The following is a 133,311-nucleotide window of genomic DNA, read 5'->3' as shown; positions in this document are numbered from 1 at the left end:
CATCTCTCTCTCTCTCTCTCTCACCCCCCTCTCTCTCTCTCTCTCTCTCTCTCTCTCTCTCTCATCCCCCCTCTCTCTCTCACCCCCCTCTCTCTCTCTCTCCCCATATCTCATCTCTCTCTCTCTCTCTCATCTCTCCTCTAACCCCCCTCTCTCTCTCACCCCCCCTCTCTCTCTCCCCTCCCCTCTCTCTCTCTCTCTCACCCCCCTCTCTCTCTCTCTCTCTCTCTCTCTCTCTCTCTCGCTCTCTCTCTCACCCCCCTCTCTCTCTCTCATCCCTCTCTCTCTCACCCCCTTTCTCTCTCTCTCTCTCTCATCCCCTCTCTCACTCTCTCTCATCTCCCTATCCCCCTCCCCCCCCTCTCTCTCTCTCTCTCTCTCTCTCTCACCCCCTCTCTCTCTCACCCTCTCTCTCTCTCTCATCCCTCTCTCCCCCCCCTCTCTCTCATCCCCCTCTCTCTCTCACCCCCCTCTCTCTCTCTCTCTCTCCCTCTCCCCCCTCTCTCTCTCTCACCCCCCCTCTCTCTCTCGCTCTCTCTCTCACCCCCCCTCTCTCTCTCTCATCCCTCTCTCTCTCTCTCATCCCCCTCTCTCTCTCATCCCCTCTCTCTCTCTCTCACCCTCTCTCTCTCTCTCTCTCGTCCCCCTCTCTCTCTCTCTCACCCCCCTCTCTCTCTCACCCCCTCTCTCTCTCATCCCCCTCTCTCTCTCATCCCCCTCCCCCCCCCTCTCTCTCTCTCTCTTATCCCCCTCTCTCTCTCTCTCATCCCCCTATCTCTCTCCTTCAATTTTGGAGGGAGTCACATCCGTTAAAAAAGGAGTAAGGCAAATTTACATGGGGGGGGGGGGGGGCGCCCAATTTTAGTCTTGCCTAGGGCAGCACAAAATCATAATACACCACTGCATACAGGTAGCCACAACACCTGCATCCAGTCACCAAGAACAGGCAGATGGCATTTTCCAGGAACAGGACGGGAGGTTCGAAAGTTGTGGAACGCCCCTGTTCTTGTTACATAGTCCCACCCTTGGTGTTAGGAACACTTTATAAATGGTGATCCCATTGAGCTTCACAGCTGAAGGTGTGAATTGTTGTCAGAATGCTGGAATAAAGATGTTGAAACAACATTGTATGTGAAAGACAGATGGTTTGAAGGCCTCACCCCGTTTCAATTATGTTTTTTTCGAGTTTGATGACCCCTTTCATGCCACTTGTGAAGGATTACCATTTCTGAAGCCTTCCTGACACTAAGGATGGGATCATAGTATAGTAACTAGTACACACAGGGGTTGATTTACTAAACCTGGTGAGTGCAAATTCTGGTGCAGCTCTGCAAAGAAACCAATCAGCTTCCACGTTTTTTTTTTGTCAAAGTTTAATTGAACAATCTAACTTTAGAAGCTGATTGGCTACCATGCACAGCTGCACCACCTTTTGCACTCTCCAGTTTTAGTAAATCAAGTACGTGAGGGGCATCAACATTTGGATAACCCCTGTCCTATCCTTTAATAACATCTGCCCGTTTCATGGTGACTGGATCAAGGTGGTGGCGCTACCTGTGCGGATATAGTTACATAGTTACATAGTTAGTCAGGTTGAAAAAAGACCATCGGGTTCAACCAAAAAAAACAAAAAACACTATTGAAAACCCAACCATACAATCCCATATACACAATCATATACCTGTTGTTGATAAAGAGGAAGGCGAAAATAAACCCCAGCAAAGCATGATCCAATTTGCTAAAGCAGGGGAAAAAAAATCCTTCCTGATCCCCCGAGAGGCAATCGGATATTCCCTGGATCAACTTTACCTAAAAAAAAATGTAATACCCATTTATATTATATACACTTAGGAAAGAATCCAGACCTTTTTTAAAGCAATCTAGCTGGCCAGAACCACCTCTGGAGGGAGTCTATTCCACATTTTCACAGCTCTTACGGTGAAGAAACCTTTCCTTATTTGGAGACGAAATCTGTTTTCCTCTAGACGTGAAGAGTGCCCCATTGTCCTCTGTGTTGACCTTAAAGTGAACAACTCAACACCAAGTTCACTATATGGACCCCTTATGTATTTATACATGGTGATCATATCCCCCTTAATCTCCTCTTCTCAAGAGAGAGTAAATTCAGTTCCTCTAATCTCTTCTCATAGCTGAGGTCCTCCATGCCCCTTATCAGTTTGGTTGCCCTTCTCTGCACTTTCTCCAGTTCCCTGATATCCTTTTTAAGAACTGGTGCCCAAAACTGAACTACATATTCCAGATGAGGTCTTACTAATGACTTGTACAGGGGCAAAATGATATCTCTCTCTCTGGAGTCCATACCTCTGTTAATACAAGAAAGGACGTTGCTTGCTTTGGAAACAGCAGCTTGGCATTGCATGCTATTATTAAGCTTAGGATCTACCAGAACACCCAGATCCTTCTCTGCTATGGATTCCCCCAGATCCTTCTCCGCTATGGATTCCCCCAGTTCTACTCCCCCTAGTATGTATGATGCATGCATATTCTTAGCCCCTAAGTGCATAACTAAACATTTATCAACATTAAACCTCATTTGCCACATAGTTGCCCAATGAAACAGTGCATTGAGGTCAGCTTGTAAGTTGGAGACATCCTGTAAATAAGTTATTCCACTGCAAAGCTTGGTGTCATCTGCAAAGACTGAAATTCTACTTTTAATCCCAGACCCGATATCATTTATAAAGATATTAAAAAGTAAGGGTCCCAACACTGAACCTGAATAGATGCAGGAGTATGTTTCTGAGACTCAGAACTGAAAAAGTGACTTCTAGAAGCTATAAAACGCCTTTGATGTTACAAAACATGTCTATTTGAATTTGACTAACTAATACTTGATATACCATGACCTGGATCAATGAGAACCTTCTCAGACTATGTTTTTAACCACTTAAGCCCCGGAAGATTTTACCCCCTTCCTGACCAGGGCCTTTTTTGTGATTCGGCACTGCGTGACTTTAACGGACAATTGCGCGGTCGTGCAACGCTGTACCTAAACTAATTTGACATCCTTTTTTTCCCACAAACAGAGCTTTCTTTTGGTGGTATTTGATCACCTGTGCAATTTTTTGATCATGCGCTATAAACAAAAAAAGAGCGAAATTTTGCAAAAATAACAATATTTTTCACATTTTTTTATATGAAATTCCCTCCCAAAAAATGTAAAAATCAAAATTTTTTAACATTTTCGGCCAATTTGTTTTATGCTACATATGTTTGGTAAAAAAAATCGCAAAAAGAGTATTTTGATTGGTTTGCGCAAAAGTTATTGCGTTTACTAACAAAGGGAAAGATTTTTGTAATTTTTGTTGGTTTTTTTTTAACGAGTAATGGCGGCGATCTGCGATTTTTTTTTTGCAGGACTGCGACATTGCGGCGGACAGATCGGATCCTTGACTGACATTTTTTACACTTTTGGGGTTACCAGTGACATTACTGCAGTAATCAGTGCTATACATATGCACTGTTACTGTAAAAATGACACTGGCAGTGAAGGAGTTAACTGTATTGGAGAGGGAGGGGTTAAGTGTGTCCTAGGGGCGTGTTTCTAACTGTGATTGGACATGGCTACTGGTGTAAAAACAGAGATCAACGGTCCTACATAGTAGAACCCTGTGATCTCCATTTTTACACAGAGGAGAATGACAGGCGGCTTGTTTACATTAGCCGCCTGCCTTTCTCCCTTCACAGCGAACGATCGCGAGTGACCGACGGACATCGGGTCCGCCAGTCACACGCACTGACTTGTTAGGGAACGAGCGGGGGGCGGGCGCGCGCCTCAGCGGGTGGGCGCTCGCCCGCTATTGGCTCACAAGCGAGTGACAGGCTAGTGACGTACCGGTACGTCACTTTGCCTGGCCGGGGCTGACCGCCGCAGTATATGGACTTGCGGCGGTCGGCAAGTGGTTAACATCACAGAACAAGCCCAGTTAAATCCGACTGAAAACTACTAGATACACAATGACCTGGATAAATGGGAACCTTTCAAATATAGAGTACCTAGTACATAGAACCTTCACAGACTCACTGTGCCATTCTACTATGAAATGTCAGCATGGAAACCTGCAGGTGACATCTAATATAAAGTGTGAATATAAAATAGATAGGAAAACAAAGCAAGGGCTGACGTCCCCTGTAGGCTTGTACAGTAATATATACACCATTGAGCAAAACAATAATCATACAGCAATGTGTAAGATCTTCTAGACAACGAAATTTACTGTAAAGTGGACCTGTCCTTTTAACCCCCCTTAGCACACACCCAATGTTTTTTTTAAGCACCTACAACCCAGGGCCATTAACGAAATGGGTGGCCCCACCTGCCCAGCGACCCTGCCCCAGCCAAGCATTAGTCCTGATTCCCGTGTGCATCCCGCCGCCGAACTTAGCAGGTGGCAAGCGCCTGTTGGCCCTGCGTTGCTGTCAGGCCACTTGGGCCATGGACTGCAGAAATGCCTGTCCCCCTCTACTGGAACAGGCGCACACAGGACAGTCGAGTCTGACTCCCGTCTGTGTATGCGTTCACCGGACCCAGTCGCCAAGCTTGGAAGCTGTCATTAGCCCTGCACTGCTGTACCAATAAATTTAGCCTTATTGATAATACTTATTCTCGTAGGTGATTGTGTAGGCAGGGCCCCAGTGCACTGCATTGCCCGGGGGCCCTTTAATGCTCTTAAGATGGCACTGCTACAACCCAAAAAAACCTCACCTGTGATGGCACCTCCGGTAGCAGGAACCAGTAATCATAAACTCCTCTCTTTGATCTCTGCTGCTCAGCCAATCAGTCTGGTGTCCACTCCTCATTGGGAAGTCATGCTTTAAAGTTTCAGGACCATGTAAGAACCCTGTGATCTGTGCAGATAATGGTTAGTGCCCACATGACCACTGTATACAGTCATGAGCACTACAGTCCAGGGCCTCCAAAACTACAGAGCAGAGGAAGGAAGCCCTGGCATGCCATGTGGCTAGAGCTTTAGGTAGGTTTTGTGGATTTTAGGTTAGTTAGATTAGGTAAAGGGGGTGGAGAAGGAAAGTTGACTTCTTTGTCTGGACAAATGAAGTGTCAAACCCTTTATCTCATTATAGTCCTCTATCCCAGATTGTTAAAGTGGACCTTCACTCACATAAAAGACATTTTTTAATCCTACTCTTCCTATTATGCATTTGGAATTGTTACTTTTTTAGGAAGCAAGTACGATTTCCAGCAGGTACTTGTTTTCATTTCCTTATCCCATGTCTAGGCGAGGATGACATTGTCTTGGTCCACCTGCAGCCTCCTGAGATATATCAGACATCACAGGAAAGACTGTAGGACCAGTCTCCCAGGTGCCTCTCGATCAGGTGCATGCACAGCAAGGAGCCAGCTACAGCTACCAATTAGGAAGCCACAGTCAGCACCAGAATCCAAGATGGCGGCACAAGACTAACGACAGAGCTGAAGACTTTGAGTTCTCGGAAGACAAAGCTTAAGACTTTGAACTCTAGGAAGACAGAGCTGAAGACTTTGGGTTCTTGGAAGACAGAGCTAAAGACTTCGGGTTCTCGGAAGACAGAGCTGAAGACTTCGGGTTCTCAGAAGACAGAGCGGAAGACTTCGGGTTCTCGGAAGACAGAGCCGAAGACTTCAGGTTTTTGGAAGACAGAGCTGAAGACTTTGGGTTCACATAAGACAGAGCTGAAGACTTCGGGTTCACATAAGACAAAGCTGAAGACTTCGGGTTCTCGGAAGACAGAGCTGAAGACTTCGAGTTCTCAGAAGACAGAGCTGAAGACTTCGAGTTCTCGAAGACAGAGCTGAGAACTTCAGGTTCTTATAAGACAGAGCTGAAGACTTTGGGTTCTCGAAGACAGATCTGAGAACTTCAGGTTCTTATAAGACAGAGCTGAAGACTTTGGGTTCACATAAGACAGAGCTGGTCTTTGGGTTCACATAAGACAGAGCTGAAGACTTTGGGTTCTTGGAAGACAGAGCTGAAGACTTCTGGTTCTCGGAAGACAGAGCTAAAGACTTCGGGTTCTCAGAAGACAGAGTGGAAGACTTTGGGTTCTCGGAAGACAGAGCTAAAGACTTCGGGCTCACATAAGACAGAGCTGAAGACTTCTGGTTCTCGGAAGACAAAGCTGAAGACTTCAGGTTTTTGGAAGACAGAGCTGAAGACTTTGGGTTCACATAAGACAGAGCTGAAGACTTCGGGTTCACATAAGACAGAGCTGAAGACTTCGGGTTCACATAAGACAGAGCTGAAGACTTTGGGTTCACATAAGACAGAGCTGAAGACTTTGAGTTCTCAGAAGACAGAGCTGAAGACTTCGGGTTCTCGAAGACAGAGCTGAGAACTTCGGGTTCTTATAAGACAGAGCTGAAGACTTTGGGTTTACATAAGACAGAGCTGAAGTCTTTGGGTTCACATAAGACAGAGCTGAAGACTTCGGGTTTATCAGAAGACAGAGTTGAAGACTTCGGGTTCTCGGAAGACAAAGCTGAAGACTTTGGGTTCTCGGAAGACAGAGATGGATTCTTTGAAGTGGTAATTGTGTGTTTTTTTCAAAGTCAGTAGATACTTTACTTATAAAGTAGTTGCAGACTTTCACTTTTTCCAATACCAACTAAAGTTCCTCTACGATCTGTGACTGGTGTGTGCTTGTAATGCCTTAAAGCAGAAATACTGTATCTGAGCACCACAAACTGAAAGCACTATTTCCTTTATTTTTAATATTTAAGGCAAACTCCCTCATCCATGTCTCCATACTTTATCTTGTAGAGCAGTAGTCCTCAACTCCGGTCCTCGGGGCCCACTAACAGGCCAGGTTTGCAAGATGACTAAATTACATCACAGGTGATCTCATTTGCTGCTCAGTGATTGCAGTATTCTAGTCTGCATCTCCCCAAGGTAATACTTAAAATCTGGCCAGTTAGTGGGCCCCGAGGACCAGGGTTGAGGACCACTGTTGTAGAGAAATCACTTTAAAAAAAACTCCCCTCTAGCATTTCTAGCCGTGGCCATCTTGAGTAAAGGCAGATGACTCATGTAGCATTTACTTTTTGGAATCCATCTGCACTTAGCTCAGGCATGCAGACAGGAGAGTGTTTTTGGCTAAGAAAACCCCTCCTCCTCTCCTTTAGATGAAGACTCCTGGGAGGTACAGTATCTTACAAAACTGAGTACACCCCTCACATTTTTGTAAATTTTTTATTCTATCTTTTCAAGTGACAACACTGAAGAAATGACACTTTGCTACAATGTAAAGTAGTGAGTGTACAGCTTGTACAACAGTGTAAATTTGCTGTCCCCTCAAAATAACTCCACGCACAGCCATCAATGTCTAAACCGCTGGCAACAAAAGTGAGTACACCCCTAAGTGAAAATGTCCAAATTGGGCCCAAAGTGTCAATATTTTGTGTGGCCACCAGGCCCGGACTGGGACAAAAAATAGGCCCGGGAATTTTAGACTGAGCAACCAAGTAGTGAGTGTACAGCTTGTATAACAGTGTAAATTTTCAGTCCCCTTTAAAATAACTCAACACACAGCCATTAATGTCTAAACCGATGGCAACAATGATCTAAGGTGATACATTTCACGTTAGAAGCAAATATTCTTTCAGGCAACACTCCAAACAAAGAAGACTAAAATCACTACTCTTCATAAAGAACAAAAAATGAATGTGATGAAAGAGTTCCACACAAAAATCCCAATTACTAAATGACCCCTCTACATTTTCAGTCAGTCATGTCTATCTGTGACTATGGTTGGGTTTTAAAATGTAAACAATGCTTAACGATGTATTGGAAAAATCCATTCCTTTGGATACACCCTAGAGTAAAGCCCTAGGCATCACATAAAGAGAATATTATGGCTAGGATTTTTGAGTAAAATTAGCTATAAAAGTGTCCCTTCCATCTAAAATATCATCATCGTAAAAAAAGAGCTGCAGGTAAATGTAAACGTTTCAGGGATTTTAACTCATGCGCTGCTTGCCAAAAAAAGTCCAAAATGAAATGTTTTTTTAGGAAGGGAACAGTATCTGTCAGTGAATGGAATGGTGTATATACAAAGAAGGTCCATAAAGACATGGATGAGCGAGTTTGGGGTGGAGGAACCTGACTGGCCTTCCCAGAGTCCTGACCTCAACCCGATAGAACACCTTTGGGATGAATTAGAGCGGAAAGTGCGAGCCAGGCCTTCTCTCTAACATCAGTGCCACCAACATCAGTGCCTGACCTCACAAATGAAATTCTAGAAGAATAGTCAAACATTCCCATAGACACACTCCTAAACCTTGTGGACAGCCTGTTGAAGCTGTTATAGCTGCAAAGGGTGGGCTAACTCAATATTGAACCCTACGGACTAAGACTGGGATGCCATTAAAGTTCATGTGCGTGTAAAGACAGTCGTCCCAATATTTTTGACAATATAGTATGTGTGTGTATATATATATATATATATATATATATATATATATATGTATATATATATATATATATATATATATATATATATATATATATATACATATATATATACAGTGCCTTGCGAAAGTATTCCCCCACAAATAGAGCTTTCTTTTGGTGGTATTTGATCACCTGTGCGATTTTTAATTTTTGAAAAAAAGAGCGACAATTTTGAAAAAAAAACAATATTTTTTACATTCTTATACAGTGCCTTGCAAAACTATTTGGCCCCCTTGAGCTTTTCGACCTTTTGCCTCATTTCAGGCTTCAAACATAAAGATATAAAACTGTTTTTTTGTGAAGAATCAACAACAAGTGGGACACAATCATGAAGTGGAACGACATTTATTGGATATTTCAAACTTTGTTAAAAAAAAAAACTGAAAAGTTGAGCGTGTAAAATTATTCAGCCCCCCCTTAAGTTAATACTTTGTAGCGCCACCTTTTGCTCCTATTACAGCTGTAAGTCGCTTGGGGTATGTCTCTATCAGTTTTGCACATCGAGAGAATGAAATTGTTGCCCATTCCTCCTTGCAAAACAGCTCGAGCTCAGTGAGGTTGGATGGAGAGCGTTTGTGAACAGCAGTTTTCAGTTCTTTCCACAGATTCTCGATTGGATTCAGGTCTGGACTTTGACTTGGCCATTCTAACACCTGGATATGTTTATTTGTGAACCATTCCATTGTAGATTTTGCTTTATGTTTTGGATCATTGTCTTGTTGGAAGACAAATCTCCGTCCCAGTCTCAGGTCTTTTGCAGACTCTATCAGGTTTTCTTCCAGAATGGTCCTGTATTTGGTTCCATCCATCTTCCCATCAATTTTAACCATCTTCCCTGTCCCTGCTGAAGAAAAGCAGGCCCAAACCATGATGCTGCCACCACCATGTTTGACAGTGGGGATGGTGTGTTCAGGGTGATGAGCTGTGTTGCTTTTACGCCAAACATAACATTTTGCATTGTTGCCAAAACCTTTGATTTTGGTTTCATCTGACCAGAGCACCTTCTTCCACATGTTTGGTGTCTCCCAGGTGGCTTGTGGCAAACTTTAAACAACACTTTTTATGGATATCTTTAAGAAATGGCTTTCTTCTTGCCACTCTTCCATAAAGGCCAGATTTGTGCAGTATACGACTGATTGTTGTCCTATGGACAGAGTCTCCCACCTCAGCTGTAGATCTCTGCAGTTCATCCAGAGTGATCATGGGCCTCTTGGCTGCATCTCTGATCAGTCTTCTCCTTGTATGAGCTGAAAGTTTAGAGGGACGGCCAGGTCTTCGTAGATTTGCAGTGGTCTGATACTCCTTCCATTTCAATATTATAGCTTGCACAGTGCTCCTTGGGATGTTTAAAGCTTGGGAAATCTTTTTGTATCCAAATCCGGCTTTAAACTTCTCCACAACAGTATCTCGGACCTGCCTGGTGTGTTCCTTGTTCTTCATGATGCTCTCTGCGCTTTAAACGGACCTCTGAGACTATCACAGTGCAGGTGCATTTATACAGAGACTTGATTACACACAGGTGGATTCTATTTATCATCATTAGTCATTTAGGTCAACATTGGATCATTCAGAGATCCTCACTGAACTTCTGGAGAGAGTTTGCTGCACTGAAAGTAAAGGGGCTGAATAATTGTGCACACCCAATTTTTCAGTTTTTATTAACAAAGTTTGAAATATCCAATAAATTTCATTCCACTTCATGATTATGTCCCACTTGTTGTTGATTCTTCACAAAAAATTACAGTTTTATATCTTTATGTTTGAAGCCTGAAATGTGGCAAAAGGTCGAAAAGTTCAAGGCATTGTATGTATATATATACAGTATATATATATATATACTGTATATATATATATATATATATATATATATATATATATATATATATATATATACACTGTACATATTTTAGTTTATGTGTATGTTGTCAGAACATATACCTGATTAATGTAGACCTAGCTGTAGATGACAGACATGTAATAAATATGGAGCACATGGTTCAATCCCATAGGCATGGAACAAATTTACCTCTAGGGAAATGAAAATACAAAATAAATAAAAAAAGAGAAGTTTTTCTTTTTGCTAGCTTACATCAGGTATTTCCAGTATGTAGTAGTATAATACAACTGATCTGTCTGTCTGATCTATCTATCTACAGCACATGTGTCAAACACAAGTCCCGAGGGCCGAATCTGGCCCTCCAGTCCATCTCATGCGGCCCTCACACCTCTCCTGGAGATGCAGTAGAGCTCCAGACCTCCTTTGGGCCTCCTGCAGATCCAGCACTTTCTGCCACCAGCTTTTTCCCAGCAGCAACACAAGGGGGTGCACTTTGATGTAAGGGAGGGTGGGGGTGGACTCTTAACAACTGATGTAAGGGGGTTGGGATACACTGGACATCTAGTATTAAAGATGCAACCGGCGGTTTGAGGGCAATCATAATGCTGATGCAGCCCTCGATGAAGTTGAGTTTGACACCCCTGATCTACAGTATCTCACAAAAGTGAGTACACCCTTCACATTTTTGTAAATATTTTATTCTATCTTTTCATGTGACAACACTGAAGAAATTACACTTTGATACAATGTAATGTAGTGAGTGTACAGCTTGTATAACAGTGTAAATTTGCTGTCCCCTCAAAATAACTCAACACACAGCCATTAATGTCTAAACCACTGGCAACAAAAGTGAGTACACCCCTAAGTGAAAATGTCCAAATTGGGCCCAAAGTATCAATATTTTGTGTAGCCACCAGGCCTGGATGGGGACAAAAAATAGGCATTTTAGACTGAACAGCCAATTTTTTCAGGCACCGGGGGGGGGGGGGGGGGCGCGGTAATTATTAAAGTGCCCCTAGCAATCATGTCCCCCTTTTATTCTCTCCTTACTGTGCAAATCTCCAGCTCCTCCCACCAATGCTCCCTTACATCAGAATCCACATAGACCCCCCTTACATCAGAGTCCATACAGAGCCCCCCCATTACATCAGAGTCCGCACAGAGCCCCCTCTTACATCAGAGTCCGCACAGAGCCCCCCATTACATCAAAATCTGCACAGAGCCCCCCTTACATCAGAGTCTGTACAGAGCCCCCCTAACATCAGAGTCCACACAGAGCCCCCCCCTTACATCAGAGTCCTCACAGAGCCCCCTTACACCAGAGCCCCCCCTTAAATAAGACAACCCCCACAGAGCCCCCCTTACATTAGAGACCCCACAGAGCCCTTACTTAAATCAGAGAGCCCCCCTTACAACAGAGACCCCCACAGAGCCCCCCCACAGAGCCCCTTACATCAGAGACCCTTCATGGAGCCTCCCTTACATAAGAGACCCCCTACAGAGCCCCCCTAACATCAGAGTCCCGCAAAAGAGCCCCCCTTACATCAGAGACCCCCACAGAGCCCCCCCTTACATCAGAGCCCCCTTACATCAGAGAGCCCCCACAGAGCCCCTATTACATCAGAGACCCTCCACGGAGTCTCCCTTACATCAGAGACCCCCACAGAGCCCCTATTACATCAGAGACCCCCACAGAGCCCCCCTTACATCAGAGACCCCCACAGAGCCCCTATTACATCAGAGACCGCCACAGAGCCTCCCTTACATAACTGACCAATGAATACTCTGACTGACATCTGAAGTGATCTATATTCCTATAGGTCTGTGATGCTTATAGAATGTTCCACAAATGAGCAATGAATGCTCTGACTGATATCTGAAGTGATCTATAATCCTATAGGTCTGTGATGCTTATAGAATGTTCCACAACTGACCGATGAACAATACTCTCACTGATATCTGATGTAAAGAAATACATCTCTCCCTGCCTGACACACGTTCCTGGCCCTCCCTACACTGCTAGCAATGTCTCTGCACTGTCTTACAAACTCCAAAAAAAGATGCTCTCTCCCTGCCTCACACGCTTGCCTCTCCCTGTCTCATCGCCTGCACAATGACACTACAAACTGCGGCTGCGCGAGCAGCCTTTATGTAGTGTGGGGCGTGTACTTGGCCCCTGAGCCATGATTGGCTAAAGGCAGCCAGGCCAATCACATAACGTGCTGCACGCGCGGCGCACGTACAGTCCATTATGGGAATCTCTACTTTCCTGCGAAGAAGCACATTTGTCCGTCATTTGACGAACGATCGAACAAGCGATGTTCGAGTCGAACTTAGCCTCGTCTCGAACTCGAAGCTCACCACTAGTACACATGGATCACATTTCGGCCAGTTTCTACTTTCCCGGCCAACATTCGGCCCATGTGTACAGCAGTCAGTCCAACAGAACCCGGCCGTTCTGTCAAAGTGTCATGACTGGAAAAAATCTGCTGAACAGCTTCTAATCAGAGCTCTCAGCCAATGGCAGTGCTTATCTGAGTGTTCTGGCAGATGGGGGGGGGGGGGGGGTGGGGTTGGGAACACAATAGCACAGTAGGGGAAATCTCTGTAATAACATCAGATTGTTAGTATAGTGGCTCTGACCTGATCTGTCTAGAAGTGTGTACGAGGACCTAATTTCCCTATTTCTCTCCCCCCCCCCCCCTCTCTCTCTCTCTATCTATCTCTCTCCCTCTTTCTCTCTCTCTCTTTTTTTTTCTCTTTTTCTCTCTCTCTTTCTCTCCCTCTCCCTCTCTCTCCCTCTCCCTCTCCCTCTCTCCCTCTCCCTCTCCCTCTCCCTCTCTCTCTCTCTCTCTCTCTCTCTCTCTCTCCCTCTCCCTCTCTCCCTCTCTCCCTCTCTCTTTTATCTCTCTCTCTCTTTTTTTCCCCTCTCTCTTTTTTCTCTCTCTCTCTTTCTCTTCTCTCTCTCTCTCTCTCTCTCTCTCCTTGATGCATTATACGTTTAATAAAGGAAAATGAGCACAAAATGTAAACTGTTGCCGGCAGCTATCAGCCAGGGGCCACCTATTTTTTTTTTAATCAATTAAATGTGAATTCTGAGTGGTTTTTGTTCTCATTTACCTTTGATCACTCTCTCTCTTATGGGTCTTTTTTTTCTCTCTCTCTCTCTGCATCTCTCTCTTTTTCTCCTATCTCTGTCTGTCTTTCTCTCTCTCTCTCTTTCGCTCTCTCCTCGCTATCTTTTTTTTTGTCCCTTTTTCTTTCTCTCTCTCTCTCCCCCTGTATTGTAATTCTTTATTTTGCTTTCCCTCTTTCTTTCTTTCTTTCTTTCTTTCTTTCTTTCTTTCTTTCTTTCTTTCTTTCTTTCTTTCTTTCTTTCTTTCTTTCTTTCTTTCTTTCTTTCTTTCTTTCTTTCTTTCTCTCTCCCTTCTCCCTCTCACTCTTTCGCTTCTTTCTTGTCCTCTCTTTTTCTTTCTCTCTCCCTCTCTCTTCTTTGTCTCACCCCCTCTCTCTCCCCTTTTATTTTCTTTCTTTCTTTCTTTCTTTCTTTCTTTCTTTCTTTCTTTCTTTCTTTCTTTCTTTCTTTCTTTCTTTCTTTCTTTCTTTCTCTCCCTTTTTTCCCTTTCTTTCTTTGTTTATTTCTCTCTCTCCCTTTTTCTTTCTTTCTTTCTTTCTTTCTTTCTTTCTTTCTTTCTTTCTTTCTTTCTTTCTTTCTTTCTTTCTTTCTTTCTCTGTCCCCCCCTTTTTTTCATTTCTTTCTCTCTCTTCTCTTTCTCTTCTCTCACTTTTTCTCTCACCCCCTCTCTCTCTCTCTCTCTCTCTCTTCTTTCTTCCTCCCCTTTATTTTGTTTCTTTTTTTTTTCTTTCTTTAGTTCATTCTCTCTCTATTTCTTTATTTATTTATTTATTTCTTTTCTTTCTCGTACTTTCTCTCTATTTCTCTCTCTCTCTCTCTCTCTCTCTCTCTCCTTGATGTATTATAAGTTTTTATAAAGGAAAATGAGCATAAAATAAACTATTGCCGGCAGCTATCAGCCAGTGCCCATCTTGTATTTTTTTTAATCAATTAAATGTGACCTCTGAGTGGTCTTGGTTCTCATTTTCCATACAATTTCAACACCCCCCGTGTATCGCTCTCCTCCAGTCTCTCTCATTTTATCCTTCTCTCTCTTACTCAATACAGCCTTAAACCTTTCAGCAGCACAAACCCTCATCTGTTTATTTCATAGCATTGTGTACGCTTGGTACAATTGAAGTTCTAATTTGTCTTTGTGGTTACTTTGTGTCAGTCACTGAGCCCCGGCCCGGCCCTCCTCTGTGGTTAGTCATTGTAAAAGGTTAAAGTAATGCAACATAATCCAGTAGCTTGCCCAGACGTGCATGTTCTTGGCTCAGGCGGAGGGGTGTGAGTTTCCTTACGCTGAGAATAGAGCTCCTCGCTTATTATCTCCTACACAGAGAGAAAACCCTCAACTAAGGCTTCCTCCTTCCTCGCTCCTTAATGGTCATAGACCAGACAAGTGCCATCTTCAATTTCGGGACACCAAATTACGGCTTGAACTTAACTTAGGAGGGTTTGAGGCTGAATTTGTCTTCGTGAATCATATTTATTTTTTTAAAACCATCTGACCTGGGAGGGCGAGGCGGCTTGACACACCTGTCTTTAGAATGAGCCACCTGCACCGTCTGATATTTATTTAGTCTTCTAAGACCAACAGCCTGGAGGCACCACTGCAAGTGTTGGATCATCTAGAGTCACTGGAAGCATCTACAACCTCAAGGACCAAGGACCAGCCTCATCCAGAAGGTTTTCTTGAAAGGGAAAGGGACGGTGACTGGAAAGCTCACACAAGGTCAGGGAGACGGGAAACTGGCTGACATATGGAAATTTTAGTCTGAGGATCTTTAGAAGTCAAATCAGGACCCTTCATCTGCTGACAAGAACGTATCGCCTAACCAAGACGTATCTTCTAACCAAAGGCTCAGCAATGTTTCTCGTGGTTATCTGTTCCGCTCTTCTTTCAGCAGGTAATGATTGACAATCCATGTGCTTGTCTTATTCTTCAACTACTAAGACTTGGTGGGAGTAAGGCTCCATGTACACGGGACGTTGTTAAAAGTCCCTTTGAATGCTGGAATTTTTAGGACATTTGAAACGTCCGTTAGGTCGCGTTTGCACCCGCGTTTAGCGGGCGTTTGCGTTTAGAACCGTTCCTAGAGGTCAAAAAAATTATTCCCCTCAAAAATGGAAAAACGCGAACGCTAAACGTGGGTCATCGCGTTCGGACGCGTTTGTCCACTTGAAACGCCGGGAAACACACGTTCGAACGCAAATAATTGCGTTCTAAAAAAAGTCCCTGAACGCAACTGCCTGCAAATGACTGTAAATGACCATGTGTACATGGACAGATAAGGTAACATGGAGCTGCGTTCAGGGGCTTCTAAAAAAAAACGCCCAACTGCTCCTAAACGGCCATTTACAGCGTCCCGTGTACATGGAGCCTAGCATTGCAGAAATACTTTTTTTTAGAAAAACTTATGGAAGTCATAGCAAATTAAAAATTGGGGCCGTCAGTGGTGCCTTAAAGTTGACTCCGTAGCATTGTTGGAGGATCTTATTCATATTTCTAGGGGGCAGGTAGATAGAGGCCACAGAATCTGGGCTAAATGGAGAGAATTTAAGGCTAATCTAAACTTAGAGTAAAAGCTTATTCTCTTGTTTAGGGAAGCCTGGCCTGGACAACATTGAGTACCGTTAAGGCTGCATTCACATGTCAGCGTATGGATCGTGGCGCGATTCCGCCCGCGATCCGGAGATTATTGCAAATCGCGGGACGCCTGTGCGTTGCCCGTGATTTGCAATAGCACCCCAAACGCTGAGTGATGTTGCCACGATTTCCGCCTGCCGAATTGCGGTAACATCGAGCAAAAAAAAATCGCGGGACGCATTACGCCCAAAAAAGCACAAGAGCTTCTTTGGAGCGTATTGCGTCCCGCGATTTTTTTTGTGCGATGTTACCGCGATTCGGCAGGCGGAAATCGCGGCAACATCGCTCAGCGTTTGGGGTGCTATTGCAAATCACGGGCAACGCACAGGCATCCCGCGATTTGCAATAATCTCCGGATCGCGGGCGGAATCGCGGCGATTCTGCCCACGATCCATACGCTGACATGTGAATGCAGCCTTAGTGAAAGAATGTTTGTTATTATCTCCCCTTCGCCAACAATTAATATATTTAATGGTTTAGATATGTTACAAATGTTTAAAACATATAGATAGAAGTACAAGGATATACACTGGAAAAAAATTAATTTTTTTTTTCTTTATTATTTATTCTTATATTTGTAAACTGTAGAAATGCTGGAAAATCAATAAAAATTTATAAAAAAAAAATAAAAATTGGGGCTGTTGGCCCGCACTAGCAAACAGAGACCAAACCAAAAATGGTCAATTGTAATATAAATAGAGCATCACTTTACATAGTAGTGCTGTTTTAAAAAATTTTGCATAGCTGTTCATCCATCAAAACTGCATGTTAATTTATTCTGACAGAATGGAGAAAATCAAATGCTCTCAGTCTAATATATCCTTTGCAGATTGAATGATATGCATTGTTAACCACTTAAGCCCCGGAAGATTTTACCCCCTTCCTGACCAGGGCCTATTTTGCGATTCGGCACTGTGTGATTTTAACTGACAATTGCGCGGTCGTGCGATGCCATACCCAAACGGAATTTACGTCTTTTTTTTCCCCACAAATAGAGCTTTATTTTGGTGGTATTTGATCACCTGTGTGATTTTTACTTTTTGCGCTATAAACAAAAAAAGAGCGACAATTTTGAAAAAATAACAATATTTTTCACATTTTTTATATGAAATTCCCCCCCCAAAAAAATGTAAAAATCTAAATTTTTTATCATTTTTGGCCAATTTGTTTTCTGCTACGTATTTTTGGTAAAAAAAAATAGCAATAACCGTATTTTGATTGGTTTGCGCAAAAGTTATTGCGTTTACTAACTAAGGGAAAGATTTCTGTCATTTTTGGTGTTTTTTTTTTTTAACGAGTAATGGCGGCGATCTGCGTTTTTTTTTGCGGTACTGCGACATTGCGGCGGACAGATCGGACCCTTGACTGACATTTTTGACACTTTTGGGGGTACCAGTGACATTACTACGACGAACGGGGAAGAGCGGTGGTGATCACCGCCGCTCCTCCCCTGGCCCGACTCCCGCTGTGATGAAAACAGCGGGAGCGAGCCTCCGGCGGCGCGCGCGCGCCGCCCACAAGGGGAGGAGTCCAGCGAGGTAGGTCTACGTCGCTGGACGATAACGAGCCACATTGCTGCAGTAGCAGCAATGTGAGCTGACGTAAAGTGGTTAAAGTTGACTCTGTGGCATTGTTGGAGGATCTTATTCATATTTCTAGGGGGCAGGTAGATAGGGGCCACAGAATCTGGGCTAAATGGAGAGAATTTAAGGCTAATCTAAACTTAGAGTAAATGCTTATTCTCTTGTTTAGGGAAGCCTGGCCTGGACAACATTGAGTACCGTTTAGTGAAAGAATGTTTGTTATTACCGTGCTTCCCCGAAAATAAGACTGGGTCTTATATTAATTGTGGCTACAAAAAGCACACTGGGGCTTATTTTCAGGGGATGTCTTATAAAAATATATATATATATATATATATATATATATATATAATATATATATATATATATATATATATATATATAATATATATATATATATATATATATATATATATATATATATATATATATATATATATATATATACCCCTCTCTAGGTTTTAAAAAAACCTGGAACAAAATAATAAAATATTTTTAAAAAGTTTTTGTCTCCCCTGTCTTCTTTTCTCCTCTTCCCCTGTCAGCTCAGGAGTCAGCATTATAACATTCTGTAATCCCAAAAAAAAAAAAAAAAACCTTGGTTAAAATCATTAAAAAATTATACAATCTGTTTTGTAAAAAGATTATATAATGTCCAGTGAGTCTCCATTTGTACCTTTATTGTGAAAAATACCTTATATACAGCGCCGCTGGGCGCTCACTTGACCCGCCAGGGCTCTTCTTCCCTGCCCTGAATACTGCAAAGAGAGGGGTCGAGATCTCAGCTTACGTCAGCCCTGCTCTAAGCACTGCAGAGGGAGGGGCCGCTGACGTTACGCGGGAGGAGAGGAGAAGATCCCCCCGCTGGTCATGTGAGCGCCCAGCGGCGCTGTAATCAAGGTATTTTTCCCAATAAAGTTACAAACAGAGACACTGCACATTATATAATCTTTTTACAAAACGGATTGCATGTTTTTACAGGGATTTTAACTAGGGCTTATTTTCGGGGTAGGGCTTATATTGCAGCCGTCCTCAAAAATCACGCTAGGTCTTATTTTCAGTGTAGGGTTTACTTTCAGGGAAACAGGGTATCTCCCCTTCGCCAACAATTAATATATTTAATGGTTTAGATATGTTACAAATGTTTAAAACATATAGATAGAAGTACGAGGATATACACTGGAAAAAAGAAAAAATGAATTTACTTGCAGTTTTGATGGATGGACAGCTATGTGAATTTTTTATGAATATTTCCCCTAACCCTTTGGCTGCCAGAGCTGTTTTTGTATTTATTTTACACATGTTTAAAACATAATTTTAGGCCCGAAGTTTACATAAAACAGCAAAAATATTTTATATTTTCTGAAAACAGACACCATAGAGAACAAAATAGTGGTAGTTCCAGTTTTTCATGTCACACGACATTAGGGCACCTTTTTTCTGAAACTGAAATTTCAATAAAAAATACACTAAAGTTCATTTTAGGATACATATATGCAGTAGATTACTCAATTTTTTGGTAAAATAGAAAAGATGAGGATGCATCAAGTACATAGATACCCAACATGTCAAACTTTTAAAACTGGCAACTGAAATGGCAACAAACTTCAGTAATCTATATTCTAGTTCGGCGATGCTTTAAAAGCCCCTACATGTTATCAGTTTAGATTTACCCGTGCATGATGGGCCTAGAATTACTGATCTCACTCCGGGGTGCACACAAATACACTAAATTACCGAAGTATTGGGACGCCTGCTTTTACGCGCACATGAACTTTAATGGCATCCCAGTCTTAGTCTGTAGGGTCCAATATTGAGTTGGCCCACCCTTTGCAGCTATAACAGTTTCAACTCTTCTGAGAAGGCTGTCCACAAGGTTTAGGAGTGTGTCTATGGGAATGTTTGACCATTCTTACAGAACTGCATTTGTGAGGTCAACCACTGATGTTGGACGAGAAGGCCTGGCTACCAGTCTCTACGCTAATTCATTGCAAAGGTGTTCTATTGGGTTGAGGTCAGGACTCTGTGCAGGCCAGTCAAGTTCCCCCACCCCAAACTTGCTCATCCATGTCTTTATGGACCTTGCTTTTGTGCACTGGTGCGCAGTCATTTTGGTACAGGAAGGGGCCATCCCCAAACTCTTCCCGCATAGTTGGGAGCCTGAAATTGTCCAAAATATATTGGTATGCTGACACCCTAAGAGTTCCCTTGCCTGGAACTAAGGGGCCAAGCCCAACCCCCAAAAGACAACTCCACACTATAACTCCACACTTTGGACCAGTGCACAAAGCAAGGTCCATAAAGAAGAGGAGAGGGGCACAGAGAGGAGACTTTCTAGAGGGGTACCGTCATTGGACCAATATAATTAGAGAATTTGTATAAAATTAATATTGGACAAGTTTGAGGTGGAGGAACTTGACTGGCCTGACTTCAACCTGATAGAACACCTTTGGGATGAATTAGAGCGTGGACTGCGAGCCAGGCCTTCTCTCCAACATCAGTGCCTGACCTCACAAATGCGCTTCTGAAAGAATGGTCAAACATTCCCATAGACACTCCTAAACCTTGTGGACAGCCTTCCCAGAAGAATTGAAGCTGATAAAGCTGTAACCCAATATTGAACACTATGTACTAAGACTGGGATGCCATTAAAGTTCATATGCGTGTAAAGGCAGACGTCCCAATACTTTTGACATTATAGTGTATATTTTTATGTGTTTTTGCCAATAATTTTAAGTGCTTATGTGTTAATGCTTAGGGGTGCTAAATAATTTTCTAGCAATAAAATGTATATTTTTACATGTAGGAGAGAAGTGTCAGAATGTATCTGGTTGGCAAGTGGTTGGAAGCCTTTCCGTATCTCTATAAATGCTATTATTGCTCTTTAATTTCCCTTTTTACAACTTCCTACAAACACTTGTTGAAAACTGAAGTGGTTTTGAATTGTATTTCTGAGATATTTCCATCCTTGGTATCTCCCAGCCAGTCAGCCGTCAGAAGAACCTTTTTGGGCAGCAATCTGGGAGGAAGCCAGGAGGAAGTCTATAATTACAGAGCCACATACATAGTAGCAGTATGCGTCTTTATATAAACTGTTTTGGCAGTTCCATACAAGAGATAGACAATATTGCATAAATAAATGTGTAGCTATGTAAACCTTCTATAGAATGATGACAGAATTGCTTATTTGAAAGTCAAATGTCACAGCTGTATTTATAATACTAATCCTATAATGTGACAGGCAGCAATACATTTTGACAGATGTTGTTCTATCCCAAAAAAAAAAAAAATGTTGGCCCTAAAAACCCTTTAAAGTGATTGTAAAGTCTCATAAAAAAAAAAAACATGTGTGTAACGGACCCTGTACTCAAGAAGAGTATGTCCGCCGTAAAAGGCTCCCTTGCCTGGTACCAGCACGATCCAAGATCCCTTAGCCCACCCAGTCACTTGTCCAGACATCAGTGTAGGGTTGTAAGATCTCTTTATTCAAACACAGGCACAAAGAGATATACCCTCAGGGGACAACCCCCCCTCTTTGCATAATGCCACAGGGCAGGGTAAACTACATTCCGTAACATGACACAAAGGTATATTCAACTTTCCAACAGTAGACAGTCTTTAGGAAGGGCTGCTGGAGAAATCACCCCCCTCCCCTCTAGCAGCTAATCCACATACTCATATACATCTCATAATAGGTTGATCCCAGAGCAGACAGAAACAATAGAACAATGGGATACAGGCACTTAAAAATAACAAACCCCACATATAGTTTCTGTCTTTCATTCCCAGTGATGGTGACTACCGTCACAATCAATGGCAGCCCGTCCATTGGGGGTTCCCGGGGCTCAGCCCCCCCCCCCCCCCCCCATCCATGCGTCCGGCCCCATAATCTAATTGCAGGGTGCCGGACGCATGGATTCCAATGGGTTTTTTTTTTTTTTTTGAAGTACGTGATTAGAGCCAGAAGCTCTAATAGGTTTCAAAAAAGGGGGGGGGGGGGCTTGGGGCGCAGAGCACTGCTCCCTGAGCCCACCCAGTTGTATGACAATAGTGAATGAATATTCGCTATTGTCACACGGATCCTCCTCCTGGCCAATCAGGAAGCAGCTCCTGAGTCCTGTTTCCCGATTGGCCGAAAGGGTAAGCCATGCCATTGGCCAAGGAGGAGAAGGGAGGAGATGCAAGAGACTAAGGGGGAAGCCGCCGCCGCTGCTGCCTGCCTGCCCTTCACATGTCCAGGGTGAGTGAGCCAGCGACCGGGCGGGGGGGGGGGGGGTTGGTTTGTGGGCTGGGGCTGGGGGGGTTGGTGTGTGGGCTGGTGTGGTCCGAGGGGTAATGGTGTGGTCCATCTGCCCCCCCCCTTCCCAGCCGCCACTGGTCAAAATGTCATATTTACCTGCTCTGTGCAGTTGGTTTTGCACAGAGCAGCACAGATTCTCCTCTTCTTGGGTCCCTCTTCTGTACTCTTGGCCCCACCCTCCTGTTCAGTGCCCCCATGGTGAGCAGCTTGCTATGGGGGCACCCGAGCCAAGTCACAGCTTTGTGTGTTCATTCAGACATGAAGCCGTGACCCACCCCCTCTCTCTCCTTATTGGCTGACTGACTGATTGACAGCAGCGGGAGCCAATCGCGTCACGCTGCTGTCTTAGTAATGAGGAGGAGAGTCCAGGGCAGCTAAAAATCTCCTGCAACATTGCTGGATAAAGATGGGCTCAGGTAAGTATTAGGGGGGCTGCTGCACACAGAAGGTTTTTTTTTTTTTTATCCTAATGCGTAGAATGCACATTCTGCCTTTACAATCTCTTTAAGTTTGGATGAGGTCGAGTCTTCTATATTATCTCCATATCCCCCATTCACAATCAAATTGCCATAAAACTCCTTACCATTTGAAGACTGGGCACATTTTGCTTACGTGTAACAATCAGATTTTGTTTCCTAGAAATTATTATATAAAGTCCATCTAATATTCCAAAAACGAACAACCGGTTGATGTTACCAACCCAATGCATTTCATTGCCAAGAAACATTCTCAGGGGGCCGGAAGTGTATGTATACTTGTCAAGCTAACTGTCTAATGGAAGTGATTCAGGTAGCTGTACTGGCCATGATGGATCTCAGCAGATTAGAAGGTGATCAGCCAACTTGCAAGGTGTTTTGGGTGCATCTACGTATGAAGTTGCACTGCACATATTAGATATCACCATACATGCCAGAGTGAGAGCAATCATTTTAGGACCATCATTCGCAGTTAACCCCAAACTGATGATCTGGCTAGGCTTTCAGAGTGTTGTCTATAAACAATTTTGGGTACCAAGGTTTGTCACCATTTTACAGGTGTGAGTAACTTTAAGTGCCCGTTCACATACGAGCGACGCTTCTTCCAGGGGCGACCTCCGAGGTCGCGGTGCGAGCAGTGTGCCGCGACCTCGGAGCGGCCGCCACGGACTTCATAACATTGAAGTCTATGGCGGTCGCCTCCAGGTCGCCCCAAAGAAGCTCCGGACCCTTTTTCTAAGTCGGAGTGACTTGTGTCGCTCCTATTAGAACGGGTCCACAGCTTCCCTATGGAAGGCGACCTACGGCGACCTGTGAGGCGACCAGGTCACCTCACAGGTCGCCCCAATGTAAACGGGGCTTAAGGAGTTGTAAAGTCAGAAGGTTTTCTATCTTAATAAATTATATTCATTAAGATAAAAAAAAAAACCTTCTGTGTGCAGCAGCCAGCCTCCAGCACCCCCTAGAACTTACTTGGGCCCCATCTTCCTCCAGCGATGTCCACTAATTCCTCGGCCATCCAGGAGTCTCCTCCTGATTGGCTGAAACACAGCAGTGATGCCATTGGCTACCGTTGCTGTCAATCAAAGTCAGTTAGCCAATCAGGAGAGAGAGGGATGGGGCAAAAATAGGGCTCCGTGTCTGAATGGGTTAGGGTGCCCCTATAACGAGCTGCTTTCTGTGGGGGCACTTGACAGGAGGGAGGGGCCAGAAGAGCCAAAGAGGTACCCGAGAAGAGGAGGATTGGGGCAGCTCTGCGCAAAACCAACCTACACAGAGGAGGAAAGTATAATATGTTTGTTATTTCATGAGAAAAAAAAAAGAGAATTTACAATCACTTTAAGAGCCGTTCACACTACTCAGACTCAAAGTCGCCCCATGAAGGAGTGACTTTTTAGCGCTGACTTTAGCGCGACTTTGAAGAGACTTTGAAGAGACCTAAATGATAGGCGACTTTGTCTGTGGGGAATGCCTGGGTAATCTTTTTCTTCTTCCTGGAAAGTCTGATCACAGTCGCTTGAAAATAGATAAGGATCTGACTTAGAGGCGACTCCCATTGAAGTCTATGGGCACAAGTCGGATAGAGGTCGCCTTGAAGTAGTACAGGAACCTTTTCTGAAGTCGGAGCGACTTCAGTAGTGCATATTAAGACGGCTCTCATTCGTTTACATTGAATTTGTAATGACAAGAGACTTGGGGCGACTTGAGGGCACACAAGTCGCATCCCAAGTCGGAGTAGTGTGAACCGGGTCTAAGACTTGATATGTTGGGTCACTCGATGTAACCACTTTGTTTATCTTTTAGCAAAACATTGTGTAATATACTTTTTTTGTTTGCCCTAGATTTACCTTAAGGCTCCGTTCACATGTAGGCGTTTTGGGGCGTTTTTGGGGCGTTTTTCTGCTCTAGGATCAGCTCTCAAAACGCCCAACAAGACAAATCCTATTCATTTCAATGGCCCCTGTTCACATCTGAGCGTTTTGAAGCTGTATACAAAACGCCCAAAGCTCAAAAAAGTACATGAGCTTCTTTTTGGGCAGATTACAGGCGTTTTCCATTGATCTCTATTCAATCTAAAAACGCCTGCACAAAAATCGCGGTAAAAATCGCGGTAAAATCGCGGTAAAAAACGCCGCGAAAATCGCGGTAAAATCGCGGTAAAAAACGCGCGAAAAACGCTACGCTCAGGTGTGAATGTAGCCTAAAGTGGTTGTAAACCCTTACATATACCCAGTGAAGTGACTGGCCTCAGGTGATACACAGAGATTAAACAAATTCTTCTACATAAGTTGTACCTGTTTATCTGCTTCTTTTCTCTTCTCTACATCCGTTGAAAGTCTAAAATTGATAAAGCGTGTCTGAGCTGTCTGGCTCTCCGAGAGCAGATGAGAATGACAAGGGACACATCCCCCTTCACAAAGCACACAGGAACGGTTTACAACCACTTTAAGGACTGAATAACACCGGGATCGCACAAGAATGCGTGCCGCGTTCCCTTGAGGTGTGATTTTGCAGCCGATTAATTTGAATGGGATGGTACTTGCACTGGAACGCACACAAAGTAGTGCAGTTTTGTGCTCTGCAATTTTGTGTGCATTTGTGATCCACAATTGGGGTGCTGGTAACAATCCATTGGCATGCGCAAGGGCAGCACGATCACCTGCGGTGCGGGAAACATGCCCATAATACATTTTTCCTGCACCACATTCTGGTGTTTACCGGCCCTTAATGTATTTTATTTTTTTATTTTTTTTACAGGGTCTTTGCTTTTAGAAAATATTCAATGCTTGTGGGTTATAACTAATCTTCAGGCCTAAATGGTGCATGCGTTTTCAGGGATTGCCTTAGGGCGGATGGAGAAAGAGATAGATGGACAGATTAAGGTTCCAGAAGATGGGAGAGGCTCTGGAGAAGTCCTGGAGATAAGTATGGGAGGAGGTGATGAGGAAACTAGAGAGCAGGAGGTCTTGTTAGGAGTAGATAGGATGGTATGGGTGATATTTTGGGATGAGGCTGGTGATGTAGTTTTGGGTAGAGTTTTGGATGGCTTTGTATGTTGTTTTTTTTTTTTTTTTTGGGCCAGCAGAAGCCTGCGGAGGGATTGGCAGAGAGGGGTGGACACTTAATGATTGCAAAGGTAGATGAGTCTGGCAGCAGCATCCATAATAGTCTGAAGGGGGAATAGTCCATGTAGAGGTAAGCCAACAAGAAGGGAGTTGCATTAGTCAAGAGATAAGAAGATATTTTAGTAGCTCGGCGGTGTCGTTGGTTGGAGAGGAGAGTAGGGTACACAGATTTCTCCATTTTGCTCATTTGAAAAATATAAAAATAAAATTAATAATTAAAATTAATTAATAATTAATAATAAATAAATAAATAAAATATAAAATATAAATAAATAAATAAATAATTAATAATAAAAATAAATTAATAAAATATAATATCAAGATAAATTTCGATATACACACACCAGCTACTTTTCTAGGTACACCTGTTCAATTGCTTGGTAACACAAATTGCTAATCAGCCAATCAAATTGCAGCAACTCAATGCATTTAGGCATCTAGACGTGGTGAAGATGGCTTTCTGAAGTTCAAACCGAGCATCAGAATGGGGAAGAAAGGGGATTTAAGTCACTTCGGACGTGGCATGGTAGTTGGTGCCAGACGGGCTTGTCTGGTTATTTCAAAAACTGCTGATCTACTGGGATTTTCACACACAAGCATCTCTCAGGTTTACAAAGAATGCTCTGAAAAAGAGAAAATATCCAGTGAGCAGAAGTTGTGTGGAGAAAAATGCATGGTTGAGGTCAGAAGTCAGAGGAGAATGAGCAGATGATAGAAAGGCAACAGCAACTCAAATAACCACTCGTTACAACCAAGGTATGCAGAATACATCTCTGAACAAATCGAACCTTGAAGCAGATGGACTTGAGAGCCAGAAGACCACATGGGGTGCCCCTCCTGTCAGCTAAGAACAGGAAACTGAGGCAACAATTCGTACAGGCTCACCAAAATTGGACAATAGAAGATTGGAAGAACGTTGCCTGGTCTGATGAGTCTCCATTTCAGCTGCGACATTCAGAAACTAGGGTCAGAATTTGGCGTAAACACCATGAAATCATGGATCCATCCTGCCTTGTATTAACGGTTCAGGCTGGTGCTGGTGCTATAATGGTGAGGGGGATATTTTCTTGGCACACTTTGGGACCCTTGGTACCAATTGAGCTTTGTTTAAATGTCATGGCCTACCTGAGTATCATTGCTGACCGTGTCCATCCCTTTATGACTGCAGTGTACCCATCTTCTGATGGCTCCTTCCAGCAGGATAATGCACCATGTCACAAATCTCCAATCATCTCACCACTGGTTTCTTGAACATGACAATGAGGTCACTGTACTCCAATGGCCTCCACATTCACCAGATCCGGTCACTGTACTCCAATAGCCTCCACACTCACCAGATCTGGTCACTGTACTCCAATGGCATCCACACTCACCAGATCCGGTCACTGTACTCCAATGGTCTCCACACTCACCAGATCCGGTCACTGTACTCCAATGGCCTCAACACTCACCAGATCCGGTCACTGTACTCCAATGGCCTCCACACTTACCAGATCTCATCCTTTAGAATGTGGTGGAATGAGATTTTCACATCATGGAGGTGCAGCCAACAAATCTGCAGCAACTGCGTGATGCTATCATGTCAATATGGGCCAAAATCTCAGAGGAATGGGTTAAAGACCTTGTTGAATCTATGCCATGAAGAGTGAAGGCAAAAGGGGGTCCAACTCGGTACTAGTAAGGTGTACCTAATAAAGTGGTTGGTGAATGTATATTTTAGTACTACGTGACCAAACTCCTGTAGCTACACAGAGCTTGTTCTTTCCATGATGACGAAGCTCTGGCATCCCAGAGACTTCCCTGTACATTTTAAAGACATCCCAACTGAATGAATTTCCCAACTGCCACACTCAGATCTGTAACAACATCCGGAGGCGAAGCCCTACAAGTCCCTGAGGGGTGTTCCGCACGTGGCTCTGACACAGCACAGACAAAATGCTTAGCACAATCTCTCTGCTTTCAATATTCAGGATTGCAAGTCATGCAAAACTGAAAGCTTAAATCTCAAATCCAAGTACGATTTTCATTGCATAGTTACATTGATCCAGTTTGTTACATTGTAAGTATGCATATCTCCTACGAGATGGGAAGCTGGGGAAGGGGACAATCACTGTTGCAGTTGCCATTACTACAGTAAAATCAAATCCAGGGACACCCTACTGATATGGGTGTCCGCAGGTTGGGGCAAGGGGGGGCAAATCCCCCCCCCCCCCCCGGAATCTCAACTTCCCCTTTAAAGTGGCTTTATACCATCCTGTATGGTCTGTTTAATAATCCTGTGTACCCCTGTGTATGTGTTTTTAAAAAATAAGTCGTTCTTTACCAATTTTTATAGCGTCGAGCGCCGCTCATGTGACCTGTCGGCTCTCTCCTTTCCACGCCTGACAGCTACCTGTCGTGGGAGGGGCCGAGTATTCTTTGCTGACATCAGTCGGGAGGGGAGGAGGAGAGGAGGGGGAGAGGAGGAGAGAGGTGGCGGGTCACATGAGCGGCGTTTGGCGCTGTGAAAACTTTTTATAAAACACATACACAGGGGCACACAGGATTATTAAACAGAGTGTAGACAGGATATGAAACTTTAAATGAAACTACAGCAGCAGGAGGGGAGGGGCACTGACCACTGACACAGGAGCAGGCAGGCAGGGAGGGAGGAGGGACAGGAGAGCTGCGGATGATGGAGGCAACGTAAACTGACCACAGTCTCAGGGCTCAGCAGCCATGGTATACCGTGGTCAGTTTACAGAGGGGAGGATATAGCCAGGCAGGATCAGCCAGATATTTTAGGTGATAGAAGGGGCCAAATTACACAGCACAAGCACTGTGCTGTATAACATGCTTAAAGGGGACAGGATCAGTTTTTTTTTTCTAGATTAATAAATGCTTTAAAAATAAATGCTGCTGTTTGTCCTTTAAAAATAAATACTCAAAATAAGTATAATGACTAAGCCCCTCCCCTTCATGACATTGTTGAAAATGGGCGGAGCATGGATGACCTTAAAATTATGCCCCCCCGCTGAAAAAAGTTCTGTGGACGCCCATGCCTACTGACTACCCTCACTTTTAAACCACACCCACAATGTCATGCACCTCCTGTTGCCACCCACCAAAAAAATGGCGGTCCTCTTTATATGCATACTTAATCCCTTCATGCCTAAGCCTTTTTCTGACACTTGTTGCTTATAAGTTAAAATCAGTAATGTTTGCTTGAAATTTACTTAGAACCCCCAAGCATTATATATATATTTTTCGTTAGCAGAGACTCTAGAGAATAAAATGGCGGCTATTGCAATATTTTATATCACACTGTATTTATGCAGCGGTCTTTCAAATGCAATGTTTTTGGAAGAAATACACTTTCATGAATTAAAAAAGAACAAAACATTAAAGTTAGCCTAATTTTCTTGTATAAGATGATGTTACACTGAGTAAATAGATACCTAACATGTCATGCTTTAAAATTGCGCACGCTTGTGAGAGGAGTTCTTGCACTAGAATTATTGCGCTTGCTCTAATGATCACAGCGATACCTCACATGTTGTGCATAAACATGTAGCGCTAACAATAAAAAACTGAGATCAATATAAAGTGTATGACAATAACTCAATAAAGTCCATATAAGAGTCCTTAAATGAGAAAGGAATTCTTAAAAAAAGTGTGCAAAAATTGTAGAGGAACCACAAGTCCCAGCATGTGGATATTGTCCAAAATCTTCAAACTGGATGGAAAGGAGATCACCCGTGAGATGAGAACACACAAAGTGGCAGCTTACCAGAAAAATATGGCCATCCAACCTAATGGAAAGGCCACAAAACACTTGACAGATGGGATATGCAGGAGTACCAGGTGTCAATCCTGAGGGAATCAGGTAGAATGTACTCATGTAAGGACGTATAAAGGCCATGTAGGTAGAAAAGGATAAAGGAGGCACATAGCGTAATACTGTATATTACTAAAAACAAATTTATTAAAAACAGGTGCACTCACATAATGGAAGGTAATTCTGTCATGTCCAAAATTCAAGAATCGCTGGTGTAAATAGAAAACCGCAGCGTCCCACATTCACAAAATCAGTAGGAAGCCGGCAAAGGGGGTGTGGTGACGTCACGACCGGCACCGCCCGATGCGTTTCGTCATAGGTTGACGTCGTCTGGGGCGCGGCTCCTCACATGTGTGGTTTGAAGACATTTGTGGGCACGATATACGTATGCATTTGCTTCTGTGCACCAGCGCGGAGGAATGGGGCGTTTTCATTTCAATTTTTTTTCTTTTATATTTTATTTTTTTTAATTTTACACTGTCCCTTTACATATTTAGTATTTTGATCACTTTTATTGCTGTTACAAGGAATGTAAACATCCCCTGTGACAGTAATAGGCAGTGACAAGTACTCTTTATAGAGGGATTGGGGGTCTATAAGACCCCAAACTCCTCCTTTGCACTTAAAACCATTCAAAACACATTTTTGGCTGTTTTGGATGCTGTAATTTTTTTTAAAATCTGGCGCCCTGAAGTCTTTAGTAAACTGGAAGTGATGTCATGACATTGCTTCCAGGTTACTAGATGCGAGACCCGATCAAAGTCGATTCTAGTGTTATTCATGTCTCCGGCCAACCGGTGGACGTGTCAGCTGATCTCTTTGGCCTTCGGGTGGGGCGGGCGAGCCGTGGAAGGCTTAGGCGGGGGAGGGGGGTGTCCCCTCCCACTGCCTGTAATAACAGCCAAGCGGCTGATTAGCTGCATCGGTTGTTAATACAAGAAATCTGACTGTCGGCTCTAAAGAATGGTACCTAAAAATGGTACCTGCAGCGACAGGCATTACTCCAGTACAACGCCTTGAAGCCGAAGGCTGCATATTTGCGTAACGTCGGTGTCAAGGGGTTACACAGTTGGTTACAGAATTTTGGATCGAAAAGCAAACATTCAAGTTATAAAGAAAAAAAAACTAACAAATAAAGGAGCAACATGATATGCATGTAAGCATAATTTATTTGTTCTGGTTCAATGCCAGTCCATGAGCCCTGGGTTTGAATGCCAACGAAAACCATTGCCTAGGGATGAACATGTGTGGACCTAATTTTAACCACTTGCTGTCCGGAGGTATTTTGAAATTTATCACATTCATGTTATAATCAGCATTTTTTGTCCAAAAAAAAAAAAAAAAGTACTTAGAATCCCCAAAAACATTATATAATTTCTAAAAGCAGATGCCCTGAAGAATAAAATATTGGCTGTTGCATTTTTGTTATGTCACATGGTATTGGTACAGACATTTATCAAAGGCAAATGTTCAGGAAAACAAAAATAAATAAATAAAAAATTGAGTGCTATCAAACACAATATAATGCCCAATGTCCTGGATAAAAAAAATGCGCTGTGTTAAGTTAATAGATATTAGATGTATCAATATCAGGGGCGGCCCATCCATTACGGGCGCAGGGGCACCGCCCCTCCATCCAGGAGTCCAGCCCCCTAATCTACATGCAGGGGCGCCGGACGCATGGAGTTCAATGGGATATACTGGGACTGAGAGACCCCCTATTATGGGATATACTGAGAGACCCCCTATTATGGGATATACTGGGAGTGAGAGACCCCTTAATATGGAATATACTGGGACTGAGAGACCCCCTATCATGGGATATACTGAGAGACCCCCTATTATGGGTTATAGTGAGAGAACCCCTATTAATTTATAGGGGGTCTCTCAGTATATCCCATAATAGGAGGTCTGTCAATATATCCCATATCAAGGGATCTTATGAAAAGTAGGAGTGGTCAAAAGGAAGGGCGGGGTCTGGTGCCCCACCATCCTAAAACTTCACCAGCCGTCACAGGTCAATATTTAAAATTGCGCATGCCCTTGAAATGGTGACAAACTGTGGTACCTAAAATTTGCTCATAGGTGACCCTTTAAAAGCCTTTACAGGTTATCATCAGTTTAGAGTGAGTTGTGAATTATGCCCTAAGAATTATTGCTCTAACGTCAGCATTGTTGTGACACTTCACATGGGTGGTGCAATCACTGTTTACATATACGCGTTGCACCTACGTGCGCATTTGCATGTATACACAAGGAGGGGGAAGGGAGGCGATTGGAACTTTTAAATTTTTTAAATATTATATTTAACCACTTGACGACCGCCCTCCGCAGATTTACTGCAGCAGGCGGCCGCTCCTGGGCAAACCGACTTAGTACTACGTCGCTCAGGAGACCCTAGAAGGCGAGTGCGCGCCGCCGCCGGCACACTCCTGCCCCCGCTCGTCAGCCAGGGAGCCAGTGCGTTTGACCAGCGGCTCCGATGGCCGCCGGCCACTCGTGATCTCCCCCCCCCCGCTGACAGAGAAGGACGGACGGCTGATGTAAACACAGCCGTCCGTCATTCTCCCTGCACTGATCACAGAGGCTTTGTGATCCTGCTACTGTATATAGGAACACAGGTCTCTGTGATGATCTCACAAGCCACGCCCACTTACAGTTAGAATCACACCCCTAGGCTTACATTTAACCCCTTGATCACTAATAGCATTAACCCCTTCCCTGCCAGTGTCATTATTACAGTAACAGTGAATATTTTTAGCACTGATTACTGTAGTAATGTCACTGGTACCCCTAAAAGTGTAAAAAATGTCAGTTAGGGGTCCGATCTGTCCGCCGCAATGTCGCTGTCCCACAAAAAATCGCAGATCGCCGCCATTATTAGTAAAAATAATAAAAAACAAAACAATAAAAATGACATTATTCTTTCCCGTAGTTAGTAGGCGAAATAACTTTTGCGCAAACCAATCAAAATACACTTTTTGCGATCTTTTTTTACGAAAAATATGTAGCAGAAAACAAATTGGCCTAAAATGTTAAAAGGTTTTGATTTTTAAAATTCTTTTTTTTTTGGGAATGTTATATGGCAGAATGTGAAAAAATATCGTTTTTTTTTTTCAAAATTGTCGTTCTTTTTTTGTTTATAGCGCAAAAAATAAAAATCGCACAGGTGATCGAATACCACCAAAAGAAAGCTCTATTTGTGGGGAAAAAAAGGAATTAAATTTCATTTGGGTACAGCGTCGCACGACTGTGCAATTATCCATTAAAATAACGCAGTGCCGAATCGCAAAATAGGGCCTGGTCATTAAGCAGCAATATCCTCCGGGGCTTAAGTGGTTACATTTATTTTTTAAACATTTTTTTTGTTCTTTTAACATATTTTTTTAACTTCTTTACACTTTTTATTTTTTTCATTTAATTATATTGTTATCACCAGGAAGTGAAAAAGCCCCCCTGTGATAGCTTTGGGCAGGTGACAGGTACTCTCTACGGAGATATCAGGGTTCTATTAGATCTTTATCTGAAGATGGATTTTATTTTGAGAATATCTTTTCTGGAAGCAAGTTTAGCTGCAAACTTCTGACGTGACATTTTACAAGTGCTGTTAGCAGATTTATTGGAACAAACATTTAATCTGGAAAGTTGTAAAGTCCACATCATATTCATACTAGATAACACTTGTTCTACAAGGGGAATTTCTTCCAGGCATACAGAGAATTAGCTGGACTAGATTCAGAAGGTGATTACACGGTACCATTCCTTATTGGAAGTTAGAAAAGACTTCTCTCTATACGTCACACACATCAAACCTTTTAACATTCCATTCCTGGATAAAATTCTTTAGACTAATAATCTTATCAAAGAGAACATCCATGACATTGAATCCATTACAAACAAAAGACACCGTCTGTTCAAAAAGCTCCCTTATAGGCAGTGCTGTATCTTGGCCTAGGCCAACAAGGCCCAGGCCTAGGGCGGCACTTTGCAGGGGGGCAGCAAAAAAAAAAAAACAGCCTCTTCCCGGTTCCCGCATGAAAAGGGTCTCCGCCGCCTTGCGCTACACTTTTAATATAGCGCCGGTCTTATGGGGTGAATTGGGCTAGAGGGCAGAGTCCAGGAGGCAAATTGGTCTGGCACCCCCATAAAGCGGTCAGTGAAGAGGCTGCACTGATAGGCAGTAATGAGGCGGCACTGATAAGGCTGCACAGATGGGCACTGATGAGGCTGAACGTATGGTGGGAACTGATGAGGCTACACTGATGGGCACTGATAGACCTGTGGTCTGTGGTTCACAGATGACAGGGCGGGTCATAACAGTAAAGGGCATTGCCTTTACAGGAAGGGGTGGGTCATATGTATATTAGGGGGTGCACAAGTTTAGTCAGGCCTAGGGCAGCACAAAACCTAAATACACCACTGCTTATAGGGTCCCCATTTTGTACATTCACACCAGTCCCTCAAGGAGCTTACAATCTAAGCTCCCTAACTCACATTCATACATACTAGGGCCAATTAACCTGCCAGCATGTATTTTAGAGTGTGGAAGGAAACCAGGGTACCCAGAAAAAAAACACCCAGGCACATGGGGAACATGCAAACTCTAGGCAGGTGGTGTCGTGGTTGGGATTCAAATCAATGGCTCTGGAGCTGCCAGGCTGAAGTGCTAACCACTGTGCTGCCTGTATTTTTAGTTTGAAACCTGATAAAGTTGGGAGTGCAAAATCTGGTGCAGTTGTGCATGGTAGCCAATCAACTTCAAACTCCAACTTGTTTAAATAAGCTTTGTCTATAAAACCTGGAAGCTGATTGGTTTCTTTGCAGCGCTGCACCAGATTTTGCACTCTCCAGTTTTAGTAAATCAACCCCATTGGCTTCTCTTGATACCCCTAGTCAGATAAATTATATGGACTAAAACTTATAAAGTGTCATGAACTTTTATACTGGGCACTCATCAACACTCACCCCTCGAAAGTTTTCCATTCAACAGAATACCCTCCATTGGTCTAATCCTCAAACTACGGCCCTCCAGCTGTTGCGGGACTACAGATTCCATGAGGCATTGTAAAACTCTGACATTCACAGACATGACTAGGCATGATGGGAATTGTAGTTCCTGTATAACTGGAGGGTCATAGTTTGGAGACCCCTGGTCTAAAGCTTTTATGGTGAACACACCAAGCAGTCAGCTTAGAAGAATTGCCTCTCTCCTAGTCCAGTCTATGTTGTTAACATGTGTGAGATGGCCTCAGCCTTACACCACTCTACAAGTCATGCCCGCTGACATGTTTTGCACCACCCATCGGGGCTTAATCTTAGAGGCCCTCTACGACTAAGCTCCAGTGGGTGGGGCGAAACATGTCGGAGGGTACGGCTTGTGGAGTGGTGTAAGGCTGAGGCCATCTCACACACGTTAACTACATAGACTGTTACTGTATGAGAAGAAAATGGTCGCACACCACCACGGGATCCAATGAAGAAAAATTCCTTTATTCACTTGAATGGTACAAGGTACAGCAGGATAGGACAGTAGATGCATTTCACACGAATGCTACGTGCTTGTTCACTACTTGTGGTAGTGAACAAGCACGTAGCATTCGTGTGAAACGCATCTACTGTCCTACTCTGCTGTACCTCCTACCATTCAAGTGAATAAAGGACGTTTTCTTCATTGGATTCCGTGGTGGTGTGCGACCATTTTCTTCTCATACGTTTCTCCCGGTGGCAAGCCGAGGTATAGCACCTACTCTTGGATCGTGGACTTTGACTGGCCTGAGTGGTGTCATCCCCTCTTACCAACAACATAGACTGGACTGGGAGAGAGGCAATTCTTCTAAGCATACTACACACTACTAGACAAAGTTATTTTATGCTGGCACCCCATTCCTGAGCACCAGCGGGATATTATATATCTTCCTTTTCTGCTTAGATTGGCACTATATTTATAAACAGCTCACACCAAGCAGTCAGTTACTAAAAAGCAGTAGAGTAAAACTCCAGTGAAATGCTCATCAAGAAAGTTCTCATGCATAATCCTTCTTCTTCTAGAAATAGAAGAACTTTTTTTTAACAGCTGGAGGGATGAAATAGTTATCTTTCCTAGCTGTCAATTTTCCTAACGGCAATTGAGGACTCATGAAACAAAGGAAGAGTGGAACGTGCAAATTGCAAACACAACAAAGTGCATGGGCCAAAAAAAATATTTTTAAAGAAAAGAACAGTGGTCTGAAAGAAAAAAGGACTTTATTGCTGGATACAGCTCGATAATGCGTTCCTATGCATTGCTAGGCTTTCAAAAGACTCTTAGATGTGCATCTCAAGGATCAGAACATTCAGGGGTATGAGAGATGATTACGGCCACACACACCTACACAGGTTGAACTGGATGGACTATTGTCTTTATTCAACCTCACCTACTATGTAACTATGTAACTATATGCTGGCAACAGAAAAAGCCACCTTACATTGTTGGAGCTCATTGGCTCCATTGGTGTCTTACAAAGTCACAAAACTTTTTGAGTCATTCAACTCCGACTGTGTAAATACGGAAATACCTAAACACCTTTGTTACAATTCTATGAATGTAGACTTTCATAAATTTTACAACACAGAGGAACCCTTGAAATAACTGTCTGGTCTCAGGGAACCCCTGCTAAAAATGACTGTATCTGCAACTCAAGATACATTAGTGTGATGGTCAGTGGGAAAAATGCTCCTTACACTTGTGGTCATTGAGAAGAATTCCCCCCTTACAGATAGCTAAAAAGATCGATGGTGTTAGTGGGAACTTTTCTGAGAGCTAGAAATGGCTCATTGCTCAAGGAACCCCAACAACCTCTGGAGGAACCCATGGAACTCTGGTTGAGATTCCCTGATTTACAGGAAACTGCTGTTTGTGGACAATTGTTCAAAATGTACTCTGCACATCCCTTCTTCGACTTTAGAGATAACATTGTTGGTAACCTTTCTTTTCAAACCACCAAAAATTGAATTTGTGTAATCAGCTGAAAGCTCAACAATTTTTTTGTTTAAATTAAAATCTCTTCCCCTCGTTCCCTCCATACCCCCCTTACCTCCTCTTTTTCTTTCTCCTCCCTTCACCTCCTGCAGCTCTGTACCCATTCTGGAGGCTCATTCCTTCCCCCCATTAGAACATTTCCATCCTTCCAAGCTTTCCTCTACCACTCAAAACCAAGGCCAAGGAATGACCTTGACCACATCAACCTACACCACATCAACCCATGGGACGGAATGATTTCCTCATAACAACGTGCACCACTCCTATTAGATGATCCCTCGCCTCTGTTCCGCTATTGGACACGTTACTCCTGCTAGAAAAAAACATTCCCCATATGCCTTCTGTGAATGAGCCCCTAACCCATACATATCTGAGTCCATTATCATACCCCACAATCTTATTTATTCCTCCATTCTCAAAACTTGGGGTTTTCCTATATCAATGATGTTCCTGCTTATGACAATCAGTTACCAGTTCTATTGTTATGATTCTATTGTTACAAAATTATTTGTTGTTATTTTTATAAACTGTTCACAGCCTATGCATATCCTTTGACAATATTCTGTTGTAATGCCCTTCTTTTTTCTCAAAATAAAAATATTTGAACAAGAAATTAACCTCTTTCGATATACTGTGGCAGGCAGCCGCTCCCAGGCGAATCGCTGTACATGTGCGGCGCTTGCTCTCAGGAGGCTAGGGGGGCGAGCGCGTGCCGCCGGCGGCACGCTCCCGCCCTCGCTCATCAGCGGGGACTCCGATTGCTGTCTGACACCCGCGATCGCTCCCCGCTGAGAGAGAAGGGCGGACGGCTGTTGTAAACACAGCCGACCGTTCTTCTCCCTGGAATGATCACAGAGCGCCTGTGATCCTTCTATATAGGTTCACGTCTCTATGATCATTTCAGAAGCTACGCCCCCCCCCACAGTTAGAATCACTCCCCTAGGCTGACATTTAACCCCTTGATCACCCATAATGTTAACCCCTTCCCTGCCAGTGGCATTATTACAGTAACAGTGCATATTTTTAGCACTGATTACTGTAGTAATGTCACTGGTCCCCCCAAAAGTGTCAAAAATGTCAGTCAGGGGTCCGATCTGTCCACTGCAATGTCAAAGTCCCGCTAAAAATCGCAGATCGCCGTCATTACTAGTAAAAAAAAAAAAAAAAAATGACATAAATCTTTCCCATAGTTAGTAAACGCGATAACTTTTGCACTAACCAATCAAAATACGCTTATTGCAATTTTTTTTACCAAAAATATGTAGCAGAAAACAAATTGGGCTAAAATGTTAAAAAAAATATTTTTAAATCTTTTTTTTGAGAAGTTTATATAGCAGAATGTGAAAAATATTGTTTTTTTTCACAATTGTCGCACTTTTTTTATGTATAGCGAAAAAATAAAAATCGCACAGGTGATCAAATATCACCAAAATAAAGCTCTATTTGTGGTAAAATAAGGACATCAATTTTATTTGGGTACAACGTCGCACAACTGCGCAATTGTCAGTTAAAGTAACGCAGTGCCAAAATGCAAAATAGGGCCTGGTCATTAAGGGGGCAAATCCTTCCGGTCTTAAAGTGGTTAAAATCTCTTATAACTTTGAGAGTTTGAGATGCAAAATTATCTGAGGTTTCACTCTCAATTTCCCAAAAAAAAAAAAAAAATTAGCTAGCTTGGTTTCCACTGAAACCTTACATCTGCTACCTTGGCTGCTTACAACTACGTATCTGGCAGGAACAGGAAAGTATTTCTGATGTCTAAGGTTGGATTGCGTGTATTGGAAGAGTTACAAAGGAAGGTTTAGCAATGACTGCCTGCTGCTCCTCTATTGCCCATCGTGCTAGAACATTCAAAATCATGGCTTCACATTTTGTATAAAAACAACATTTCTTTAAAAAAAAAATGTTCTAACTAACTTAGAAGTACAGTCCATGGAACTGAAACTATGACCATGCTTTACAGTATGAAATGCAACATACCCTCCTGCAAAACTTTAAATTTGATGTATTGGAGCTGGAGAGAGTCCAGAGAAGGGCAACTAAACTAATTAGGGGATTGGAGGACCTTAATTATGAGGAGCGTCTGCAATCGCTTGATTTATTCTCCCTGGAGAAGAGACGCCTGAGGGGGGACATGATAGCAATTTATAAATACCTCAATGGTGATCCCAACATAGAAAAAAAGCTATTCAGTCAAAAGGATTGCATGAGGACTCGAGGGCATACAATGCGATTAGAGGAGAAGCTTTTTAACCTCAGGCAACGTGGGGGGTTCTTTACTGTTAGGGCTACAAGATTGTGGAATTCTCTACCACAAGAAATGGTTTCTGCGGGAAGTATGGTGGCTTTCAAAAGACTCTTAGACTTACACCTCAAGGATCAGAACATTCAGGGGTATGTGAGATGATTACGGACACACACCTACACAGGTTGAACTGGATGGACTATTGTCTTTATTCAACCTCACCTACTATGTAACTATGTAACTATGCCTGTGCTTTCTTATATTAAAATGTTAATAAACCAACAACAGTAAAAATCAGTGTGTATATGCAGTAAAGCATGCTTGTTATACTCACTGTGAAACCTAAGGGGTTTACCCTCTGCATGGTGTAGAAAAGGCTGTTTGATCCTGTATGCACAGATCCTCCTCTTCTTGCATTGTCCCCATAACATGTCCGGATAAGACAGAGTTACTGGAGTCAGGCTGCACATGCTCAGTTTGGTGTGTGTTGCTAGAGAGTTTTTTTTTTTTTTCTTGAATGTGAGAGTGCATGAGATCAGCACAGGGCCAATCAGCACTGTCCAGACAGAGGGTCAGGGGTCCTGCATCCTGATAGGACAGCTAGTGCAATATGAAAACTCCTCCTACAAGCTTTAAGCAGACACTGATAGAAGTCACAAGACTGCCATAGGCGTGCGCAGCCTATGGCATTAGGGTGTGCACCTCAAACCAAAGCTCAAACACATGTGCGTGTGTATATATGTGTGCGTGTGTATATATGGGTGTGTGTGTATGTATGTATGTATATATATATATATATATATGAATATATACACACACTTTTATAAATAAATGTAAACAAACATTTTAAGCGGTATTAAAGTGTGCCCCCATCAATGCAGAGTGACCAGCATGCCCCCATCAATGCACAGTGACCAGTGTGCCCCCATCAATGCACAGTGACCAGTGTGCCCCCATCAATGCACAGTGACCAGTGTGCCCCCTTCAAGGCAGAGTGACCAGCGTGCCCCCTTCAATGCGGAGTGACCAGCGTGCCCCCTTCAATGCGGAGTGACCAGCGTGCCCCCTTCAATGCAGAGTGACCAGCGTGCCCCCTTCAATGCAGAGTGACCAGCGTGCCCCCTTCAATGCAGAGTGACCAGCGTGCCCCCTTCAAGGCAGAGTGACCAGCGTGCCCCCTTCAAGGCGGAGTGACCAGCGTGCCCCCTTCAAGGCGGAGTGACCAGCGTGCCCCCTTCAAGGCGGAGTGACCAGCGTGCCCCCTTCAAGGCAGAGTGACCAGCGTGCCCCCTTCAAGGCGGAGTGACCAGCGTGCCCCCTTCAAGGCGGAGTGACCAGCGTGCCCCCTTCAATGCGGAGTGACCAGCGCCCCCCTTTAATGCGGAGTGACCAGCGTGCCCCCTTCAATGCGGAGTGACCAGCGTGCCCCCTTCAATGCGGAGTGACCAGCGTGCCCCCTTCAATGCGGAGTGACCAGCGTGTCCCCATCAATGCAGAGTGACTAGTGTGCCCCCTTTAATGCAGAGTGACTAGTGTGCCCCCTTTAATGCAGAGTGACTAGTGTGCCCCCTTTAACGCAGAGTGACCAAGGTGCCCCCTTTAATGCAGAGTGACCAGCTGCCCCCATCAATGCTGAGTGACCAGTGCCAGTGATCTGTAAAAAAAAAAATAATAATAATTCCACACAACTCACTTCAGGCTCTCTCTCTGGCCTCTCTCCCCCTCCTTATTGCAGAATGCTGATGGGTGATGGATGATTGCTTGCTGAGTCTGACTCGCCGTGCGGCCGGCTTGCTCGTTCTCTGCTGTGCCTCCTCCTGAGTCCTGCCTGGTTCTCTCCCGCGCTGACTGCGCTGGGCGGCCGCTGCACAGGCAGTCCCTCCCCCAGCCCCAGACCCGACAGTCCCTCTCCGGCACGCCTGTCTCCCCCTCCACAGTGGGCGGCGCTGGCTCAGATTCAGTCTGGAGCTGAGCGGCGCCAAATGAGTCAGCCCAGGGGCAGAGGAGAGCCGCAGCCCGCAGAGCAGACTCAGCGGCGGGCGGCGGACATGGCGGGCACGAGGGTGATTAGGGTGTGCCTGGGCACACCCGGCACAACCCGTGCGCACGCCTATGAAGACTGCTCTATTTGCTGATGAAGAAAGGTATTTCGCAGTTTTTTATTTACTACAATAATTGCATTTCCATGTTCTGTGTACTGTGGGAGACCAGATATAGTGAATGCAGGCTCCTGGGTTTGGTAACACTTTAAGTAAACTAAAAATCAAATACTAAAATCAAAACACCCAGAAAACCTCCGGGTGCTGTAAATGTTACCACCCTCGTCATATTTTGTACAAATAAAAATTATTATATGACACACTGCACAGTGATATACAATATTGTGGAGCACAGAGCACGATTTAGACATTATGTTTGGACTATTTATTGGTTTTAATAATATTAGTTTACTAAGTGGGAATTAGATTGATACGCCACACTATTTTTGCACAGGTCATTTTATATGAAATGCACAAGCAAAAATAGGAGCTGTTGTATTTGGTTTGTACTTGCACTTTTTTTTTAATAGCTTTATTCCTGCAAGGCTGAAGTACAATTTTTTGTTTTTTGTTGAAAGTGTTTTAACCACTTAAGCCCCGGAGGATTTGGCTGCTAAAAGACCAGGGGGTATTTAGCGATTTGGCACTGCGTGACTTTAACGGACAATTGCGCGGTCGTGCGATGCTGTATCTAAACGAATTTGACGTCCTTTTTTTCCCACAAACAGAGCTTTCTTTTGGTGGGTTTGATCACCTGTGCGATTTTTTGATCATGCGCTATAAGCAAAAAAAGAACGTCAATTTTGCAAAAATAACAATATTTTTCAAATTTTTTTATATGAAATTCCCCCCCCCAAAAAAAGTAAAAATCAAAATTTTTTAACATTTTCGGCCAATTTGTTTTATGCTACATATGTTTGGTAAAAAAAATCGCAAAAAGCGTATTTTAATTGGTTTGCGCAAAAGTTATCGCGTTTACTAACAAAGGGAAAGATTTTTGTCATTTTTGTTGCTTTTTTTTTAACGAGAAATGGCGGTGATCTGCGATTTTTTTTGCGGTACTGCGACATTGGGGCAGACAGATCGGACCCTTGACTGACATTTTTGACACTTTTGGGGGTACCAGTGACATTTCTACAGTAATCAGTGCTATACATATGCACTGTTACTCTAAAATTACACTGGCAGTGAAGGGGTTAACTTTATTTGAGAGGGAGGGGCTGTGTATGTCCCTAGGGTAGTGATTCTAACTGTGATTGGCTATGGCTTGAGCTGTAGGAACAATGATCAATGGTCCTACATAGTATAACCGTATGATCAGTGTTTCTACACAGGGGAGAATGACAGGCAGCTTGTTTACATTAACCGCCTGCCTTTCTCCCTCTCCACCGACGATCGCAGAGTGACCGGCGGACATCGGGTCCGCCGGTCACACGCGCGGGGGGGTCCGTGACCGCGCGGGAGTGCGCCGCCGGCGGTGCGCGCTCGCTCCCCAGAGCCTCACAGGCTAGTGACGTATATATACGTCACTTTGCCTGTGAGGGGCTGACCGCCGCAAGTAGATCGGCGAGTAGGTCGGCAAGCGGTTAAAAAACGAACCCACTTTTTGACGGGTATTTTGCACTTTTGTGTCTCCTGGATTCTCTGGGGTTATTTACTTAGGCTAAATAGACTGGGTACTGTGCAAGCGCAATTGCTCCAGAGCCAAACTGGCTTTACTAAAATAATGGGAAGCTTTGCTGACTTCTGTCATCCAATCACGTGCAAGCAAAAATGCTGTTTGTTTTTTTTTTAATTTTCCTTGCATGTGGTTGGGTATTCTTTGCAAAGTGAAGCTTCCTCTCATTTACTAAGCTCTGAAGCAACTGCACTTGCTGAGTGAAGCTGTTCTTGTAAAGTGCACAGTCTGTTTGCCTTAAGTAAATCAAAACCCTATGTGTTTTGTGGCAGATGTCCTACCACCACTAGCAACTGTAAATGATACCTGGCTCATAGCACGAAAAGCTTTTGTTTCCTTTTTCCCTGGCTTAGAAAGTGAAAGTCGGTAAGAATAGATTCATTTAACACACATTTCCGTTTCTTAGTTGTTTTAGACATTATATTTGTGAGAAAATCAAAGATGTGGTAATGGCGGTTGCAAGTAAACTTAGCTTGACTTGAAAGTCCTGATTTCGGGGCTTTGGTGGCGGCAGGTTAAGATTTTTTTCGTTTCAAACTTTTTGTTAACCTCCCTGGCGGTATGATTATGTCAGGAATTCTGTACCAAAAGCGGTACAATTTTTTTCATGGAAATTTGGCGTTATGTATTATAGGCCTACAATTCTTAGTAATTACTGACTTAAACCTGACCAAAACAAGAGTCTAGTAGACATCCCAGATGTGATAAATTTGAAACACAAACGCATGAATTATAATCTAATCAATAATATAATTTTATTATATAATATATAATATAATATATATATTTATATTATATAATAAAATTATATTATTGATTAGATTATAATTCATGCGTTATATATTTTATATATATATATATATATATATATATATATATATATATATATATGTGTATATATATATATATATATATATGTATATATATATATATATATATATATATATATATATATATATATATATATATATATATATATATATATATATATATATTTGTATGTGTGTTTTATATATATATATATATACTGTATTTTCTGGCGTATAAGACTACTTTTGAACCTCAAAAAAATCCCCCAAAAATGGGGGGTCGTCTTATACGCCGAGTATAATATCTCCAAGGTAACCTAAGTATAAGTGTTACCGGTAGATGTAATCTCTCAAGACGCTGGCTGTGTGGAAATCCTGTACCGGTATACCGTATGTACCGTAGCTTCGGCTACATACAGTGTACCGCGCTGAGCCAATCAGGGAGAGCGATGTATTCTATTATTGAATGCAAAGCCTGCTCGGATTGGCGGAGTAACATGAGCCCGCCTCTCTGACTCTGTCAATCCGAGCAGACTTTGCATTCAATAATAGAATACATCGCTCACTGTGATTGGCTCAGCGCGGTATACTGTATGTAGCCGAAGCTACGGTACATACGGTATACCGGTACAGGATTCCCACACAGCCAGCGTCTTGAGAGATTACATCTACTGGTAATACTTAGGGTACCTTGGAGATCTATGAGAAATCTGATGTTTTTCAATGGTGTTGCCTTGCTTCGGAAGGGGGGTAGTCTTATACGGCGAGTATAGCCCAAAACCTATGTTTTAACTTGAAAATTAGGGGGGTCGTCTTATACGCCCAGTCGTCTTATACGCCAGAAAATACGGTATATATATATGTGTGTTTTTTATATATATATATATATAAATGTTATGTGTTTGTGTTTTGTGCAACGTTCAATGTTTGAATTTCCCTCCCTAGTTCCGCTCCCGTGCAGCATTGCTGCTGCAGGGAACGGAACTAGGAAGTCATCAGACCGACGGAGGACGGACGAGCGGCGGGGATCTCGGCTGGCGATCACAGGATCGCCAGGAGAAGGTAAGAGACACCGCTGCGCGCTCTGCACATCCACTCGGGGATACCGATAACAGCATGGAAAATCCACCCCGAGTCACGCTCGGGGATACCGCTAGGCAGGTTAAAGAAGATTTACATTACAAAATACAGGATACAACAAGGTAAGAAACTAACAATCGGTAATAGAAATAATTTTGGTTGTTTAGTTGATGAATAATGACAACAGCTCACTCCCTCAGTCTCTTCATGTATCACTAATTTACTATCAGATATATCAGTCTGGATGTCTCACCACTTCCTCAAACTCAATCTATCCAAAACCGAACGTATCATTTTTCCTCCATCACGTGCCCCTTCCCCCGATCTCTTTGTTAATATTGATGGCACAACTATCAGCCCATCCCCGCATGCCAAGGTCCTAGGTGTTGTCCTGGACTCTGAACCCTTCTTTAAGCCCCACATCCAATCACTGTCCAAATCTTGCTGCCTCAACCTCTGCAACATCTCCAAAATACGCCCCTTTCTAACCAATGAAACAACAAAGCTCCTAGTTCACTCCCTGGTAATCTCACGCCTCGACTACTGCAATTCCCTTCTCATTGGCTTACCTCTACATAGGCTATCCCCCCTTCAATCCATCATGAATGCTGCTGCCAGACTCATCCAGCTTACCAATTGCTCAGTGTCCGCCGCTCCTCTCTGTCAATCCCTCCACTGGCTTCCGCTCACCCAACGAATTAAATTCAAAATACTAACAACATCTTACAAAGCCATCCACAGCTTAGCCCCCAACTACATCACTAGCCTCGTCTCAAAATACCAACCTAATCGCTCTCTTAGTTCCTCTCAAAACCTCCTGCTCTCTAGCTTCCTCGTCATCTCCTCCCATACTCGCATCAGGGGCTTTTCCAGAGCCTCTCCAATCCTATGGAACTCCTTACCCCAATCTGTCCGATTATCTCCTACTCTATTAGATTTTAGACGATATCTGAAAACCCTCCTCTTCAGAGAAGCCTATCCTACCCATCCCTGAAAACCCTCCTCTTCAGAGAAGCCTATCCTACCCACACCAAACAACTATACTTCCATTTTCTCCATCATCCCATCCCCCATGGTTATTGCCTTTTGTTATACTGGAAGAAAAAGATCCCAATTGCCGCACTCCAAACAAACCCGATAGTCATGCAGGTAAAAACAGCCTCACCCTAGCTCGATCCAGGCTTCCCCCACCCCAACATGTTTTGCCTTACCCCTTGGGCTTAGTCTTAAAGGTCACTACTAGTGCTGTGTCCTTACACAGATCGTTATTACCCCAACATAGGTGAAACATCATGATACAACAATGTCCCATTAAAGCTCCATTCACACTTGTACAATTCCAAAGTTGCTCTGGCTTTGGAGTGCAACTTTGATGCAACTTTGGATGGGTGAAACTTGGATACAGCTTTGGCTTTGACCAGAGATAATGGACAAATTTTGCATTGTATAACATTCAGGATGATTTTAATGCAACTTTTGAGGGTCAACATTGAAGTCTATCACCCTCAAGTTTCATGAAAGTCATCCCAGAGTAGTGCATGAACTACTTTGAAGTCGCAGGAACTTTGGATGGGTGCAACTTGAATACAACTTTGGCTTTGACCAGTGATAATGGACAACTTTTGCATTGTATAACATTCAGGTATGACTTTAATGCAACTTTTGAGGGTTAACATTGAAGTCTTATGACCCTCAAGTTTCATGAAAGTCATCCCAGAGTAGTGCATGAACTACTTTGATGTCGCAGGAACTTTAAGTTGCTTCATCATTGGTTAATTATCATTGGAAAGCATTTGGGAAAGATTTGTCATGCAACTTTGATGTCCCAAGTTGCATGACTAGTCACACAAGTGTGAATGGAGCCTAAAATCTTGGTTTGAATCCTACATAGGTCAGTATAGAATCTCTAACCATCTTTTATTATGAAAAAAACACATAAAATGGACCCTTTGGAGAAATAGTGTAAAAAAAAAAAAAAACACTGTCCAAAACACAGAGAGCAACCTGATGAGTTTAAGTGAAAGGGTTTATGATTAATCCTTGGCTGCGAGCGCAGGTACTTTACTCTAATTGCATATTATTTCGGATTGTGTCAACAAATATAGGACGAATAAAAATCAATGGCAGTTCTCCAATGTTGTATAGCTGGGTGAAGTCACCCTGTTTTGCTATACAGCATTTGTTAACTGCCACTGATTATAGTGACACAGTCAAGTTGTTTTGCTATATAGCCCCAGGGAAGTGCCAGTAATCCAATTTAGTTTATATGCACAATCTAATATATTGCAGATTTTGATATTTATCAAAAGGCATATTGCAAGCTAATAAAAATAATTTATGGAACAATAAAACACTGCAAGTAAATATGTAAAATACTTGATTTGTCTGTGATTTTACCTGCAAATGTATACCTTGGTGATGACTTCTTTTTAAAGCTTTGTGAATTAAGCCTTGTGGTATATTCAATAAGGGATGTATGTTGCTGATACCAAGCATGAAAAGAGAAAACTGCAGGGGACACACACCAATGTTACTCTTTTGACCTTGAGGATTTCTGCCATGTACCCAAAGAAATAAAACAGAATAGTTAGAGGACCTAACATCTGTTGAAACCTGTTGGCTTATGGTTACCATGCATTCCTTTTTGCTGGGAACAGTTCCCACTTTGAAGGGTGTGTGCCTAGCAAACAAGTTATCTTGTTAACATGCCCAGTGAGGAAGTCAACGGTCCAACCTGCACTCTGCAGGTGACATTTAAAGCAAATACCAGCAAACAATATGCACTCCTGACCACTGCATTATACACTTTACTTTCTCCTGACCCCTGCACTCTTTGCATTGCTTACTCCTGACCCCTGCACTCTTTGCATTGCTTACTCCTGACCCCTGCACTCTGTGCATTTCTTACTCCTGACCCCTGCACTCTTTGCATTGCTTACTCATGACCCCTGCGCTCTTTGCATTACTTACTCCTGACCCCTGCACTCTTTGCATTGCTTACTCCTGACCCCTGCGCTCTTTGCATTACTTACTCCTGACACCTGCACTCTTTGCATTGCTTACTCCTGACCCCTGCACTCCTTGCATTGCTTTCTCCTAACCCCTGCACTCTTTGCATTGATTTCTCCTGACCCCTGCGCTCTTTGCATTACCTACTCCTGACACCTGCACTCTGTGCATTACTTACCCCTGAACCCTGCACTCTTTGCGTTGCTTACTCCATGCCCCCTGCACTCTTTGCATTGCTTACTCCTGACCCCTGCACTCTTTGCATTGCTTACTCCTGCCTCCTGTGCTCTTTGCATTGCTTACTCCTGACACCTGCACTATGTGCATTACTTATCCCTGACCCTTGCACTCTTTGCATTGCTTACTCCTGACCCTTGCACTCTTTGCATTACTTACTCCTGACACCTGCACTCTTTGCATTGCTTACTCCTGACCCCTGCACTCCTTGCATTGCTTTCTCCTAACCCCTGCACTCTTTGCATTGATTTCTCCTGACCCCTGCGCTCTTTGCATTACCTACTCCTGACACCTGCACTCTGTGCATTACTTACCCCTGAACCCTGCACTCTTTGCGTTGCTTACTCCATGCCCCCTGCACTCTTTGCATTGCTTACTCCTGACCCCTGCACTCTTTGCATTGCTTACTCCTGCCTCCTGTGCTCTTTGCATTGCTTACTCCTGACACCTGCACTATGTGCATTACTTATCCCTGACCCTTGCACTCTTTGCATTGCTTACTCCTGACCCTTGCACTCTTTGTATTACTTTCTCCTGACCCCTGCACTCTTTGCATTGCTTACTCCTGACCCCTGAACTCTGTGCATTACTTACCCCTGACCCCTGCACTCTTTGCATTGCTTACTCCTGCCCCCTGCACTCTTTGCATTGCTTACTCCTGACCCCTGCACTCTTTGCATTGCTTACTCCTGACCCCTGCACTCTTTGCATTGCTTACTCCTGACCCCTGCACTCTTTGCATTGCTTACTCCTGCCTCCTGTGCTCTTTGCATTGCTTACTCCTGACACCTGCACTATGTGCATTACTTATCCCTGACCCTTGCACTCTTTGCATTGCTTACTCCTGACCCTTGCACTCTTTGTATTACTTTCTCCTGACCCCTGCACTCTTTGCATTGCTTACTCCTGACCCCTGAACTCTGTGCATTACTTACCCCTGACCCCTGCACTCTTTGCATTGCTTACTCCTGCCCCCTGCACTCTTTGCATTGCTTACTCCTGACCCCTGCACTCTTTGCATTGCTTACCTCTGACCCCTGCACGCTTTGCATTGCTTACTCCTGACCCCTGCACTCTTTGCATTGCTTACTCCTGGCCCCTGCACTATTTTCATTACTTACTCTTGACCCCTGCACTATGTATGTTACTTCTGACTCCTGTATCCTTTATGTGTCACTCCTGGCACCTGCACTCTGTGTGCTACATATTTCTAACTTTTGCCCTCTTTTCATTACTTTCTCCTAACACTGGCACTCTGTGTGTTACTTATTGCTCACTCCTGCACTCTGTGTTTCGCACTCCTGACCCCTCTTGATTTACTAAAAGCAAATAGACTGTGCGTTTTGAAAAGTGTAAAAAAGCGCCTCTGAGTGTAGACTGTACAATTACATTTTATTACAATAAGTGAAAACTCAAATTGAAGTTCGTGAGAGGAAGCAGTAGGGTGATGAGATGCCCAAAAAGGGTGTCTGGGGGAGTAGGGGCAGTGATACCATGCTGGTGCTGTCTCAGGGTCTTCTTCTCGGTTCCTGCTGAATCCGGCCGGTGATGGAGTGCGGTGAAACCCCAAGCTGGGAGCGAGGGCTGAGACGCACGATGGAAGGCAGCGTCGCTCCTCTGACGTCACAGGTCCTCGACGCGTTTCGGAGCATGACCAGTAGATGAAGGAAATAATGCATGCTCCTTTTTCAAGCCCCAGAGCTTAGTAAATGAGGTAAAGCTTCACTTTGGAAAGAATACCCAATCATGTGCAAGGAAAATAATAAAAACAGCATTCTTGTTTGTACATGACTGGATGATGGAAGTCAGCAGAGCTCCTCCTTATTTACTAAGATCTGGAGCAACTGCACATTGCACGGTCTATTGCCTTTAGTAAATCAACCTCAAAGAGTGCAAGGGTCAGGAGTGCAAAACACACAGAGTGCAGGAGTGAGGAACAAGTAGCACACAGAGTGCCAGGGTCAGGGGAATGTAAAGAAAAGAGGGCAAAGGTTAGAAATACACAGAGTGCAGGTGCCAGGGGTGACACACAGAATACAGGAGTCAGGAGTGCAACATGCACAGAGTGCAGGAGTCAGGAGAATGTAATGAAAAGAGGGCAGAGGTTAGAAATATGTAAGTGCATGGTCTATTTGCCTTTAGTATATCAACCACTATGTGTTACCTACTCAAAGCACTTTCACTCCATGCATTACCTACTCCTGACTACTTCATTATTTTGCATTACACACTCCTGACCCCTACACTCTCTGCATTAGGCACTCCTGATCCCTGCACTCTGTGCTTTAGGCACTCCGACCTTTGCACTCTGTGCATTAGGCACTTCTGACCCCTGCACTCTGTACATTAGGCACTCCTAACCCCTGCATTCTGTACATTAGGCACTCCTGCCCCCTTAACTTTGTGCATTAGGCACTCCTGACCCCTGCTCTCTGTGCATTAGGCTCTCCTGACCCCTGCACTCTGCTCATTAGGCACTCCTGACTCCTGCACTCCGTGCATTATTAACTCCTGACCCTGCTCTCTGTGCATTAGGCACTTCTGACCCCTGCACTTTGTGCATTACGCACTTCTGACCCCTGCTCTCTGTGCATTAGGCTCTCCTGACCCCTGCACTTTGTTCATTAGGCACTCCTGACCCCTGATCTCTGTGCATTAGGCACTCCTGACCCCTACACTCTGTTCATTAAGCATTTCTGACCCCTGCAATCTGTGCATTAGGCACGCCTGACCAATGCAATCTGTGCATTAGGCACTCCTGACCCCTGCACTCTGTGCATTAGGCATTTCTGACCCCTGCAATCTGTGACTTAGGAACTCCTGACCCCTGCACCTTGTGCATTAGACACTCCTGACCCTTGCTCTCTGATCATTAGGCACTCCTGCTCCCTGTGCAATAGGCACTCCTGACTCCTGCACTTTGCGAATCAGGCACTTCTGACCCCTGCTCTCTGTGCATTAGGCTCTCCGGCTTTCTGTGCATTCTGTGCATTGGGCACTCCTGACCCCTGCACTTTCTTCATTAGGCACTCCTGACCCCTGCTCTCTGTGCATTAGGCACTCCTGACTAGGGATGATCGAACGGTTCGGGTCGACCATCGGTTCGGCCCGAACATTGGGTGTTCGAGGTTCGGCCGAATTTAGAACTTTTTGCCCAAAAAGTTCGGAATTCGGCAACCAGAACCGACCAAAATGCAATGGTTCAGGAAATGGGCTTTAAAAGCCTGTGATTGGACCAGAACCATTAGCAAAAGTCAATTGAGGGGGCAGAAGAATGCTAGGAATGTGATTGGAGTGACTAGGGGGTCCCTAGGCCAATCATTAGTGAATACGCCCCCCAGTATATAAGATAGCCCCCACCAAATTTCTAGCATTGTAATACAGGACATGGAAGAGAGTGGAAGCAGTTCTGTTAATTTTACTTTAAAAGTGTCATTTAGCATTTATTAGTGTGAGGAAAGGGGTATCTAGTGTAGTTAAAGTGCTCCTTTACACTTTAGCTAGCTTCAAAAATTTAGTTTCTGTAGGGAAAGTGTTAAGTGTCAGGGTGACCGTAATGTAGTGTAGGGTGAACTGACAGTGACTGCTATGGCAGGGTGACCGAACCCTTCCATAGCAGGGTGACCGCTATAGAGAAAAGCTAGTTTCTCTTGTGTCACTTTCGCTGCAGTAATATGGCTTCGCCGCCTCCAGCATTTTTGGCTGCAGGCGTCTATAGTGATTTTTTGAGCACATGTTTGGAGTCAGACATGACATCTGAACATGTGTATAGGGGGTATATATACACACACATGTCTGCATATATACACCTAGACATATATAGGTGTGAAAGGAGCAGAAAAAACTACTTGCGCTAATGAAATAATTAACACCAATATAATTACGCTCCTATCACACCTATATATGTCTAGGTGTGTATATACATATAACTATGTGTGTAAATACACCACTATACACAAGTTCAGATGTTTTGCCTGCCTCCAAAGAACCCAAAAAAATGCCCAAAAAAACGCTAGCGTCAAAAAAAAAAAAAAAAACGCCCAGGTGTGTTGTTGCAGGCATTTTTTTTGGGTTCTTTGGAGGCAGGCAAAACATCTGAACTTGTGTATAGGGGGTATATATACACACATACTTAAATGTATATATACACCTAGACATATATAGGTGTGATAGGAGCAGAAATATATGCTTGCGCTAATGAAATCATTTACACTAATATGGTTACGCTCCTATAACACCTATATATGTCTAAATGTAAAATACATATAAGTATGTGTGTGTACACAAGTTCAGATGTTTTGCCTGCCTCCAAAAACCCCCAAAAAATGCCTGCACCAACACACCTGGGTGTTTTTTTTTTACGCTAGCGTTTTTTGGGGAATTTTTTTCTGTTCTTTGGAGGCAGGCAAAACATCTGAACTTGTGTATAGTGGTGTATATGTTTTTCCTGCCTCAAAAGAACCCAAAAACATGCCCAAAAAAAAACGCTTGCTACTAAACCGGCAAGGTGTGAAAAGCGAGAAGCCAACATCCTGTGCTGAAAGTGTTCTAATACAAACAATCTTTTTTTTTATGGTTCTGGACATGCTACACAGCTGAAACTTCACAGGTACACTTTTTAGACCCCCCAGATACTAAAGAATTTATTTATTTATTTATTTTTTTTCAATAATTGGCTCTCTATCAAAAATGACAATTTTTAAGAACTTTTTTTGTGTGATTTTGTGTCTGGGGGGTCTAAAAGGTGTACCTGTGAAGTTTCAGCTCTGTAGCATGTCCAGAACCCCCCAAAAAAGATCACATAGGTGTTAAAGGAGGGTCCCACCATCCCTGCTCTACTGAAAAATGATCTTTTTTTCTGGTTCTGGACATGCTACAGAGCTGAAACTTCACAGGTACACTTTTGAGACCCCCCAGATACTAAATCCAAAGACATTTTTTTTTTTGTTTTTTTTTCAATAATTGGCTCTCTATCAAAAATGACAATTTTTAAGAACTTTTTTTGTGTGATTAATAGTCCCTGGGGTATGACCCAGAACCCTAGGCACTTTTTAGGGGCATTTATTGGGTTTTAGGGCTTCAAAATTGTGTTTTTTGATTACCGAAGTTCGGGTCCCATTGATTTCAATGGGGTTCTGAAATCCGGGCCGAACTTTCGGGTAGTTCGGATGTTCTGGCCGAACCGAACTTTTGAAAAGTTTGATCATCCCTACTCCTGACCCCTGCACTCTGTGCATTTGGCATTCCTTACCCTTGCACATATGGCCCATTATAAACCTAATCTCCAGTTTTATTTATAGTACCCCCTTAAATTCCTCTCACTCACAAACCATAATCTGGCCACATCCACAATTAACTGCCATTTCTCTACTCATGAAGCCAGCCTGATAGGAAGGAGACCAAGGAAATGCTTCCTCCAGCTTACAGCAGAAGGATCATCTCGGACCATCTCAGGCCTAGGCACAGTCACTGGACTGGAACTCAAAGATAACTTTTTCATGATAAAAGAAAAAGATACATTTCTTATGAAACTGCATGGTAGGACTCATGTAGACTTGTAAAGGTTAACTTTCAATAAAGCTCTGGCTTCTTCCGTACACACGAAATCAAGCCATGCCCTACCAGATGCAGCTGAACTACCATTCTCAACAAGCTCTATCTGGATCCAACAAATACCACAGAGGTATGAAATGTCAAAACCTGTTTAAAGGAACTTTGTTTTTGGCTACGAATGGTATCTACATGTGTCTTTGTCTCACCTGAAACGTAATAGGATTACCATTCATTCTTCGAGTTTCATGTGTGCCGACACGTTCCTTGGAGGTTTCTTATTTTGTATACACTTTTGAAACAGTGCTTGAAGAAGCCACAAACCGATCCCATCCAGATTGTCTGGATTAAGTATATTTATTTTGGAATGGAAATGAATTTAACGAAAAAGCCAGAATCTTAAGATACCCTTACCTGACTTAAGTCAATCATGGACCTCCTCCAAGAATTTAATATGGGGTGTGAAACCCTCTTTCCTGTTTACTTGGTAGCAATGCAAAGGGTAAAGATACAAGAAGATGAGATAGTAGTGCAAAAAGTGCCACTTCCACTCTGTTATGCAAAATGTAAATTATGGATATAACAGACTTTTTAGGTACCCCAAAACATTTTTTGACTACATTCTTTAACCCACTGACCTCTAGAAGGTTTTAGCTCTTCATAACCAGAGCATTTTTTGCTACTTTAACTGGCAATCGCGCAGTCATGCAACACTGTACCCAAATTAAATTTATATAATTTTTTTCACACAAATGTTTCTTTTGGTGGTATGTGATCATTACTGGGTTATTTCTTTTTTCGCTATATAACAAAAAAGACAGAGAATTAACCGCTTGCCGACTGCTCACAGTATATTTACTGCGGCAGTCAGCCCCTCACAGGCAGAGTGACGTAGGTCTACGTCGCTCGCCTGTGAGGCTCTGGGGAGCGAGCGCGCGCCCGCGGAGGCGCGCTCCCGCTCCCGCGCGGTCACGGACCCCCCCCCGCGCGTGTGACCAGCGGACCCCAAGTCCGCCGGTCACTCGACGATCGGCGGGGGAGAGGGAGAATGTCAGGCAGCTTGTGTAAACAAGCCACCTGTCATTCTCCTCGCTGTAAAGACACTGATCACTCGGATCTAGTATGTAGATCCGTTGATCAGTGTCCTTACAGCTCAAGCCACAGCCAATCACAGTAGAAAGCACTCCCCTAGGGATACACACAGCCCCTCCCTCCCAAATAAAGTTAACCCCTTCACTACCAGTGTATTTTTACAGTAACAGTGCATATGTATAGCGCTGATTACTGTAGAAATGTCACTGGTAACCCCAAAAGTGTCAAAAATGTCAGTCAAGGGTCCGATCTGTCCGCCGCAATGTCGCAGTACAGCAAAAAAAATCGCAGATCGCCGCCATTACGCGTTAAAAAAAAACAACAAAAATGACAAAAATCTTTCCCTTTGTTAGTAAACGCGATAACTTTTGCGCAAACCAATCAAAATACGCTTTTTGCGATTTTTTTTTACCAAACATATGTAGCATAAAACAAATTGGCCGAAAATGTTAAAAAATTTTGATTTTTACATTTTTTTGGGGGGGAATTTCATATAAAAAAATGTGAAAAATATTGTTATTTTTGCAAAATGTATGCTCTTTTTTTGTTTATAGCGCAAAAAGTAAAAATCGCACGGGTGATCAAATACCACCAAAAGAAAGCTCTGTTTGTGGGAAAAAAAGGACGTCAAATTCGTTTAGGTACAGTGTCGCACGACCGCGCAATTGTCCGTTAAAGTCACGCAGTGCCGAATCGCAAAATACCCCCTGGTCGTTTAGCAGGAAAATCCTCCGGGGCTTAAGTGGTTAATAATAAAAAAAAAAACAATATTTATTACATTCTGTTATAAAACGTATCCAATAAAATTACATTTCTTCATAAATTTGGGGCCAAAATGTATTCTGCTACATGTCTTTGGTAAAAAAACAAAAATCACAATAAGTGTATATTAATTTAATAATAATTAATTAATTAATAATTCATTGGTTTGTGGGAAAGTTGTAGCATCTGCAAACTGTGGTGTATATTTATTTGAAAAATGATCAATCCGGATGTATTGACGTTGGAGACTTGGAAACACACGCCATCCAGACACTTCCTTTTGTCCATGCTTGTATGACCTCTTGCATGGTGTTATTCTGGGCTGATTGTTGTTAGCCATTTGGACTCCGACTTGTCCGATTGGATAGGACGCACTACTTATCAATTTATATTGGCAATTCGTGATCCATATGGGTTTCACTCCATGACCATACAGCTCCGGCCAGGCTCCAATCTACTCTGCTTTTATACGAGCAAGCATCCATTATTGTGCATAGTCAACCATAGAACCATCCAGAGCCACCCCTGATGAAGAGGCTGTGGCCTCGAAACACGTTGGGCATCTGCTCTTGGATTGGATGGTTGAGTCTGACATTTTGCATACTACTATGCTTGCTTACCCTTTTTAATGTGAAGCTACCTTTTCATATATTCTTGTATATTGTGTTCAAATAAAATGTCAGCTTTTTAACATATATTTGTTGTCAACAAACAATTTTGTGATGTGCCTTTAAAGTCCCACTCTAGGGAAACTTTTTGATCCCTTCATGACCAGAGCATTTTTTGCCACTTTAACTGGCAATCACGTGGTCATGCAACACTGTACCCAAATTAAATTTATATAATTGTTTTTCACACAAATAGACCTTTCTTTTGGTGGTATGTGATCATTACTGGGTTTTTTTTTTTTTTTTTTTTTTGCTATATAAACAAAAAAGACGGAGAATTAAGAAAAAAAAAAAAAAAAAAAAAAACAATATTAATTACATTCTGTTATAAAACGTATTATCCAATAAAATTAAATTTCTTCATAAATTTAGACCAAAATATACTCTGCTACATGTTTTTGTTGGTAAAAAAAACAAAAATCCCAATAAGTGTATATTAATTTAATAATAATTAATTAATTATTAATTAATTGATTTGTGTGAAAGTTGTAGCGTCTACAAACTGTGGTGTATATGTATTTGAAATATGATCAATCCAGATGTACTTACTGACGGCCTATCTCATTTCTTGAGGCCCTTAAAATGTCAGAACAGTACAAATACCTCCCAAAATGACCCCTTTTTGGGGAAAAAAGACAGTCCAAGGTGTTTAGTAAGTTTTTTTAAGTTGTCATTTTTTAATCACAATTTTTGAAAAAATTAAGAAATTAAATGTGTTTTGTTTTGTTTTTTTTTTTGTTTTATTTAACATACCCTCACCAATGCAGTACAGTGCCATCATATGTGTGGCAGTGAGAAGGGACACTGACTGCTGACAGTATGTAAAAAAAAAAAATATTTTATTCAAATTTTTTTAACAAACGTGTTTTTATTTTACTTTTTTTTTTTTTTTTTTTTTACATCCTGTCATCAGAGTAGTTCAGTGTCACCATAGTGGCCTAACCTGGAACGAGCTGGATCACATACAGATACCAGATCCAGTCTACCTGTGCCACCGAGTACATTTACTACGAGCAGTCCAAAAACGGTTGAATAATTAAACAATTTTATAAATATAATATATTTAAAACAATAAATTTAACTCAATTAATTTTACTCCAGTCTCAGTTGTTGTGTAGATATCACCATCGAGCATCTTCTTAGCCCAGTGGCTATCCATAAAATGTTTAACTTGGCTAATGAGTTGATAGAATAGGGTCCTTGGTCAATTAATTTCTTGGATACAAGCACCACTTCTTTGGGATTACTTGTGAGGTTCAATGATGGCTGTTAGCTTGACTAATACATGGTCATTGACAACTGTCCCCTGGACGAGCACAGGGACCCCAGCAGAGAGAGACCCAGGCAGTGAGGGGCAACCATGGACTTCTGAATTCAATCAGATTTTCAGAGAAGAAACAGAAATCCCCTTTATGGCTTTTTCAATTATAGGGCTCTAATAAAGTATTTATTACTAAAGACCCAGTGAGAGCCTTTTGTATGTTAGGAGGATGAAGTTCCTTCTGGTCCAGTTTATTTGGCCTGTTGTTGTCCCTGGGATCATTTATGAGGATGCTATAGTAATGGCTTCCTCTCACTAGTATCCAATAAATAGATACCATCCTATTTTGTTCAGGGATTCATAGACAATAAGGCCCGCACCCGACATATCGATGCCCTTCAGGTGGCCCAGTTCTAATGGGCATTTAGTTGTCTGAAGGATCATTTATGGGGATGCTATGCTATAGTAATGGTTACCCCTTGCATCCTATTTTGTTTAGGGGTCCATAGACAATAGGGGCCCATACCAATGTATATCTACCTCCTACAGGCCACTTTTTCCAATCACCACTCCACCAACTGTATCTCTACCAAACGTATTTTCATGGTTGTTGTTCACTCTTGCCTCTCTATATGCTGTTTTTTTCTGGTCACAAACATGGCGGGTTTTGCCATTCTGTGCATCTGTATATGCCATCCGTGTTCCCAGACGCCACCAATTTAATGGGTGACCAAAAAAAAGAAAGTGACACGTTTTTGAAAAAATCATACATGGAAATGCATAAACAAGGGCAGTTGGCATTCAGAAGGGGACAGAATTCTGCCTCTATTTAGACCTGCCCTACCTCCCACCCAACTGCCATGTTGCCAAAGCTGTGCTGGTGAAGATTGGTAAGTAGAACTCTCTTGTGAAATGGGAGGAGGGGGAGGACTGAGAACTGTGAAAAGTTGAGGGGGGAGCTGAGAACTGATGGGAAAGGTGAGGGGGGGGGGGGGGTGAAGTCTCTTATGTGAAAAGGAAGGGGGAGAAGTGGACTAGTCAACTGAGGACTCTGATGTGAAAGGGGGAGATGGAATGACTCTAATGTGAAAGAGGGGATTGAAGACTCTGATTTAAAAGGGGGGAACGGAGAACTCTAATGTGAGTGAGGGGGGGGGGATGATGCATTAGAAAGTGAGACTAGAATTAGGATGACGGCTCCTAACCAATGGCAGCATCACAAGGTTTTTCTTTCATGTTTTCTATCTTTCTTCAAGCATTGCGTCCAAAATAGAAAAGAAGATGGCAGTAAATAGTTTTCACATTAGACATTTTGATTTTTGATTTTTATGTCTAGGCTATAGTTCCTCATTAATTCCATGTTTGTATAAATGTTATCTTGCCTTCATTTGATAACACAAGATAGATAGATCTTCCCATTGAAGAAAATATTTATTTGAAGCTGTTTTGTTTCCTCGCAGGCTTTGCCCTGGAGTGTGAAGTGTGTTTTGCAATCAATCCCACCACCTGTAGCGGCCACTACGAGACCTGCAAACCTGACCAGAGCCACTGCATGATGACTCTCACGGAGATGTCGATGACTGACGGTGAAAGTAATTATTCCTTTATTTTTTAAGTGGGAGATGGGATTGTCTCAGTATAAAAAAGGAGAGGAGGTAAAAGTCATGATTTGACAGCTCTGCCCCTCAGAATTAAAGGATTAGTCCGCCAAATTGAGAAATGTTAGTAACAGGTTGGGCCTGGCAGGGTGAGTCAGCCTCTTTTATTGTAGGATAGGGGAAAGGTGTGCAGTGATGGATCTCTTCAACCAGTAGATGTTCTTCATTAGGTCTGAAGCAGCGTAGAGAGGGAATAATCCTCCTTAGGCAGTTCTCCCAAGAGTGGTAGCACAAGGCTGGCCCTTTGCTCAAAAGGGGCTAGGTGTGCAAGGAGCAAAATGCCAAAGGCTGAATGTATAAAGTTCAGATTTAATCTTATTCCGATTCTGGTATCATAAAAGTCCAACACGTTTCGGGGGCTTAGAGGATCTCCATTCATCAGGGCTTGGTACTGCTAAAGTATGCATGTACTAGACTTAAGCCTCGTACACACGCAGCGAATTTCCGCCGACCTGTTGTCCGTCTTTTGTCCAGAGTGCGTGTCTGTTGGTTGGAATGTGCTCTAGACTGCACACGAATTTTCCCATACGACAGAATTCTATTTTAAGTGATGTCATGTGTTGGATTGCTTTCTATGTGTTCTTTCATCTCTGAGCATGCCTTGTCTTGCTCATAAGATTTTTCCACGTCGAAATCTGTACTAATGAGACGAAAATCGGACGTGTGTTGACGGATGGACAAAAATTTTAATGCCTGCACATCAGGATTTTGTCAGCCGAAAAGTCGGCTGTCGAAAGCACCATACTAACAAGCCGAAAATCGGCAGATCGGTCGTCAGACGAAATTTCCCGACCAAATTTCTTATCGTGTGTATGGGGCTTTATTAAGTCGGATGGACCCTGAGAAATAATTCGTATGATCACTTCAGATGTCCATCAATCTTTAACCATCATAGTTCAACAGTTCCAAGCCCCGATGAAGGAGGGCCCTAAAAAAGCATGGGATTTTTAATTATACAAGAGTCTGAATAAAACTAAATCTGGATTTTATACTTAGCTTTATGCACTTTACTCCTTGCATACCCAGTCCATGACTTCTCATATGGCTTGAATACTCCAACGAGATCTCCCTGCCATAGTTCCTAAATCTGTGCTAGGACCTTCACGCCGCTCTTGATTACGTCGTACTGACGAAACGTATAGGACGAAGCTACCAGCGTCATTCACTTCCAGGTTGGATTCTGTGGAATGCACCATGACCCGGTGTAACGTGAGAATTACCTACCCCGTGAGAATTACCTACCCCCGTCACTTCCGGTCAGAAACATCTGAGCAGCGCAGCAGTGCGCATGCTCAGAGCCCCGGATACCTAATGGAAGAACAGAGGAGCTTACTAGTGCGCATGCGCACTAGTATGAAACGATCACGGTGTACCGTGAAATAAATCTACCGACGCGGCGGTTTCATGAAACAGCTGTGCAGAAATACGAGTAATCTCCGCTCCTGTGCCTGTCACTTCCCTGCTCTCGGCAAGTAAATATAAAAGCGGCTCTCGGCTCCGTGATTTATGTATTCATACAGCCGCCGCCGCTTTTATAATTACTATCCGAGATGAGGGAAGTGACAGGCACAGGAGCGGAGATGACTCGTATTTCAGCACAGTTGTTTTAATGTAACCGCTGCGTTACATACAGTGCCGAGCACCGGAAGTGACGAGGGGTAGGTTTTTCTCACGGGTAGGTAATTTTCACGGAACACCGGACTTCCTTCCTTTTTAATGCTGTTTAAACGCTGGCTTGATGTAAGTGTATTTTGGATCTGTTTACAATAAAGAAGTTATACAGTGGTGCACTATGGGGTATTGCCTTTACTATTTCTCCACATAAAATGATGGGACAAGAGAACCACAGGGAAGAGGAATTTTATAATTGGCTGTGGATGTTTTGGCAACCAATCAGCACAGTTTTATGTCATTTTGTATGTATACATACAATTAGGGCACTGAACACTTGATGGATTGCATCTAGTACAAGTTGGGAACTCACTGAACTATTCTTAAACACGCACACTACGGTATTCATTTTTATTTATTGATACTCATTAACTTGCAAAGCAGCACCACACCCACTACACATACTTTTATCATCAAACACCTCTCCGGGGGCTGTTTTCAGTGGAGGCAGCAGCTTTTTCACTGCACAGGATTACATAACTTTTGCGGGGAACTAGCGTCAGCATTTTCTTAGTATTGACGCTGTGTCTGTCCAACTGGGATTTGTGGGTGCTCCCATCCACCTTTGTGTGCCCCAACTCTTTCTGTTACATTCTCCATAATATAAAGATAAAATCCAGTGGCAATGGTGGATAATGTACACAGCCAGTGTGCATAACCAAGAACATAGCACAGGGGTTGTAGAAACTCCTCATAATGGGCACTGCTGGTGGGCAGACCTGGGAATTCAGCACAGAGATGGTGGGAGCTCCTCATAATGGGAACAGCAAGAGTGAAGACCCAAGAACTTAGCATAGGGATGGCGGGAACCCCCCATAATGGGCACCGCAGATGTGCAGACGAAAGAACTTAGCTCACATGGATGCTAGGAACCCCACATATCAGGCACAACAAGTGAGCAGACCCAAAAACGTAGCACAGGGATAGTAAACCCCCTCATAATGGCCACAGCAAGAGTACAGACCCGAGAACTTAGCACATGGATGGTGGGAACCTTACATATCAGGCACAACAGATGTGCAGACTTAAGAACTTAGCATAGAGATGGTGGTAACCCCTCATAATGGACACACCAGGTGTGCACCGCTGGTGTGCAGACCTGGGAATTCAGCACAGGGATGGTGGGAGCTCCTCATAATGGGCCCAGCAAGAGTGCAGACCCAAGAACTTAGCATGGGGATGGCGGGAACCCCCATAATGGGCACAGCAGATGTGCAAACCCGAGAACTTAGTGCACATGGATGGTAGGAACCCCACATATCAGGCACAACAAGTGAGCAGACCCAAAAATGTAGCACAGGGATGGTGAAACCCCTCATAATGGCCACAGCAAGAGTGCAGACTCGAGAACTTAGCACATGGATGGTGGGAATCCCACATAACAGGCACAACAGATGTGCAGACCTAAGAACTTAGCATAAAGATGGTGGTAACCCCTCATAATGGGCACACTAGGTGTGTAGACCTGAGAACTTAGCACATGGATGGTGGGAACCCTTCAAAATGGGTACAGCAAGTGGGCAGACCCGAGAACTTAGCACATGGATGGTAGGAACCCACATGTCTGACACAGCAAGTGTACAGACCCAAGAGCTTAGCACATGGATGGTGGGAACCCTTCAAAATGGGTACAGCAAGTGTACAGACCCAAGAACTTAGCATAGAGATGGTGGTAACCCCTCATAATGGGCACAGCAGGTGTTCAGACCCAAGAACTTAGCATAGGGATGTTGGGAACCCCTCATAATGGGCACAGTAGGTGTGTAGATCCAATAACTTAAGCACAAGGATGGTGGGAACCCCTCATAGTTCCACTTTAATTGTTTATGTTGAATTTTGCAGACACTTACAGAACTGCCGAGCTGGAGAAGTCTTGTGCCAGCGACTATGACTGCACACACCTGGCAACCTTAAACGCCAAAGACTTCAAAGTAGGAGTGACCAAACAATGCTGCGATAAGGATTTCTGTAACAACGGCTCTATCACCTGTAAGTCGTTCTCTAGATACATTTATATGGTTTTTCTTATTTTTTTGTATTTTTAAGCTCAGCAAAAATTGAATTTTAGCAGTTGCACTTATTTTTTTGCATGTTGTGTGTAAATGGCTATTCTTATTGGTGAGAATTTGTTTAAAAACTAGTCATGAAGATGCTTATGCAAGTAAATTAATATTCATTGTGAAAACTGAACTCTGGGCAGATATAAAATACACAAATGAATGCAACTCTCTGATCATTAAAGTGATTGTAAAGTCCCGTTTTTTTTTTTTTTTTTAATAACAAACATGTTATATGTAGCAATATTTCCAGGCCTTGGGCCTGAGGTGGGTCTGCCATTAGCACCGGTAACACTCCCAACACATTTAAGTTGTGACCCCAGGTTTGAGAACTGAGACAATGACCATTCCGGCATCTTTGGTTTGTTTTGTTTATTGTATATTGGGGATGGGAGAAGGGAATGAGTGGGCTTAACTGGGACTTTGTACAAAAATGCCCACTAGCGCTGTCTTGGCGCCAGCTGAATGCCCACAAGCACTTCCTGACGCTTGCAAATACTGCTTGGCTGAATTAGTGCTGGAACCTCGACTTTAACTTTTTTGTCAACTCAGAAGATCCAGGACTTTAGAACACTTGACTCCTGACACTCGATTTAGCTCAAAAGTCACTGAACAGCTCCCTCCAGCCCTTCACTGGCTGAGGTAGCTCCTTGTCACTGCTTGTGCGGCTGCAACTCTTAACTCTGTACACTGCCCAACCACTGGTACCCTCTTTACACTTCAGGGTACTCTCTGACTAGGTTCCCTCTCTAACACTTCAGGGTCCTCTGACTAGGTACCCCCTCTAACACTTCAGGGTCCTCTGACTAGGTACCCCCTCTAACACTTCAGGGTCCTCTGACTAGGCACACCCTTTACAGCTAGCTGACTCCTGGATCCCTGGAACCTTCTCTGGAGTGGTCCCCTCTACACTTGCTCTACACTTGGCAGACCCCTAGGGGCAGTTCACAGTAATCAGGACCTTGGCAGGCTTTCCTGGAACTGAACCCCTCTTTCTCCGCTGGTCCTCGGCACACCGGATCCCCTCTGAAGCTCAGCTCAGCACTCTCTGGATTCCCAGGCAGCCACCGGGAAACACCCGATCCTTCTGACAGGAGGAGAGACAGCCTTACTCTCCCTCCTGAGACTCTGCTTCCTGCCAAAGATGCTGCGTCATGCACTCCCTCAAAACTTATACCCACTCCCAGAATACTCTGCGGCAGAATCTGCTTTTTGGGGTAGATACAGGCCTGAGTGTGTATCTGATTGGGTCTCCTCCACTGCCCAATGAGAACCCTCTCATGGAGTCAGTGGGAAGACTCCCCTCTCAGCAGACACACCTGGGAGACATGACAGCCAGCTGAAATCATGGCCCTGCTGTTAGGTAGCCAAGGCCCACTAAACTTTTACCTAGAACCTACCTGTAGGGTGCTACATCTACTTACCTGCTCTGTTGCAGTGGATTTGCACAGAGTGGCACGGATCCTCCTCTTCTCAGGTCCCTCTTTGCAGCTCTTGCTTCCTCCCTTTAGTCGAGTGCCCCAACAGTAAGCAGCTTGCTATGGGGGTACCCGAGCCGAGCTGCAGATTCGCCTGTCCTTTCAGACACGGAGCTGCCGCTCAGCCCTGTCCCCTCTCTCTTCCGATTGACTTTAATTGACAGCAGCGGGAGCCAATGGCGCCGCTGCTGTGTCTCAGCCATTTAGGAGGGAGTGTCCCGGGTGGCCGAGGGACTCATGGACATCGCTGGACAGGGATTGGGTTCAGGTAAGTATTAGGGGGTGCAAGAAAGGGAAAAACCGCTCTGGTGTGTGAATGTCCAAACAGTCAAGTAGGGTGCTAGTTAGGTCCGCAATCCCGGCAGCTGTGTAAATAGAAGTTAGGCAACCGCACTCCAACTTGAAAGTAAAGATGAATAAAATCCGTTTATTGAAGATTCCAAAAATCCATAGTGACAAAAATCAGAGACAGGGGACAGACATAGTTGACGCGTTTCACTGAGTTACATTCGCTTAGTCAGAACTATGACTAAGCGAATGTAATTTCGTGAAACGCGTCAACTATGTCTGTCCCCTGTCTCTGATTTTTGTCACCAAGTATTAGGGGGTGCTGGGGAGGCTGCTTCACACAGAAGGTTTTTATCTTAATGCATAGAATGCATTAAGGTAAAAAAACCTTCTGACTTTACAACTCCTTCAAATTTATTTTTTAAGCAGAGGTAGTATAAGTACCTGAATTTCACTTGATATCAGCCTCTTGCCTTTCATGTACAGCAGGGCTCAGACTGGAGGGATGTAGAAGCAGCACAAGGAGCCAGTCACATATAATGCAGTGCAGGGGACATACTGAGGATCATAGGTGTACGCAGCCTTTAGCATTAGGGTGTGCACCCCAAAGCTCAAACACGTGTGTGTGTGTGTGTATAAATATATGTTCTCTGGGCCGTGCACATACCCAACCCACCCACTCAAACCTAATTGCAATACTAGAAGAAAGCAAGGAGGAGGCAGGGTCCATCCTGGTGATGTTTCGCAGTCCTCCTGAGAGCTGGGAGTGCCTGAAACTGCTGGGGGAGGAGGTAGAGGGATGAAATTTGTCCTGATAATGTGCATATAATTCAAGACAGTTGGCAACTATGGGTGATTAGGGTGTGCCCAGGCACACCAGGCACACCCTGTGCGCACGCCTATGCTGAGGATAGAACAGAGTGACCGGGTTTATCTGCTGCTTCTTTTTTCACTGTCCAGTAAATTGTGGATGTTTTAAATGGTTTTTACGCTATGAAGATGTTTCCTTCCACTTCTCCTAACTCCGTGCATGGTCATATCTCACTCGGGCGGGTGACTATGTGAGACGTTGCAGCAGGGACAGCAGCGTGAGGAAATACTCTTTTGAGTTTGCTGCGGAGCGCAATTGCTGGTTTATAGCTTGACCAGCCAATGTTATTGATGAGTTAGTTTGGGGTGAACGGTGAAGGATCACACTGGGTGTCGCTTACAAATAATCAGAAGGATATTCTTTAGGAAAACTTTATCCACCACTTTCTTGGGAACTTATTTTTGGGATCTTATAGGAACTTTACAAAAATCTTTTTTGGATCACATATGAACTGTTTTTTAGTATTAATAATGTTTTTGCACGACTTCTGGATCACTTATAAATTTGTTTTTGTATTTTATTAATATTTATTTTTTGCACTATGCACTTTAATGAGAATCTATAGCAGTGGTTCTCAACCAGGGTTCCGTGGAACTCTAGGGTTCCTCCACAGGTTGCTAGGGGTTCCTTGAGCAATGAGCCATTTCTGCCTTTCAGATAAGTTCCCAATGACACCATTGATATTTTTAGCTATCTGGAAGAAGGTAATTCTTCTCAATGATCACAAGTGTAAGGAGCATTCTTCCCATTAGTGGTGGCTGGTGCTCAATGGGCCGGGGGGGGGGGGGGCAGTGGACGGACGACACCATGCCCCCCCCCCCCCCGACCACACCATACCCCCTCCCCTGGGTCGCCGGCTCACTCACCTTGTGAAGGGCAGACAGGCTGTGTTTCCTCCCTCCTCAGCCAATGGCATGGCTTCTCTTTTCGGCCAATCAGGAAACCGGTCTCAGGACCCCCTTCCTGATTGGCCAGCAGGAGGATCCGTGTGACAATAGTGAATATTAATTCGCTATTGTCACACAACTGGGTGTGCTCACGGCGCAGTGCTCTGCACCCTTTTTTGAAGCCTATGAGAGCCTCTGGCTCTAATCACGTGCTTCAAAAAAAAAAACCCCATTGGAATCCATGCGTCCGGTGCCCTGCATGTAGATTAGGGGGACCGATGCAGGGATTGGGGGGGGGGCAGCGTCCCTGCGCCCCCAATGGATGGGCCGCCTCTGCTTCCCACTGACCATCACAACTAATGTATCAAGAGTTGTAAATAAAGTCATTTTTAGAGCCGGTTCACGCCTGACAAGTCGCCGCGGGTCGCCTGCCATAGATTAGCACAGGACCCATTCTAATAGGAGCGACACAAGTCTCTCCGACTTAGAAAAATGGTCCTGAGCTTCTTTGGGGCGACCTGGAGCGACCTGCATTGACTTCAATGATATGAAGTCCGTGTCGGCCGCTCCGAGGTCGCGGTGCCAGCTGTGCACCGCGACTTCACAGTTCGCCCCGGCAAGTCGGGTTGCGCCTGTGTGAACCGGCACTTAGCAGGGGTTCCCTGAGACCTGAAAATTATTTCAAGGGTTCCTCCACGTTGAAAAGGTTGAGAAAGGCTGATCTAGAGCATGCTCTTATTATGTTTTTTTTTTTTTTTTTTTTTTTCATTTTGTTGCATTTTCTTTAGCAATTTTACATTATAAGAAATGTTTATTCATTGAATATCATTAGATTGTATTAGTATGATATGCACTAGGTGATATGTTTGGGTAGATTCACTACTTTGTACATATTGAGATTCTTATTTATTATTAGAAATATCACGAGTATTAGTTAGATCTAGTGGGATCATACTAGTGGGATCATAGATCTGCGCCTCTTGCTTTTCTCATTATATCAGTTAAAGTAACGCAGTGTCGTATCGCAAAAAAAATGGTAATGAAGGGAGGTGAATCTTCCGGGGGTCAAGTGGTTAAAGCAAATCAGGAATTTGCCCCCCACGCTGTGCAGTCCTATCCATCATTGACCCCTCCCCTGAGTTACAGAATTCCTTGATTTGCAAGCTGTAATGTGCAATGGCTGAGGACCTGAGAACCTAAAATGTTTTGCATTTATGAGCTGACTTTTGCTAGTGCAAACATATTCCTAACAATCTCGGGTGTAACTGATTGTCTATAAACAGAATGTTCATCTTCTCTGCACCAAACATCATATCTAACTCATGAAATATGTCTGGCTGGAAAATCAAGCTTTTTCATGTGAACTAAATTAGAAACACATTTAATATTTGGATTTTGGTCCCTAAATCTGATGGATTTGGAAATTTTTGTTTGCACAGCTTTCTTCGTAAACCAAAAGTGCGGATCTGTTCCAAGTGCACCAATTCAGTTTAAAGGCAAACGCATTGGCCCATATACTGTATGCCTAGGCATTGCAGTATTGCATGAAAAGGCACAATTTTTGCCATGACTTTTTCCATGTACTACCGCAATGCATATTAGTATGTGAACTGTCATTTCAAATGTCACCTCAACACACTTGCACAGTAGCAGACAATGCACTTGGGGTCACATCCTATTAGGGTGCACTGCCATACGGTTTTCATAAGACACTAAAATGACGTCATAACTGCAATCAAGTAATACAGCTAGATCATCCACCTTCTCCTAGCCCCAGCTTGTGACTGAAGAAGAAAAAAGAAGCAGCACACTGATCAGTTCTTCCCTCTGCTCTCTGTTCCTGCCTACAAATTGCTTGCCAGATTGAGGCATGGACTCCACTAGACCTCTGAAGGTATGCTGTGGTTTCTGGCACCATGCCATCAGTAGCAGACCCTTTAGGTCCTTAACCTTCCTAGCGGTATTCCCGAGCGTGACTCGGGGTTAGATTTTAGAGCCAAAAGCGGTAACCCCAAGCCACACTCAGGGTACCGCTAGGAAGATCGCTGGATCCTGGTAGAGGTTTTACTTACCTTTTCTCCGGAATCCAGCGAAGAATGCAGGCGGTATGCGGCGGCGGAGCTTCCTCCCGATCGTCTGCGAGCCCCGGCTTCCATCTCCGGCGACGTGACGTTCGCCGGGGGTTGGAACCGGCGGCAAATTCAAATGTGAAACACACCAAACACACTGATACTATTCAAAATAAAATAAAATCCCATTACATTGCCCCCCAGTGCCCTTTCCTTTTTATGTATGTATATATATTTATATATATATATATACATACATATATATATATACATATATATATATATATATATATATATATATATATATATATATGTATGTATATATATATATATATATATATATATATATATATATATATATATATATATATATATATACGTATATATATACATATATATATATATATATATATATATATATATATATATATATATATACGTAATTCTTGTGAATGAGCAGCCCAAACCAACTGTATACATAATATATATATATATATATATATATATAATATATGTATATATATATAATATATATAATAAATGTATACAGTTGGTTTGGGCTGCTCATTCACAAGAATTACATGCAAAATAATGGTACCGCTTTCAGCACCTAAAATCCAAAAGAATCATACCGCCAGGGAGGTTAACGTAAGTTGGGAGGTGAGGCCTCAATGGATTCGTTTTTATAGCACATCCCACAGATGCTTGAATGGATTAAGATCTGGAGAATTTAGAGATCAAGTCAACACCTCAAACGTATTGTTGTGTTCCTCAAACCATTAGGCATTAGGGTGCATTAGGGTGCACTGCCATACGACTTGCATAAGACACCAATATGACCTCTTAACTGCAATCCAGTAATACAGCTAGATCATCCACTCACCTTCTCCTAGCCCCAGCTTGTGGCTGAACAAGAAAAAAGAAGCAGCACACTGATCAGTTCCTCCCTCTGCTCTCTGTTCCTACCTACAAATTGCTTGACAGATTGAGGCATGGACTCCACTAGACCTCTGAAACAGGCCCGGACTGGGGCAAAAAATAGGCCCGGGCATTTTGGACTGAGCAACCCATTTTACAGCGAAAATTACAAAAAATTACTTCAGTCATTGTAAGCCCTGTACGCTTTAACCACTTGCCGACCACGCAATAGCCAAATGACGACTACAGCCTGGCCGGCCATGGTGTTATATGACGTCCTCCCATGATTGCGCCCACCGCACGCCCCAGAGGCGTAACTAGAACCTTCAGGGCCCTGATGCAAGAAACCATGAAGGGCCCCCCAGACCCCTGGCCGGGGCCCTTACCTTCAAGCCCAGGGCTCTTCCCACTAATCCTGGGGCTCTTTACACTTGTTGCATGGCCTTTTATTACGGTCCCGCAGCAGGATTCTTTCACAAGTTCTGCAGTGGGCCCCCTTCCTGCAATCTTGTGGGCCCCCTTCCTGCAATCTTGGGGCCTCCCCACAGTGGTGCAATGCCAGGGTCCGGTTGCAAGTGTGACCTTTGCGATCCTGGAAGTTCACCCACTGGTTTGCTGCCGGGCCCCCTGGAGCATGGGGCCCGGTAGCGATTGCAACCCCTCCAACCCCTGTAGTTACGCCCCTGGCACGCCCACTGTGGCGTGCGGGTATCACGCTTCATGATCACTGTGTCCTCTGGACACAGCTGATCACAGGTCAAGATAAAGAGCCAATCAGCTGCTCTTTACCATGTGATCAACAGTACCTACCGTTGCTGCCAATCAGAGCCCACCAGTGGGGTACTTTGACGCAGTAGTGGGCTTGAGCACGATATGGCCATATGGTGGGACCAAACCCCCATTTTTATTTATGGACTCTCTTCAGATTTGGTAGTAATTTCTTTTGCATTTGCGCGCTATTCTTTTTAAATATGCATGTCTTTTGGTTCATAGCTGCAGCAGCTTTGGAAATACATGGGTATGCTCCCCCAAATTTTTTGCCTGTTTATTATGTATTCGGTCTGACCAGACTATCGAGGTTGAGCAGCCCTCCCCACCCCCCACATACACCTGTACTCAATCAGTGTCCACCATCAAATGGATATAGGAGGAGTCCCCTGTAGTGCATTTGCACATTTTTCCCAGCAAGGAGTGTTGTCTCCAAGGGTTAGAAGGGCTGGATTCATCTCTTTTTCATGGATAGTGTAGGACCCACTGATAATGGGGTACTTTGACGCAGTAGTGGGCTTGAGCACGATATGGCCATATGGTGGGACCAAACCCCCATTTTTATTTATGGACCCTCCTCATCAGTGTCACGTATTAGTGCTGCCTATCAGTGCCCATTGGTGCCTCCTGATCAGTGTAATCTATCAGTTCCCCCTACCAGTGCGCCTATCAGTGCTCCTATCAGTGCAGCCTCATCAATGCCGTCTCACCAGTGCCAATTATTGAAGGAGAAAATCTACCTGTTTGCAAAATTTTATAACTATGAAAAGGTTTTTTATTTCCAAAAGGTTTGGTCTTTTTTAGTTTATTTTGAAAAAAATAAAAAACCCAGTGGCGATTAAATACAACCAAAGGAAAGCTCTTTTTGTGTGAAAAAAATTATAACGAATGTCATATGGGTACAGTGTTGCATGACTGCTTAATTGTCATTCAAAGTGTGACAGCGATGAAAGCTGAGAATTGGCCTGGGCAGGAAGGGGGTGAAAGTGCCCGGTAGACAAGTGATTAATGACAGGTCAGTGATTACCTGCGAGGACTGCTGCTGGCAGAGCGGATAGATACAGATAGCTGCAGCTGCCACTGACCTGTCATTAAAGCGTACAGGGCTTGATGGTCAGCAGATTTCTCCTGTTGTCATTCGCGCCGGTGCTATTTACCAGTACAAATGCAGCCTAAGTCAGGCCAGTGCAAGATGGACTGTGATTGGTCAGTTCGGGTTACTTTGCATAAAGTCAACAGACAAAGGAGCGGTGCAGTAACCCATAGTAACCAATCAGAACTTGTCACACATGTGACCAACCAGTAGTGACTTGTGATATGATTTGATGTTCTGGGTGACTGCATCTCCTGGTTGCAATCAGCGCTGGCTGACAAAATGGAAGCTCCATTATATATGCACAGTCTATATACAGCATTCACTGTGTCATAGGAAGAGACAGTGCTGAGCCAGATGTTTTCAGAAACAGTGCTTACTCGGACTTGTAGTCCCAGCAAGCTTCAGGGGAGCCTCAGCATCCATACAATCCCAGGTCACAGCACTGGAGGAATGTCAGATATGTTATAAAAAGAGTCTGTACAGCAGCAATGCAGCACCTACTTTCAAGGTGACTGGCAGGCCAGTCTCCAAAAGTTTCCCCATTCCTCTTCACTGCAACCACCTGAACTCCGATCCCACCATCAGCAATGCTAGATGCAGGTCTCTCCCCTCAGTCTGACTTACAGGCGCTCTGACACAGGTCTCGTGTTTGCTGACGCCCCGCCCACCTCTACACCTAAACAAAGGAAGCAGTTAGAGGAGACAGCTTGTGACCTGAGCGTTCCTCTCCCACAATACTGAAAAGGGCGAGCTGATTCATGGATTTTTGCCTCGTCCACACAGCCTAATGCTGGCACCTTCCCCTATTAGTAAATGCTGCCTGGCGGCCCCGACCCACCGGGAAAGTGCCCGGTCTGCCCTATGGCCAGTCCGGGCCTGCTCTGAAAGTATGCTGTGGTATCTGGCACCAAGCCATCAGTAGCAGACCCTTTTGGTCCTTAAAGTAAGTTGGGTGGTGGGGCGTCCATGAATCAGTTTTGATAGCTTATCCCACAGATGCTTGAATGGATTAGGATCTGGAGAATTTAGAGGTCAAGTCAACACCTCAAACGTGTTGTTGTGTTCCTCAAACCAATCTCGAAGTCAGCAGACCAGGTCACCTTCTTCTATTGCTCCGTGGTCCAGTTCTGATGCTCATGTGCCCATTGCAGGCACTTTTAGCTGTGGACGCCCTAACCGCTCTGTGGCTACCATGCAGCCCCATACGCAACAAACTGCCATGCGTGCGCTGTGTGTTCTGACACCTTTCTGTCGGAACCAGCATTACCTTTTTCAGCAGCCTAAACTACAGTAACTGTTCTATTGGATTGAGCTCCACAGTAAATGACCAGTAAAAACAACCTCCTGCACTCGAATGTGGTGCTTAGCGTTTGACAGGTTTTCACTTTTCTGACCCATGGTCTGGCGATGTAATGCCATGCTGCCTTCTTAGGACTGTGGGTGTCCCTTCAACAATAGACAGATTATACACCAGCCTTTTCATACACTTTAATAATAAATAAAAGCAAGTAATATACTCACAAACACATAGGGAGTTATTTTCTAAAACTGGAGAGTGCAAAATCTGGTGCAGCTACGCATACAAACCAATCAGGTTTTATTCTCAAAGCTTAATTGAACAAGCTGACGTCAGAAGCTGATTGGCTAGCATGTACAGCTGCACCAGATTCTGAGTTCACCAGTTTTAATAATCCCCACCCCCATAATGGCAACAGGCATATCAACTACAAAAGACTGTCGCCAGAGCCGCAATGCTCAGCTTGTAAAACTGAAAGACTTTTCAGCATTCAACATTGCTTACACGTTTTGAGGGGCTGCCCCTTCGAAATGCGTTAGCATATTGGACGCTGAAAGGTCTTCCCATGTTACAAGGTAAGCTTTGCAGATCTGGCGACAGTCAGGTTTTGAGTATTTGATATGCCTGTTGACACTATGCGTTTGTGAGTGTTTTACTTTTTTATGAATAAAGTGTATTAGAAGGTAATGCACTAGGCTGGTGCACCCTCTGTCTATTGTTTTAATAGACTACATAGTCTGGCCTTTGCTTCCCATGTGCATCAATGAGCCTTGGCCTCCCATGAACCTGTCGCCGGTTGGCTGGTTTTCCTTCCTTGGACCACTTTTGGTCGGTCCTGACCACTGCAGACTGGCAGGGCCGGTGCTACCACTAGGCGAACTAGGCAGCCGCCTAGGGCGCACTGCCACCTAGGGTGCAGCCATGGCCAGTGCCACATTCCTCTCCTGTCACCTCCTCATCCCCAGTAGACGTCACCACTAGAGAGGGGGTGTATACAGGAAGGGGGGTGTAGGGTTAAATGGGGCAGTGTGTATAGGAAGGGGGGTGTAGGGTTAAAGGGGGCCAGTGTGTGCAGGAAGGGGGTGTAGCATTAAAGGGGGGGCAGTGTGTGCAGGAATGGGGGGTGTAGGGTTCAAGTGGGCAGTATGTATAGAAAGGGGGGTGTAGGGTTAAATGGGAGCAGTGTGTAAACGAATGGGGGTGTAGAGTTAAAGGGGGTGTAGGGTTAAAGGGGGGAAGTGTGTGCAGGAAGGAGAGTATAGCATTAAAGGGGAGCAGTGTGTGTGCAGGAGAGGGGTGTAGCATTAAAGGAGGGAAGGGTGTGCAGGACGGGGGTGTAGCATTAAAGGGGGCCAGTGTGTGCAGGAAGGGGGTGTAGGGTTAAAGGGGGGCAGTGTGTGCAGGAACGGGGTGTAGCATTAAAGGAGGGCAGTATGTGCAGGATGGGGGTGTAGCATTAAAGGGGTATAGGGTCGGGGGGGCATAATGTGCAGGAAGGGGGGCAACGTGTACAGTTTTTTTTTTGGGGGGGTGCAATTGGCTGGTCTTGCCTAGGGAGCAAAATTGTCTAGCACCGGCCCTGCAGACCGGGAACATCAAGTCGTCTAGCCCATTACAATTTGGTCCTTGTCAAAGTCACTCAATTTCTTACACATTGTTTCTGCTTTCAACACATCAACTTCAGGAACAACATTGTCATTTGTTGGCAAACATATCCCACTGACTTTCAAGTGACGTCACATGTTACATAAGCTTTTGAGGTTTGTTTGACAACTTCTGTCTTTCACGAATCCATGCTGTCTGTTACTTAAAATATTTTTTTCCAGCAAGAACTCATCTATGTGGTTTATTAAACTCTCCAGTATCTTCCCGACTATAGAAGTTACACTAACTGGTCTATAGTTACTTGGTAAAGACATTGATCCCTTTTTAAAAATAGGCACCACATTGGCCCTACGCCAATCCAGTGATACTATTCCCAGTCCTAAACATGTCCCTAAAACATTGTTATGAGATATTAATTCATTGTCATAGTCAGTGACACTGTAAAAAAAAAAATAAATAAAATGATAAAAAATACAATTAAAATACCAAAAAATAAAAACTATTGATACCAGTGGGTGAACTTCCAGGATCGCAAAGGTCACACTTGCGACCGATCCCTGGCATTCCACCACCGTGGGGAAGCCCCAAGAGGGCAGGAAGGGGGCCCACTGCAGAACTTGTGAAAGAGTCTGGCTGCGGGACCATAATAAAGGGCCCCGCAACGAGAGTAAAGGGCCCCAGAATCAGTGGGAAGAGCCCCAGGCTTGAAGGGAAGGGCCCCGCCCAGGGGCAGGGGTCCGGGGGGGGCCCTTCATGGTTTCTTGCACCGGGGCCCTGAAGATTCTTGTTACACCTCTGTAGTAAGGCTAATCGATGAATATATATATACATATATATATACATATACATATATATATATATATATATATATATATATATATATATATATATACTTTTTTTTTTTTTTTAACTAAATGAACACATAATCTCATTCATTTGTGTTTTTTTTTAACTTGCCTGGAGTGTAGCTTACAATGAATAAGACGTTATTTTTTGGTGGCGAATCACTTTCCAGCTGGCAGTAACCTCCTACAATCCAGCTACGATCTCTATGTTGCTTCCCTTTTATATGGAAGACGTATGGAAGAAATTTTGAACTACTAAGCAGTATGAGTTATGCAGAAGTTATCAAAGATATATTCCACTTGGAACTACAAAAATTTACATTGAAATGCATACAAGGAATTAAGTTTACCTGCTCAGGGCTCCCGGTTATCACCCAGACATTTACTTGAATTGCGCCCAACTTCTAAAATTTCTCTTCCAGGGTGCCAGTGGCTAGACTGTGTGAAGGAAGGTCAGGAATGCTCAAACTCCTTCATGGATAGGTGTCTTTCAGAGATAGAGAGAGGGAGGTTGCATGACTCAAAATCAAGTGATGAGAAGGGAAAGGAAAAGAAAGAGAAGAGGAATATCATATACAGTATTATGTTAAAATGACTGTAAATAATGTGTACCCCACTGTTAAAAATTCTGTTCTAGGATAACAATTACTGGACTGTGAGAAGGTGTGAAGAAAGATATATTATATCATACACAGTATTATAGTATATATAGTATTTTTAAGGAAGATTCGCCCTATTTGTCCTGTTTACTGTTACCACCTAATGTAAAAGAAAATCACAAATTTGGGGTTTTCACCAGAACAGGAATAAAGGGGAGATCTTCCAATTGGGGCACCAGTTCTGGTGACAACCAGAGATTCCTTTCACTTTAGAGGAATTTCCTTATTCTTCCTGTTTTAGCTATGGGACAGGAAATGAAGGCAAATTTCCCCAATGGGGACACAAATGGCAACAAAAAACAGAACAGTGGTTATAACTAGGGATTGACCGATTATCGGCAATGCCGAAATATCGGGGGCCGATATGCACTTTCCCCGATATATATCGTAATCGGCCCCTGAGGTTACTGATATTGCCGATATTTTGGGAAAGTGCTTGTAACGGAGTGATGCCTGCAGCCATGGGCATCCGCAGGTAGGGGCAAGGGGGGGCAAATGCCCCCCCCCCCCCCCTGGAATCTCAACTTCCTCCTTTCAAGTGATTATTAAGCCACTTTATACCGTCCTGTCTGGTCTTTTTAATAATCCTGTTTGCCATAGAGTCTGTGTTTTAAAAAAATAAGCCATTCTTTACCAGTTTTCAGAGGGTTGAGGCCGCTCACGTGACCCGTTGTCTCTCTCCTCTCTCCATGTGACAGCTGCCTGCAGTGGAGAGGACAGAGGAGGACAGGAGAGCTATGGATGACGGAGGCACGTAAACTGACCACAGTGTCAGGGCTTAATCGCCATGGTATACCGTGGTCAGTTTTCAGAGGGGAGGACATAGCCAGGCAGGATCAGCCAGGTATTTTAGGTGATAGAAGGGACCAAATTACACAGCACAAGCACTGTGTTGTATAACATGCTTTAACGGAACAGGATCAATTTTTTTTTTTTTTTTATAGGTTAACAAGTGCTTTAAAAATAAATGCTCCTGTTTGCTCTTTAAAAATTAGTACTCAAAATAAGTATACGGAATAAGTCCCTCCCCTTCATGACATTGTTGAAAAAGGGGTGGAGCATGGGTGACCTTAAAATGTTGTCCCCCTCTGAAAAAAGTTCTGCGGACGCCCATGCCTGCAGCTAGAGGCATCACCCCAGTACCGGCGTCCATAGCCGACGGTCGGCTGTCTTGTAATGACAACTGATGCGGCTGAGAAGCCACTCAGCTGTCATTACAAGGAGCGGGAGGGGACGCCCCCCCCTCCCGCCATTTTCCGCGGCTCGCCCGGGTCTCCCGTCCCACCGGGAGACCCAGGAAACCAGCCTGCACAGCCGCCGAAGACCCAATCAAAGCCGCATTCCGCTCTGATCGGGTCTCCATGAAAAACTCAGATGTGATGTCATGACATCACTTCCGGGTACTCGGTGCCAAATTAAAAACAATTACAGCATTCAAAACAGCCAAATTTGGGCAAAGGAGGGGTTGGGGTCTACAATAGTACCTGTCAAGAAATTTTTTTTTTTTAAATATACAAAAATATCGGCCATTATTGGCCGATACCGGCTTTAAAAAAACGATATTGGTCGATCACTAGTTAAAACCCTCCCTTAGACTGAGTTGACACTTATGCAAATTGGATGCGGGTTTCCAGTTCACATGACAGAAGACTGTGACCGGCTCTTAATGGAGCCAGTTCACACAGCTCCGGGGCAGCAGCGATTCGCACTGGAAAAGGGTCCTGTGTGCCTTTGGCTCTGTTTCAGGTCTGAATTCAGGCAAAAATTTGGACCTGATTCGCACGTGAAACAGTGAACAGCGACGCACCGGATCCACTGCTGCGAGCCGCGGCCACAGCATATGTAAACTCAGCTTCACTCTATTCAAGGATGCCTTTTGTTATATGATTAATATTGTGCACACAGGCACTATACTATGTTACTTGGGGGCTTTTTTTCTGTGATACGGGTATTTTGCAGTCCATTGGATGGTGCGGAATGAAGTTTCCAGAACAAAAAGCTCAATCTAATGGACCTTTAAATTTCTTTCCTGGTTAGCAGGGCAAAGCCGAGGGGTTAGGCATAAAAGGTGGCCATCTTGGCCGCTTCGGCAGGAGGAGGGTATGTATAAAAAGGCCAGGACCTGCAAACTATGCTGCTAAAGTAATTCAAAACTCATTGAGGGAGGGGTGCACATTGGCCTTTTCACTTTGTGTGCTGATGAACTTTCTCCCAGAATTTCAGAAACCCGTTTCACTTTATATTTGTGAGAATTTCCTAAAAAAAGGGAAAAAGAAACAATCAAAAAGGAGAAAGGGCAAGAGCACATAACTATGACCTTATTACGGTTACTCTTGACTTTTATCCTGGGTGGAGCATTGGCTGAGTATGAAAGAAATTACGAAATATGGATTATTATTATTTAACTTTCCTCTTTTTTTTTGTCAGGGAAAAGACCAAAGCCAAAATTTAACGGGGTGACCTGTGAATCCTGTTTTTCAAGAGATTCTCACTCTTGTTCTGCAAAAACATCAATTAACTGCACCGGGGACGAAACGTACTGTGTCCATTATTTGGCACAGAGGGATGGAGGTGAGATGTTTTCTCGTTATGAGTTAATAATAAATCTGTATTGAGAGAAATATCTAGGCCTTCTTTGCTGCAGTCTTCTGAAAATTCTAGTTGCCTGGCTATTATGCTTTCTTAAAGGATCAGCCCACCCAAAACCCACAGGTGGACAAGAGCAGAGTCGGGAAACTATGGCACGTAGACCTTTCTGTTGGAATATCCAAGACACCGTTACAAGATGGTTACATTAAAGCGGAGTTCCGGCCACAGAATCGTTTTTTTTTTTTAAATACTTCCCAAACAGTGATCCACCTCCCTTCATACATCAGCTAATCCGGTGATATACAGTGTAATAATAGATTTGCAATCATAAATTCTTACTTTATATAATGTTTGCAGAGCGCCGCCATCTTTGTCTGGGTTTCCCGAAGCCGCAGTATGGAAATGTCTGCCCTGCTTCCTTGTTGTAGACCATGGGTGTCCAACCTTTTGGCTTCTCTGGGCCACATTGAGTGTAGAGAAATTTTCTCGGGCCGCATATAAAATATATACTATAGTTAAGGTTTATAAGTAATAAAATGCTGCTGCGCCCTTCTTGCGCCGCCGCACCCCCCGCACCCCCGCACTAATTTAACACAACTAGAGGATGATCAAATTAAATGGAATCAGTATACAGAGGTTTACTTCTTCTGAGAGATATTAAAGGAACACTCTAACCACCATGACCACTTCAGTGATTTGAAGTGGTCATGGTGGTAGAAGTCAGAAACACTGCACATGCTCGCCTCCCCCCCTCCTCCCCTCCAAGGCAGTTTCTGCCTACCGTTAATTAGAAGCCACTGTGGCCATGCCCCCGACCCAACTTCCTTCCTCCCCAGCAAAAAAAACTGTCAGGGGGCAGTGGGCCGCATTGCCTGGGGTTCCGGACCGCAGGTTGGACATGCCTGTTGTAGAGGGAGGAGGCCGGTGAATGCAGCGCGAAATCTCGCGCATGCTCAGTACTATGCGTTTGGCATAGTATTGGGACGCCTATCATCGCATTATTTCCTGTTTGCAAATAACGCAATGAGAGGAGCGGCCGGCCACCTTCGTCACTGCCCATTGCATCCTGGGAGTGATGAGTAAGAGCTCCCAGGACGCATTGCGGGACAGGAAGTGACGGCGCGGGCCGCGGCCGAGGAGGGAGGAAGTAGAAGGAAAGGTGAGTATATTTTCTACAGAAACAAGGTAAGTAAAAAAAATACGGGAATATCCAATACTGTTACAGGTGACAATAAGGAAGCGGATGCCACAAAATCTATTGTAACGATTTTGTGGCCGGAACTCCGCTTTAACAACAAGTGCATGGTTGATTACTTAGAAGAACTATGACTTACTTGTACCTATTACTTAGAGGGCATGACAACCCAACACTTTTTTTTTTTCATTTGGATAGAGTAAAGAAGGATTAGAACCTTTGTCAGGTTTTTACATATATTCCATTAATAAGCTTTCACCTCATGGCAATGGCATTAGCTTGACTCTATTTTTATTATTACAGGCGTGTATATAACGCTAACAATTTACACTGCGCTTTTTATACTGTATATAAAGTACATTAACCCCTGCCCCAAGAAGCTTATAATCGAAGGTCCCTATCTTAAATAAACATACTGTATGTAGCACTCACCCCCCAAAGAAGCTGCTGTTTTCTCAGCTCCCCTGTTCCCAGTGGCCATGGCTCTGCAAGCAGCACCATGCTCTCCAAAACACTATTGGGGCAACAAACCCAACCTAAGCCCCCAGCAGCTTAGTCCTTACAGGTACCAGTCTCCAGGTAGTTCTCCTTCTTTAGGCAGCAACATATAGCCAAGGGTAAATTGCCCAAGACCTTTCTGGCAGCAGCAGTGCCTGAAGTCATGTGCATACGCTACCAGCAACACTCTCCATTACACATAGAGCTTTCTGTTTGACTATCCAAGACACCATTACAAGATGGTTATATTAACAAGTGCATGTTTGATTACTTAGAAGAACTATGGCTTACTTGTACCTGACAACCCAACACTTTTTTTTATTTGGATAGAGTAAAGAAGGATTAGAACCTTTGTCAGGTTTTTACATCTATTCCATTAATAAGCTTTCACCTCGTGTCAATGGCATTACCTTGACCTTATTTTTATTATTACAGGCGTGTATACAATGCTAACAATTTACACTGCGCTTTTTATACTGTATATAAAGTGCATTAACCCCTGCCCCAAGAAGCTTAAAATCTAAGGTCTCTATCTCAAATAAACATACTGTATGTAGCACTCACCCCCAAAGAAGCTGCTGTTTTCTCAGCTCCCCTGTTCCCAGTGGCCATGGCTCTGCAAGCAGCACCATGCTCTCCAAAACACTTTTGGGGCAACAAACCCAACCTAAGCCCCCAGCAGTTCAGTCCTTACAGGCAGGGCCTTCTTTAACACAGGGCAAAAGGGGAAGTTGCCCTGGGCCCAGTCATTGTTATGAGGCCCAAGGCAGCTTCCCATTGAACCCGCACTGCTCGCAAAGGAGTTGAAGTAGATTCCGGAGGGCCCAAGAAAATGTTTGCCCAGGTTCCAATCAATATTAAAGATGGGGTTGCACAGGTACCAGTCTCCAGGTAGTTCTCCTTCTTTAGGCAGCAACGTACAGCCCAGGGTAAATTTCCCAAGACCTTTCTGGCAGCAGCAGTGCCTGAGGCCAAGGGCATACGCTACCAGCAACACTCTCCATTATAGGAGCTGGACAGGGATTCTCCATCTCTTAGCTGCAGCACACAGCAGCAAGGCGTCTCCAGATACTGTCTCCCCACATGTGTCACTGCCCACATGGGCTCTCAGTCTCTTCCCTTCCTCTCTGCTTGCTTTCTCTCGGCCAGTCCCAATCCATCCAGCATACATTTCAGCTCACCCAAAATGGCAACCCCCACGTTTGAAGACACTCCATAGGCAACCATTGTTCATGGTCTTCCCCAAAATCTTCTTGGTCACAGGCAAGGAGCAAAACTTCCAAACAGGGAAAATGTTTGTAACCACTGGCAAACCTTGAAACAAATTCTAGGGTAAGTTTACACTGGAGCCATATAACTTACCAACGTGTCTTTGGAGTGTTGGAGGAATACCACACAAGCACAGGGCATAGCTCCCAACTGTCCCTGATTTTGGGGGACTGTCCGTGATTTGGAACAACGTCCCTCTGTTCATCTTTCCTCTTCATTAGTCGGCTCAAAAAATCTTCATCTTTATTCAGGAACCACAGAACACAACTGCTGATAAAATTAGTTGACGCGTTTCCGCCTATAAGGCCTTAGTCATAACCTCTTGGGTTTAACTCATCTTTTTTTTTTAAGTAATTTTCCTTTTTGAGGGGGCATTGGGGAGGGGGGGCGTGGTGTGGCGTGGCAAGAGATGTGTCCTATGCCTACATGATTTTGCCTAATAGGCGTCCCTCGTTTCCATCTCAAAAAGTTGTAAGGTATGACAGGGTGAAAATGCAAACTCCAGGCAGTTCAATGATTTAAACCAGGGAGCCCAGGGATGCATGGCAGAAGTGCTAACCACTAAGCCACTGTTTGAGACATGTCTGCAATCCTCCTGAATTAATTGACAGGGGCAGAAGATTGTCAGTTGCCCTTCTGATTGCATTCCCATAGACTTGTATGGCTATGCAAAACCCATTTTCCCTAAGCCAAACTTATCAACACAAACCCCCCAGAGAGATTTTCCCTCAGACTGTTTCCCCAGACAGCAAATGATAAAAAAATTACAACTGCGACACAGACAGAGATAAAAATGCTTTTCTTAGTAGACCAGGCGATGGATAGAACTCCCACCAGCTTTATGTTGCTGGTTTTGCCCCATTTCAGATTTTCCCTCATTTTGTGTTTGAATAAACAGAACTGGATGGACTATAGTCTTTATTTAACCTCAACTACTGTGTAACTATGTAATAAACCATTACCACTGCAGTCAAAATCCAACAAAGGTTCTAATCCTTCCTATCCAAAACTCAAGGAAAACCCTTTGCTAAGTCTACATTTGAAATTAAAGTAACAGTGGTTCTAAAGGCAGAAGGTTTTGTACCTTCAAGCATTCTATGCATGAAGGTACAAAACCTTCTGCATGCAGTAACCCCCCCCCCCCCCCCAGCATACTCTATACTCCTGAGCCTGATGTCAATCCAGCAAGGTGTGTGAGAGCAGCAGCAGCCCTCTCCCTCTTTATTGGCTCAGGGCTGTTGGCTCCTGCTGCTGTATATTGGCACTTTTCCACTGCAAGTATCGGCTCGGCTCCACTTGGCCCTGCTTGGCTCTGTTGGTTTTCCACTGCATGGTACTGCATGGTACGGTGTTGGAACGGTTCGGTATGGTTTTCTTTTCCACTAAAGTAAAGTGGGTGGGATAACAATGATTCTCTGACCAATCAGTGGCTAGTAGTGACAAACAGTCAAGGCTGCATGTAAAGGATTGTGGGATATGGTACCGGTATGGCCCTGTTGGAACCACAACTGAGGTGGTACTGTTTAAGCGAGCCATACCATTCGGTTCCATTTAGTGGAAAAGCGCCGCCGTACCGTACCGAACCGTTCCAACACTGTACCATGCGGTACCATGCAGTGGAAAAGCGCAAAAGCGAACCGAACCATTCGGTTCCATGCAGTGGAAAAGTGCCATATCATAGCCGAGCTGTGCTGTGTGTCAACAAACACACAGAGCAAGGCTAAGGAGCGAGCCCTCACGAGTGCCTTCATAGCAAGTGGCTTGCTATGGGGGCAATTGGTGGGGGAAGGGGGAGCCAGGAGGAAGAAGAGGGACCCCAGAAAGAAGGATTGAGGCTGCTCTGCGCAGAACCATTAAACAGAACAGGTAAGTATAACATGAAAGGAGAAAAATCATAGATTTGCCACACATATTGTCTAGTTTCCTCCATCCCTATATTTATATATAAACAAGGATAAAAACAAGGGTGTGGGACTTTGAGTGAGGTAACTAGACAAAATGAATTTATTCAATAAATAGCTGTACATATAACAATATTAGTAACATGAACACATACAGAGATATAGTATACAATAAATTGCATAATACATATTGAATCAACAAAAAATACACACGCATCATTTCTAGGATCAAGCCAGAATCTCTCAAGAAACAATGGATACAATAAGACATCATAATCTCTGTGTGTTCACAAATTGAAATATGTCACATTACAATGGTATATTGAGTCATGTGTAGGCTCGACGCGTTTCGTGGACCTCCGTCCACTCATCAGGAGCTTGAATGTAAGTTTGTATGTCTAAGAAGGAAAATATACATCATAAGAATGAAACTGTATAATGTCAGAATTGTAATGAAGGGTAATATGGAAAAAGCACTACCTGAAGTAGTGTCACAGATCCATGAGCCATCCAGTAAAGGAGAGGGAAACCGGAGCAACTCCAGGGGACGCCTAACCCGGGGCTGAGGCATGGATGATCTCCAGCACATCGGGGCTGCATAGAAAAAGGGGCCATAGGCAGGATGGAATGTGGCTTTGAGAGCTTCAAAATTATACTTCAGAAAGAGAGAAGCAGTAAGGGCACACTGGGACCACAATGGAGTCTAAAAATGTATCTATGTCAAAAAAGGAAAAAATATATATATAAATGGAGAACCTCCATGTATAATAATTATAAAAATATATATGCTCAAAACAGTGGACTCAGGGAAGGTGCCAGGGCAGAACAAACACCAGGAATAGTATCAAATTGGAAGGGACCAGTTGGTGGTGTAATAACGTGCCTGTGAAATTGAATAAAGGCCCTAGGGGTGACCAGGGGGGAAGTTCATGTTACCAATATTGTTATATGTACAGCTATTTATTGAATAAATTCCAGGTAAGTATAACATGTTTGTTGTTTTAATTTAAAAACGTGAGCATTTACAATCACTTTAAAGGACTAATTGCGCTTTATATATTCCCTAGAGTAAACCGCTATCACACGGTATGCCGTCACAGTTTATTTGTTAACTCATGTTTTTTTGCAAATAAAATTTTGGTTTTAAACAATGTAAAAGAGGAACTGTTTGTATACATGGTGCAGGTCCTTTTGATGTCTCAGAGGAAGGGTGGACATTCCATTTCAAGGCATAGACATGGTTTATTGACTTTGCCTTTTGTTATGTCCAAAAAAATGTACTGATCTTTAATAAGTTGAAGGACGTTAACACAACATCTTAAGAACATCTCACTAATCTTCTGGCAAGGAATTAAAGCAGAATTTGGAAACACCCAAAGAGGAAGCATTTCCTCTGTTGTTTTACATCTGTTCCAAAAAAATGTAAAAACAATTAATGTTTAGGACATATTAAAATGAATGTAATATATAATATATTTCATCCACCCATCCACCTATCCATAAATTCACATCAATAAAGTACTGTTTATTTTTTGTATATACTTCCCTCCATCCTGTCTATCTATCTATCTATCTATCTATCTATCTATCTATCTATCTATCTATCTATCTATCTATCTATCTATCTATCTATCTATCTATCTATCTATCTATCTATCTATCTATCTATCTATCTATCTATCTATCTATCTATCTATCTATCTATCTATCTATCTATCTATCTATCTATCTATCTCAGGGGCGTAACTACAGGGGTTGCAGGGGTTGCAATTGCAACCGGGCCCCATGCTCTAGGGGGCCTGTGTGGCTCCCCTGTACACCTTGATAAGAGAGGCGAAATCAATGTCCTCCTTTTTCCTCCTGTAGCTGCATTCCACCACCGTGGGGAGGCCCCAAGATGGCAGGAAGGGGGCTCACTGCAGAACTTGTCATACCACCACAGTGGCGAGGCCCCAAGATGCAGGAAGGGGGCCCAATGCAGAACTTATGAAAGGATCCTGCTGCAGGACCGAAATAAAGGGCCCCTCAATGAGAGTAAAGGGCCCCAGGATCAGTGGCAAGAGCCCCAGGCTTGAAGGGAAGGGCCCCGGCCAGGGGTCTGGGGGGCCCTTCATGGTTTCTTGCACCGGGGCCCTGAAGGTTCTAGTTACGCCTCTGATCTATCTATCTATCTATCTATCTATCTATCTATCTATCTATCTATCTATCTATCTATCTATCTATCTATCTATCTATCTATCTATCTATTATTATTATTTCTATCTATCTATCTATCTATCTATCTATCTATCTATCTATCTATCTATCTATCTATCTATCTATCTATCTATCTATCTATCTATCTATCTATCTATCTATCTATCTATCTATCTATCTATCTATCTACCTCCAGGGCTGTTTTTCTCCAGGAAAAGGTGCAAGAGCTCACCCCCCTCCCTTAGGTTATGCTCATCTCCACTCCGATCCGCCCCTACAACCGCTCTGTGTCTCCACCCTTACACACCTTCTTGCACCGCCTCTTTAGAGAACAGGAAGTACAATTTGGGAGGACTATACAAGTAATTTATATAGAATGTGTTAATAAAAGCAATGCAGTGATATGTAGAAAACATTAGAGATATCCAGCACTTACTAAAATAAGTTCAGACAATTTCAACATTCTCGTCGTATGTATCTTCACTGCTTCTCTTCTTGCTTTTCACATCAGAGACATTCCCCATATCCAGCAAGCGATATCTCCCGCATCCAGCAAAGAGAAATCCCCCATATCCAGCAAGAGACATCCCCCATATCCAGCAAAGAGAAATCCCCCATATCCATCAAGAGACATCCCCTATATCCAGCAAAGAAACATTCCCCATATCCAGCAAGATACATCCCCCATATCCAGCAAGAGACACCCCCTATATCCAGCAAAAAGACATCCCCCATATCCAGCAAGAGACATACCCTATATCCAGCAAAAGACAGCCCCATGTCCAGCATGGGACAGCCCAAGCCAGCTAAGAGATGGCCCGAATCAGCTCAGAGACAGCCCGAATCAGCTAAGAGAAGGCACCAAACCAGCTAAGAGATGGTCCGAATTAGCTAAGAGACAGCCCAAATTAAATAAGAGATGGCCCGAACCAGCTAAGAGATGGCCCGAATCAGCTAAGAGTCAACTCGAATCAGCTAAGAGATAGCCCAAACCAGCTAAGAGATGGCCCAAATCAGCTAAAAGACAGCCCGAATCAGCTAAGAGGCAGCCCAAACCAGCTAAGAGACGGCCCGAATCAGCTAAGAGACAGCCGGAATCAGCTAAGAGATGGCCAAAATCAGCTAAGAGATGGCCCATCCCAGCTAAAAGACAGCCCGAATCAGCTAAGAGGTAGCCCAAACCAGCTAAGAGACGGCCCGAATAAGCTAAGAGACAGCCTGAACCAGCTAAGAGACAGCCCAAACCAGCTAAGAGATAGCCAGAATCAGCTAAGAGGCAGCCCAAACCAGCTAAGATTCGGCCGGATTTAGCTAAGAGACAGCCTGAATCAGCTAAGAGACAGCCGGAATCAGCTAAGAGACAGCCCAAATCAGCTAAGAGATGGCCCAAATCAGCTAAGAGATGGCCCATTCCAGCTAAGAGACAGTCCAATCCAACTAAGAGATAGTCACAGACCCACATCCAAGCAGCGTTAATAGAAAAAGCCCCATCCTGCAACATTGCCAGTCAATACTTTATCAGCAAAGGCTATATAAAAACTTCTCTCCACTGTCTCCACAGCACACAGGAGTCAGGTCGGGCTACATGTGTCACTCTTCCACACAGCTGTGAGTGCAACTGGGGCCAATAGGAGTATCTGGTCTGCAGGGAGAGGTGGAGTGCAGATGATATCACTCCACCTTCTACTCTCTCAAGCTGCAGCCAGAATTATATGAGCCGTATCGGTTTACCAGCTCACTCATGGCCGCCCTTCTAAGAATATGGAAAGTGCTTGTGTTCCCTTTGTTCGGCAGAGGTGCCGGAACTGCTTCCATCAGAAAAAAACCCTACTTACCTCTGTTTGCATCTATATTAAATTACCAAAAGTATTGAGATGCCTGCCTTTACACGCACATGGACTTGGCATTCCAGTCTTAGTCCGTAGGGTTCAATATTGAGTTGGCCCACCCTTTGCAGCTATAACAGCTTCAACTCTTCTGGGAAGGCTGTCCACAAGGTTTAGAAGTGTGTCAATGATAATGTTTGACCATTCTTCCAGAAGCGCATTTGAGAGGTCAGGCACTGATGTGGACCATAAGGCCTGGCTCGCAGTCTCCCTCCTCTCATTCATCCCAAAGGTTTTCTATCGGGTTGAGGGCAGGACTCCACCACAAACTTACTCATCCATGTTCTAGTGAAGGGAACTCTTAAGGCATCAGCATACCAATACATTTTGGTCAATTTCATGCTCCCAACTCTGTGGGAACAACTTGGGGATGGCCTCTTCCTGTTCCAACATGAGTACACCAAGCAAGGTCCATAAAGACATGGATGAGCAAGTTTGGGGTGGAGGAACTTGACTGGCCTGCACAGAGTCCTAACCTCAGCCCGATAGAACACATTTGGGAACGGAGACTGCAAGCCAGGCCTTCTTGTCTACATCAGTGCCTGACCTCACAAATGCGCTTCTGAAAGGATGGCTAACCATTCCCATAGACACACTCCTAAATCTTGTGGACAGCCTTCCCAGAAGAGTTGAAGCTGTTATAGCTGCAAAGGGTGGGCCAACTCATTATTGAACCCTACGGACTAAGACTGGGATGCCATTAAAGTTCATGTGCGTGTAAATGCAGGCGTCTCAATACTTTTGGTAATGTAGTAGTGTCTATTTATCTGCCATCTATCTGCTATCTATATTTTATAGCCAAGAATATGTGCATACACCTTAAAATTGGGGAGCTGAGCCCATAAAATGGATGGTGAGATATGCAGTTGCACCGGTAAGAGAGGAGATGCTTGAGAGTAAATTATATAGTAAAATGCATAAAAATATAGGTGGTAATCATGTTTCGTGACTTGTGCTGGTTGTGCTGGTCAAAAAGGGAGAAGATAGCTGCGCTCAATACATAAATAGATAAATACAGGCTGCCAGTACAAAGGTGATATCAGACCAAAAAGCAATATGTAATAAAGTACAGCGCCACAATGACAAATAAATGGAAGAAAAGGCATAGACTAAACAAAGTCCATAAAGTCCGTGAAGCCAGATGCTGAAGTGCAGAAATTAATGCAAGAGGATTCCAACACCATAAGTGAGAACACAATCCTGACGATCACCACGTGCTCATATAAGGTGATTCCCTTACCAGAACTTTAGACCCCCTGTTACGGAAGGTCAACCAAGTATAGAACATGGAGATAACCACCAGGATAGGGTCCAAGTCCAGCACCAGATCCACCACGTAACTTCATCCAGAGTAATAAATCCTCATATGTTCAAGTGCCTCAGATAATGGATGATAGTATCCCTCCAAAAACAAATGAGGCTCAAATAGTGAAGTATGCACATTTATTTGGGTAAAAAAACAAAGTATAAAATTCACATGACATCTGTGTGATAAAGGCATGTAGTTACAGTCGACGCGGCTGGAGGCGTGTCTGCATGAGGGCTGGCGTGACTGACGCGTTTCGTCTTGCCATCAGACGTTGTATATTTAAAACTTTTATAGAACACTTGGCAGAATTTTTTTTTTGCTGTCTGTACCCCTATTAGGGAGATTCACCCTGTTTACTGATATGACCGAGAGTGAAAATTAGATAAAATCCTAATGTTTGGTTTGTCACTTGAATGAGGATAGAGTGTTAATCTTCCAATGAGGACACTAGTTCTGGTGACAACCAGGGAGTCCCTTACTAAGATTGACTCTCACTACCTGTTTTGGCTATGGGAAACAAAGTAAAAGGGAATCCTCCAAATGGGCCACAGATTGCAAAACAAAACCCTCCCTTACGCTATCCAAAATGGAAAAAAAAAGTTTTACTTTTAGTTCCACTTTACATGCTACTGTAAAAAGTTCTATACCTGCTATGCACATTTGTCTCCTGAGAAATCTAAATCTGGGCAGGTTCACTTCAAAGAAATAACATTAGAAAAGCAGGTCTCGATTTATCAGTGTCAATGGAACAAAGCATTGTGTTTTTCCAAAGAATGTTCTTTACCGACAGATTAATAGAACATAATAGAAAAGAAGAATGCTGGCATTCAATCCAGTAAAATGAAATTTACAAGGGAATTAAGGGTGGATCTAGGTATTTTGTTTCGAGAAACTTAAAAGCTAGTATTCCTCTTTTTTAACCAGGAAAGCAAGAATAATTATAACTCTTTAACTTTGTGACTCAACTTAACTCTTAAACGAGACACTCATTTGCTTCCTGAATACAAAGACATTTTAGACATTTGTGCTTTTCCAGTCTTGTAAAAGTTTGGGGAAGACCATTTTCTGTTCTAGCAAGACCGTATCCCCGGGTACAAAGCCAGCTCAATGAAGACATGGTTTGATGAGTTTGGTGTGAAGGAATTCAAATCTCCTACACAGAACCCTAACCTCAACCCTAAACACCTTCCAAATGAATTGGAATGAGCTAGGTTTTCTCATTCAACATCTCCATAAAGGCATGGTTTACCCAGTTTGGTGGGGAGAAGCTGGAGTCTCCTGCTCAGAGCCCTGACCTCAACCCTACTGGACACCTTTGGGATGAAATGGATGATTTAGGTCTTCAGTCACTCTCAATAAAATTACCAATACATTTATTTTACACCTTTGGGATGAATTGAAACAAGCTAGTTTTTCTCATCTAACATCTTCATAAATATGTGGTTTATCCAGTTTGGTGGGGAGGAGCTGGAGTGTCCTGCACAGAGCCCTGGCCTCAACTCTATGAAACACCTTTGGGAAGAATTGGAACAAGCCAGGTCTTCTCATCCAACAACTCCATAAAGACATAGTTTGACAAATTGTGTGCGGAGGAATTGGAGTGTGCTGCACAGAGCCCTGACCTCAACCCTATTGGACACCTTTGGGATGAAATTGATGATTTAGGTCTTCCATTTACTCTCAATAAAATTACCAATACATTTATTTTACACCTTTGGGATGAATTGAAATGAGCTAGTTTTTCTCATCTATCATCTTCATAAATGCGTGGTTTATCCAGTTTGGTGGGGAAGAGCTGGAGTGTCCTGCACAGAGCCCTGACCTCAACTCTATGAAACACCTTTGGGAAGAATTGGAACAAGCCAGGTCATCTCATCCAACAATTCCATAAAGACATAGTTTTGACGAATTGTGTGCGGAGGAATTGGAGTGTGATGCTCAGAGCCCTGACCTCAACCCTACTGGACACCTTTGGGATGAAATGGATGATTTACGTCTTCAGTCACTCTCAATAAAATTAGCAATAAATTTATTTTACATCTTTGGGATGAATTAAAACAAGCTAGTTTTTCTCATCTAACATCTTCATAAATATGTGGTTTATCCAGTTTGGTGTGGAGCCCTGACCTCAACTCTATGAAACATGTTTGAGAAGAATTGGAACAAGCCAGGTCTTCTCATCCAACAACTCCATAAAGACATAGTTTGACAAGTTGTGTGCCGAGGAACTGGAGTGTGCTACAAAGAGCCCTGACCTCAACCCTACTGGGCACCTTTGGGATGAAATGGATGATTTAGATCTTCAGTCACTCTCAATAAAATTAGCAATACATTTATTTTACATCTTTGGGATGAATTGAAACAAGCTAGTTTTTCTCATCTAACATCTTCATAAATATGTGGTTTATCCAGTTTGGTGGGGAGGAGCTGGAGCGTCCTGCACAGAGCCCTGACCTCAACTCTATGAAACATGTTTGAGAAGAATTGGAACAAGCCAGGTCTTCTCATCCAACAACTCCATAAAGGCATGGTTTATCCAGTTTGGTGGGGAGAAGCTGGAGTCTCCTGCTCAGAGCCCTGACCTCAACCCTACTGGACACCTTTGGGATGAAATGGATGATTTAGGTCTTCAGTCACTCTCAATAAAATTACCAATACATGTATTTTACACCTTTGGGATGAATTGAAACAAGCAAGTTTTTCTCATCTAACATCTTCATAAATACGTGGTTTATTCAGTTTGGTGGGGAGCCCTGACCTCAACTCTATGAAACACGTTTGGGAAGAATTGGAACAAGCCAGGTCTTCTCATCCAACAACTCCATAAAGACATAGTTTGACAAATTGTGTGCAGAGGAATTGGAGTGTCCTGTACAGAGCCCTGACCTCAACCCTACTGGACACCTTTGGGATAAAATGGATGATTTAGATCTTCAATCACTCTCAATAAAATAACCAATACATTTATTTTACATCCAATGGAATTTTGGGTCCACCTCATTCAAAATCCCAGGGCTATCTCCGTCCTTTGTATGTATATTTAGGGATGGAGGTGTGTTACTGGCAGCATCAAACCTTTTTAACTATTGTAGGTCTTCAGTCACGTCATCAGAGCCTGACCTCACAAATGCTATTTTATTCAAATGGGCACAAATTCCACAGACATACTCAAATCGTATTTTAAAAGCCTTCCTATTCTTAGAAGAGCGGTGACTCTTATAGCCACAATGTTGGGGGCTAACTTCAAATTAATGCCTATAGTTTTAGAATGGGATGTCCAAAAACTCATCTAGGTGTGATGACCAGGTGCCCAAAAACTGTTGACTATATAGTGTATTTACTTACAGTCGTTATGTAAGGCACATAGTGACAGGCACATAGTGACTTCCTATGATATACCAACCAAATTTAGCACCTTAGTTTTTCTTAACCACTTTCAGACCGGAGGATTTGGCTGTTCAATGACCAGGCCCTATTTTGCGATTCGGCACTGCGTGACTTTAACGGACAATTGTGCGGTCATGCGACACTGTACCCAAACGAAATTGACGTTCTTTTTTTCCCACAAACAGAGCTTTCTTTTGGTGGTATTTGATCACCTGTGTGATTTTTATTTTTTGTGCTACAAACAAAAAAAGAGCGACAATTTTGAAAAAATAACAATATGATTTACATTTTTTTTTATATAAAATTCTCAAAAAAAATGTAAAAATCAAATTTTTTTTAACATTTTAGGCCAATTAGTTTTTTGCTAAATCGTAATAAGCATATTTTGATTGATTTGCGCAAAAGGCAAAAGTTATTGCGTTTACTAACTACGGGAAAGTTTTATGTAATTTTTATTGTTTTGTTTTGTTTTTTTTTACTAGTTATGGCGGCGATCCACAATTTTTTTTGCAGGACTGCGACATTGCGGCAGACAGATCGGACCCCTAACTGACATTTTCAACACTTTTGGGGGTACCAATGACATTACTGCAGTAATCAGTGCTAAAAATATGCACTGCTACTGTAAAAATGACACTGGCAGGGAAGGGGTTAACTGTACTGGATTATCAAGGGGTTAAATGTGTCCCTAGGGGCGTGATTCTAACTGTCAGGGGGTGTGGCTTGTGAAGTAATCACAGAGACATGCGATCCTATATAGCAGGATCACATAGCCTCTGTGATTACTTCAGGGAGAATGACATATGGCTGTGTTTACATTAGCCATCTGTCCTTCTCTCACTGCTGCGGGAGATTGCGAGTGGCCGGCGGCCATCGGAGTCGCCGGTCACATGCGCTGGCTCCCCGGCTGACGAGCGGGGGACGGGAGTACGCCTCTGGAGGCGCGTGATCGCCCCCCTAGCTCTGCCCAGGCGAGCGCCATACATGTACGACGCTTTGCCTGGGAGCACCATCCTGCCGCCGTACAACAGCGGCGGCTGGTGCGGAAGTGGTTAAAGAATTAGGATTTTTTTTAAAAATGGTGGATCTGTTATCCAGTTATCAAAGTAAATCTTGTCCAGGATCTCATACCAGAGGGATTGCAATGTTCAATTTTCCTTTATGTGTGTTGCAATAACCTCTAAATGTCAAAGCATAATTTAACATCAAGCACTATGTGTACATAACAATACTTTAAGTAATGTAAAACATTGAGAACAGCGGGATATAATGGAGCCATTTACTATAAGCAGAATACTTCCATTATATAGAGAACTTGCACGTTCAGCTAATGGCAATAGCAGCTCCATTGTGGCTAAAGTCTCAAGATAACTATTATTATACCACAATGGACAGGTTAGAACAAAACAATAATTACACCACCAGATGCTGTATTTTACTTTCCCACTAAAGCAAGCCTGTTCCGATTGAAAAAAGAAATTGCAATATATCTTCCATGGGATGGGAACAGCTTTAAGTTCTTGAATTGTGAGATTTTTGTTCCCATGCGCTATTTAAGCAGGTAAAACTCCTAATCTTTTAAAATACTTGACTGGCGACAGCCTAGTAGATCATTGTTTTTATAAATGATCATTAGCCTCATGCAACAAAAAGCTCTACTTAAAGTGGAATTTAAGTTCCTAAAGTACATCTACACTTCTTCGATATGTTCAATCCCCGGGAGCTTGTGCTATAATGTGAATGAGTGCTGGGGAAATTTGCACATTATGGGAGACTTATCTACGAAAGGACCCTTTCTTAGTGATGCAACTATCATAGTCCCTCCATCCCATTACTCTGTTGTCGGCACCTCCATCTTTGCCCAATCTTTTTCCATGTTTGGAGTCTTCGGCATCTTTTATTGGCCATGATGGCGTAACTCCTGAGGATGCCCATGCTTCCGTAGAATTGTGCAGATAACGTACACTAAGCTGTGATACCACGTCAATTTTAGGTACTTGTATTAAAAATATTTTTCATGATGTTTTAATATTACAGAATTCAGCTTTTACCAAAGAAACCACTGATCTGCAAATATTGGAATGGGAAAATATTTCTTAAAAAGGTAGTTCCAGTTTAAGAGTTAAGCGCTCCTAGGCCACTTGCACATTGGTCCCAAAGAGGGTTATAAATGATGGGATTTTTATACTTATGCAGTCATGGCTTTCAGCCAGTTGATTGGCTGTACATACAGTGCCTTGAAAAAGTATTCATACCCCTTGAAATTTTCCACATTTTGTCATGTTACAACCAAAGACGTAAATGTATTTTATTGGGATGTTCTTGTGATAGACCAAAATAAAGGCGTTCCTGCGAGCAAACAGGGTAAGGCACTATTTCAAAACTGCAGTAAGGTAGAATAAATAAATAAATAATGCAGCGCAATTAAAGTGCTCCCAATACAGAAATAAATATAAATTAATTAATAATAACTACTGGATAAATAATAAATACATATAACTACAAAAAGTGTATTAAATAAATATATATTACATTTACAAAAAATATCAAGGTGCTAAGAACATGCAAACCAGTGACCAAATTAGTGAATAAATATAGGTGTCCACTAAATTAATGTAATAAGTCTAGGTGTTTCAAAACCATCTGGTAAACAATATACATTCATAAAAAGTGACAAAGTGCTGAGAACGATCTATTTCGTGATCGATTAAATGATACACTTCCCAGTGAAAATGTGATTGGGTAGAACTCCTACCCCGTTGCCATCACAGATCACTTACCATTGTTAAAGGCTTTTTATGTCTGGTGCATTCTAGCACCTGGAGAGTGTGAGTACATTTTATTTGAATAAATTGATGTTTTTAAAAAAGATATAAGTACTATACCACTTTATAAATCACTGGTCCGACCACATCTGGAGTATTCTGTCCAGTTCTGGTTGCCAGTCCTCAGGAGGGATGTGCTGGAGCTGGAGAGAGTCCAGAGAAGGGCAACTAAACTAATTAGGGGATTGGAGGACCTTAATTTAGAAGAGGGCTTACAAGCACTTGATTTATTCTCCCTGTAAAGGAGACGCCTGAGAGGGGACATGATAGCTATATACAAGTACCTCTATGGTGATCTCAGCATAGAAAAAAAACTATTCAGTCGCAACGAATGCATGAGGACACGTGGCCACACAATGCAATTAAAGGAGAAGAGATTTAACCTTAGGCTGCGCAGGGGGTTCTTTACTGTTGGGGCTGCAAGATTATGGAATTCTCTACCACAAATGGTAGTAACTGCGGGGAGTATGGCTATTTTTAAAAGACTCTTGGATGTACATCTCAAGGATCATAACATTCAGGGGTATGTGAGATGATTACAGCCACACACACCTACACAGGTTGAACTGGATGGACTATTGTCCTTATTCAACCTCAACTACTATGTAACTATGTATGTAACACTACTGGATTTCCTTCTTTTTTATGGTTATCGCTATGAGAGGAGTCCATTCAGAATAGGACCCTCAGCTGAGGGGATTGATCAACTGTCTCTGGCCCCGAGAAGGGTGGTCCTAAAAGGGTGCACTGCGCTGTGAGACCGAGCTTAATTGCTGGGGCACGGGAGCTGAGGTGAGGACCCAATCACATAGGGTGTTGAGGTGAAGGCGTGACTCACCACGGAGGACCCGTTTGGACACACTTTTGACACATTTGAAGTGAACTGTTAATTTGATTACATTTTCACTGGGAAGTGTATCATTTAATCGATCACGGAAGAGATCGTTCTCAGCACTTTGTTACTTTTTATGAGTGTATATTGTTTACCAGATGGTTTTGAAACACTCTGACTTATTACATTAATTTAGCGGTCACGTATATTTATTCACAAATTTGATCACTGGTTTGCATGTTCTTAGCACCTTGATATTTTTGGTAAATGTCATATATATATTTATTTAATACACTTTTTGCAGTTATATGTATTTATTTAATATTTATCCAGTATTTATTATTAATGTACGGTATTTATATTTATTTCTGTATTGGGAGCACTTTAAGAGCCCATTCACACTGCCGCGACTGGATTTTGTGGGGCGACCTGTGTGCACCACGACCTCGGCGCGACTTAGACGGACTTCATATAATTGAAGTCAATGCAAGTCGCCTCCAGGTCACCCCAAAGTAGTACAGGGCCCTTTTTCTAAGTCGGAGCGACTTGTGTCGCTCCTATTAGAACGGGTCCTGTACTACTCAATGGCGAGCGACCGACCGCGACTTGTCGGGCGACCAAGTGGCCTGACAAGTCGCGCTAGTGTGAATGGACCCTAATTGTGCGGCATTATTTATTTATGTGATAGAACAACACAATGTTGCACATAATTGTGAAGTGGAAGGAAAATGATAAATGTTTTTCAAATATTTTTACAAATAACGGTAAATATCTATAAAGTGTGGCGTGCATTTATATTCAGCCCCTTTACTCTGATACCCCTAACTAAAATCTAGTGGAACCAGTTGCTTTCAAAAGTCACCTAATTAGTAAATAGAGTCTACCTGTGTGTAATTTAATCTCAGTATAAATACTGCTGTTCTGTGAAGCCCTCAGAGGTTTGTTAGAGAACCTACGTGAACAAACAGCATCGTGATGAAGGAATACACAAAAAAGGTCAGGGATAAAGTTGTTGAAAAGTTTAAAGCAGGGTTAGGTTATAAAAAAGTATCCCAAGCTATGAACATCTCATGGACACTGTTCGATCCATCATCCAAAAATAGAAAGAGTATGGCACAAATGCAAACCACAAGACATGGCCATCCACCTAAACTGAAGGGCTGGGCAAGGAGAGCATTCATCAGAAAAGCAGACAAGAGTCCCATGGTAACTCTGGAGGAGCTGCAGAGATCCACAGCTCAGGTTGGAGTATCTGTCCACAGGACAACTATTAGTGGTGCTCTCCACAAATCTGCCCTTTATGGAAGAGTGGAAAGAAGAAAGCCATTGTTGAAAGAAAGCCATAGGAAGTCCTCTTTGTAGTTTGTGAGAAGCCATGTGGAGGGACACGGCAAACATGTGGAAGAAGGTGAACTGGTCAGATGAGACCAAAATTGAACATTTTGGCCTAAGACCAAAACGCTATGTGTGGGGGAAAACTAACACTGCACATCACCCTGAACACACCATCCCCACTGTGAAACATGGTGGTGGCAGCATCATGTTGTGGGGATGCTTTTCTTCAGCAGGGACAGGGAAGCTGGTCAGAGTTGATGGGAAGATGGATGGAGCCAAATACAGGGCACTCTTAGAAGAAAACCTTGACTGGGGCGGAGGTTCTCCTTCCAGCAGGACAACAACCCTAAACATACAGCCAGAGCTACAATGGAATGGTTTAGATCAAAGCATATTCATGTGTTAGCATGGCCCAGTCAAAGTCCAGACCTAAATCCAATCGAGAATCTGTGGCAAGACCTGAAAATTGCTGTTCACAGATGCTCGCCATCCAATCTGACAGAGCTTGAGCTATTTTGTAAAGAAGAATGGGCAAAAATGTCCCTCTCTAGATATGCACAGCTGGTAGAGACATCCCTTAAAAGACTTGCACCTATAATTGCAGGGAAAGGCGGTTCTACAAAGTATTGACTTTGAAAATGTTGAAAACCATTTATCATTTTCCTTCCTCTTCACAATTATGTGCCACTTTGTGTTGGTCTATCACATAAAATGCCAATAAAATACATTTACATTTTTGGTTGTAACATGACAAAATGTGGAAAATTTCATGGGGTATAATTACTTTTTCAAGCCACTGTAGCTATAAGAGCCACATTTTGCTCCGGTGCAGAGAAATATTCCCGAATGTATGCTTTGCAGCCCTCCCACAAAATATTACCAAGCTATTTAATTTTTATTATAGCACTTAACCGGTTGCCGACCGCCGCAAGTACATATACTGCGGCGGTCAGCCCCGGCCAGGCAAAGTGACGTATGGGTACGTCACTAGCCTGGGAGCCAATAGCGGGCGGGTGCGCGCCCCCGGAGGTGTGCTCCCGCCCCGGCTTGTTCCCTAGCAAGTCCGCGCGTGTGACCGGCGGACCCGATGTCCGCCGGTCACTCGCGATCGTCCGCCGTGAAGGGAGAAAGGCAGGCGGCTAATGTAAACAAAGCCGCCTGTCATCTTCCCTGTGTAAAAGCACTGATCTAACGGTCCTGCTATAACACCCACAGCCACATCCAATCACAGTTAGAATCACGCCCCTAGGGACACACTTAACCCCTCCTGTCTCAATAAAGTTAGTAAACCAATGTCCTAAAAGTCAAATGTTTTATTACTTCGGTTATAACACAAAGATAAGAAGCATCCAACACATTTTGGAGAACACCAAAGAACACCCGCCTTAACCACTTGCCGACCAGTCACGTTGACTGTACTGCGGCAAAGTGGCTCGATTCCGTCCAGCGACGTAGACCTACGTCACTGGACTCCTCCCCCTGTAGGCGGAGCTTGTGCGCCGCCGGAGGCTCGCTCCCGCTGTTTTCAGTCACAGCGGGAGTCGAGCCAGGGGAGGAGCGGCGGCGATCACCGCCGCTCTTCCCCGATCGTCGGGGAATCAAGTTTGGAGATCCGCCCACTTGTGTAAACAGAGCAGGCGGATCTCCTAAGTGACAGACAGGGTCAGATTGCAGGATTCAGCATAGCTGAACATGCGATCTGTCCTTGTGTCACTCAGTCACCTCCCCCCACACATGTCAGTAAGCACCAGGCATACATTAACCCCTCCCTCTCCAATAAAATTAACCCCTTCCCTGCAAGTGTCATTTTTACAGTAACAGTGCATATGTATAGCACTGATTACTGTAGTAATGTCACTGGTACCCCCAAAAGTGTAAAAAATGTCAGTCAAGAGTCCGATCTGTCCGCCGCAATGTCGCAGTCCCGAAAAAAAAATTGCAGATCGCCGCCATTACTCGTTAAATAAAAAACAACAAAAATGACAAAAATCTTTCCCTTAGTTAGTAAACGCAATAACTTTTGCGCAAACCAATCAAAATACGCTTATTGTGATTTTTTTTACCAAACATATGTAGCAGAAAACAAATTGGCCAAAAATGTTAAAAAATTTTGATTTTTACATTTTTTTGGGGGGGAATTTCATATAAAAAAAATGTAAAAAATATTGTTATTTTTGCAAAATTGTTGCTTTTTTTTGTTTATAGCGCATGATCAAAAAATCGCACAGGTGATCAAATACCACCAAAAGAAAGCTCTGTTTGTGGGAAAAAAAGGACGCAAATTTAATTTGGGTAAAGCGTCACACGACCGCGCAATTGTCCGTTAAAGTCACGCAGTGCCGAATCGCAAAATAGGCCCTGGTCAGGAAGGGGGTAAAATCTTCCAGGGCTTAAGTGGTTAAAGGAGACCTGTCTTGAGAGCAACATGCAGGCTTTCATTACTGATGCTTTGGCTTCCTCGCTTTGAGTCACTGACCTAGACAGAATTTAGAGGTTTTTGACTGTTGTGCCAGTCCTAATAACGCCAGTCAAAGCTATGTTTCACAACAAACAAATTAGGAAATATGTTTTTTAGCTGCTATGATTCAGCAACTTCATAAGAACAGGAGGCAGGATTGCATCAGATTTAACTACCTCTTACTAGTTACGCATACATCTTTATAATTGTCGAACTTCAGGGAAATTAATATGACTTTTGTATAGTATAATTACCAGGCTTGCTTTATATGTACTTATTTAGAAGTGATAAATATCAGCAGTATTGAGAGCGGATACCATCTATGTTGGTCAGGCCATCTATGCTGGCCAGCTGTTGGTTGCCAGGACACAGGGTCTTTAATTGCTAGAACGCAGATGTCCTGGCTGCACATTGTCATTGGTTGTTAGGACACTGGTGGCCAGGCAGCACCGTCCCATTGGTTGTTTTGGTGAAGGCAGCCTCCTGCACTATCACAGCCAAAGAAACTGTGTGACCTGGGGAGTTGAACATGCTTTGAGGTTGGAGTGTCTTGTGTGGGCACTCCTCGTCCTCAGTGCCATCCCCACAGCCTTTAAGTTGGAAGCCTCAACTGGCCTTATGAACGGCCCTAGTGTGAAATAGAAAATGTAATTCATATGCTGAATACTATCATTACGAATGACGTGGCTTACACCTCACTCCTGGTTTATCCCGAAAGTGACGTTGCGTCATTCAGTCTATGTGGAAATGAGGCTTGGACCGCACGCCGTCGCCATCTTGGCTGGCGTAGCGATGCCTGGCAGCTTGTAACAGGTGGCATAAGTTTTACACTTAATATTTTATATAAATACAAGTCATTCACTTTTTTTGGGCTGGCAATATCCTTTAATAAAGTCATATATGACGAAACGCATCAGGACCATGCCATAGATTTGTGTGTCCATTACATGTGTTCATACCTCTAGATGTCTGTAAGTGTATTCCCTTGTTTTGTTCAATACATTTTTAGGCGGATTTACACTATGTCTGCTCCATTTGGTTTATACCTTTATGTCATCAATTGAACGGGAGCTTCCTTCTTCTTGCGATTGCATACTGGAGCATCAGAGGGTGTAGCACTGCTTTGGAGACCCATCTTATACCATATGAGCCCGGTTGACCCATTTACTATACGGTAGTTTAGGTGCAGCTCTTCTGGTGAGCGCATACAATTTTTCCCTGTTGGTGTTGGGATCCAGCGTATACTGTGATCACACACATTACCCTGGATTATATACTTCACCATTTGCACTTGGGACTTATTTTTGTGTTCACTTTTTCTTTATTATGTATTTGTACACTTGAGTGATTCATTTTCACGTTATCATTTGTTTTCAGCGCTGCACTTTTTATATACTTTTTACTATGCTTACTGGTATTGAAGAAATTGGAAAAATGTAGCGCTCAACAGTTCACTACATCATAAATATTAAATGAAAAATAAATCGTGCAAAACAAAGTCTCTAGTGTCCCAATCAAGAGGGTTAAACAAGCAATGCCCAATGATGGAAAACACAGACTTGATAGGAGTGAATCTCAAACCCCTCCACCTCCATACATTCACCCAGTGATATGTATAGGTACAGCTTACCAGAACCACTGGACCCCTTGATTATAGGGGGTCATACATGTTTAATTGATCCACACTTGATCCGACCATGCACATCCCACTCTCTCACCAGCGAGAGTGTGTAGCCACATCAATGGAAAGCTTCAAAACCCAGCCGTATATAGGGAGAAAGAATAGGCTCTCATGGTGCAGTATTTCTCATCATAAAACTTTTATTTGATAAAAATGCACTTACTCAAATTCAATTGTTAAAAGCCTTTAGATCATATTACAGTTGCAGGGGATAAGGAACGCCGCTCCACGCCTGCGTTCCTCCAACCTGGAAGTTTACGGTCTCACGTTCCCGACGCACGTTTCGTCAGTCCGCACTGACGTCATCAGTTGCGCAGTTTTTTTTTTATTTACACCTTACTGGTATTAACCACATACAGTTACCAGAAGATAATTTTCCCCCAATAGTGGCACCTTGATGGGTTATATCTTTGACCTTTGACGAGGTTGATCTGTTCCCTATGCCTAGGTTATCAGCCTCATTTGGCCTCATGAACAGCATGGCCCTGATCATCGTTAACCCATGCTGATAGATACAAATAATAAAAAATAAAAGTAACAAGGTATTGTCACTGGTAAACTTTGATTATTTTTTATTTTTTTTTAAGTGGGCCTTTTAGCAAGTCTCCAAAAATTCCTGACAGCCATAGTATATAGCAGCCATCTCCAAACTGCGGCCCAAGGGCCAGATCCGGCCCTTTGCTAGCCTTTATCTGGCCCTTGGGGCACTATTCCTCCCACTCACACCAATGATGGGGCACTATTCCTCCCACTCACACCAATGATGGGGCACTATTCCTCCCACTGACACCAATTATGGGGCATTGTTCCTCCCACTGACACCAATTATGGGGCATTGTTCCTCCCACTGACACCAATTATGGGCACTATTCCTCCCACTGACACCAATGATGGGGCACTATTCCTCCCACTGACACCAATTATGGGGCACTATTCCTCCCACTGACACCAATGATGGGGCACTATTCCTCCCACTGACACCAATTATGGGGCACTATTCCTCCCACTGGCATCAATTATGGGGCACTATTCCTCCCATTGACACCAATGATGGGGCACTATTCCTTCCATTGACCAACGACGGGGCACTATTCCTTCCAATGACACCAATGATGGGGCACTATTCCTTCCATTGACACCAACGATGGGGCACAATCTATTCCATTGACACCAACAACAGGGCACTTTTTCTCTCATTGACACCATTTGGCTTGGTTTACTCCCACTGAACGCCAATATATTTTCTACTCCCACTAGCCGTAGTCCAGCCCCCCTGAAGTCTGAAGGATAGTGAACTGGCCCTTTGTTTAGAAAGTTTAGAGACCCTTGGTATATAGCTACAGTATCAATTTTCAAAAAAGTGACCTGGACCTCCAGTTGAGTGACGTTTTCTGACATAATGTCATTTACCTGCTGCAGGCAGAAGGAAGTATTTCATCAATCTACTCTCCCCAAGTGATTAGACTGTAACATTCCAACATTGCAGCAAGTCACAAAATGAGAGCTTGCAGCAAGGGCTGATCTGCGTCAGACATTTGTGAGCACAGCCAGCTACGGATACCATATTTTACATGACTGAGTCATCTCTGAGCTGACATTTCTGCCCAGGAATTGGATGGTGACCCTGATTTATACTTGAACAAAGCTGGTGCTGTCCATTGCAAAATCAAGACACTGTCAGGAGCAGCAATGTTATCTCTATGAGCGATAGCAAATACCTAAAAGTGTTACACTGGCACATTACTTAGTATGTGAAAAAAATATAAACAAAGTATATACCACGTGCCAGAGATGGGGTTCCAGGTGGATATATAAATAAATAAATAAGATAAATACTATTAAATGGGAATAAAAGCAGCTGCTGTATAAAAAAGGATATAGTGTAAAAAAATGGACTTTAAAAGAAAGGCCACATACAGCGCTTGCTAGCTGTAATTTAAATAAAATATATGTATGGAGATTCCCAATAATGATAAACCAATTGCATGAATGACTCAATAAAATGAATTAAAAAGTATGTCAATTCCACAGTAAAATCAATAATAAGTGAAAGGTGATTTGTGCTCAAATTATATCCCTTAGTGCATGAGTGGTTGTGACATAAATTAATATATATATAAAACAATTGATATATATATAAAACTATGAATAATGTGGTATACGTAATATTACAATTCAAAAGGATAAAACAGTCCAATATAAGGTAGTGACTTGTGCTCAAAAATTATAGTCCTTGGTGAGAGTGATTCTTCACAATAGGAAGGTGCAAATGCTGTGACTTAATTGGCTACGGTGTCGATTCCTTCTCCCAAATGAATGAAAGAATTGGATCACTTACCGGATGCAGTGGGTCTCATATGCCATATGACATTAAGACCATTCACGCTTTGGTGGCCTCCTGGGCCAAAGAGGTTCACCTATGGACGGTCCTGTGGACTAGTATAGCTCCTCTGGACTCCGGGGTACACCAACCCAGTGTTTATGAGAAGGAGAAGAAAGAAAGCTCCAAATAGTGTAATAAAGTCAATAATATCGTTTATTACCCTTACATAGGGTGCCGAACATGAACGCAAAGTAAAAACACTCCCTGGTGGTCAGCGGTGCGGGCTGCGCGTCCTCCTTGCGGTATCAACGGGCTACTTCCGGCTTGCGTTCCACTCAGGGCAGCGTCGTGACGTTATGCGGTCCAACCTGACGCGTTTCGTCACATCCGGTGACGTCTTCAGAGCTTTCTTTTAAAGTCCATTTTTTACACATTACTTAGTATGAATGTACATCATATAAAAAAATACATCTGACACTAGGTCTTTTTACGCAGAGTAAAGAAGACCTATACCTTCACCTAAATGTTATATGTACTTCTCCTACCCAAATAATAGAGTCAAAAGGTAAAGATGACTGATAATAAGTTACTTGTGAGAGATTTGCAATTCTTCTTCCTTGATGTGATCAAGAAATAATTATGTGGATGGGAAGGATGAGGGTTCAGGCAGAGCTCCTGATTAGCTAGCTCTGCTGGATTTCTCTGGCCAATGCTCTGGCATTGGGTCAAGTGATCAACAATAATTTTGGTGTCAATATTCAATCTGGAGGACAATAATTATTTGAAGATTCCTATAACAGCCAGTTACATGCTGCATTTAAAAGCTAAAAACCCATTGGCTACTATGGGTAACTGTTTTACATTTGCTGGTGACAGAGATGTATAGTAACTAAGTAGAACTACTTCACTACTGTACTTAAGTAACGAAAGGCCGTGTCTGTACTTTCCTAGAGTAGAATTTTTTTCTCCTACTTCCACTTTTACTTTACTACATTTTTTCAATGATTTCAATACTTCTACTCCGATATTTTTTTTTTTGTGCTGCATAGTTACTCATTACAATTATAAAAATTACCACTGCCAGAACAGTAGATGGCAGCTTTCATGAAGCTCAAAACATGTGTATTATCAGCGCATACGAAAATAAAAGCTACTGTATGTATAAATAAAAGCTGCATTTGAAATAATTAAAAACAATATGATGTTCAAACTTTTGACTTCTTTCTTTAATAACTACATAACACAGTACTTGTACTTTTACTTTCAGTACTTGAGTAGCAATTTTTTTTCAAAACTACTGGTACTTTTACTTTCAGTGCTTGAGTAGCAAAATTTTTTAAAAAACTACTTGCAATACTTAAGTACAAAAAATGTTGAATACTTTAGTACTTCTACTCAAGTCACTTTTTGATCGAGCACTTGTACTTTTACTCAAGTATGGGTTTCGAGTACTTTATACAACTCTGGCTGGTGATACCTTCTTCACATTAGAAAAGGCAGCCTTATAAGTAATGGTCTAGGAGACATTCAGCCTTTGCTTCTCCTCTAGCTTTGCCAATGACATTCAGGGCCGCTGATAGGGGGGGACCATCAGCCCTCTTGTAGGGGGCCCGAGCACACAGGGGGGCCCACACAGAGAGGGGGATTAGTGATGGACAACAAATGCAGAAATCTTCCTCCAGCACCTGAATCTGATCTGTCCCTCTCCCTGCTATCAGCTTTTATCTGCTGAGAAAGAGACAGTCGTCCCTCACTAATCCCCCTCCCTTGTGTGGGCCCCCTCCCAGCACTTATCTCTGCTCAGGAGTTTATTTGTAACTTTGTTTCTCTCTCTCTGTCTCTCTGATCCCAGAGCTCCAACTGCCCAGCCTGTATATTTTTCTCATCTCATCTTCTTTTTTATTTAACATAGTTTTTTTTTTTAGATTTAGCAGGAATTATGCAATTTATGTTATATTTGTGTCTGATAATAGTGATTTTGTTGTAATTTTGGCTAAATATATTTTTAATATTTTCTTGGGGGGGCCCTGCCAGGTAGTCTGTACGGGGCCCCGTGAGTTCTAACAGCAGCCCTGATGACATTAATGTCCAACTTGTGTACATTCTATTGCAGGATCCCCAATCAGTGTGGCTGGTTGCGCTTCAGAGAGCATGAAGAAGTCCGGAGGTAAAGCGGCTTTTCGAGGATCTTCTGTTATTGTACGAAACAGCGGCACATCATGGAGACACAATACATATGTCCTTGTCTGGGTGGCCATATTTTCCCTTTTTTTTCACTGACAACATTAAAATCAGCCTTTCTTGACCATTTCACCCCCAGAGGAACCCCTAAAATAAATTTTAAGTCTTTATGAGCCCCTTCCAAAACCAATTAGAATGTGGAAATGCCACTTACATTGGTGGTCATTAGGAAGAATGCAATCCTTATGATGGTGGTTAGAATGTCACAAAAAGATAATTGGGTCATGCTGCTGGTTTTGCCAAGTAGTGTTGGCTTTGGAACTATGCAGGCACCATCAAATGGGAGGTCAATAAGCCACAGCTCAACAAACCTCTGGAGGAACCCTAGGGTTCCACAAAACCCTGGTTGAGAATGGCTGATATAGAGGGTAGGTAGATTATATTTGTGAAACTTTGCCAGGACTTTGCCAAGACATTGAAAACAATTAATACAAAGCCACGAAATAGGTTATCATAAGAAGACTTTTGGTTGGATGCAGCACTTATACTAAAGTCTAATGTTACTTGATTGTAGTGACCTTTAGTCTCCATTCACACTAGTCCGACTTGTCAGGCGACTTGGTCAGCCTGACAAGTCACGCACCGTCGCGTCCCATAGTGTAGTACAGGAACGGTTCTAATAGGAGCGACACAAGTCGCTCCGACTTAGAAAAAGGGTCCTGTACTACTTCGGGGGGACCTGGAGCGACATGCATAGACATTCATTTTCTGAAGTCCGTGTAAGTCGTGCCGAAGTCGCGGTGCACGCGACTTCATAGGTCGCCCCCTAAGTCGAATCGCCGTAGTGTGAACCGAGTCTTACATTCCATTAAAGAGTAGGTAAAGAAAACGTACATCCAATTATTTAAAAAAAATCAATGACAATCACAAATGAATGTAAAAACATTTCAAATGCCTCCTAAAATTGGGAAGCTATTTTGAATAAAAGGAGATACAGAGAATCAGTGTAGATAGTCACCAAGAGGCCCCTGTGTAAGACCAGTTTAGGGCTTCCCCTTTAACAGCTGGACAGTTATAATGATGTGTTCTGTTCATTAAAGGGAATTTACCAAGACTTGAGCAGTCAGAAGCCGGTGTCCAAGTCTTTGGTGCACTACCCATCTGACACATCTAGTAACAATGGACCTCCAAAGAAGGATTTAACTACATAATGTTTTCTTCTGGTCTGTTAATTCCGTAAAAGTCACCTTAGAGCCCATTGGGCAGTAGTTTATTTTTTTAGTCTCCATATTACCTGTTAATCCTGCCAATCCACTATTTGTCTTTTAACAGGGGGACAACACTGAGAAAATATAAATGTGAAATTCATATGCTGAATACTATAATTACTGGTATTACCTACATCAGAGACGTAACTAGAACCTTCTGGGCCCCGGTGCAAGAAACCATGAAGGGCCCCCCGGACTCCTGGCCGGGGCCCTTCCTTTTAAGCCTGGGACTCTTCCCACTGATCCTGGGGCCCTTTACTCTCGTTTCAGGTCCCTTTATTACAGTCCTGCAACGGGACCCTTTCACAAGTTCTGCAGTGGGCCCCCTTCCTGCCATCTTGGGGCCTCCCGGTGGTGGAAGGCCAGAGCCCAGTCACAAGTGTGATCTTTGCGATCCTGGAAGTTCACCCACTGGTGTCAGTAGTTTTTATTTTTGGGTATTTTAATTTTATTATTTTTTTAGCATTTTATCTTATTTTTTTACAATGTCACTGACTATGACTCTGTCCATTCAGAAAAGGAAGGAGCTGGTAAATTACATATTTACCGACCCCTTCCTGGTTCTCTATTGTGACACATCCCCTGTAGCAGCCGGCAGTAAGGGGGGCACCAGGGGAGCACACAGGGGCCCAGAGACAGCAGAACACAAGTGAACTGTATAGTAGGAGTGGCGGGGGGCAGCATACAGAGGAACCAATCTCCTCCATTTTCCTCCTGCAGCTACAGGAGGAAAGAGGAGGACAGTGATTTCTCTACATGCTGCCCCCGCCGCCCAACCTATCCAGGTGATCAGGGAAGCCGCACAGGCCCCCTGGAGCATAGGGCCCGGTTGCAATTTCAACCCCTGCAACACCTGTAGTTACGCCCCTGACCCACATACCAGAGTGTGTAAATCAGCTCAATCCAGGCTGAACATTGATCAGCTCAGTATGACTTGTCCAGTCTGAAAAGTGACCAATCACATGATGCCTTTCTAGTATATCCAGTGTGAAGGACCCGAGCCAATTATCTAATGCTTGCTTTATTTTTTTTATGTGCAAAAGGTTATTTCTGAAGATGATGCTGTATATATATTTAGCTTATGGAAAACACTGAAAACTTAGCATGATTATTTGTAGAAAATAAAATGTAATTGCTTCTTTGCACATTTTTTTAATTCAATAAAGAACTAATCAAAGTTGTTTTGCGATCTCAATCATGTTGCATTCACAATAATGTTTTGGAAACCTGAACAGAAATATGTTATTGTTAGCATGCTCAAATGTACACTGTACGACCTAGAACACGGGACTCCAAACTACGGCCCTCCAACTTTTGAGGAACATCAAGTCCCATGAGGCAATGCAAGACTCCGACAGTCACAAGCATGACTCCCAGAGGCAGATGCCTCAGTCATAGAACATGTAATTAACAGCTTGAGGGCAGTAGTTTGGAGAACTGTGCCCTAGTGTAGGCAGAGATTTCTCCAAATAATTGAGTTCAGGTATTTAGGTATTTACAGTGAAGGGTGCTGGCCTATATATGTAGGATATTATATATATATATATACATATACACACACACACATATATATATATATATATATATATATATATATATATATATATATATATATATATATATATATACACATATATAGATATATATATAGATACTGTATACATACATATACATACATATATAATATTGTAAATATTTTATTATACCTTTTCATGTGACAACACTGAAGAAATGACACTTTGCTGCAAAGGAAAGTAGTGAGTGTACAGCTTGTATAACAGTGTAAATTTGCTGTCCCCTCAAAATAACTCAACACACAGCCATTAATGTCTAAACCGCTGGCAACAAAAGTGAATACACCCCTAAGTGAAAATGTTCAAATTGGGCCCAATGTGTCAAAATTTTGTGTGGCCACCATTATTTTCCAGCACTGCCTTAACCCCCTTAGACATGGAGTTCACCAGAGCTTCAGAGGTTGCCACTGGAGTCATTTTCCACTCCTCCATGAAGACATCATGGAGCTGGTGGATGTTAGAGACCTTGCACTTCTCCACCTTCCGTTTGAGGATGCCCCACAGATGTTCAATAGGGTTTCGGTCTGGAGACATGCTTGGCCAGTCCATCACCTTTACCCTCAGCTTCTTTAGAAAGGCAGTGGTCTATATGGAAGTGTGTTTAGGGTCATTATCATGCTGCCCTGTGGCCTAGTCCCTGAATGGAGGGGATCATCCTCCGCTTCAGTATGTACATGTTGCCATTCATGGTTCCCTCAATAAACTGTAGCTCCTCAGTGCCGGCAGCACTCATGCAGCCCCCGACCATGACACTCCCACCACCATGCTTGACTGTAGGCAAGACAAACTTGTCTTTGTATTCCTCACCTGGTTGCCGCCACACACGCTTGACACCATCTGAACCAAATAAGTTTATCTTGGTCTCATCAGACCACAGGACATGGTTCCAGTAATCCATGTCCTTAGTCAGCTTGTCTTCAGCAAACTGTTTGCGGGCTTTCTTGTGCATCATCTTTAGAAGAGGCTTCCTTCTGGGATGACAGCCAAGCAGACCAATTTGATGCAGTGTGCGGCATATGGTTTGAGCACTGACAGGCTGACCCCCCCACCCCTTCATACTCTGCAGCAATGCTGGCAGCACTCATACATCTATTTCCCAAAGACAACCTCTGGATATGATGCTGAGCATGTGCACTCAACTTCTTTGGTCAACCATGGGGAGGCCTGTTCTGAGTGGAACCTCTCCTGTTTAACAGCTGTATGGTCTTGACCACCGTGCTGCAGCTCAGTTTCAGGGTCTTGGCAATCTTCCTATAGCCTAGGTCATTTTGTATGTAGCGCAACAATTCTTTTTTTCAGATCCTCAGAGTTCTTTGCCATGAGGTGCCATATTGAACTTCCAGTGACCAGCATGAGAGAGTGAGAGTGATAACACCAAATTTAACACACCTGCTCCCCATTCACACCTGAGACCTTGTAACACTAACGAGTCACATGACCCTGGGGAGGGAAAATGGCTAATTGGGCCCAACTTGGACATTTTCACTTAGGGGTGTACTCATTTTTGTTGTGAAGGGTTAAGACATTAATGGCTGTGTGTTGAGTTCTTTTGAGGGGTCAGCAAATTTACACTGTTATACAAGCTGTACACTCACTACTTTACATTGTAGCAAAGTGTCATTTCTTCAGTGTTGAAGCATGAAAAGATATAATAAAATATTTACAAAAATGTAAGGGGTGTATTCATTTCTGTGAGATACTGTATATAGTACACAGTTTTTTTAATGTTAATGTCATAGCATACAAGGTCATTTTAATCAATTTTACACTTCCAACCTTGTGGTAACAGTTTGGGTAAGGCCCTTTCTGTTCCAGCATGACTGTACCTCCCTGTGTACAAAGCCAGTTCCATAAATACATAGTTTGACCAGTCTGGGATGGAGGAACTTGGGTGGCCTGCACAAAGCCCGGACCTCAACTCTGGTCACAAATTGAAGACCAAGTTTATAATAATACCCTGGATTTTGGATGTCCAAATGAGCTCTGCATACTTATTTTCTTCCTAACCTTTAATTTGAATGTAATCCATAACATTCTGCCTGAGCCCTTTACACCTATATGAACTTATAAATTGAGCCCTAAACTGGAATATTCGGCTCTTGAGCTCCAGTCAATTGGTTTGCATAGAGTGAGACAATCTCATCAGTCTGCGAAGAGCAGGAGGAAGCATAACCTAAAGCTGGATACACACTATCCAACTTTTGTGGTTAGATTTCCTTTAGATTTACCTTTTCTATGTAGTGCAAGGGCCTGCCGGATTGCATACAAATTGAAAGTGTTTAGGTTTGACCTCATATTATATGGTTTTGGTAAGTCTAAAGGAAAAAGTCTTCAGAACATCTTATAGTGTGTATGGCCCATAAGTCTCCCCACTCTCAGTGATTAAATGCCTGGAGTTCCATATTAAACTAATGCCTTGTACACACGCAACGATTGTTGGCCGTGAATTTTCGGCCAACGTCCGATCGGCCGATTTTCGGCTTGTTAGTATGATGCTTCCGACAACCGACTGCGACTTTTAGGCCAAATAAAATCTGGTGTGCATGCTATAAAATTTGTGTTGGCTGTCACCACAACGGCCGATTGTTCGTCAGTCAGTACAGATTTCGGCAGACAAAAATATGATGAGCAAAACTGGGCATGCTCATAGAAGAAAAAACACGCGGAAAGTAAACCATCACATGACATCACTTCTGAAGTTGTTTTTTGTTGGCCAACAAAAGTCCAGTGCAAGTCTAGAGCACATTTCAACAAACACAACAACGCTGGACAAAAGACGGCCGATCGGTCGGCCGATAATCGTTGCGTGTGTACGAGGCATAAAATTCCCCTACCCTCCTTTCTAACATTAACATTACCATGAAATTAAAGTGGGGCTCCCAAGTCAAGGTCCTCTTGTTTTCTATGGGCTCCCTCCCCTATGGCAAAATCTGGAATAAAAGGAAAGCAAAAAAAAAACTAACCTGCGGGGATTGTGTTTTTTTTTTTTTTTCATAAAAAAACTTCACTTACCCCTGGAATCAGCTTGCAGTACCTAGACAAGGGTGATGCCACCATTCTTTCAGCAAGATCAGGGAGTGCTGAGTAGTTCCTTTTGCAAAAGATAAGAAGATGCTACTGCACTGTACTGGCGTCCCATTTTTCAAGATTTAGGCTAATCGACAGGATCTCATTGGAAGGATAGTAAGGTCACCCCTTGCTGTTTGGGGTAAGTATGAGTATATTAACTACCGCTTTTTTTACCAGAGTTTTTTTTTTTATCTAGTGCTTAGGCATAAGGGAAGGAGTCTTTAGTATATTAGCAGGTCGGAATTGTAGAGCAAGGTCCCTATAACCCCCCAGCACTAGCCAAACCTTAGCTCTATACACTCACCTTATCCTGTACAAGAGACAGCTGCACCAAATCCTAATGGCTTCCAGGCAGAAAATACTGGTGCCAAGCTCTCTCCAACCAAAACTCTTATAAGTGAATGTCTGCATGAGCCATAAAAAAACAGAAAGAAAATGAGAGGGAGACGCTGGACACACACATTCAGATGGTCACATGCAGGGGAGGACTGGGCTAGGGGGCAGGGGGGAAATTGCCCCCTGGGCCGCTCTGATGCCCCGTAAAAAGGCTGCACTGCTTCTGCCACAGACATGCCTAAAGGATTCCTGGGGAAGAAAAGTAAAAAGTCTCCACTGCTGACCTACTGAGTGCGGGTTAAAGAAAAGGACAAAGGGAAGGACTCCCTCCCCCCCCCCCCCCCAGCATGGATGGTGTAAACTGTGTCTGAGCAGAGGCAGGTTCATTGCCCCACTGGAGCCCCAACCAAGCTGTCCCAGTTCCCCCCCCCCCAACCACCCCCTGCTGGCCAGGTCAGGAACCCGGTTTCAGCCTGTGAGTAGAGAGTACCTGGAGCAGAGCTTCAGCCTGGAATGGGGGTCAGGAGGAGGCCAGGAAAAGGGAGAGTGGGAGGGGGGGCGGGGCACTGCACCATGGGCCTCTGGTTTGTACTTGCCCCCTGGATCAAAAGTTGTCAGTCAGCCCCTGGTCACATGAGTCAATCTTAACATCTGGTTGACTTGGATTAGGCAGCTGCACACCAAACCGGGAGGTCCATGAAGGAACCAGGGTCACACCGACTGAGAAATCCAAATGTATTCAAGCCAATGAGATTTCTATACCAATGTCCTAAAAGTCAAATGTTTTATTACTTTGGTTATAACACAAAGGTAAGAAGCATCCAACACATTTTGGAGAACACCAAAGAACACCCCCCTTAATCAAGGCTTAAAACACTGTAGTAGAGTGTTTGAAGGGCTTTAGAATGCTCCTTGGTGGACAAAACGATATCAGAGTTAATCAAACTATATCAAATGGAATAAAAAAAAGAAATGGCCTTACCTTTATAAGCAATACATGGTAAGCCAGGGGCGTAACTACAGGGGTTGCAGGGGTTGCAATTGCAACCGGGCCCCATGCTCCAGGGGCCTGTGTGACTCCCCTGTACACCTGGATAGGAGGGGGCAGCATGTAGAGAAACCACTGTCCTAATTTTTCCTCCTGTAGCTGCAGGAGGAAAATGGAGGAGATTGGTTCCTCTGTATGCTGCCCCCGCCACTCCTTCTATCCAGTTCACATGTGTTCTGCTGTCTCTGGGCCCCTGTGTGCTCCCCTGGTCCTCCCCCCCTACTGTGCTGCCCCCCCCCGACTGTGCTCCCTTCCCCGGCTACTGCAGGGGATGTGTCACAATAGAGAACCAGGAAGGGATCGGTAAATATGTAATTTACCAGCTCCTTCCTTTTCTGAATGGACAGAGTCATAGTCAGTGACATTGTAAAAAAATAAAATAGAATGATAAAAAATAATACAATTAAAATACCAAAAAATAAAAACTACTGACACCAGTAGGTTAACTTCCAGGATCCAAAGGTCACACTTGCGACCAGGCCCTGGCATTCCACCACCGAGGGGAGGCCCAAAGATGGCAGGAAGGGGGCCCACTGCAGAACTTGTGAAAGGGTCCGGCTGTGGGACCGTAATAAAGGGCCCCGCAACGAGAGTAAAGGGCCCCAGAATCAGTGGGAAGAGCCCCAGGCTTGAAGGGAAGGGCCCCGGCCAGGGGTACGGGGGCCCTTCATGGTTTCTTGCACTGGGGCCCTGAAGGTTCTAGTTACGCCTCTGTGGTAAGCTATAGAGCACCGTCTTGGGTTACATGTGACTAAATCAAGATTAAAGTAAGCCACCCTCTTTAGTTTTAATTAGATGGAAACACAGCCAAAAGAGATAAAGAATTTGTTAGTCTTTGGCTTACCACCAGAGGAAGGGGAAGCCATCAGAGGAAGCCATCAGAGGAAGCCATCAGGGGAAGGGCAAGATAAAAAGATTTAACAAGTGTGGACACATTTCTTATAAAACCTTTAGAGGTAACTTTCCATTCATGGTTGTTCAGAGAGGAGTATGAAAGCCAGATCCTTTCATTAGTTAACATCTGACACACCGCGGTAATAACCGCAATTTAAAAAAAATGATCAGATTATGCTTCTTTTAAGTCAAGTGTTGCAGATGACTAAGAGTGAATAGAAAATTATACTGAGACATGCAATTTAGGCAGAAGAATTCGGTATCAACGGATCACACAGTACTCATATATAGTCATTAACCTCCTTAGCGGTATTCCGGAGTGTGGCTCGGGTTAGATTTCAGTGCAATTAGCGGTAACCCCGAGCCACACCCCGAGATTGAGAGTAACTTGGTTTGAAAGCGTTTTGCAAGACAAGCATTTTTTTAAAATAAATTTTGACTTGGTAAACAAGCGATGTCTTGATGTAAGAGTATCGTCATGTCACAACTGAGTATAAAAGAGGCGCCTCTAAGTGTAGCAATATGGTTACATTTAATGAAGGTTCAAGATTTAGCAACTCACATGGCTGATGATTAAAACAGGCACATCTAAGTATGCAGGCATTAAGTTGTCCACATAGACCATCCTCCTCACCACCATCAATGTCATCCCTTCCACGCTGCGCTCTATGAGCGCTTCAAGCCTCGCTTTCAGATCGCTCTACTGCAGGGTAGTCTTACCGGTCAAGACTGCAGACTGACGGCGGTGAGAGTCGGAGGTGTAGAGAACGGTCTATGTGGACAGCTTTACCCCGGATGCCTGCATATTTAGATGTTCCTCTTTTAATCATCAACCATGTGAGTTGCTAAATATTGAACCTTCATTAAATGTAACCATATTGCTACACTTATGGCGCTTTTCCACTGCATGGAACTGTACCGGCTCGGCACGCTTTTGTGCTTTTCCACTGCTGTTACCTCATGGTATAGGGTCGGAACGGTTCGGCATGGTACGGTATAGGTTTGCTTTTCCACTGCATGGAATCGAACGGTACGGTATGGTACGGCTCTGAAAAAACAGTACCTACTCACAATTATGGTTCCAACAGGTACCAAACTGGTACCATATCCCACAATCCTTTGCATGCAGTCACTACTTGCCACTGATTGGTCAGAGAATCCCACCCACCCCGTTGTTATCCCACCCACTTAACTTTAGTACTACTTTAGTGGAAAAGCAAACCTATACCGTACCGTACCGAACCGTTCCGACACTAAACCATGCGGTACCAGCAGTGGAAAAGCAAGCCGGGCCAAGCAGGGCCGAGTAGAGCCGAGCTGGTATGAGCCGGTACTTGCAGTGGAAAAGTGCCATTAGAGGCACCTCTCATCTCTTCTATACTCTGTAGCTCCTGCTGGATTTTCCTTCTAACCCCCTTGTGATGGACATTTTCTGGTTACACAACCCATCACATTGCTATAATCTTATTATATGGACTATAAACTGAAGGACTTATGAATAAATGGTTGCGGAACGAATCATCTGAGTTTCCATTATTTCTTATGGGGAAATTTGCTTTGAAATACGAGTGCTTTGGGAAACTAACAGAAACAGCGCTATCTGGATGTTGGTATTATCATGATAGTTCTCTGATTATAAGCAAGCCGATTAATGCAAAATACCAGTATTTTGTATTCATCGGCTTGTTTATTATCAGAGAACTGTCATGATAATACCAACATCTGGATAGCGCTGTTTCTTTTGGTTGCCTGTTGGATGGTCATTTGCACTAACCCTGATGGCTGCACCGGTTTGGTTTGGGACTAGTCACAGTGCAGGTGCCACAGTGGTAGCGCTGGAACTTTGTTGCACACATGCAAGCCCTTTGGATTACAAGCACGTTTCCCGAATAAATAATACTCACAATCAAAGGTTTTAGACCCCATTCACACTAGTGCGACTTGTGAGGCGACTTGTGTGCCCTCAAGTCGCCCCAAGTCGCTTGACATAACAAAAGCAATGTTAATCAATCAGTGCCGTCTTAATTGGCACTACTGAAGTCGCTCCGACTTCAGAAAAGGGTCCTGTACTACTTTGAGGCGACTTGTGATCCGACTTGTCCCATAGACTTCAATGGGAGTCGCCTCCTTATCTTAATTGAAGCGACTTGTGATCCGACTTTCCATAGAAATGGTCCTGAACAAGAAAAAAAGAGCATTTTTCTTATAATTTTTAGTAGCACATGAATATGGCTTCTCTACACCTGTCTGTTTTTCTTGCAGGCATTTATCGGGCATTTTTGGAGGCAGGCATGACTTTTTTTGGATTTAGTGTCTGGGGGGTCTAAAAAGTGTACCTGTGAAGTTTCACCTCTGTAGCATGTCCAGAACCCAAGAAAATATATAATTTTTCTTATAATTATTAATACAGCAGTGTGGCGGCTTCTCCACACCTTGCATTTTTTTTGCTGGCATTTATCGGGCATTTTTTGGGCGTCTTTGGAGGAAGGCATGACTCCAAAGATGCCCAAAAAATGCCCGATAAATGCGAGCAAAAAAAAAATGCAAGGTGTAGAGAAGCCGCCACACTGCTGTATTAATAATTATAAGAAAAATTATATATTTTTTTGGGGTTCTGGACATGCTACAGCGCTGAAACTTCACAGGTACACTTTTTAGACCCCCCAGTCACTAAATCCAAAAAAAGTCATGCCTGCCTCCAAAAATGCCCGATAAATGCCTGCAAGAAAAAACGGCCACGTGGAGAGAAGCCATATTCATGTGCTCATAAAAATTATAAGAAAAATGCTCTTTTTTTCTGGTTCTGGACATGCTACAGAGGTGAAACTTCACAGGTACACTTTTTAGACCCCCCAGACACTAAATCCAAAAAAAGTCATGCCTGCCTCCAAAAATGCCCGATAAATGCCTGCAAGAAAAAACGGCCAGGTGGAGAGAAGCCATATTCATGTGCTACTAAAAATTATAAGAAAAATGCTCTTTTTTTCTGGTTCTGGGCATGCTACAGAGGTGAAACTTCACAGGTACACTTTTTAGACCCCCCAGACACTAAACGACATGCCTGCCTCCAAAGACGCCCAAAAAATGCCCGATAAATGCCAGCAAAAAAAAAAACAGGAAAGGGAAATTAGGTCACAACACATCATATTCTGATTGGCCAAATACAAAGTCGTACAAAGTCGTCTATCATATAGTCGCGTAAAAAAATTCACAAGTCACGCTGAAGTCGCGCTAAGTCGCGCTGAAAGTCGCGCTGAAAGTCGTGCTAGAAGTCGCCCCTTATGAGGCGACTTAGAGGTCGCGGCAGTGTGAACCGAGCCTTACTGTATTATTATTACTATATTTCTACAGTATATCACTTTGTTCCCTGGGGACTCCAAATGCAGATGGTGAGGCAACCATGTTGGGCGTGCTCAGTAGAATGTCATACTAGTACCAATTTTAGACCGGAGCCATCAAACCTACCAGCATGTCTTTGGAGTTTGGGAGGAATCCCTCACAAGTACAGGAAGAACATGCAAACTCCATGCAGTCCACACTCGAACTGAGAACCCCATTCCTGCAAGGCAGGGGTGCTTCCCACATAGGAATGTGATAAGAATTTATATATTAGTTCTACATATATATATATATATTTTTTTTTTTTAACAGTTGCTATTTTTAATGCCTGACTGTAATGCAAGACATGATGGCTGTGTACAAAAAAAAAAGGGATTGGAATCCCAATTGTCTGTAGAGAACATCTAAAAATATCTCCATGAATAATAGGAAGTGTAGTTCATTGTATCTATTTCCTATTGTTAGTATCCAGATGACACAGGAGATAAGGTGACATTTATCATGAGTTTAGCAACACTAAGTGGCTCAGAGGAAGTATTGGAAGCTATTTCAAAAAAATTCTATGAACCCGTACTTGCTTTAAAGCTAAAGGTCAGGAAAACAGTGAAATATACATTTTAAATACACATATCTGCTATTGGTTTTTAATACAGTTCAGCTACTTTTGTGAATTTTGCACCATTGCCACACAGCCCAGCCAGAAGGGTGACACCAATTTCTCTGTTAGAGTTAAGCAATCTGCCGTTTTGCGAATGAAGTAGCAACAACACAATGATAACGCGTCAGCTTTGCTCATTCTACTCTCTCCCCTATGTTTTTTTTTTTTTTTTTTAACTGTTAAAACAAGTTGGAATAATAATTTTCAAATTTTTGGGGAAAAAAAATAATTTTCTAATCTAATTTCTATTCTATTTCTATTTAAATAATTAAATTATTATTATTATTATTAGTATTATTATTATTTTTTTATTATTGTATAAAAATTGTATTATTTTATAATAATTATTAAATAATTATATTTCTAGTGAGAAAACCCAGCACTGGCTACATGCTTTGTAGCACCCTGTGTATAACTGACTAAGCCGGACAGTCCAGCACTGGCTACATGCTTTAGAGCACCCTGTGTATAACTGACTAAGCCGGACAGTCCAGCACTGGCAACATGCTTTGGAGCACCCTGTGTATAACTGACTGAGCCAGACAGTCCAGCACTGGCTGCATGCTTTGGAGCACCCTGTGTATAACTGACTAAGTCAGACAATCCAGCACTGGCTACATGCTTTGGAGCACTCTGTGTATAACTGACTAATCCAGACAGTCCAGCACTGGCTGCATGCTTTGGAGCACCCTGTGTATAACTGACTAAGCCAGACAGTCCAGCACTGGCTGCATGCTTTGGAGCACCCTGTGTATAACTGACTAAGCCAGACAGTCCAGCACTGGCTACATGCTTTGGAGCACCCTGTGTATAATTGACTAAGCCAGACAGTCCAGCACTGGCTACATGCTTTAAGCACCCTGTGTATAACTGACTAAGCCAGACAGTCCAGCACTGGCTACATGCTTTGGAGCACCCTGTGTATAATTGACTAAGCCAGACAGTCCAGCACTGGCTACATGCTTTAAGCACCCTGTGTATAACTGACTAAACCAGACAGTCCTGCATCTGGGAGGAGAGAGAGAGATGGTTTGCTCTTCCTCTTTAGGTAATCTGCAGTCTGTGTAGTCTGATCTTACTGCTATAGTAGTCTAAGCAGAAGCTGTCCTTACCAAGGCAGTATAGCAAAAGTATTTGGAGGTCAACCCTTGGCATAACCAAAGGATACTTGTTCAGTGTCAGGACAAAGTCATCTAGAGCCCAGGGCGAACATGTCAAACTGCGCCAAACCCAAACCCCACCACCCCCCAAGCATTATGTGTCACCAAAAATCCCCCCACAAAAACACTGGGCACTCATTTGTATGTTTACCCCCTAAGCATAAATGCCCCCTCTTCCCAGTACAAATCCATCCCCCTACTGAAATTTCCCCTCTCAGCACAAATCTTCGCCCCTCCAGCTCAAATGCCCCCCGTAAAAAATGAACCCTTCCTCTAACCCTAACATTTTCCCTCCCTAATACACATCTGCTTCCCCAAGCGCAAAATCCCCCCTCCCAATACAAATCCCCCTACATCACCACTCTTAGCACCCCCCCCCAAGAAAAAACCCTTCTACAACAATACTTACCCTCAGGCGCCCCCAAATTCTCCCTTCCAACCCAAATCCCCTCTCCCCGAATCTCCTTGTGGCGCCTTCCCACCTCACATGATACTGCAATGCCCAGGGAAGCCACCCATCCTGCCCAACCCTTGGCCCCGGGCCTGTTTTTTGTTTATGGCTCTTTAACAAAGAAGATCATTTTGTTAAGTTACACACAAGTGTGTGAGATTGTGGGATTTCCAGCTTCTAAAAGATCCGCTCACAGCTACGAGAAGGAACCCGCTGCTTTACACACATGCCCTTTCAGCACATAGGTGGGTTGGCATTGTTCCTAGGTGGGCACAGGTGATTAATACTCGCCCCGACGTGTTGCTTCACATTAGCAGATCAGCTTGCATTACATTTTGATTATTGTAGCTCGATGTTTGCCAGGAATATCATCTTTCATCACTTGTTTTCTTTTCCCTGGAAAGCGGAAAGGTGACCTCTGCCTGCTGGCCACATTCTTCCATCACTAAAACGAATCGGAAGCCAAAACCATTTTTCATAGATAAGGTGAAGAAGAGTTAAACTCTATTTGTCCTTGCTGTGAGATTCACCCTCTGTATTTGTCCTGGAGAGCATTGCAACTGAGACAGAAATCCAAAAATTTACAGTTGTCACCAGGACAGTATTAAAGGGTAAATCTTCCAATGAGGACACCTGTTTCATTTGTCTAAGGCTCGTCATAAATGGTTCATTTTTTTGGCCATAAATGGAGGAATCTCTGCCACTGGGAAATTGTATTCTGATAGAGGGACTCTCCATTACCAGTTGGCCATAAATGGAGGAATCTCTGCCACTGGGAAATTGTATTCTGATAGAGGGACTCTCCATTACCAGTTGGCCATAAATGGAGGAATCTCTGCCACTGGGACGTTGTATTCTGATAGTGGGAATCTTCATTACCAGTTGGCCATAAATGGAGGAATCTCTGCCACTGGGACATTGTATTCTGATAGAGAGAAACTCCATTACCAGTTGGCCATAAATGGAGGAATCTCTGCCACTAGGACATTGTATTCTAATAGAGGGACTCTCCATTACCAGTTGGCCATAAATGGAGGAATCTCTGCCACTGGGACGTTGTATTCTGATAGAGGGACTCTCCATTACCAGTTGGCTATAAATGGAGGAATCTCTGCTACTGGGACATTGTATTCTGATAGAGGGACTCTCCATTACCAGTTGGCTATAAATGGAGGAATCTCTGCCACTGGGAAATTGTATTCTGATAGAGGGACTCTCCATTACCAGTTGGCCATAAATGGAGGAATCTCTGCCACTGGGACATTGTATTCTGATAGAGGGACTCTCCATTACCAGTTGGCTATAAATGGAGGAATCTCTTCCACTGGGACATTGTATTCTGATAGAGGGACTCTCTATCTCTCCATTACCAGTTGGTCATAAATTAAGGAATCTCTTCCACTGGGACATTGTATTCTGATAGAGGGACTCTCCATTACCAGTTGGCCATAAATGGAGGAATCTCTGCCACTGGGACATTGTATTCTGATAGAGAGACTCTCCATTACCAGTTGGCCATAAATGGAGGAATCTTTGCAGCTGGGACGTTGTATTCTGATAGAGGGACTCTACATTACCAGTTGGCCATAAATGGAGGAATCTCTGCTACTGGGACATTGTATTCTGATAGAGGGACTCTCCATTACCAGTTGGCTATAAATAGAGGAATCTCTGCCACTGGGAAATTGTATTCTGATAGAGGGACTCTCCATTACCAGTTGGCCATAAATGGAGGAATCTCTGCCACTGGGACATTGTATTCTGATAGAGAGATTCTCCATTACCAGTTGGCCATAAATGGAGGAATCTCTGCCCCTGGGACATTTTATTCTGATAGAGGGACTCTCCAGTACGAGTTGGCTATAAATGGAGGAATCTCTGCCCCTGGGACATTTTATTCTGATAGAGGGACTCTCCAGTACGAGTTGGCCATAAATGCAGGAATCTCTGCCACTGGGACATTGTATTCTGATAGAGGAACACTCCATTACCAGTCGGCTATAAATGGAGGAATCTCTGCCACTGGGACATTGTATTCTGATAGTGGGACTCTCCATTACCAGTTGGCTATAAATGGAGGAATCTCTGCCACTGAGACATTGTATTCTGTTAGAGGGACTCTCCATTACCAGTTGGCCATAAATGGAAGAATCTCTGCCACTGGGACATTGTATTCTGATAGAGGGACTCTCCATTACCAGTTGGCCATAAATGGAAGAATCTCTGCCACTGGGACATTTTATTCTGTTAGAGGGACTCTCCATTACCAGTTGGCCATAAATGGAGGAATCTCTGCACTGGGACATTTTATTCTGATAGAGGGACTCTCCATTACCAGTTGGCCATAAATGGAGGAATCTCTGCCACTGGGACATTGTATTCTGTTAGAGGGACAAGTCCAAAAATGGGATACAAAAATTGTGAAAGGTATGAAGGATAAAACATACCAGAATAGAATGTGGGAACCAGGTTTACATTTGTGATGTGATTGAAACCTTTATATAAATTACAGCTGTGCATAGGGTTTAGGAGGGTAGTATCTTCAAAATAAAGTCAATGTCAAAAACACAGGGCCATGACCGCTAACTAGCAAAAGGAACTTTCAAAACTAACCATAAAGTATTATTTTCCAAAAAAGTAGTTGCTGCTTGAAACAAACCTCCAGCAAAGGTTGGGAGTCAATTAATATTAAGTGGATTTAGTCATGCCTGGGACAAATATAGATCTACACTCAAACAAAAAAACTTAAGAATAAAAAAACAACAATATTTGATGGACCAGTTGTTTTTTTCTGGTGTAACTCTTCTATGTTTCTATGTAAGATTGCAGAAAGGCTTTATTTCCTATGTGGGCTCTGCATGCGGCTAAACTCACCATATATTGTTGTTGATGGAACAAGCACAATGTGTACTTAAACTTTTGTTGATACAGTCATGTTTTGTGAGGTTTTGAGGGACGTCTGTTCGCGTGTACGCCGCCGGCCAAACAATAATGTTTTTCTTTGGAAGTGCTTCCTGGCGTTGTGGCTGCTTAGATTTTTCTATGAGTTACTTTTAATCTTTTCTTGTCTACAGAACACATTCAGACCTATCAGCAATAAAAACATGGGGTGTAAAAAAGATTTGATCATCCAAGACCCACGAAAAATGATTATTCTACTTTCATGAGTTACAGTCTAGGCATTTAGTTTTGTAGGAAATGAAAGTGGTGCCGTTCTCAATCACCAGATGCACTATATTGAAAAGCTATGTGTGAATGGAGGGTTCTTCTGATTAAAAGCATAACTAAACTCAAAAACAAAAATGTAATGGATTGCAGTTTACCATTTCGTAGCCATATTTACTTATTAACAATTGGATGCTTTCTAATTATGCCTTGCCAAATGTTTTATTTTACTGCAAGCCTGGAAAACAGAGTCTTATTGAAAACAATAGACTGCTGCCTTTAATGACTTCAAACAACCACATTGCTTCTGATAATCAAAAACCACATGATCTAGGACCAGTGGCAGAGCCAGAGGGCTAGCTGGAGTGGCAATTGCCACCCCAGACAAAGTATTTGCCACCCCTGTTGCCACCCCGCTGAAAACATTACACTCATAGGTAGGGCTGAATGATAGAGTATCCAGGTCCCCCATATAGATCCCCCCTTACAGCAGGCCAGGGTGAGGTGAGGTCCCCCATATAGATCCCCCCTTACAGCAGGCCAGGGTGAGGTCCCATATAGATCCCCCTTACAGCAGGCCAGGGTGAGGTGAGGTCCCCCATTAAGATCCCCCCTTACAGCAGGCCAGGGTGAGGGGAGGTCCCCCATATAGATCCCCCCTTACAGCAGGCCAGGGTAAGGTCCCATATAGATCCCCCTTACAGCAGGCCAGGGTGAGGTGAGGTCCCCCATTAAGATCCCCCCTTACAGCAGGCCAGGGTGAGGTGAGGTTCTGTCCCCCATATAGATCTCCCCCCTTACAGTAGACCAGGGTGAGGTGAGGTCCTGTCCCCCATATAGATCTCCCCCCATACAGTAGGCCAGGGTAAGGTGAGGTCTGGCATGCTGTAAGGGGGGATCTATATGGGGGACGAGACCTCACCTCACCCTGGCATGCTGTAAGGGGGATCTATAGGGATCCATATGGGGGACGGGACTTCACCTTACCCTGGCCTACTGTACGGGGGGAGGTCTATATGGGGGACGTTTTGCTGCTACACTTTTCATTGGTTAAGCTGACACGCAGCTCCTTCATGCTCCAAACGGCTCCAAAACAAAACATAACACAGCAGCACACACAGAAACTTATTTTTAGTGTAATTGAACGCTTTGTATATTGACCCCCTCAAAATAATACCTTGCCACCCCTTTGCCACCCCTGTTGTAAAAGTCTAGCTCCACCACTGTCTAGGACAGTCTTTCTCAACTTTATTGAGACCAGGGCCAGGTAAATACTTCCAAGACATTCAATGCCCCGATGATAACAAGAGTAATAAAAATAAAAACTTACACAATAAAAATATGGGAATACAAAATATATAATGAAGTTGTCTAAGTGCCGATTCACACTGGTACGACTTGGCAGGCGACTTGGTCAGCCTGACAAGTCGCGGACCATCGCGGTCCATTGTGTAGTACAGGAACGGTTCTAATAGGAGCGACACAAGTCGCTCCGACTTAGAAAAAGGGTCCTGTACTACTTCGGGGCGACCTCGGAGCGACTTGCATAGACATTCATTTTATGAAGTCCGTGCAAGTCGCGCCGAAGTCGCGGTGCACGCAACTTCACAGGTCGCCCCTGAAGTCGTGCCGCTGCAGTGTGAACCGGCACTAAGGCTCTGGATGGGCTTTGGTGTCACTGTGGGAGGTGAAGGTTTTGGGGAGCATTAGAGGATGTGACTTGAGTCACTTTGGTTGGGGGGGCATGTGGAGCCCAGATTGCTTTAGGGAGGTTGGGAGACTCCTTGTCCAGCTTCCCCGCCCCTCTTATGTGTAAGTCACCCTGTGTCTATTAGGGGCACAGGGCGACCAAGAACCCCAGTTGGGTCTGCACTAATCAGACTCGCTGTACAACCACACTGGACTCAGCCTTACGTGTTACCCCGGTTATCCTGGGTTCTATATGTGTGGTTTGTGTTGAAAGAGTGAGGGGCTCTTTCACTTGGGACAATAATATTTCTGAACAGTGTCCCTCAGGAAATACATGAAGATGAACGGTTTGACTTTTCAGATTGCTAGAATATTGCAGGAGTGTCTCATAGACCCTTGCAAGATAGTGAGGGGAGTGGGGTTTTTATTGTTAAGTACTTGTATTCCATTGTTCTATTGTTTCTGTCTGCCTTAAGATCACCTTTTTATGGGATGTATACGTGTATGTGGATTGGCTGCTAAGGGGGAGGGGGGATTGTCCCAAAGTGTATATCTTTTTGTGCCTGTGTTTCAAAAAACAGTTCATTTTGTTTGACTGCTGGCGGGTGCTGCTGGCTGGTAATTTATCATATGGTCACCATACTGTACTGCTTATCCATGAGATGCTATGCCGTAAAGTCGTATCTATATGCTACGCCCTTTTTAAAAATTAGATCTCCAGCGTGAGCCAAGTTCCCTCTTAGGTCCACAATATAAATTAGTTTTTTACTGAACTCATGCCAAACTCCCATTAAAGAATACAATGCATCAAATATACCATTAATTGACTTCCTCCATTTCGGAAACTACTTCCAATGGGTTAGCAGGGACAGGAATATTGTTATCATCATTCCTTGGGCTGGCATCTGTAAAGGAAATGGTGAAAGGACAAAGGATTACAACATCTATAATGTATAGGCTAACTAAAAGCAGACCTAGAGACAAATCCTAAAGTAGATGTATACACAATCACTAAAAGTACATTTTAATCAAAGCAATATTTTGTACCGCATTCATTAAAATAATACCTAGTGTGGTGATCCTGCCATGAAGCTGATCATGCAGGCACTTCCTGTTATAGAGTGCCAACTGTCTCTCAACTGTGCCTCCTTGTTGTCACCCTGTCACATGCTCCAAGCATCTGTGCAGACACAGATTGCACAAGCATTGTCCCCCAGGGCCGTGCAGAGACCTTTGGAAGAGCAGGTGCTCCAAGTATAAAAGGGGCACATGTGACAGGTCTTTAAATAGGGCTGTGCTAAAAATATCAATACAGCAATGTATCATGACACATTCCTTCCTGATACGCGTATCGATACGGATAATTCTGTATTGATAGAGCAGAAAAATGCTGTGATGCAGCTTTGAAAGAGAAAAAGAACAGAAAAGACTATTTTAAGTTTACATGTTAAAAAATATTTTGTGTTTTAAGTTGTGCCAACCTGAAGATTTTTTCTTCTCTGTTACACAGAATAAGGATGGTACTGCTGGTGGGTACTGCTGGCTGGTACTGCTGGTGGATACTGCTCGTGGCTACTGCTGGCTGGTAATGCTGGTGGGTACTGCTGGTGGGTACTGCTGGAGGGTACTGCTGGCTGGTACTGCTGGTGGATACTACTGGCTGGTACTGCTGGTGGGTACTGCTGGCGGGTACTGCTGGCGGGTACTGCTGGTGGATACTGCTTGTGGGTTCTGCTGGCTGGTACTGCTGGTGGGTACTGCTGGCTGGTACTGCTGGTGGGTACTGCTGGCTGGTACTGCTGGCAGGTGCTGCTGGCTGGTACTGCTGGTGGGTACTGCTAGTGGGTACTACTGGCTGCTACTGCTGGGCTGGCTCCTCTGAGAGACATCAATGGAGTATGAGGAGCGGCAGTGGAGGAAACATGCAGAGCCGATGCTTCCTGTATCTCCCCTCTCACAGGCAGAGTGCATTTGATATCACTCCGTCTGTGGCAGGACAGAGCTGGAACTATACAGGAAGTATCGGCTCCATTCTGACTCGGGGATACGCTGACAGCTGACAGCCGGGCAGCCATGGCATCGCACAGCACTTGCGGGTGTCAGGGAGCCGTAGCCCAAATGCGGGAGACTCCTGCAACTCGCAGGGGGGACTTGGGATGTCTGCCTTGACAAAAGAGCACTTTTGGCATCAAGGAACAAAGGGGCAGGTGCTCAAGCACCCTACGCCCCCTCCCCGCACGTGCCTATTGTCCACCATTGTCACAATTAGGAGGTTGGTTCGAAACAATGATGTGCAGCTGACATTGGAGTGAATACATGAAGACAGGAAGTGGTTGGAGGGGATCAACAGCACTGAGATTTACAAAAGGATGAAAATAAGTGAAAACAGTATTTTATTTTAAAAATTAGCAATGGCCATCCATTTTGACATTTTGAATTTACTATATCAAAAGCAGTAGCACTTGTAAGCAAATGCTTACAGGATACATGTGAAGGCCCTGTCTGCACTTTGAGGGGTTTCCTGTATGAATCGTTCTTCTCCTTGTGTAGTGAGTTTCATGCTACCTAGAGCTGGGAAAGGGTTTAGGTGATTCTCTCCTTTTCCTGGGTATTCATGGTCCTGCTCCTTGCTGTGAGCTTATAAACACATGGGGATGGGGCAATTGGAGAGTTTGTCCGGCTTCATATCCAGAGCACCCACATGGGTGCTCCTACATTATGTAGTCCCTCCAAACCATGTGGCTTACTGGGTCACCCAAACTGGATTCTGCCTGGGACCAGAAAACTACCAGCAATGAACTTGACTGAAGGACTTTACCTTGGGAAGGTAGGTATGAACGTGGGTAGCCCATGTAAGTTAGTTCTGTGGTTGTGTTTGTTGTCAAACTTTACTGCATGGACAGTGTTGTTGGAAGTTTCAGTAAAGTACCATGAACTGTCTCCTGTCTGCTCTGAAGTTCCTACAAGGGGTGCATGAAGGTACGTGGTGTATCCAAAGAACAGGGCATGTAATACACTCATAGGGACGAAGTGAAGAAGCTAGAGAGCCACAAGGGAGAGGTAAGCCATACAGAGGAGTTGGCAGGAAGCCATGTCTAACTTCTGGCTGTTATGGGTAACTAGGACTGGTGGGAATGCTATAGCAGCGAGCCAGTGGGAGAGTTGTACCGGGCATGGGTGACAGGTCCCGTGGTAGTGAGTGGGTCGGTGCCCCTACTGTAATCAGGAGTGAATCTGTGGCATGGAGGCCCTATTGACCTAGCCAGAGGTATGAGAGAGTCAAAGAGTTAACTTGTTCATGCACAGAGGTCCGCACTCAGTACACGGCGGGACCTCCACACTGTCACTGGGAGTAAGCAACAAAGAAAGCTGAGCTGATGGAGTGGGACACAGGCTCCACTGTGTCTTCCTCAAAATGCTGCATTCAGGAAGACAAGGTGTACAGTGTCACGGGAAGAGTGTCTCATAGTACAGGAGCCTTAAGGTTAATGTGTAACTGTGCAAGGTGAACAGCTCTCTTCTAAGTATGGAGTGCCACCTTAATTCTGATTTTCACGTGACCGCGGCCCAACCTGATCCCGGGCATTAATGAGTGCATACACAGAAGACTCCTCATCTCCAGGGCAAGTGGGCCCAACCCATAACCTGAAATGCAAAAATTTGAAAAAAAAGTGAAACCAAGAAAAAAAAAGTCAGGGTTTGGCTCTATTTTTAGGAATAGGTGTTGTTTTTAATAAAAATATTCAAAATAGCCCCTTCGGTCCTCCTCGTAGATATAGTAACGTTCAAAAAAGGACAGATGTAGGCAGTAGCATTTTATTTCCACCTCTAGGCAGCACTATGGTCTTTATGGTAACCCACAGTAAAGCTGGCATACCATAGAGCTGGCATTCTCAACCAGGGTTCCCCCAGAGGTTGCTAGAGGTTTATTGAGCCATGAACAACTTCTGCCTCTCAGCTGAGTAACCACTGACAACAATGATCATTTTAGGTAAAGAAATGATTACTCCCAATGGCCCACAAATGCCAGGAACATCTTTCCCAATGACCACTAATGTACATGTAACGGAACAGGACACCCCTGACTGGGTACCTCCGTTGACAGATGCTCCTAGTGCTTCCTGAGGGCTCCAAACACTAGACACCGTAACCACTTCAGACCCCACGAACCGCCGCAGCTTGGTTAGGGTCTCGCCGTCTCTTACCCACCCTGGACCTATGACGGTTCTCGTGGGTGAACCTCTCTTTCCCCAGAGTGCAGCAGAACAAGCTCTTACAAGAGCTTAGTGATTATCCAAGGGAGTATGGAAGACCATAGCAATCCCTTGCAGCATATTCCCCCAATAAGAGACAAGACTCTAGATTGAGGGTGAAGTAAATCTAGAACAACTTTATTGAACAAGAAACAGACTTATATACAGTTTGCACCCACAAGGTTACCATCCAGGTGGACCTTGTTGAAGACTGGACCTAACATTCACAATCCAATAGGAACAGAGTTTTACACTCTCATACAGTGTACACAATCCTTCCCCTCAGGCTGATTACTGTAGCATATACAGGTGAAAGTGTATACAGGAACTAAACTAATTATCTAGCCATCTGGACAGAACAATGTGAGGTCATTAACATTTAACAATGGAACAGACAGGTAAACTTTATCACAATACACATTCCCTCCCAATACATAAACAATAGGGAAGTCTGCCAATGACAGTCTTTGTGTCTCTCTCACAGCCAAGCATGGAATACACTGTGTAAGGTGGTATTAAATCTTCATATTTCTATATGAAGATTTTGCTGACAAATATTGAAGCAATCCAAACCATTACTTATCTGTCTTTCACTCATAGTACCATAAGCTGTAGATAGCATAATAATTATTAGTAGGGGTTCCCTAAGGCTCTAAAGTTATTTCAAGGGTTCCTCTGGGTTAAGACAGTTGAGAAAGGGTGTCATAGAACATAACATTAGTTGCACTAGCTATCATGTTTATGAAGAGATTTGACTAAAAAAATAATTATTGAAGGGCTACATTGTTACCTTCTTTGGAGAAGACGATGCTTCAGGCTCCTTCCTCTACTATCAGGGTGTTGAATGTCCAGGCCATTTAGTCAAATGGGCACTGTTGAAAAAGGTGGTCAGCCAAAATGATCTATAAAACTTTCCTTCAGCAAAGATCACATGACCAAATGCCAATCTATATGGGCACCACAGCAGAGTGCTTGGAGAAGCACTTGAATTATGATTAGCAACTGCAGCATTCTCATTGCCATCGGACCAATGAGCCAATGTAGTTTAGGTCTTGGAGTAACTTCAAAAAGAAAATCCTAAAAAAGACTGACAGGTTGACTTTAAGGTAATTTTGCACATTTTTTATTTGTTTTACATTCTTGCTGCTCTATCTTTTGTTAGTAGATGTCATAAAGGCCAGTGGCTCTCAACCACCAGGCCGTGGCCTGCTGCTGGGTCATGGCCTCCCTTCTGTCAGCCATAGCACTATTTCTAGGCTGTGACCTGCCTTCTGCTTGGCCTTCACTTCCATCCACATTTCATAGAAAGCAAAGCAGTTATTTTTTTTTAATATTTTGGCATTGTTGCCAATCTATTTTCCCCTTTCCCAAGGTCATTTCATCAACCCTATACTAACTAGCATTGTCACACTAAGTAACACTGCTGAATTGTTAGCTTTGCCTTCAAATTGCTGACTCATTCTCAGAACTTCCTAACCCTCAGCTGCCCTCTTCAGTAAATCAATTCTAGTCTTTAAGCTCAGTGTCTCTCGTGCTTCTTCTGTAGCACTGCCCCCTTGAGGACTGCTGGAGTGTGTACCTCTGGATCCCCCAGGGTTACCGTTAGCAACTGCAGCATGCACAATTCAACTCCTTTCTTTCTGGCTCAGTCAATTAACAGTCTAGGTAGGGATGGGAGAAGGGAAGAGTGGGATACTCCAGAATTAAAACTATTCACAAAAGATGAGGACTCCTGTCTGTAGATGCAGCCAGGCTGGATTTAATGAGAATTAAGATTTTTTTGCTTAAAATAAAGATCACGATTCTCTCATGATTCTGAAGAACTTTTTTATTTTAACTACTCCCCCCCCCCCCCCCCACAGTCAAATGACGGTAAAGCAGCGGAGCTCTGCACTAAAATACAGGTCAGATTTTGAGCATCCCCTGCAACAAAGATGTTAATTTTTGGTGAGATACTTCTAAATGGAAATCACATCTTGAAGGGATGCAGACCATGCCAATTTTCTCATTAGAGCCCTGCATGTGCAGCAGCTGATTGATAATTACATAGTTACATAGTTAGTCAGGTTGAAAAAAGACACAAGTCCATCTGGTTTAACCAAAAAAAAAAAAAAAAAATCTAACAAAGAAAAAAAAAAAAAAAAAACACCAGTATTGAAAACTCAACATAAAATCCCATATAGACAATCCTATCCCCGCAGAATTAGTTCTTTAGAATTATCAAATAATTCAGCTATTTCTTCAGAATAACAAAACGTAGGAATCTACAACAATGTTTCTTAAAATCCTTGCAGTGTACAGGGATCATCCAGAGGGGGAAGTTTTTTTCTTAACAAAAGTGGAGTTACACTTTAAACTCTACCTGGATGACATTAGTTTCCTAAAACACTATGGCGTCAATAAAAAAAAAAAAAAAAAAAAAAAAAAAAAAAAATGCATTGTCCACTGAATTTGTATGTACATTCAGTCTGTGTGAATTGGGTTAAAAAATAAATAAACAAATAAATAAATAAATGTTTTTTTTTTTTTTTTCAACGAATACAAATTTCTTTTTTCTGCAGTTGTAAAATAGCGCATTCTGGCCACTAGATGGAACTGAAGAGCAAAGGGAATACATACGACTTTGTAACATATGATACAATGTAAACATTCTTAAGAAAATCTTAAAGGAAGTTAGAAAATAAATGTAACCAATGCCCATGTTTTCTTTTGTTTGTTTGTTTTTTTAAATATTGTTTCATTTTGCATCTCCATGCTTTTATTGTATAAGTTCCGGTTCACACTTCCGCGTGTGCGGCGATCGCATGTAATATCGGAGCGCACTGCTCCTTCATTACATGTGATCGGATGTGCAGTGCGAATTCAGCCATACACTTTGTATGGCTAAATTCGCACTGCACTCGCACAAAAGTCGCACATGAGGCATTTTTTCAGCCGCATCAGGATCTGATCGCACAGTGGTTCACACTTGTGCGATCCGATCCTGTGCGAACTTGCAGATCGCACTGCGATATGCGATCAAACTGGGGGTGTCGTTAACATTTCATTGACACCCCCAGCGTTTCGCATATGGCAGTGTGAACTGCCAGGGGTGCGGATGCGATGCGGGAACAGGCTGAAAATTCGCAGCCTTCCCGCATCGCCCAAGTGTGACCCGGCACTAAGTCCCGGTTCACACTTCTGCAATCAGGGAATGCTGCGAATATTGCAGCATGTTCCCGCATCGCAAACACACATCTGGCAGTTCACACTACCATATGTGATACGCAGGGGGTGTCAATTAAAAGTTAACGACACCCCCAGATCAGATCGCATATCGCAGTGCGATCTGCAAGTTCGCACAGAATCGGATCGCATTAGTGTGAACCACCATGCGATCCGATTCTGCTGCAGATAAAAAAAAGGGTCATGTGCGTGTTTAGTGCGATTGCGGTGCGAATTCAGCCATACAAACTGCATGGCTGAAATTTGCACCGCACATGAGATCGCATGTAATTTAGGAGCAGTGCGCTCCGAATTGCATGCAATCTCTGTGATCGCACTGATGTGAACCGGCACTAAACTTTTTTTTCTACTGCTGGTGCATGGAAGGTTTTAAAAGGCATTACCAGCCCCTGGCCTCACTAACATTGAGAACCATTGATATATACTATATTACCAAAAGTATTGGGACGCCTGCCTTTACACACACATGAACTTTAATGGCATCCCAGTCTTAGTCTGTAGGGTCCAATATTGAGTTGGCCCACCCTTTGCAGCTATAACAGCTTCAACTCTTCTGGGAAGGCTGTCCACAAGGTTTAGGAGTGTCTATGGGAATGTTTGACCATTCTTCCAGAAGCGCATTTGTGAAGTCAGGCACTGATATTGGATCAGAAGGCCTGGCTCACAGTCTCTGCCCTAATTCATGCCAAAGGTGTTCTATTAGGTTGAGGTCAGGACTGTGCAGTCCAGTCAAGTTCCTCCACTTCAAACTCACTCATCCATGTCTTTATGGACCTTGCTTTGTGCACTGGCCCAAATCATTTGTTGGAGGGGGGATTATGGTGTGGGGTTGTTTTTCAGGGGTTGGGCTTGGCCCCTTAGTTCCAGTGAAGGGAACTCCTAAGGCGTCAGCATACCAAGACATTTTGGACAATTTCATGCTCCCAACTTTGTGGGAACAGTCTTTTTTTATACAAGTACATGGTACAGCGACCATATATCAGGAATATGAAATGCTGGGGTAACAAACACTTTAAGACAAGAAAAAACAACTTTTTATTGCAAACTCTACAGTTTATTATAAATGTAACAGCACAAACACTATTTTCATCAAAGGTAAACTTTTGATTTAGACTTTTTGATTTGTTTATTTTTTTTATTTTTTTTCCATAAAATGTATTTATTTATTTTTTATTTATTTCTTTATTTATTTATTTATTAACATTTATAAGTTTATATACTGTTTTACTTATTTATTTTTATTTTTTTGTAATATTTCTATAAAATATATAAATTATTTTTTTCTGAATAAACATTTGTAACAATAAACAATGTATATACATGGCAGTTGTTTTGCAACATATTCTGAGTGATACAAAAAAAAGGAACTATGGCTTTCTCATTTATGGGAGGCTATTTTTATACATTTGTTGAGACCTTACTAGTATCTATACTAGCATAGATGGAGAGCGCCCCCTCCCCCCTGCGGGTCCTTCCTCTGACTAATGCAGGTCTCTGCTTAGCAAATAGCTACCAATTGAGAAATGCGCTATTATTGAAGTGACACTAAACAATATCATTATTCATCAAAAAGAATCCATACACATCCACTACCTAAAAGTCCTGTAATTTATTTTTCATTAATCACTTCCGCTCTGGAAGATTTACCCCCCCCCACCCCTTCATGACCAGGCCATTTTTTGCAATATGGCACTGCGCTACATTAACTGGCAATTACGCTGTCATGCGGCGCTGTACTCAAATAAAATGTATGTCTTTTTTCCCCCCACAAATAGAATTTTCTTTTGGTGGTATTTGATCACCTTTACCATTTTTATTTTTTGTGCTATAAACAAAAATAAAATAAAAAATCAGCAATATTTTTTACTTTCTGCTATAAAACACATCAAATAAAAAAAAAAATAAAAAAAATCGAATTTCTTCATCAATTGAGGCCAATATGTATTCTGCTACATATTTTTGGTAAATAGAAATCCCAATAAGCGTATATTGATTGCTTTGCTTAAACGTCATAGCGCCTACAAACTATATGATAGATTTTTTACTAGTAATGGTGGCGATCAGAGACTTATGGCAGGACTGCAACATTGCGGCGGACAAATCGGACATTAAGTGACACTTTTTGGGGACCAGTGACATTATCACATTGATCAGTGCTAAAAATATGCACTGTCACTGTACTGACACTGGCAGGGAAGGGGTTAACATTGAGGGTGATCAAATGGTTAAATGCATGCCTAGGGAGTGCTTGCTATCTGTGGGGGAGATGCTTCAACTGTGTGAAGGCAGAGATCCATGTTTCTGCTTTGTAGGAACACATGATCACAG

At 43.3% G+C, this 133,311-nt stretch overlaps 1 protein-coding gene across 1 annotated transcript; it reads left to right on the top strand.

Annotated features, from left to right (window-relative positions):
* Positions 1–14,667: 14,667 nt before the first annotated feature.
* Positions 14,668–104,953, top strand: LOC309567867 (phospholipase A2 inhibitor gamma subunit B-like; the record flags this gene model as incomplete). Its single annotated transcript, XM_082273372.1, has 5 exons — positions 14,668–15,333; positions 58,283–58,414; positions 61,994–62,140; positions 77,417–77,560; positions 104,787–104,953. Exons 1-5 carry the CDS (start codon positions 15,294–15,296, stop codon positions 104,951–104,953), a joined length of 630 nt encoding a protein of 209 aa, XP_082129498.1. The 5' UTR covers positions 14,668–15,293.
* Positions 104,954–133,311: the final 28,358 nt, after the last annotated feature.

This window comes from Pelophylax lessonae (genome assembly GCF_965119305.1).
Source record: "Pelophylax lessonae genome assembly, chromosome: 12".
Taxonomy (NCBI): Eukaryota; Metazoa; Chordata; class Amphibia; order Anura; family Ranidae; genus Pelophylax; species Pelophylax lessonae.
The sequence above is the reverse complement of the archived record's forward strand: the minus strand, read 5'-3'. Positions and strand labels throughout refer to the sequence as shown.